Raw genomic sequence first — 117,656 nt, 5'->3', positions numbered from 1 at the left:
TGATGCATATGAAAATCACTAACCACATAAATACGTTATCGGTAAATGAAAAGGTACCGACTAAATTTACAAATTTTATTTTTTTATGTGAAATCTTACTAAGCATATTGAGAACTTCTTTACATTGTCAATCATTTATAGGTATTCCTAATAAGAAAAACTTACTGATATAACTAGTTATTTCCCATATTAAATTTTGTTTATGCACATTGAAAGTTCACTTCGATATGTAGGAAAATTACTTCCATGATCATGAAAGTAAGTTTGTTCCTATAAGTAATTTGTATTTTTCTAGACTGTTCTTTAGTAAATTCTTAACTTGAAAATGATTTAAATCTATCCAATCAATTAGTATTCGCACTGATCTGCAATTTTTCATTTTCTCTTTTCAGTTAGTAAATTTTGACAAGTATTCAATGGTAATCTATAGCTATTAGTCAAATTTCTAAGTGTTTAATACATTCCCAACATTAGATGTGATTTATATGACCAATTTGTTAGGAATCTTATACAAAAATCTGCATAACAGGTTGCCAGCTAAATTCTAGTATCTTATGGCTCAAAAAAAAATAAAAATTCTAGTATCTTGATCCAACGGTGCTCATTGTTTTATGGAAAACGAATAGTGTTAATTATCCACGTACGATTATCCGTAAAAGAGACCACGAAATTATAGAGCTTGCCAAACTTTCAAGCAAATCTACATCTATCTCATAGGACAGCTCTTCAACGCACTCTTTATTATTGTTAAATTGGATGATGTTGACTTACCTCAAGAAAATATATGAAATATGTATTCATTCTGTTGGAAAAATAATTATCACGTATTAAAAAATAATAATATTTGCATATTGAGGAAAACACGTAACACTATTTGTTGAATCAGAAAAATAATAAATTTGAGAGAATAATAACAATAATATAATGATGATCAAGCCAATGTTTGTATAACATTTACATATAATGATGCTCAATCACTTTCCAAATACAAAACTGTTTGATTATAATAACATTTATAGAAAATTAAACATAAGTTGAGGTACGGCTAACCGAATTTTCCTAACTCAATTAGTTCCTGCCAATAGTGTTAAGTAGCTTTATAAACTATGCCTCCCAATATACAATACCTCGATTCCATATATATATTAACACTATACAAAATAGGATTATGTCAAATACTTCTAGAAATCAGCACACTTGGAGGAGTGCTTTTCCAAAGAGGAATTCTAATTTGTGAATGACTATTTGCCATGAATTATAGAAGATTCCGAAGATAATCATTTTCATAAGCTGATGATTATTTTAGAATTGTTTTAGAGAGATTCTGGAAGATTGGTCATTAACACGTCACTTAATTCAAATAAAATCTACTAGACAAAAATGAAGTAATTTGTCCCTTCACGCGTCCATCCATTAATTCGTCCATAATTGCATCGCAAAAGGGTGTCAAAATTGCTGAAAAAATGCATCCATTAACACATCAATTAATTCGTCCATAAAACTATTCCACGACTATGCACGAGGGCTTGAGAAGGAATGCATCCATTAAATTGTCCATTAACGCCAAAGGTTGTATAAGAAATGCACCAACTTATGTTGAGTTGTTAATACCATTAATTTCAACACATTCAATGCAAGAAAAAGAGAATGGGAAGGTAATCCCCAATTTCCTGCGAGAATGGGAAGGTAATCCCCAATTGAATTTCCTGCGAGAACGGGAAGGTAATCCCTACGAGAACGGGAAGGTAATCCCCAATTGAATTTCCTGCCCCATAAGCTGAATATTGGACCTTCCCATACTTGGTCACATATCATTTCATTCCTTCAATATATAAATTGACACAATTCACACCCAATTCCTACGAGAACGGGAAGGTAATCTCCAATTGAATTTCCTGCCCCATAGGTTGAATATTGGACCTTCCCATACTTGGTCGCATATTGCTTCATTCCTTCGGTATATAAATTGACATTATTCACACCCAGTTCCTGCGAGAATGGGAAGGTAATCCCCAATTGAATGTCTTGCCCCATAAGCTAAATATTGAACCTTCCCATACTTGGTCGCTTATCGCTTCATTCCTTTAGTATATAAATTGACACAATTCACACCCAATTCTTATCTCACACACCAAATAGCTTTGAACTCCCAATAAAAAGAAAAAAAAATAAAAAATAAAAAAGAAACAAAAGAAGGATGAAGAACTTTCAAGTTGCAGCAATCCTTGTGCTCTTTCTATTCTTAACGACAAGTAAGCTTCCTCTTCGCAATACGTATGCTGCTTCTTCTTCTTTAAAGATTTGCTTACTGAAATCATAAGGATTATATTATTTACACATGCATGATTTTCAACCAAACTAATTTTTTTATCATTTCATTTTTTTGGGGGGTGGGGGATTGAAGGCGAGGTGATAGCGGCTCAGTCTCCGGTGCATCCATGTTTTAAGCTTTATGATCTTCCCGGTTGCAATGGTCAAGCGTGCACCGACTTCTGCATTAATAAGACCGGGGTGGCTGAGGCTGCGGGGCTTTGTAGCAAGGATGGAGCCAGGTGCCTTTGCATTACACCTTGCCAATAAGTAAATGCTCCTCCTCTCGTAACCTGCCTTCAATGAAGGGATCATGTTGTGACGTTTTCAAACACACACACACACTCTCACTCTGTCCCCAAATATCACTAATCTCGATCTAAATTATGCCTACAAGAGTGATATCTTACAATGCCAAGTAATTTTATTGCAATCGAAGCTTCGTCACTCTCTGGGACTAGCCATATGGGCATAAGGCATAGATCGACAACAGCACGAGTAGCCGATACTCACGATAGTAACAAAGTAAATTGATGAACTGATTGTCCTGAAAATTACGCGAGTTGGAAAATGCCCAGAATGCCACGTTGATTGTCGATTGACAATTGGCATAAATAAGAAAATATTAGCAATCGAAATCCTTGTGCAATAAACGGATGACTAACGATTGAAGGGAACTTGACTATGCCTTGGTTCTTGAAGTTAAGGTCTACAATGATTCGAATGCTCAATTCTCGGTTTCAAAGAAGTTGACGGCGAGAGATCTTGTACGAGAAGTTTGGTTTTGCCTACATTGAATACGTGGTATCAAGAAAATTTCTACAATTATTAATATGTAGGAATTTGTTTACGATCAATGTTATGTGCGAGAAATTTATGCGATCAATTGATGTGATGGTTACATTTGAGTGATGGGTTAGAAACTTACAAAGTTAATTATTTACCTATGTTCAAAAAGTTTTATTAAATGTTTTGACAAGTTCAAAATATTTTTCAGATTTATCAATATTTAGAACATACATTGGTTTTCTTATTTATATATTGATTTACTTGATTCCTTAGTATTCCAATAGAAAAAGCTACTATAGAAAGCCGTTCTTTTGGCTTCTCTTCCATCGCGGGGAGAGGCTTTGAACTTTGTATTTTAATTTAGGGATATATTCAAGTCCTAAAACTTGTGACGAAAGTGTAATTGAGTCCTAAGATTTACAAAAGTGTAATTAAGTCCTAAAACTTATCAAATTGATTCAATTAAGTCCTAAATTTAACATCGTCAATTTGACTAACGGTAAATACTAATGTGGCTTTTTTAAATACTTATTCTTTCCTATGTGGCGATGACATGGCTTAAATTATAATTTATTTAACCAAAGTATTAATTTTTTTTTTGGTCGGTTTTACTTTACACCTATTCTAACACTCACTCTCAGACTTTTGCCCTACCTTCTTGCAGGGCATGGGAGTCGAAACCCACTCTTGAAACTAATGCTTTTTTATATATTAATTAAATTACATAAAAAAGGTATTTCAAAAAACCAAATAAAAGGAAAAAATGAAACTATGGGCAAGGGTGGCAGGCCCTGACCGCCATTGCCTTTGTTGCCATAAAGGGTTGGCGAGGTTCCCTAGGGTCTCGGCTAGGGTTAGCAACCTCACCCAAATCTAGGAGAGGATTGCGACCCTTGAGCCAATTTGGGCGAGAATTGCCAGCCCTTGTCCTACTATCGTGGCCCTCAGCGAGGGTCGTTGGATCACCCCAAGGGTAAAGAAGGTAAAGTTGTATGCTCATATATTGATTATGTTGCCCTAAACATTTGTGATTGTTATGTGAGGGTAAGTGTGAAGGTGAACTTTTACTTTAGATTTAGAGATTTCATTTGCTGGATTTTGTCTCATTCCTTTATTTTTCCAGAAATGTAAGATGGCCATTTCGCCGCTACGGCTTTTTGAAGCCCAGATACACATAAAGTATGAGTATGAGGAGGTTGTGTTGCCTAATATTGTTTGACGTATACCAAGTACACTACTACGATATGAATCGATATAAAACTTGTCAAGCGGGTTCCTCATCGGTATATAATTTGGTTTGTGATATTCAAAAGTGACTAGATGGGACTGCCCAGAGGCTTTGATGGTCCTCCTAGTTATGTTGTCAAGGAGCCGATGTTGGGGTATGTTATTGATTCTTAGATGACAAATCAGTGTTGTACATGCATGTTTTTGAGAGCAGCGGTAAGGTAGCAGAGATAGGAATTACCTAACCCTTCCTAGGTGTTCTATATTATGAGGTGCTTTATAAGTGATGCATATGTACATTAATAAGTGTGTGAGGTAATGATATGACTTATTAATTATTTTGTTGAGCTTCTGCTTGCAAATGAATTAACAAGAAAGAAAGTAAATATGACACATGTAGCGTTTGACGTGCTTGAGGCGTCACCGAATATGGCACAGGAAATTGAAGAATATAAAGTTAAGCAAAAGAAAATTGCTTTTACATGACAGAAAATTGATATGCGATTAGACTAACATTTATACATACCACCCACTGCCTATTTTTAGGCCATTGGATATATGACTTTTTTATCACTTAGACTACCACATAACATCATATAAAAATAAAATGGAAAAATTGCCAAAAATCTTAAACTCATGGTATGGTGATCAATTCAATCATAAACTTTTCAATTTGGCCAATTTAAGTCTAAATTTTTTTTATGATTTTCCAATTTAATCATTCTAGTCAATTTTAGCTAAAAATTACTGACCGCCCCGCAAGAGTTGTGGGTCATCACCGGGGCCCTTCCAAGAAGATGAACAGTGGAAAAGAAAAGAAAAACATATTGAAATAATAAAAAAATTATAAAAAATTATGGAAATTATAAAAACTTGCACAAATTGTCCACGTCAATGTTAGTAGTGCCTTGTAGGACGACCGCCATTGATTGGACCACTACGTTAGCGATTTTTAGTTAAAATTGGCTAAGACTACATTGGAAAAACGTTAAAAGGTTAAGTACTAAATTGGCTAATTTTAAAAAATTAAGATTAAATTGACCATCGTACGATGAGTTTATGATTTTTAGATAATTATCCCAAATGAAATGTTTCAAGTTTGAAAGAATACAAGTGTTGTTAACTTCTCACAAAAAGAGAGGACTTCTTAGAGAATTCTGATAATGGTGGAAATGCTTATGCTTAATTTCTCTGAGGGTGAGAAAAAAAAAAATTAAAAATGGGTTCTTACTAATTATTAATCAAAATTCAATTCTGAAAATCATGCTATTAATCTCATTTGCTTTTGTTTAGCTTGAGAAAAACTGAAATACCACAAAGAACTTAACGATGAGCCGCCCAAGGAAGGTTAGAACTTTCAATATACTTATTTTTAAGATTAATTATCATTGAGTCGGGTAAGCTCACTAAAATATCTCGCATGCAAAGATCTAATGCCACATAAGATATTATTATTTAGTGCATCATAAAAGAGTCGGTTGATGTCAGATAGGGTTCGGTGTTTCTTCAGTTTATATAATGAGTTTTTGTTAATTTGGACCCAGAATTACTCGATTGATCAGGGTTATCACATGGGGCAATCTTTGTTGGTGCTTACTTTTCACTTCGTAGGCAGTGTAAAATAGCACGCCAAACCGACAAATGCTTCACTGCCTTTAGATATCAAATGACTCCTGCTGCTAGGTTCTTTAACCCAATTTTCCCTCCTGAAATTAAGCCATTAAACAATTAGTCACATTGGGATATCTGCCTGTGAAGAAAGAAAAAGTTTGGTCACGTGCAGCTTTTGCATCGATCCTGGCGTGGAGCATGTGATATTAGGATATGGTTATGGGAGATCTGGATATTGCCAACTAAACATGCACAAACGGAACCCTTATAATCATTATTGCTAAATTTCTCTCCACCGACGTGGTTTGCTAGAAATCTCTATGTACCAAAATACTTACTAATTTATCTTCAGAGTTTACGTACCAGCAATGCATCATAATTGCATGATTAAGGAATTAAATAAGGGTCAGAATAGACTATTCCGGACTTTAAGCAAAGCAAGCCTCAAATTTGGACTACTGGGATGATATTTTCCATGAACATTTCCAACACGCGCCACCAAAGCATCTATACTAGCGTGACAAATAAATTCTTCTGCCCGAATATTAAGAAGCAGATTCATGAAAGGACGATATTTTAACCCCAAGTACCTGATTAAACATTCGTTAGCCTTGCCTCGTCATACAGTGAGGTCATCTTCTGTCCCCGACAATCTACCTAATTCAGCCACAGGGACGAGGCCTTTTGAGCTGGCCTAAGATGATATGAACTTCGTGTAAGAGATATTGTCATCAAAGAATGTGAACCCATCTACAATTACGGAATGAAATCCCTGGAAATATTCAAATGAAAAATAGCGTGAACAGAAAATTAATTAACCTATATTTCCTTTATTTGGCTGCAGCTCGAGACCCCATACTGGATCATCCGCTATGCCAGCCAATACAGCATATGACTCAGCATTGAAAGCTGCATACAAAAACTAATGGCTTCCAAGAGATCTTCCTCGGAAGTTCCATGACCGAAATTAACCGTGACTGGAACCTCAACCTGCCATAAAAACATGTGCGTAACCCTGGTTAGATTATCTTCTCTGTTTGCATTAACTGAAGTAGAGTTTTCATTAAGAGACTCCGGACATGTAATTGCAAATTCAGGTCTTATAACCCAAAACTTAAACCAGAAAAACTAGCGATACAAGACGAACCACAGTGCACCACTAAAACGTTCATCAGCCATTTTCCATATTCGCTGTGTTTTTCCAGAAATGATAATTCGGGTTTAAGCTCAGGTGAAAAGGCATACTACATCCAGCATCCACTAGATCCATATATCAAAACAAACGACAAGCGGAGCAGAATGCGAAACTAGGCTTCTGCAAATTGTTTGGCTGCATTTGACTGGATAGGTATCTCTATAATGACGGTCTCATCCATTTTTGTCATTTGTACGAAAATATTAAATTTTATAAGATAGCATAAAAGAATTTATCTCATCTGTACAACACATATAGCAGAATCTCTGGTGCAGATAAGCCTAGTAATGGTATTCTTCTCTTGTTCAAGCCAATATGAAATACGCTCACATTAGCCTGTCCTGCAGCAGAGATGCAACAGGCAACCAAGGAAATCCCTCCTTGCTTAAAGGTAGCAGGATGGATCTGCAAGGAAAGTGGGCATCAAACGAATCATACTCTACTTATAGCCATGCAGTTTAGTCCATCCCCTAAACACCAAGTACAAATTTGCTTGTATCTGCAGATACAAGATCATCCAGACCCACAGTGTCTCCAACAAACATCCTGAGATGGAAGGTGTTTTTTGTGCATCGCTCATGGCCATTGACTGTGCTTGATACAGTTGATGAATGTCTAAGCACAAGATAAGGTTCAAATTCAAAACCAATGGTCTCCACATAAGGAATGCCATTAAAGAAAAAGCAGGTGGAAAGACAAGGCCAAGAGGGAGTGTCTGTTTTGCAATCTTGAAAGAGTTATAATAGATTGTCTTTTACAAGTTCAACAACCCATTCATCAGAAATTGTTCCAATCCAGCAGATGGAACCAATGCACAATAACTTTGTCTGGACTATCCATCTAAAAAATTTAGAGCGGATATTACTGTTCAAGTTTTTTTGTCACACTCCTCACTAGTTGTACCAAACACACGCCTCCCTTCAGCCTGAAGATAGCACCTCCCTGGGCTAGTGACACCTTGAATGTCTCCAATTGTAAGAGCTGAAACACAAGCGACAACTTTGGTTGCTCTACCAACTGCACTAGAAGCACTTGCATTGGAATAACAAGCTTCAGGAGACAACTAATGTTGTTTTCATAAGGACTTGCCAAGATTGAAAACTCCAGCAAGAGTAGAAGGCACTTCTGTGCAAGATCTATCTCAAATACTCAGCTCTAAAGCTCGCCAAGAACTTTCCAAAAGAGGCACAGTCATGTTATACTGATGAGCAAAATTTGCCTCGCAATATTCCATGGACTTGGAGAAGAGGGAGAGTTTGTCTAGGAAACACCTGCTGTAAGATAAGGTATTTTGGCTGCAGTTGGCCCAGGTAATTTCAACTCTGAAGTGCCTCATTAGGCCTACTTGTTTCCCTGGGTATGCTGCTGATAGCTTTTTCCTTAGCTTTGAACACCCAATTCGATTTGATTATAAATATAATCTTTTTTATTAGAAAAAAAGTAACAATTTATTAAATATGACACAAGATACACAATAAGAAAATCAAAACTAGTAACAAAAGAGATCACATCAAGCCTCACTTGGCTAGCACATTGAAAACTCATTAAATAAGTGGACCTCTCTTATGAAGTAGGAAATTGAAGAAGTTCTATTGCATTTCCATCTCAGCAAACAAGGGGAATAATCTTCTGGAAGAACTAACCCTGTTCAACGGTCTAGATTTTCCTTTTGACGACCAAAAAAGTAATCCTTTCAAGTGGTTATCTCCGTTTCTTCTTCATTGTTAAAGAGACAGGTGGAGTAATTGGTCTCTTCTTTGCAAAAGCACTCGCTCTGCTTTCTAACTCATCATCGATATCACTATCACCACCCGGATCTCTTGCAGTTAGGCCGGACTCCTCAGCATCTTTTGCAGCTTTTCTCTTTCCAGACTGCAAGTTGGCATACAATTTCCTTCCAACAGGGTCATTTGAAAGTCCAGGTCTCATTTGATGTGAAAACTTTGCACCAAGACCAAGTCTATAAAAAGATTTAAGTTCCACTTAACAATACTACAACTAGAAAAATATTAGATGGCAATATCAAGAAGATAGCCTAAACTGACCTAGACGGTCGACCCTCAGATTTTGCCTCTGTTTGCTCGTCCTCAGCAACTTTAGTCATATTATTGACCCATCGTTCAGCCTAATCAAAAGCATGTTTCAATCAGTGGCAGTAGAAATTAAACAACAAACATGAGCTTTAGAATGAGTCGAAAGTGAAAAAGAGGCAACCAACAATCAAAAACAAAACCATAATTGTTAAATGATATTCACAAGCCTATTGATGCAATGATGATTGTTAACTGAATCTTAATGGTCCACTGTAATAAAAGAGGTATAATACATTATCTTCTCAGGTCTAAGTTGGCCACAATGAAATGACCACATTTTTATGATTAATTTTGAACTTCATAATAGCAATCACAAAAAAATTTCATGAATTAATGGCTGTAGGAAATTAGGAATTCAACTATGTAGTAAACTGAGACTCGCAATGATCTAGTATAGAATTAACAACACTGTTTCATCAACCACGATATACCAAAAGCCCATTACCAGTTTCAAAGCCACGTCAGATTTGATGATTTGAGGAACTCCAGATTTCTGCGTTGCTTCTTTACTCATAATGCCTCGTCTTTAGCAGCCTGCAACAATGCAAACAAAGAACTACGTTATTCGTTTTGCGGCTCATCCTTCACGACAATGTCTGTGAATGAACAATACCAAAACAACACGGAAAAAGAGCAAATTTTTCTGTAAGCACGTATGAGAAAATAGAGAAATAGAACAAAAAGAGGCAGCAAGACGCAACCGACAACTGAAACCTCTCTGCGGGTAAGGGCGGATAGAGCCAAGTCGATCGAGGCAGTGGATTGTGAATCCACCGGGCGAAGGGAAAACTAGCAGGAATCCTTCTCGATCCAATAGAAAACTTCAGTCGAATACCAAATCACTCGCAAACAGAATATCGCAGGAACAAACTACTTATGATTGAGTCAGGAATTTCATCAAACAGGTTGTACGCGTTAAACCATCTCTCGGCTACACATCATTCTTACGCATTATTCTGAACTGAAACCGGAATAACCAAGGCAACAGTGCGCCCTAAGGCCTACGTGCATACCAATTGACAGAAAGGCTGTGATTATGTCTATATACAGTGAGGGAGGAATAGCATGTTGAGATGAAACTCGAGGCCGCGACAGGAACAATACAACATCAGACGAGATTGAGAATGAATACGAGTGACAAGATCGACAAGAGCATCGTCCGGCCATCAAGTCAGTGATGATATCAGCAAATCGAACCCGAACCCGAAAACACTGGACTCCTGCTTGAGAGATGCTCGGAGCTTACGTGGTTAACAAGAGGAGTAGCTTCAGATCGGAACAGAGCACCACTGGAAGGCACCGGAATCGCAACCGGAGAAGCGGACCGAGTCACCGGCCGATGAGGAGGAACCGCGACGGCGAGTCGTCGGAGGTGAGGCGACCGGAGGTGGAGCGGCCGTGGAGCTAGAGGGGGAAAGCGAGACGCGTTCTTCGTTTCAGCCAGAGCGGTAGAGGGAGAGATATGGGCCGGGCCTCTTTGGGGCGAAGCTTTTCTTCAGTGATGGGCTTGGGCCAGTCAAGCATGGGCCAAATTTTCTCTGGCGGGCCCAGATCGCGGATATGGGCTGCGCCAGATGGGTTACCTGCACATTCATTTATTTTATTTTTTTGGTCTTTTTACTATTGTTCCTTTATATATTATTTATAATTTTTATTTTTAGAAATAAAAAATTCATGTGCCAATAGGACATACGATTGTTCAGGTTCATTATTTAAGAAACTCCTGATTAGTTGAAAACATTGCTCCTTGGTGTACAATAATAAAAAGGCAAAATCTTTTCATGCAATGTTTGCTAATTAAAATACTCTCAACTCTACAATAAAAGATTCATAGTCATAACAAATTACACCAAAGCACATGTCTTTTATACCGACAATGCATCAATCAAATAAAGATATCAATTTTACCTATTTTGAAAATTCACTTTCCGAATTTAAATCAAACCCAATCGAGCTGGGATCCGCTCCTCGAGGCGAGACGGCAATGGCGGCGGGCTCGTTGAACTAGAAAAGATTCCAAAGAAGGCCCACTTGGATTTATTTGGCCAATTTGTGATTTTGTTTTGACCGGAGCAACGGATTAATTTCTTCAATCTCATCAATCTTCTTCTTCGGCCCGCTTGGAACCAAAGTAGGTGTGGCCGGCAAGGCTGCTTCATCAAGGGTCAAGAAGCTTGGCCGAGCACCTTTTCTCTCTCTTTCACTCGTGTATCTCTCTCGTCCCTAACGCAAAGTTGCAAACCAAGGTTAACTTTAATATTATGAACTTAATTTAAGCCTTTCTAATACGATGGGCTCTAATAACCTACGACTTGCCCCTAATTAAATTCTTATTTGGATGAATTAGCTCAAATTGAGTCAACTAAAGCCCGTTCTCCATGTGAGTTTCGGCCACACCTATCCCCTCCCCTTGGCCGAATTTTGCCGCGCCATGTGGGCTCAATCTATTGAATTTTAAGCTCAAAAACCATCCGCCGCCGGGCCGATGCTAATGTAATCAATGAAAAATATAAACTAAATAATAAATTCTCATAAAACTATATGATCTACAATTTAATTTTTTTTTTTTTTGTTTAGGGATTAAAAACACATCCCTAATTTTCTGTTCAATAAATGAATAATCAAATCGCCAAAATTAAGGTGTCAATAATCGTAAAATTTGCAAAATTAGATCTCACATCTGTTATTAGGGTCTTTGTAGGAATAGAGGCATACTGCCGCATTCAAACAATGACGCATTCATATTATTGTTCTTGAAGCAGCATTAGCAAATCAAGCCTACGTTTGGTAGTCCAGAAGATTTGAATCTAGATAGGATAACAAATTATTTTATTTAGTGTTTGATGATATTCTTCAAATTGAATAAACCTGGATGCATTCAGATAAAATGCTAGATAACAAATCCGATTTAGGTGGTGGAATAAACACTAATTGGATATAAAATTTAAAAATAACTAAAAAATTCATATTTTAACTTTTAACAAAGTGATAAAATGACACACTAGTTATTTGCTTCCCACCACCAAAATTACCAATCATTGTCACTTTCAATGACCGCAGTATCTCCATCGCCTCCGACCACGTCAATCATCACCACTGGCCGGCAATCATGTTTCGACAAGTGAGGGACTCCCACCGTTTACGAGACCGTCACAAAATTAGGTGAACTCGTGTCGATTGAGAGACCTCATGCTCCTAAGGTCGACTTCCCAATGGGCCAATGGAGAGGGTTTTAGGCTGCGTTTGGGAGTGGCATTTGCAAGCCACTTTGAACCCTCAAAGCCCTTTGGGCTAATTTGTGGGTGTTTGGTAAAAATTTCCAAACCCCATTTGGGGAATGCCAAAGCATTCCCAAGGTCAAAGCCCAAGGCAGGTGGGGGGCTTGACTTTCAAATTTTCTCGTACATCTGGTGAGCTTAAATAAAAAACTTCCTTCCCAAATTGTCCCCGTTGATTTTTCGTTTTTCCCTTTTTACCCTAACTGCTCATCTTCTTCTTCTTTCTTTTCGTGAGCGGTTGCCGATGAAGGGCACGCATCGCCGGCGACCGCTCACGCCCGCCACGCCGACTCCCGCCGCACCACGATCTCGCCGCGCCGCACGACCTTCGGGCGAGGGTCGCGTGACCCCGCTCGAGAGGTCGCCGCGGGAAGGTCGCGACCGCGACCCATTTGGTCGCAGACCGGGTCGCAGGCCGCGACCACGTCGCGATGGGTCTCGGACCGACTCACGCGACTTCGCGGACCATGTGTATGGAGAGCCAAGGACAAAGGACCGCAACCCATCCGGTCGCGACCTTCGGGCCCACGATGGGTCTCTGCCATGCTCTCTCCGCGGAGGTCGCTCTTCGCGCGACCCATCTCGGTTGTCCCCGCCGGCCGCATACACATGGGTCGCCGCGCACGCGGCGCGGTGGGTGGCATCCGGGTCGACAGAGGTCGCCCGCGCCGTGGCGGTCCGCCGCCCACCCATTTTTATTTTTTTTATTTTTCTTTGATAAAATTTTATTTTTCACAAAAGTCCTTTGTCCCCCAAACACCATTTTACTCAAAGGTACTTCAAAGGGCTTTTAAATTATAACTTACCAAACCAATGGAGTAAAGGTTTTCCAAACGTGTGACAGGAGCAAAGTTAAAGATGTGACTTTCAATTTCTAAAGATTTTCAAATGGAAAGGATTTTAAAAGATTTTCAATCTTATTTTAAGTTGCGAATTATTGAAAACTATCAAGGATTTTTTTCAAAGAGCCCATATTCTCTCTTGGGTTGCACTAACCATATGATAGACTATTTTTAACAATCCAAATGTGGTGAATTTCAAACCCTTTTATTCTATACGTTTTCAATCAATCCAAATTTCTACATTTTATTATAATAAGAATGGATAAGATAAAATATGAAATCCATGAAATTTTATAATATTATATATATTGTTTGGTGATTATAATAATAATTTAGATATATTTACATCATATATATATATTGTTTGATATAAATGTTTATATAAATCATAAATTTTACAAACGAAGATAGTAAAAATCCCTTGCAATAGTCTTGTCTACTTTATTTTTATTTTATTTTTAATTTTTTTCTCTCTTTTTAATTAATTTCTTTTATTTCTTTATTCCCTTCCATCATTCTCTAATAAAAATTTATTAAATAGAAAATCATACTAATATACCTAAAATACTAAAACACCTAAAATATATATATTTATTTATTTATTTATATATTGAGCAGACACTAAACACAAGATAAAATAATTTTTTATCCCAATAGCCAAACGTAGCCAAAGGGTATAATTATGGGAGTTCTCACGTTGCTAGCATTCCTAGGTCCGGACTAACAAAGGTTACAGATGAATTAGCAAATGGTCGTACTAGGATGTATTCAATTCAGATCAAATACGTAAAAGGGATCTACTGCCATTCAATTCAGATCAAATACGCAAGACTGATTTTGAACAGGACGTCAAGAAAAAAGAACAAAATAGCTCGCAACCTATTTATTGAAGCCAAGGGCGAAAAAATAGGTCAGTAGGAAACTATTGCTCCAACATGCATCCATTGGATGCTGGTTCTCTACTTGTGAGTCTCGATCTTTTTTTTTGTGACTAATAATACAACCTTTCTTTAAAAAGACAACGAGAGCGTCAGGAAGAAGCAGAAGATAGATGCAACATTAACCAGAATTGCCGCTAATTTCTGTCAAAACTTTGTGGTAATTTTTTCTATGCTACCATGAAAAGCATGATATACACTTTCAAAGACGAGACAGCTGCCCCAATCTGGCTCACCAAGGGCCAAACAAAGCAAAATGGATTGGAGCAAGCCCTCAGTGAACTGCAGTTTGTCTTTCATCAGCATTCTCATGCTCAACCTACCAATCAAAAGAACCAGTTTCAGACACTAATATTGGGACAAGATCCTTTTATAAATCGCACACTACAAAATGTAAAGCACAAGCGCAGAAATAATAATCAGCTTTTATTATTGCTGTTGCCGTTGTTGTTGTTAACGTTTTATCGTTGATGTTTGAAAAAATATGCATTTTGACATGTCAGACAGACATCTCAAAGAAGAGTAAGGAAAAACTAGCCGGATGCTATGTGGGCATTTACTGTCCTGGGCTAACATAGCGCCTATTCAATACCAAACAATGAAAGGAACATTCCATGATGTACTAAAAATATAATTTCCCATCAAAGTAAATTAACCATGTATAGATGGCCCCAAAAAAAATAGACGGAGATTATTGGAATCTTAACCTAAAAAGTTTCCATTTGTGCTAAAGAAAGAAACGAACCAAAGAAAAAAATGAAGATTCAACCACAATCATGATGTATGGACTTTGATGAGAAGTATTGGAAGAGGACATAGGTTGGTGATGGCATGATGCCACCTAGTATTGAAGACTACCTAACACTTCTGCACAAAGTGATTTCCATGTATAAAACAAAGCTGAACTATATATTTGTCACTGCTAATAGAAAATTCTAATTCCTTGGCAAAGCTGAACTTAAATTTGTCACTGCCAATACAAAGCACGTGCTTATTATTGACAAAGTTCATATTGACAGCAGATCTGAAAATTTAAAGTGATGCACTCACCTCAACGAGAACCTTAGCTCTTTTCTTGGGCTTAGAACGAGCATCACCTTTCTCCACTTTTCTTAAAGCCCTTCCCCTCTTCTGATCAGCTTCTGCATCATCATCTTCATCTCCATCACCGTCTTCATCTGAACCAAAAATATAATTAGCTCCACTACTGGGATCCAGGAAGTACATAAGTCCTCTAGTAACTTCTCGTCTCACGTGATTTTAAAGGGAATGAAGCAAAGTAAAACGTAAATGCGGCAAGAAACCATAAAGAATAGGGAAAAAGATAACAGCTCTGGAAAAAAAATGATCACATGAACATTCAGACACCAAGTGAACACATTTAATCTGGGTATAGAAAGAACCTTCGCCATTGTCACCAATTGCATGAACTCTATTTATAGGAAGACCGCCAAAATCTTCAATATCATCTTCTAGTTCTTCCTCAAGTTCATCGTAACCTTCCACATACTCTATCTCAGGTTCCTGCACATTCCAGAACAACAATTGCAAATGATAACCTCTAGCAAGAAGCAAAACTTATACATATCTTATACAGATATACTGTCCTAATAGAGCCATATGTACCTTCTCAAATAACAAGAGTAACATGTGCTCATAAAAAAATAGTATACCTCCTCTTCATCTTCATCGACAGCCTGCAATGAATCCATCTCGAGGACTTTTTCATATTCTTTGACAGGGTAATTGTAGATATCACCATACACTCCTTTTCTTAGGCGTTCCAATAGCTCTTTCTCAATACTCTGCAGCAGAGCCAACAATAAGTAAAAGTTATGAGTGATATGATGGGTGAAGCACTTCCATAGTTATAAAGGTGAACCCAACCAACCTTTTCCAAAACTGCTGCCTTTTCTGCTTTTTCCTCCCTTCTAGCCTCTCTCTTCTTTTCTTTCCTCGGAGTCGTCATAATCTTTTCCCTATTAGGAAAGAAAGGCATGTCACAGTATGAAGCTAAAACAGACGAGATGCACCAAAGGACCAGTCCAGACATCAGTAATAGCAATGTCCACTGCATGTTCTTGAAGGAGGTTTCACAAATGCAAACGCAACAACCTTGCGAATTAGAATTTTACAATCATGATATAAGCACTAGGCAACACATAAGATATGTACAGTACAGAAACTTCGGAGAAAATAAACAAAATGCGGAAATTGACATAAGAGAGCTGTAGAGAAATCATACGAAGAGATCTGTAGAGAAATCTAGGAATACTTGCTGATAAAGGTAAAATTGTTTGACAAGAGATTCATATTGCCAAACCTGACACGAAAACAGTCACTTGAACATATAGTTCTTTTTCATTCACATCTAAGCCAACAATATGCAGATTTAAAAGTCAAGAGTAACAACAAATTCTAAATGACACACAGCTATAATTGACATATTACCGATTAAATTGAGAAGTGCCATCAAATAGCAAAAAAGAAGATTAAGAGAAATAGTTTATCATGGAAACACATTCTATGATAGAGCAGCCAATTGCACAAAGGAGTTTGAACCTAGTTTTCAGAGCAAGCTTCCTCATTCGGATGCGCATTTGAGTCATTTTGGTCAACCTTTGCTTGGTCTTATGAACAAGAAACTTTGGCCAATACATCTGCCAACAGAGAATTTGTAAGCAATTGATGAAATGCCAGAGCAAAGAAAAACAATCTGTTACACTGCAAAGCTAAATTGCCAATACCAGATGCTTATCAATAATCTCAAGGGCCTTCTCATAATTTCTTGGTAGCTTCACTCTTTCCCACAATTTCTCGGGCATGTGAGCCCTTTCTATTGATTTCATATACAAGTAAAAGACACCTGCATAGTAGACCCAAAGAAAAAGAAAAACATATATTTGGAGATTAGTTTAAAATGAAACAGAATGCAATCAATTACTGATCGAAGCTATCAAAATAACTTTGGAAGTGGAAATTTCATGTCAAATCAGTTTGTTGATAACACATACTATTAAGGATTTTGAAGGACATGGAAGAACTAAAAAAAATCCCTGTCATGAGACCAGTTAGAATATAGTACCGTCTTGATCACGGATAGTAGCATAGCGGCTGTTAGCTAGAGGGCAGGAGCTCCTATTACAAATCCCTGTTACGTTGTATTCATTTCGACAAAATATTCCAGTGGTAATCCTGCAAGATCAAATTAGAAGCAAATAAATGTAATTCTTGGCCAAAATAGCAAGGAGAAGTAACATGATACAATGAGATCATTTCGGATTAATTGACTCACTTGGCCATATAACTACAATGGTTGTGCCGAATGACTTGCCAGATAACCTCATCTTGCTGCATCTCTGATGAATAATTTGTTCTCCAACCCGATTATTCAGTTGCTTGTTTGGCTTTGAAATTTAGTGTTTGAGGTTCTTTAGTATTAACCTCTTAGCAACTCACCTTGTTGTTGGAGGTCAAGAAATCTGCAAGGGCAGATATGCCATTGGTAGATCACAATGGAGTCCTTGAAATAAGTTTGAAATCAAGTTGAGTTTTGGACAAAATCAGATAATCAAACTTGACTCATTTCAAATACTCAAATCAAACATGCATGCACCCGCAAACAAAGAGGAAATAGAGTAAAGTCCAGTTGCTTAGAAGAAAATAGACGTGCAATCAAGCCAAGTACACAAGTCAACAACTCAAGCTCGACTTCACTGCTAAACTCAATACTCAAATTTCAACTCAAGTTCAAATATTATTGTCCATGCATGAACTTGCCACGAAAGCATTTTTACCAAGCTCAAATTGACCTGACTCAATCTTTGCCAAACTCATAATTGAGCTCAACCACTTGAGCTCGGCGTTGACTCTTCTTTGCTTATCTTTTATTAGGGGGGCACACTTCCTTACGATTTTTGTGTAAAATATCTTAACTAACAAAAGTGTGAAGTGACTGACCAAAACAGTATAAAACCAAATGACAAACCAATCTCCCAAACAACACAAATCAAAACAATGAGAATGTACAAATCCAATAATTGAGCATAAACCAAACCAAACCAAAACAAACAACCACTACTCAAAACACTCCAGCACATACAGATTTTCTCAATTAAGCACGAATTATCGTTATCGTAATTCCTTTGGAAGGAAGACGGGTTTCAAACAACCCCACCTGTTTTGTTACTCGCAAAACAGCAGACAATGAACTGATATAAACCTTCCAGCCCATCCCATGGAACAATCAAATATTAATAAGCACAAGCCCCATCAAACAAAGGCATGCAGCACCCTTAAGTCAGTGATTGCACTTGCACATATTTGCCTGGCGTGGCTTGAAGAGCATTCTGTTTACAGCAGAAACACAAGTATCATCTGAGTTTGACTACTCAAAGACCTGAAGTAAATTACAATCCTTTTGACCCGCCTCTTAAATACGAATACTCTAGGAACACAGAGCAATACAAGAACAGCCATACAATCTCCCCAACTCAAAGAAGCAGAACATGCACAACACCAAGAGAGTGATACACATGGTGAGAAACTGAAAGAGCAGGACAGCCTCATAACTCAGGCTGTTCAACTCGTACCCACATTTCAGGGTTTGCAAGGGGATCAAGACATGGGCTCTTCAACTGCCCCCAGCCCAAGTATTAGTTCACACCATCTTACAATCACAAAGGCTAGAAGTACTCGAATAACCTGCTGTATACTCCTCTACATTTACCTTTCAATTCTCTAACCGAGTAAGAGATTCAAAAAGTATTGACCTTTTCGCACTGCAGAAGACGTGCAGCCTAACCGTATGCTATCAATTTCCAACTTCCAATACTCCTCCAAAAGCAATTAAAACAGCAGCTAAACACTGTAGTTTGATGCTATGTACTCTTAAATGGGAGTTCAAAAAAAAAAAAAAAAAACATCTTTCTCACTTCCATCTCCTCAAATTTGCACAACAGTCGCAATACAGCAGATTCAGCTACAGCCAATTCATAAGCCACCGCAATCCTACGGCTCCTCAAAGTCTCGCGAAATCGCGTACTAAAGAATCCCGATGAACCCATCAATAAAGCGCCCTTTTTCCACCGGAAAATTCCAAAACCTTCTCGAAACAGACGAGGGCACACCAAGAGAGAAGACGGCGCGATTCGATTTCAGTTACCTTCAAACGGTTCGAGTAAAGGCGTGCACCTAGAACCGGCGCTGGAGCTCGAGAACCATGCGAGGGTCCAGTTCGACGGCGAGAACGGACTTGCCGGCGACGAGGAGCTTCTTGGTGAGGTTGCCGGCGCCAGGAACGATCTTCAGGAGGCCGTCGGGCGGTAGGGTTGTGGGTTGTACGCGCGCTCAAGTTCTGCTGTAACATGCACGAAAACTACAAATAACGGCCCAAACGCCATCAATTTTTCAAATAAGACGTGCCCTTTTCTTTTTTAATTCAAGACCTAAAATAGATCTTATTTATTTCAGATAAGAGTCTAGATTGACATCAACCTAACCTTACTAACTAATCAAGGACATTTCATACTTTTTATATTTATTTTATTTTTTTATTTTTTCCTTTTTTTTTTCATAAAAAGATAAATTAATTAAAAAATTACTAAAACTTTGAAAAAAGACACATAAAAATGCATAAAATATAGGTGAGATAGTGCCAACCCTCCCTCTATGGTTGCTAGCCCGATTCTAGCAAGGGTCGACAACCCTCACCCAAATAGGGCCATAATCCTCTCCTAATTCTAGCAAGGCCCAATAGACCCTTGCCTCTAGTCGATGAGACACGCGGTCATAGCCAAGACCACCGACGTGGGGTGACAACCATAGGCAAGGGAGAGCCGACTACCCTCTTGCCTATATTCTTTTTTTTTTTTTTTAATCTTTTTTTGAAAGGAAAAATGAAGAAAAAAAAAAACTTAAAGGTTGAAGATGCCTTGAGGTCATGATGTTATGGAGGCTAATATAAATGATTTTCATCCTTTTTCTAAAATAAGATTCACTTCAGATCCGTATGTGAAAAAATAATGATACTTCATTTCCTTATTGGAAACAAAATTTATTTTAAGTACTTATTTAAAATTTTCCCTAATATGTATTGAGTTATTTCCTGACTATTTTTTTTACTCAAAAGAAAAAAAAAATTTTAACGCTCGTATTTTGATTTTATTTATTTGATTTTTCTACTTAATGGTAGAAAATTTCTAATTTATTAAGATGTGCACGTTAGTAAGATTATAAGATAATAAGAAATTAGAATATTATAAAAGTAAAAGTTTGTCTAATTTTAAAATTGAATCACATTTTCAAAAGTTTGAGTTACGAGCTTTTGTTAATGTAAAATTTGAGTGAAAACATCAAATATTAGACAGAAAAAAGTTATAACACGGTCAAATTTAGATCATGATAAAAAGTGAACTAAAAATAAATACAAAGAAAATATCATCTCTCCCAAAAACAAAGAAATTAGTGGAGACATCCCGTTTAAATCGAACTCAACGCCTTTGTAGATACTTTTGAACGTTTAGAATCATGATAAAATTTTGTTATTTTCAATTACATCCCACTAAAAATATACATACAAAGAACAGCATCGTTCCAAAGCTCGCCTAGCCAAGCCAAGGCTAAGCATCGCCGGCGCGGGCAAGGCTCGGCCTCATCTCCCTGTATCTTCACATCTCCAGGTCAATACCATTTATCCAACTCCTTGAGAAATTGATGGAGGAATAACATGACAGCTTTTGTCTGATGAGTGCACTTCATCAATGCTTTAATCTTAGGATATCTGTGAGCAATTTTGACAGATGATATTTTTGGTTGATCCATCTCATCACACATGAGACCATATATCTTTTCACAAATGCCACAGGGACAACCAAGTATATAGTTGAAAACAATGGAGATGTCTCATTATTCTCGAAATTAATGTACTTTACATCTCCAGGTGAGTACCCTTTATTCAAATCCCTTGAGAAACTGGTGAAGAATTACATAACAGCTTTTGTCATCATGCTTTTCCAGCTGAACCAAAGAGGCGCATCTTTTCTGCAACGACAGCCTTCATAGCTTCCTTGCAGACGACATGACATTGACAAGATCTTTTTGGGTTCGCTCAAGCATTCCATGTACGCCTTCCGCAGCTCCGTGTTGACATTGAACTTTCTGATGCCCAATCGGATGCATTCCTGTTGGAAGCAAATGATCCGAGTAGGTTTCATTAGCTTCTGAACATTTCCTCGGGCTCATCATAATCATCCATTTAGAATCATTTGCCTGTGAAGGATGCGCATTTTGCACGAATTAGTTACCTTGATGAGTTCCTCAGACAAGCCTGAAGCTCCGTGAAGCACCAAGGAGACTCCCTTCTTGGATGTCAAAGATTGCAGGTCCTGGGGAAGAAAAACATTGATAAAAAGATGAAGCAATGATAGACTCCATACTAGTTCTCGAAAATTTCGAAGAGAGTCACAGATATTTTGCCAGTTAAGAAGGAAGTGGATGAATCTCTTGCCGCGCAATGCTAATCAATACTTTTTACGATGCATACATGCATGAGACTATGAGAACATCTCAAAATTCAGAGAAAGAGATGACTGCTTTGGAGCAAGCCCAGCTCTGCAATGATGCAATTCTAACGGAGAGTTCGATACTATTCTTTGGGTTATCAAATAGCATGAAAGACCAACAAATGCTTCACTGCCTTAGATTATCAAATTATGCCTGCTGCTAGATTTTCTAACCCGACTTTGCCTACTAAAATTAAGCCATTATACTCCTATCCAGAATGGGATGTGTCCATCAAGAAGGAACAAATGTCCTCATGTAATTCATGTATTGATCTGGGCATGAAGCATGCGGAAAGAGGATATGGTTACCCGGGATTTGGCTACTGCCAGTATTACACATGCACAAATAGAACCTTTTTACCATTAATTGCAACATTTCTCTCTTGCCTATATGGCTTACTAAGAAACTCCATGTGTCTCGATATTTCACTATTTTTTCTCCAGAATATTCATACTAATATTTCTTCATAATGAACATAAAGATGCATATGAGCTTAACTTTTTCTACACAAAAAGTAAAATAAAAAGTGCATTAACCACCAATGCATCGTGATTCCATGATTAAGGATTTTAATAAGGATCACAGAATATTCCAGACCTTAAGCAAATCAAGCCTCAACTTTGGACCACTGGGAGGATATTTTCCGTGAACATTTCCAATACACACTGCCAAAGCATCTATACCAGTGCGATCAATAAATTCTTCTGCCTGAAAATTAAAGGGGCCAGTTCATGAAAAGATGACATTTTAACCACTGATATAAGGCTTGCCTTTATTAACAAATATAGACCTGATTAACATCAGTTAGCCTTGCTTCAAAATCTTCAACAGTCAGGTCATCCTCTGTCCCTGACAATCTCCCTAATTCAGCCTCAATAAGCAGGCCTTTTGAGTGGGCCAAAGACGATATGAACTTTGTGTAGGAGATATTATCATCAAAGGAGAGATGTGAACCATCTGCCATTACTGAATGAGATCCCTGGAAAATTAACATGAACAGAGAATTAATCGACCCATCTTTCCTTTAAAGAATATGCTGCAACTCGAGACCCCACACTGGATCATTCCCTATGCCAGCCAGATATAGCATTATGACTCAGGGTTGAGAGTTATATACCAAATTAATGGCTTGCACGAGATCTTCCTTGGAAGTTCCATGATCAAAATGAACTGTGACTGGAACCTGCCATAAAAGCATGTGCATAAACCATCAAAACTGTTTGCATTAACTGGAGTAGAGTGTTCATGGAGTGACTCAACTGGACATATAATTGCAAACTCGTGTCTTATAACCTAAAACTCAAACCAGAAAGACCAGTTATATGAGACAAACCACAGCGCACCAATAAAACATTCACAAACATTCTCTATGTTCCATGTTTTATTCCAAAACAGATACTTTTGGTATAAGCTGAGGTTAAACGGCATATAATGTCCAGAAGATCCACATATCAACGAGTGGCTATGCAGAGCAGAATGCCAGACTAGGCTTCCACAAATTGTTGGGCTGCATTTGACTGTATAAGGATCTCTATAAACCAACAATGTAATTCTCATTAATTTTATGTCATTTGTGCAGAGAACTTACATTTTATAAGAGAACATAAAAATATATATTTTATCTTTACACCACATATAGCAGAAATTTCTGCTGCATATAGGTGTAGTACTGGTGTTCTTCTCTTTTTCAATCAGATATAAAATGCACTTACATTAGCCTGTTCCGCAGCAGAGATGCAACAGGCAACTAAGGGAATTCCTCCTTGCTTAAAGGCAGCTGGATGGATCTGCAAGGAAAATAGGCATCAAACAAATTATACTCTACTTATAGCCATGCACATCTCAATTTATGTAAGTCCATGTCCTAAACGGTAAATGCAAATTTTCAATCTAAAAAAGGAATAGCTAAAATTTTAGAAGACAGAAAAAGGAAAGGTAATCATTTTGTTAAGGGCCAAAATATTTCATAAAAAAAAAAAAAAAGCCAAAAGTCTCTTTGAACTTTAAGCTTTTAGAAAGCAAATTGCATTGAAATAAGCAGTGAGGAAGTTTGAGTCACGAGGATCAGCTTTGGCAGAAAAAATTACAACAGGTGTATCAGTGGTACAGAAATTCAGTGCTTTGAATCCTTCCATATGACAAGCCTATTTGCTATCAGATTATTAGCCGAACTTAAAAGGTAAGGAATGATCAAGTTTCAGGTTCATTGTCCAACCTGTAGTATAGCAGGACTCTGTTCTTCCTCTGCTGCAGCAACAACTGCTTGGACTCCTTCCAAGTTATAAACATTGAATGCACCAACGGCATAACAACCTTTTTCTGCATTCTATATATACAACAAAAATCTTGTATATTATATTAATTTAATCCTATTAAAAAGACTAATCTCAATGATCCTGACCCTGAGAAGTTCTTTTGTGGAAGAAAGTCTGCCTGGAGGAGCCCACGATTTTACAACTTCAGCCAGTGCTGTACTGCTGCCAACATTACCTAAGAAGAGAGAAGGAATCCTTGCATGAGGATCATATGTTAAATGTGTGGATGTGCAAAATGTAAAAATAAATAAGATAGAGCTTCACCTGGGAATACAATGTAAGGAACTCCTGGATGTCTGCTTTCAGGACCTAATTGCCATAGAGGAACACCAGCTAGAGCTTGTCCAACTATTTTCGCACACTTTGCCTCAAGGGCCTTTGTAGCGAGATCTGATGAGGTGATTCCACCCTGCACTCAAAGGATAAGATGTGGATAGCATTATCTACTATCACATAGAGAGCTTTGCTGTCAATGCCCCAAAGCAAAAATGCCCCAACAGCAAACATAAGCAGGGTCAGTAAAAAAAGCACATAAGCATTTGCACATAAAAAGAGATATAGAAGCACAAGCAGCCACCCCCTTAAGTACGTGTTACAAGACAATGCCCAACCAAGCTCCTACTGCTGCAAGTTCAGCCCAAATATTCTGGTGAATATATGGTGCCTGATTTTAGTTATCACTATGGGATTAACCAATTGCCAGAGCCCATTGGTATAACTGATTAACCTGGTCTACATTCTGAACCATGGCAAGAAATATTTGCCAACTGATTTTAGGGCACATTAAAGTTAGCTCGTGAATAGTTTCAGATTTTGCATGTCTATTAAGTAGTTTGTGGTTGTTGCCAATATAGACTAAAGGCTCCTTTTGGTTGATTAAAAAGCGATGTTTTCAGCTTAACTAGAAAGTAGGTAAAACTTAAGAATTTTACCGCACATAATTGTGCAACAATAAACTATTATATTGATCCCTTGAGACACCAAATGGGGCCGAATCATGCGCTGCAGCAATCACTACAATGATACATGTTGTAGCTTGATTCAGTTATAGACACTTTAGCATTTATATAAAGTAAGCAGCACAAGCAAAAGCTATCAGTACTATCATGTCCAGAAATCATAGTCGAAAGAAAAAAATATAAAAACAAAGAAATTCTGGTTAGTCCAACCATTGGTGAGCATAGCATAACATCTGACAGCAAAGCACTTTGCACTTTACACGTGGCTAAAACACAACAAATCGAAAGTACCTTTGCAAGGATGTAACGAGGTTTGGTTTTAATCCTCCTGACTACTTCCACCAGTGCTGAGCTCACCCTAAAGTTGATCTCCAGACTCTCAGAAGGATCTGCCACACGCATGCAATGCCATTAGAAAAAGAGAATTCTGCCTACCCTCACATGCATAGGGGTGCATGCAGAGGGAGAAAGAAAGTTCCAGCAATATGAATGTGTTGACTCTCTGCATCATTTTTCCCTTTTCTTGATGGATGACTCCTATCACCATGAGAAAAGCTACTTGTAGACGATCATTTAATATAAGTTTGATGTGGATGTCAGGCAAGCTAATTCACAAGGAAATGGTTCAGATAGTTCGTGACATAGTCTTATCAAATAAGAGAAAGAAGGGGGTGGGAGACTAACTTTTCCCCGTAATTAGCTCCCGACTTGTCATAATCAGAGTGTCTGTACGAGCTCGAAGAAATGCATCTGCCATCTCCGCTGCTTTCTCAATTTCCTCCTCCCTCTCTTCTCTTGATTTCATGGCAACTTTATCAACAGAAATCTATTCATGTAGGAAAATAAATCAATTTATTAGAATTTTGTTAAGTACGAAAATCACATTAGGAAAAGTAAGTAGACTCTTTTAAAACTAAGACACGAGTCATCAGTTGAAAATTGAAGTTATTCCCCTGGAAGAATTGCACCAGCTGTTACAAACCAAAAGCACTGATTTACATTTCAATCACCTCTATACTTTTTATGATCTGCGCGCACTGTAATTTAAGCTCTTGAAGCTGCAAAAAATGGTAACATAAAGACCTGATTTAGCAAAAAGCATCAACATAAGGGAAGAGAAAAATCAAATGTGTAAAATATCACTTTTTGACCTGTTTTGTTGTTTTTGGAACATATGATCCCACAACTATTAGTCCCCCAGTCTTCTCTTTGGTTATTCCTAAATCTTTGGGTAAAACTGGGGCTTGTGGGATAATTCCAATCCGGGCAGAAACAAAACTAGCTGCAGTGCGGCACAAGAAATGCTTTCCTTGCAGTTCTGCCTGTCAATAGATCAAGTTGATATAGAAAATGAGCTTCAACAAACCTCCAGTGAGCAATTGGATAGTTGCGACCATTTCAAAGTAAAAGTAGTGTGACCTTTTACCTTTATCATTCCTGCCGCAAATACATACATGTCTCTTTCACTAGCTGCATTTATTACACATGTTGAACCCTGAGAATTCAAGAACAGCTTTGAGTGTGCGAGCGGAATCTATTTTCAGTTGTCAATAAAACAGAATTTATCTTTTCAGAAAGACAGGACGTTTGCAGTGTTATGGCTTATGATGTTCAGATACAGCAAAAAAATATGAAGAATTGCTCCTCTTGATATGATGACAGCATAGCCTGATCCTATTATTCATTCAACAGTCATCACTTAGATGCAGACTTGCAGCCTACAAAACTTTTGATCATTGGAAAACAAATTCCTGAGAACAATTTTCCTGTCTCAATTCTTGAGTTAAATGAATCTTACACAAAATAAACCTGCAGCAAAGTGAAAAATGGTATTTTACAATTGTCATACTAGTCAAACCCAAATGGCAATGTTGGCACTGGTAAAGACTTCCCGAAGATATATTTTTAGGAAGAGGGCCAAAAAAAGAAGAGCAACAGCCACACTGGCACAATCTAGTATGCTAAGCAACATACCATAAAATCTTAAATGCTCCAGCACATACTTTCTCCATCTATGGATGACAAAAAAGTCCTTATACTTTTTTACCATTCTTCTGTAACAGTGTAAAAGCTAGCCCATCTTATAGAGTGTCATTACTCTTCTAGCATGACACACTACAGAAGCTGGATTTCATAGAATGATTTGGAAAATTTGAGTAGTGCAGAGACAAGATTAACCACTGCATCAGATATTTTTGGGGTGTATAATCATGTCTACACCTTGTGAAGATTGGGTTATCTACCTTTTTCAAACTGCAAAGGAACTGGCAAACGGCATCAGGACCACCTTTCCTCAGCAGTTCGATTGAAATAGATGATACACCACCTGCAGGAATGCGGCCTCCAGTTTTCTCTTCAACCCACTATGATTCGGATGAAGAGATTTCAATAGATCCAATATTTTTGGTATTAAAGCAATAAAAATAATGTTCTAACAATGAATCAAAATAAAAAAATCAGCACCTCACGCAAGTTTGATGATTTATATCCAAAAGCAGCATCTTTTGCAAATTCCGTGTCCCCCGCAGGAACAAGCCTGCAGACAAAGCAATCCATGTAAAGACTCCTTAATCAGTAAAAATTATTTACATAGTGTTTACTATAAGGAGGAAGGGAAAAGAAAGAAAGTCGAAAGACTCTACATATCAGCATCTGCAACATAATGAACATCATTGATGGTATAACGTCCTCCCTGAAGAAAAAAGGGGCAGATGATCCATGCGTCCATCTCACCAAGAACAGAAACAGCAGCATCAGCCTCCTGAATGGATCAAAAGTACTTGTCACAATCTGAAGCTTCTTAAAATGTTTCACAGCTGAAAACAATTTCAATAAAGATCCCATTCTTGCCTCTGGAAAATGACCTCTTAAAGTTGAGTCACCCCTTAGAACTACCGTGTAGTCCACATTCTCCAACAACTTTGCCGCCGACTGCAGGTTTTGGCATATATCTTTGATGAGTGCACTGGCCTGTAGCAAAATGACATAATGTTCAGGAACTGAGTATAATTATAAGCCAAACCTACAAATTCCATAGGGTAATAGCAATTTCCCACAATCCTTCCTTTCTATCTTGATTAAGCAGATCTTTGATTTTCCTCACAGCTCAACAACAACCACCACAATAATCCATTAATTCATTAATGCTAGCAAAAGAATTAGAACTTGCCTTGTCAGAACTCAGTGACCTGGAGTTAGTCAATATGAAAAAGCATGTAGGTTTTTTCTTGAACTGCTCAACAAGTGACTCAACCGTCCTGCAAAAAATCATCCGCCATATCTTTTGAGGGGCTGCTTAGCTATTGAAAAATTACTATTTACAGGATAATGAGTGAGCAACATATGGACTGCTCGGTTATGTAGAAAGAGAGCTAAAAATTATCACAAGGACAATCACTTCTTCAAACGTATCAGAAAAGAAGAAGGTAGCAGGCACATGCAGAGGCTTACCATTCTGTCAATACCTCAATATCATGAACAGTCTGTGTTCCAGTGGGATCATCATCCAGAACAACTAAGGTCTTTGAACTGTTCTGATTTAGTCTCTGTATGTCATCAACTGGATCAACTGACCACTCAGGTGGAAGAGATTGCAAAATGACTTCTTTCTTAAGCATAGGAAGTTTCCCTTCGACTTTGACACCAGTCAGTGTCTCATACACCTATGTTGCACAACAAAAATTTAATCCAATATATTCATTGTCTGGCCATTTGTTTAAGGTTATAATCTATAATATGTTGTTTGCTATGATAGAACAAGACAGAATCACGCAAAGAACATCAAAGAGCTCATTATTGAAGCTTCAGAGAATCTAAGCAGTAAAATCATAGTGGACTGAATTTAATTATCAAAAGAACTACATGATCATAAACTATGGGCTTGTAATTTTAACACTTGATGATTGAAACAAGACATATGGTAGTGAGGCCAAAAGAATCCCTGAAATTGCAGTCAAACTAGTTTTACCAGGTCATTCATAAAGGGAGGTAATGTCATGTGTAGTGGTTCTATTTCTACTATTAAAGTGTGCCACATCGCTCATCTGTGGAGTGTTATATGGTCTTATAGTCATGTTCTCTCTTTCCACCTATTGGCTTAAGCTTTTAGGTTTGATATTCTAACATGGCATCAAAGATAGGTCTCACCCTGGATTTATTTTGCATTTGAGGCTCCCCGACATCAATTCCACATGCTGTTCTCGATTGGATTTTCACGTGAAAGGGCTATTAAAGTACCCCCCTTATTTATGGGGTTTATATGGGCCTTATATTAATGTTTCCTCCCTCTACTTATTGGTTGAAGCTTTCAGGTTGGATATTCTAACACCTACCAAAGATTAGGACATCTAATAATCAGATTTACAACAATACACCTAGTCTTATCCCACCATATAGAAAAACAAACAATTAGATTTAGCCTGAATAATGTTCTGAATGGTTGGATTGTTCTACACTTATGTATTTGGTCAAACTTCACTTTCACAATTTTCTTTTTCCTTTTCTTGCGGCTCTAACAGTTTTTTAATCAGAACATCTAAGACCTTCTAATACAAGTAATGATATGTATATTATATCTATTCTTTATATATTTTTTTCATAATTTTTAAAACTTAAATATTTCTTATTTAAAATAAAAGGGCAAATTTTGTTTTCTTAAGCAAAACGAAACAGGCTCAATTGACCAAATTCACATGAAGGTTTCAAAAAATTTTGTTATTAGGACTAAAGATCCTCCCCCTCCCACTACAAAACAACCATTCAATACTCATAGTTACACAAGCATTGTCATCTCATCTATTTTCTATGTCCAGCAAGAATCAGGAATTGGTAGTGACAACTGACAAAATGATTATGCAATGTACCATGTGTCAAGACAATGCAATTAGCCGAAAGTGAGTTAACATAGAGCTTGGATTACAGTCTCCATACCTTTACTACACCAGCATCATCTTGCCGACCCCATCCAGCAGCAGAACCTGCTCAAGAACACAATTGCCAGAAGTCAATCAAATTTATATTATCATGTAAACTTTCTGCTCCCTTAAGAATAGACTAAACCAGACTGCTGATTTGTGTGACCAGTTGATAATAATTTTGCACCAGATTTTTCTTATAATCACTTGTTTATAATCTTTTTCCTCATGTTCAATCTTTCAATCAGGCAATAGTTGAATGACCACCAACTCAAATAAACAAGAAGATCGTGCAGGCCACAAAAGTCGATAAAAAAATTGAATCTCGTTAGACTTCAAGATTCCATGTCAATAATAAACCCAGCTTGCAGAAATGAAATGAAAAGTATGGAAGTGCAGGAAAGCTATAAGTTATTATATGACATATATATCAGCAGATTATCAGGACTGAGTTATTTCTTTGTAATAAAATAAAAAATTTAATGCTAACTCAAGACAATGGCTCCCTGACATTCTCCTGATTTAAATTTCAGTCATTTCTTATGTCCAGGATGCAAACCCCAATATTTCACAAAGCACAGAATGACAAGAAAATCCTGCTGTAGTAGATCTTTATTCCTTGCCATGTAGAAAATCCAGATGCAGGGGGAGGGAACTACATCAAACTAGGACTAAGGATTAAGTTTCAAACCTGCCAAGAAGAGTTGATGTGCCACTGTTGCAATGTGAAGAGGAACTTTACGTGATGAACATTCACGTGAAACAATGCCCTGGAGATATAAGAGTGTCTATATAGTTTTTTACAAATTCTTCAAGAGATTGCAAAGAGCAAGACACTTATGCCATACCAGATCCTTCACAAATATATCAGTGCTGAGTATGGTGTATAATCATTATCCAGCATGTGGGGAACACGATTTTCAAACATCCTGCAAGGGATAAGAACACTTGATCAAGCAACTTTTAAATTGACAAGAAATCGGGTGCTCATTTAAGAGAGTGCAGTTCCACATTCTCAGAAACACTTCTGTGACTCCAAGCCCTAAGTAAAGTTTCCCTTGTTGAAAATCAAGAACATGTTAGAAAATCCAACCTGAAAGCATAATCTTTTAGACACCCAAGATGTGCAAAGAAGGCAAAAAATAAGTGAAAAGGGAAGTGTGCAGAGTCTAACTTAAAGATCTTGAGCTCTACTGCTATAGGGTCCAAAGCTTGGGCTATTAGAGAACCATGCAGAAAATGATTATATCCTAACAGAACAGTTGAACCCTCTCTACAGAATGTATGGTTTTGAACAAGAGAGAAAAGTGATTGCCAAAGGCCAATGAGGAGGTTTTCTGAGTTTTATATGCAACATCTATTGGGATAGGCAATGGTGGCCACTGAATATAACTGGTATGGTTGCAATCAAGTGCTCCTTCATCAAATAGATAGTTACAGTAGATAATTTCTTCAGTAAAGCAAGATGTCAGCAGCCAAAGCAAGAACTTTATTTTCCAAGATCCTATTAGCTTGCTGCTGACAGCATATCAAAGCTTCTCTCCAATGACATACCATGAGCTTCCTGTGCTGTTTGTTATCGCATCAAACAATGTTCTTGTGTTTAGACTTAAGCAAGCTCCAAAAGCCATTGCCTCAGCTGATGATGCAATATGAACTCCCGCAAGTAATTGGTTAATCATCTTCACGACACTGGAAAGAGAATAAACCAAAAATGGAAAATGTTGCTCTCAAATAAAATAAAACCAATAATTTCTGAGACAAACATGGAAAATTCATTGCTTATGCATTTAGTGGGGCAAAAAACTGTTTTTGATTCTTGAGAACCTTAAATGCTTGAGAAGAAAGAGAAACTAATAAGTTACCTTCCAGCCCCACAACCTCCTTTGATAATATAAAGCTTTTCGCTTAATGCTGTTATCAGTAAAACAGCACATATCACTCATCTAAAACTTTTCCAAGTCAGAGATATGAACTTCCCCATACAATAATTGGAACAAAATGCTAAATACCTGAGAGAACTGAACCGGTGCTTTTAAGAGCAGCATCACTACCAGAAGCCATTATCTTTTTAAAAACATCCATGTGAGTCAGCAAATTGCAGAATCTCTGCTCCTAATGAATGTAAAAGGTTGTGAAAAGCATACCGTGAGTGTTCCCTCAGCAGCTCTTTTAACGCCGCCGGAAACAGGGGCGTCCACCAATTTCAGATCTTTTCCTTCACCTGCAATATGACACATGTAGCACAAAATTTAGAATAAGAATGCTGCCAAATAAACCCTTTAGTTTATCTAATAAAACTTCTAGTATTCCGTTTTCAACAACCAAAGTAAACCTTGTTTAGCCATGAGTGTCTGCAGAACTTCCTTTATTCAGTGAACCATCATTTTGACATTGAAATTTATTCTTGTTATTTAGATAGGCGTTCATCTTTTAAATCAATCCACTGCATGACAAAGGACATACTTTGCAACCGTCGCTCCAGCTGAGTCACGAATCCAGGAGAAACAGTGGATGAAAGAATTATGGATGCACCAGATGGAAGTGCTGAGGTTAAACAAAACAACATGTCAATAGAGACACAAAAAATCAAACAAGTATAGAAATGAATAAATTACCTGGGATTGCACCAAGATCTCCGTATAGGACACTTTCTGCTTGAGCTTCATTTGTGACCATGATCACAAGTACATCAACATCTACAGGTTGAAAATACATCAGCCGATGGTTTCACACTTGGGCATGAAAGAATAGGATGAGGGAAAGGGGGAAGCCACTAAATTGAAGGCTTCACTCCTCAGTGAGTGGTGTGCATAAGCCCCATTAGAGATTTTTTGGGTGTTGGATTGGGGGGTGTTGTTTTTACTGGTGGTCCTTAGACCAAATTGAAGTGAAAGCAACAACAAAGTTCTCTACACCATGTACAGAGGAAACCAGTAAACATCAAAACAAAGTCATAGCAGGTTTCAAAGGAAATTTTTAAACCTTTAGATGCCTCTGCAGGAGAGTTTCCGACCAAGCCACCTGCATTTGCAAACCGATCAAGAGTTGGTTTATAGACCTGCCATGCAAAAGAAAAAAGGTACTCCTAATTAATATCTGAATATAGCATATACCAAATTCCCAGAATATTCGTGTGACAAAACAAAATGATCTTGGATGTTTATCTATGCACAAACACATATGTCAACTTATGCACTTGGAAACATAGTCCTCAAGAGTATTAATGCACGTGATTGATAGATGCACCCTTATCTTCTGAAAATCCCTATGATAGACTAAGATTAGTATAGTTATATTAAAGAAATCATGCCTTTGTCAATAACTAATTTACTTTTCGTAAATAGCTCCTAAAATTGCATCACCACACTATCTGCTGTATACTTCAATAGAGGATACTCGATGATTGCCCTATAAAGTTCCCATTCTCACAATAAGGATGATAGTGAGAAGAAGTTTGAACAGATAAAATCTGTGCATATGGATAGGAACAGATGCATCAACAGCTAATATAAGATGATAGTAACATATTCATGAGCCTAGTTTATGCTCCAGGCTAGCAATGAACATTTTCAACACCAATTGTGGAGAAAGCTAGAGGTGAGAAATTACATCAAATCCAGAAACGCAGTAATTTGACTTCACTAAGTGAGTTGCCATGCCAAATCCCATTGCACCAAGACCAATAAAACCAATTCGACTGACAGTGTGTGAATTTGCAGCAATTTCTTCTGCAAGTTGTTCAGGGAAGTACTTTTCTTCATTGGCTGCGCTGATAATGTTTACTCCATATACTGCTTCCCAAATCTGTCAATTAGTCAGTGCAGTTTTAGAGGTGACTGTGTCATTCAAGTATTGAAAAAAAAATTGTCATGCACTAAACAATACTTCTTAACCTTAACAAGGTTCACGTCTCCATCGTCTCGGCGACCATGTGCAGAAGCTGAAAAGGAGTTCACATGGAATGAGAGATCGAAGGGGCTGCTTGTGGCAAGCTGATAAGTATATGAAGTGATAGAGCACTATACAATTAGCTGAAACATTAGATTGGTACCAAGTATTAGTTGCTGATGAGCTACGGACAGCAGAGGGACAGGAAAAGTCTGCAACTTAGCCACATTATGTACAAAACCCTGAAATCAGAGGATACTAGTTTTTAGTCAGCTCCTCTTCAACAAGTAATTACCACATAAACTCTCAAGTCATCAAAAAACAAATTATTGGACGACCTGCAACTCACAACCAAATAGATATTAAAGACACTCTATCAACATCCTTCCTCGATATGATCAAAGTAATTTAGACATCTATAAGACCAAAATCACTGGAAGGAAAAAAATATATGCCATGGAACATGCAATGATATATACCACAGTAATTGCACAAGCAGAACGATAAACTAAATGATCAATGTCATGGAAGTAGATTGAGGGCCCAAATGAGAGACTAGATATCCAGTTTATTACATAATCCTGTGTCTTACCAACTTCTGAATAAAATCCAGGAGGTATTCTTCAGTTCCATTACCCTTTAATAGTCCAGGGACATGGTTTTTGAAAATCCTGCATGGGAAGAACACTTGTACGTTTTAGCAGTATAACAACTTAGAGCCCTTGAGGTACCATAGTTTCTGGCCTCACAAAGCATTTGAGATAACTTGGATCTTTATGAAAAAAAAGGACTAGGATCTCTAGAAATCATGCCACATCAACTAGAATTGCATCTCAACTACTCACAAGGTAATACGGCATGATCTAGGCTCACTATATTTAGTCAAGTAATTGCGAGGATCCCAATCCTTTAGATAATTCAAAAGATACTTGAAATGAATGCCTGATGTGATCTTCAGGCAATGTGCCATGATATTGTTTCCAGAATTACAACGGAAAAATGACAGAGAGAATAGATAAAACTCAAGAAGTGTCATTTGATCTGTGCTACATTGTACTCAATTGTATTTATGATTGCCAGAAGTGAAATTGCCAAAGGTATACTCTCACCATGAGTTTCCAGCAGCATTGGAAATAATGTCATAGATAATCCAAGGATGAATACCAGCCTTGATGCCCAAACAAATTGCCTCTACTGCGGCAACCAGATGAATTCCCTCAAGCAGATCGTTAACCAACTTATATTTACTGCAACGTAGATCCCGCACTTAGTGTAATACATTTGTTAGTCAAAATAAAGGACACTAAACACCATTTACTCCTTAGTGAAGCACATCCAGGATACAGTTAGAGACATTTAATTTACAAATATTTCATCTTACAGCACAGAAACAACATCATCTACCATGGGATGTGAATTTGTACTTTAATGATAACAAAATGTAAACATATCATGAGGTCAAGGTGAGCAGACCTTCCTGCTCCAATTTCTCCGTCAAATATGTACAGTTTGTCAGACATTGCTGCATACACAACAAAATCCAATAAACAGTTACTATAGGTTTATAACCCCAATAGTGAGCATAATATCAAGAGAGGAAGAATGGTTAAACCAGAGAGAATAGGCCTCGCCATAGCAATGGCATCTGATTTTCCTGATGAAGAGATCTGAACAACAAAGGGAAGAGCAAAGGGAGGAAAGAAAAATCAAAAGCAGCACTTTAATTATTATCCAACTAGACAAATATATAGTGTGGCTCTACATGCACAAACCGCAGTATAGTCAAAAAGAGAACGTTAGATTACCACGAGCTTTCCGCTTAAATGCTCAAATGTTCCCCTAGACACATATGCATCTACTACAAAGACCTCAGCATTTTCTGCATGAAATAGACAGATCAAGTTTGTCAAAAGCAGGCAACGCTAGCCAGGATTCTGAAACAGTGTCTACTGCATGTTCATTTACAATATAAAGGGAATCTAAAATCTCCACATTCCTACTTGACTTCCAATTTGGTCAATGCCATGCATTTTCTACACCACCACCTTGACCTAACTTATTAATTACCCATAACCTTTTCAACAATCATTCAGGGAGATGATTTTCCATTTCTACCCAATACAAATGCATATACATGCATGCAAAGATGACTTGTTGACACTGTTCATATGACATTTAGATAAATCTGAACTGCAGAAGATGTCAGATTACAAGTGGAAGACCACCTAAAGAGGTGCATTGGCACACTAGTCAGCACCTAGCTTGAGTAGTATGGTATGGGCAATTTCACTTTCAAATCATAGCCATTTCAAAGAATGGCGGTGTTTATCTAGACAATTACATAGCCTCTGAGAGATATGACTCACAAAGATCAAAAGTAGCCTTGTCCTTTTCAAACTTCATTAAGATAAGCTCTTGGTCAGAATCAAAGTGAAGCTAGGTGTCATTGAGTAATACACAAAAAGTTGTCATTTAACATTGTTCATAGCCACAAGTTACCAACAAAAGAAACAGAATAAACTGGTTCTTGAACAATTAGTCAGCACAAATAAAAATTCTGATACATTTAACTTTCATGAAATTAGCATTGCATAAAAGATGGAAAGATTTATTGCCTGTTAGACACTTCTCTATTTTCTGCAAATGCGATGGCAAAATGTTTGAGTGAAGGATGACAACAGTGTCTCTCTCCAATTCTGCAATATCATAACAAAATATATAGAAAAGATCATAAATTCCAAAGATTCAAGGGTCAAAATGTACTCAGAGATAACGTGAAGAGAAACTTCAGAAACCTTTACAAGCGCCTGTTGAACTGAAGAACAGGTTATTTATATCATCATCATGAGATATTAACACGATCAAAGCTGCAACACCAGCATTTATGGAAAGGAAAAAATATTAGTTATATGGGAAGTCAGTATGAAGAACCAAACAATAAATAATCATCTAGACTACCAAACCAAATCATTATGCACTATCGACTTCACTGATTGGGTACCCCAAAAGATACCAAGGATAGTTTCTTTTACCTTTCCCTCCTCCTATAGGAGAGTTGCACTGGCTTCCACCAAGCTTCACAAAAGCATCCATCAGAGGGCCAGTTTGCTGCCAAAGTAATGCAGTTAAAAAAGACCGTCTGTTGCTGGAAACCAGTTCTAAATTCAATAGACAATTAGATTAGGAAGAAATGCATACTTCAGTACACATAGAAGGGACAGATGTCCCGTTACTTAATTGGCCGTTACATATTGTGACAAATCAAATACCATTGATAATATTTACCAAAAAATTTATATTATGATTTATGAGGTTAGTTTACAAGAGTAATATGATATCAGAAACCCAAAACTTAAGCAGTGATCAACACCCGAATATGAAGTCAGAACCAATTCCCAAACCAACCTAGACTCGCAGCTTCTTAATGCCTGCTGGCACTTTACCTCAGTTTAATGTACATTCACATCAAGCTTTCATAAGGAAATACTGATTACTGATAGAACAAAGTTAAATTTAGTCCCACAATAAAAACCCAACTCCATCAGCGGCAAAAAGAACTCACATGATGCCCATTTCTCAATTCCAGCAGTGACCCAGTTAACGCTAATTGCTAGCACAGTATAATACAGTTTGTATTTACGAATCACTAGTGTCAAAAAAAACACTTAAAATCGCTACACGGCATGTAGGACCAGATATTCCTTATGGGAACAAATTAAGAATGGAAAAGCAAAAAGCAAAAAGCAAAAAAGCAAAAGGCAAAAAGCAGGGCAGTTTTTGATCCAGACCAATTGCCCGTGAAACCCAGAAAGTCAAAAGTGAAGCTTTCGCTTCCTTTCGAAACCCGACTAGATTGGAAGCATTGCAAAACTCGAGACTGATTAACCCAGAAAACAAAGTAATCCCCATCATCATAACGTCAACCAAATTCCACTTCCACTCGATCAATCACCAAGCCATTCCCAACCTGAAGCGCCTGGACTCTATACCCAGCTTGAAGCAGCGAGGCAGCCATTTCGAGGCTCAACTCGGACAAGCCCACGAAAGAAACCACGTCTCGGGACGCCATCCTCCTTCCAAAGAATTCTCTCGCACCGTTCCGAGCTCCCGTCCTCCTCGTCGGCTTCTTATCCTCCCGGGTCTCTTCTTCCTTGACGTGTGATGTCGAATTCAGCACTGGAACACGGAACCCACGAGCGCTGAATTGTAGCAGAAGCGACGGAAGAGGAAGAGAAGAGCGACACGAGTGATTGCGGGGAGGGAGAGAATTTTATATGCGCGAGGCTGACTAAGCTCGGTGTCAGTGTTCGCACGTTGTCGCGGCGTGGTACTTGGGCGCCGTCGCTGTCGATGTTTTGTCTTTTTGATTCGTCCTCTCCTCTTCGGAAAAATCCGTTCTCATTAAATTTTTTTTTTTTGGGGGGGTCATTCGTTCTCATTAATTGCCATTATGTGTTAGGAGATAGAGATGGAAAATGGATAATAATGAGAAAATCTATGAGATTTTTTAATCAAAAATCTAATAAAAGAGCCACACAAAATGTAAATTTTAGATGTTAAATTAACGTATCATTTAGTAAAGATTTTTCAGTAGATTTTTTAATACGTGCCGCATTGTCCTTGTCTTAATTTACCCCCCTTTGGAAATGATTTTTGAAAATGGGTTGATCTTTGCAATGGGAATGAATGGATCATGTGGCCAAAATTGCCAAGTATAAATCATGATTAAGTTCCAAGAAAAATTGTTCAAAAAGTCATAAACCTATTATACTTAACTGTCATAAATTTTTAACTATGTCAATTGACTCATAAACCTCTTTTTGATCAAATTAGCATATCAATTAAGTGAAACATTTTTTTTTTACATTTTTCTAATTTAGTTAATTTGATCAATTTTGATCGGAAATTGCTAAAGTATACTATTTTTCTTTTCTTTTTCTCTTTTTATTTTCCTCCCTTTTTTTTTCTTTTACTACAACCATCGAGGGCTATGTTGCCCTCGCCCAAATCTAAGCAAGGCCATCGTAGCTTGACCTTGCCAAAAGCCAATGAGGACCGACCTTGCCAGCTTTGGGTGATTAAAATTGTCACTTTTCCTCTAGAGAACTAATAAATTTATTAGTATTTGTATTATATTTATCAATGACGTAGAAAAGTAATATCACTCTTCTCTCTAAGAAACTAACAAATTTGTTGGCAACATAGGAAAGTCAAATATTTAATGATTTATCACTTTTTAGTTACTCGTAACAATCATATCCTGTGATTGTTAATTTTCATATACATCAAAGTATTATTCATTGTATTTACTAACTTTTCCTATAAGAAACTACTAAATTTCTCATGGCTACAATTGTGCTTGATAAATTCTTTTTCATAGTAAAGTATAAAGGTAGCCAGTAACTTTCCATCTACCAGCAAGGTTTATAATATATGATTTGGCAAGTCTCGTATATATTAAATTTATTTTAGTAACCTTTTTCATATAATAAAGTAAAGCCTTTGAAAGGATAACGTCAGTATTACCAGTTCTAGTCAAGCACGAGCAGAACGATCGGTTCTCCTTTTTTCTTCCGTCTGACGTGGCACCGACGATGAAAAATGTTAATGCACGATACTCCTGGTGCGATGACAGCTAGATATTATCCATCTTACCTGCACTTATACAGAAAAGGTAAATAATGTTTACAAGTAGATGGTCAACGTGGATATAATCGATAGACTTATCTTGATATTTTTTTTGCCTAATAACCTTCAAATCTCAAGTTTTAGTTCTTGTCTCAATTCTATCTTTTGTCTCATAAAAAAGCTCAAACTTTATATCATGTCCTAATTTTACTAAATCTCAAACATTAAGTCCACTCTCAACACTACCTTAAACTTTTTTTAAATCATAAAAACTCTTAACTTTAGGTCAAGTACTAATTTTACCTTGAACATTTTTTCTTCTCATGAAAAAAATCTAAGGCCCAATTTCAGTTTCACTCTAATTTTTTTTTGTCTCATTAAATATCACCAACCTTCACTTGAGTCTTAAATATGTTCCCGTTAACGCTCATCAAAATTGTTCTTAGTGAGTTTGCACTCGTTGATCTCTCGGGCTTAGTTCTTGTGGTCAGAGAGCTCGCACTTACGATGTTCAAACAGCTTGTGGGATTTTTCCATCTCTTGGTTGTCCAAGAAATTATGGACGGAGGGTCAATGTGGGCAAATTTATGACTCCACCAACCTTCACTTTTGGAAATGATTTTCGAAAAAGGGTTGATCTTTGCAATGGATATGATTGGATCATGTGGTCAAAATTGCCCAATATAAATCACCACCAAATTTTGAGGAAAATTTGTTTAGAAAAATCATAACCTTTTATACTTGACTATCGTAAAATTTTTAATTATGACTTATAGGTCAATTTAATTGACCTATAACTTTACCAAAACTTTTTAACCTATAAGTCACCAAGTTTGAGGATAATTTATCTAAAAATTCATAACCTATTAATCGACTATTGTAAAAATTTTAATTATGTTTTCTTATAGGTTTTTTTAATCAAATTATTATGTCAATTAAGTTATAAATATTTTTTGTACTAATCGAATCCAAATGTCACATCAATCCTATGTTGTATGGGCATTGTTAACGTGGACTATTTTTTTTCTTTTCATTCATTTCATTTTTTTTCCTTTTATTTTGGTTGATGAGGGCTAAATTGCTCTCTCATCAAGCCTCACCCAAATTCGAGCAAGGCCAACGCAGCTTGACCTTGCCAAAAGCTAGTAAGGACCGGCCTTGCCAGCTTTGGGCGAATAAAGTTGTCACTTTTCTTGTAAAAAATTAATAAATTTATCAGTGATATATAAAAGTAATACCACTTTTTGTTTAAGAAACTAATAAATTCGTTAGCAACGTAGGAAAGTCAAATATTTAATGATTTATCACTTTTCAGTTATTGGTAATATTCATATGCCATGGTTGTTGATTTTTACCTACATCAAAGTATTATTCATTGTATTTAGTAACTTTTCCTATAATAAACTAATAAATTTCTTACGACTAATATCAAGTTGGGAAAAAAACTCATGTAAAGCATTAAAGTTGACGTTGCCAGTAACTTTCTATCTATTGGTTTTATAAACATGATTTGTTAATTCTAGTATATATTAAATTTGTTTCAGTGACTTCTTCTTCTACTTCTTTATATATATATATATATATATAAATATAATCTTTTTTGTTTAATAAAATAAGCCTTTGAAAGGATCATGTGTTTCGACCTAAAAAAAAAAAAAAAAAAAGGATCACGTGAGATACTGGTCCAAAATCAAGGACGAGCAAAATGATTGGTTCCCTTTTTCCTCGCGTCTGACGTGGCACCGACGATGGAAAGTGATTGCACACTCCTCTTCCTGTCCAGCTGCTGGTGCGATGACAACTGGACATCATCCATCTTAGCTCAAGATGCACTTATCCTAAAAAGGGAAAAAAATAAAAAATTAAATAATGCCTAAAATTAGATGGTCAACGTGATATAATCAATAGACTTATCTTGATATTTTTTAAGATATGTATCATGACCAATTCGGCATTTATAATTTGATTTTTTCTCTTCTAATTTGCTCATTTATCTATCTACTAGCATTATCTTGAGGGATAATTGTTGCATATAATATTTCTCTGGATTATCAGCTATTTACGACTTTTCATCCACAGTTTGAAAACATGATATTATATGGAAAAATGACATGTGATTGCATGTCCATATTTGAATGTTGTGAAGGATTTCACTATTTAAAGTTAGATGCAAACAAAAGCACTTGCATGCAAATTTGTTGATGAGTTAAAAGTTCAAAATAGAAACAAGCCTTTGATTTTATGGGTGATGTGATGGATCCAGCCAATCAAAAGAATAAAAAAATGCTATACTAAAATTTGTGTTTTTAGTGATCCAATGGCGATCCTACTAGTTGTTATGATACTTGCCAATTGTGAATATTCTTGTACTCAGAGAATCACGTAGTTTATTGATCTTAAAACTAGAAAAAGAGCACAACACTTTGCGAAATGGAAAGAAATTAAATCGATAAATTTTGGCAATTTTTTTGATAATATAGGTGATGTGTGAATGAGAATGTTTGAAAACGTTATAATTGATTTGGAAAAATGAAGATACTTTTGTGGGACGATGCTGATTATTTGTGGAATGAATCTTTATTTGGATTAAGCAAAATCAATATATATATATATATTCAATTTAAAAATAATCCATATTTCAAAATTTTGGAATAGTCGTATTTGAATCTATATGTCAACAATATTTTGGATTAAAAATATCGAATGTGCAATTCCATTGTAAAATTTTAAATTAAGCAAAAAGTAAAAAAAAAAATAGAAACTTATTCTGACAAAATCTCAATTGTCAAGTATAAGATTTAGAACAAAAAAAAACAAAAAACAAAAAGTATAAGATTTATATTTTAATTTAATATTGTTCGAGATTTAAAGATCATGATGATGGAGTGGTAGAATTTTAATTTACTTTGGATGACAATTATGCCTTTTACCAACCAAAGATGATTTTCATTAGAATAATCTGTTGAATTTGCTCAGCTAGATTGAATATTATGTCAATGCATGATCATGACTTCACTTTCACCTGTTAAATTAGATTTCCTTTGTTTTTTTCCCTAGTACGTACAAACATGTCAGAAGCACATGTCATCTGATGAAAAGTGATCAAGAGAAGAGTAAAATCCATTTTTTTTTTTTTTTAATTTATATCTTCCTGATCTGATTTCATTCTTTTGAATAAAAATTAGCAATTAGGGTTCATTTTATTTATTTATTTAATGTAGACAAAAAAATTAAATAAATAAAAAAAGATTCGTTTGGTGAGAGGAAACTGCGCATGTTGGTACCATACTGTATCTAGCAGCCTGCAGAGTTATGATGGTCCCAACTTTCAATCTCGTCCTGTAGCTTTCACAGTCAGCCAAAAATATGTAGTGGGTAGGAAGCTTCGTACGAATTTGCAAAAGCAAAATCATTGCCGTCTCCATTCTTGAAGCCCAATTGTAGCATTAAATTCACATGTTCCAAGAATGTACTCTTTCTCAGTCTGCCGGATGGAAGGGGCCAAAAAGCCAAAAAGCGAAATAGGAACATTGTCTTAGCCAGACAAGGAAGGAAGTTTCACACATTTTCTCAGCACAAACAAGAGAATTTCCATGTACACAAACATTTTATTTTAAAAAAATAAATAAATGAGACAAGTAGTTTGAATCTTCTAATTTGACACACCAGTCATTAGGGAAGCATGCAAATCGTCCCATTCATGTGCTTTTGTAATGCTTAATCTACACGATAGTGGACCTGGCCCCCAAAAGGAATTGTTAGCAGGAGATAGATTATGATTTGAACATGCTATTTGTAGCATTTAGACTTATTTATTGATTGGAAGTCCATTGTTGAAGTTAAAAATAATAATGCGGAGGAGGAAAAAAAATAGAATTTGTATATATTTTGATGTATATAATAAATAGTACATGGGTATTTTTTTAGATTTTATTTGATAACTACTTAAGGTAATAAGATAAATATAATTCCAAATATAATTAATCAAATGATATGCACTATCAAATGAGATATATACATATTCTTGAGAGATATGTAGAATCAAGTAGATATCCTGATTGATTGTTGAAAAGTCTTGGTTGTATTATGCATGAGATTTTCAAGTAAAATCTTCTCAACGAGCATTTCGAGTACTTGATAAGCAACTAATTAAGCTGACTTTACAATTTTCAAAGCGTGTTGATCGTTTGTCGATTTATATGAAATCAATAATTCCAAAATCAAAAGTTTTCTTGCTAACTATTCTACGGGCCATCGAAAAAAATGAGAATTATTTAACGATAACTTCTATATTAATCTAATGCAACTGAATAGAGGCAGATCCTTGGGCCGAAAAGTGGGGGGCAGGGGAGAAATAGAAGCAGAGTCAATCAGTCTTCTTTGAGGGGCCATTCGAAAAGGACCCTCGGAAACGGGCTTTTTAAATGGGCCTGAGGCCCATCAAGCCCAAAACGAAAATGGGCTGGCTGCACATCGGCCCGTCACTAGAAAAAGAAGAAAATGGTCGTTCTCAGGGGCAAAGAAGCAAACAGTGGTCGGCACTGTAAGGGTCGGATTCTGTTCACAAGAAGGAGAAGGAGTTGTTTCTGTGATAGGAATAGTGAAACAGTGATGCTTCGGTGTTTGTAGATTGACTGAAATGATGTTTTTTTTTTTTGGGTAAGGTTTGACTGAAATGATGTTTGATGCCAAGATTTCTTTTTTTTTTCTTGTGGGTCTTGAGAGTATGTGATGTATGCACGTGTGCTCGAAGGAACGAGTTCCTGAACGTGTTTTCTGCTCGAAATATTTTACAGGGTTATTGTTTTTGGGTCATGGAAAGCTGTGATGATGAGAAGGATGGCGGCTCCCTCGGGTTTGTCCACTTTTCTGAAAAGGCCAGCTAGTAATTTGTGTTTAACTTTATTTTTCCGGTTATCCCAAGCTGACATGAATTGGCATATATGGGACAAACTTGAAAGTCACACAACAAAATTTAATGTATATAAGTTTTGGAGAATAATTAATGAAAAATATAGTGTTTTTCAAAAAAAAAAAAATGATTGCGTGATGGTCTTTAATGTATTATGATAATAACAATATATTTTAAATTATAAAAATTCAAATCACAAATAATTATAAATTATAATGAGATCTATTTTTTTTTAAAATTGTGTTTCAATAGATTGTTATCTTCAATAATGGTTATGCTGGGTGTTCGGGGTCCACAAGAAAAATTTCAATTTCCCGAAGTCTCTCGGTTTGACTCGGCTGAGAGTGCCTAATTATCATTCGACAAAAAGGAAAAGGGTGGAAGAAGACAACATATGGTTTTGGTCTTGTGGCGCAAAGGTCGGGTGAATATTAAGAATCTTGAGTTATCTCTCCCTTTTCCTTCATGTCTTGTCATTCTTATAAGAAATCCAAGATAGTGACGTGCTCGACAGACAAGAACTCCAGGATAGTGACTGCGTTAGCCCTATGGAACTCCAGGACAGCGACTGCGTTAGCCCTATGGAACTCCAGGATAGTGACTGCGTTAGCCCTATGGAACTCTAGGATAGCGACTGCATCATATAAGAATAACGAACTCTTATCTTCAATTTGCATGTGACTGTCCTGCAGTTCTTATAAAACTGAGTAACCACCCTCCTCCACACAGGAAAAAAAAAGAAGAAACGACGATGGAACATCCTGCCTTTACTCAGGAGGAGAATCGAGCTGCCCTCATCTTATCACAGCTGAGATATCACTTCCTTATGATCCCAGAAGGGTGGGGCGCTCGAAGAAGAAGAAGGTCAGCTCGTCGCTTCGAGGTGGTCGGGTGGGTTGCCGGGAGAAGGAGAACAGCGCTTGCAATCCGGCTCCACTTCCACCGCCGGCGAATTGCCATGGCGAGGCTGCAGCGGCGTCTCGGTTGCCTCCTTGGAAGACTGCCGCTTTGATGCTGATCGAGGATAACTGACAAAATGATTATGCAATGTACCATGTGTCAAGACAATGCAATTAGCCGAAAGTGAGTTAACATAGAGCTTGGATTATAGTCTCCATACCTTTATATTATCATGTAAACTTTCTGCTTCCTTGAGAATAGACTAAACCAGACTGCTGCTTTGTGTGGCCAGTTGATAATAATTTTGCACCAGATCTTTCTTATAATCACCTGTTTATAATCTTTTTCCTCGTGTTCAATCTTTCAATCAGGCAATAGCTGAATGACCACAAACTCAAATAAACAAGAAGATCACGCAGACCACGAAAGTCGATAAACAAAATTGAATCTCGTTAGACTTCAAGATTCCATGTCAATAATAAACCCAGCTTGCGGAAATGAAATGAAAAGTATGGAATTGCAGGAAAGCTATAAGTTCTTATACGACATAAATATCAGCAGATTATCAGGGCTGAGTTATTTCTTTGTAATAAAAAATAAAATAAAAATTAATGCTAACTCAATCACCAAGCCATTCCCAACCTGAAGCGCCTGGACTTTATACCCAGCTCGAAGCAGCGAGGCAGCCATTTCCAGGCTCAACTCGGACAAGCCCACGAAAGAAACCACGTCTCGGGACCCCATCCTCCTTCCAAAGAATTCTCTCGCACCGTTCCGAGCTCCCGTCCTCCTCGTCGGCTTCTTATCCTCCCGGGTCTCTTCTTCCTTGACGTGCGATGTCGAATTCAGCACCGGAACACGAAACCCGCGAGCGCTGAATCGTAGCAGAAGCGACGGAAGAGGAAGAGAAGAGCGACACGAGTGATTGCGGGGGAGGGAGAGAATTTTATACGCGCGAAGCTGAGTAAGCTCGGCGTCAGTGTTCGCACGTTGTCGTGGCGTGGTACTTGGGCGCCGTCGCTGTCGATGTTTTGTCCTTTGATTCGTCCTCTCCTATTCAGAAAAATCCGTTCTCATTAATTTTTGTTTTGTTTTTGGGGTCATTCGTTCTCATTAATTACCATTATGTGTTAGGAGATAGAGATGGAAAATGGATAATAATGAGAAAAATCTATGAGATTTTTAATCGAAAATCTAATAAAAGAGACACACGATATGTAAATTTTAGGTCTTAAATCAACGTATCATTTAGCAAAGATTTTTCAGTAGATTTTTTTAATACGTGCCGCATTGTCCTTATCTTAATTTACCCCCCTTTGGAAATGATTTTTGAAAATGGGTTGATCTTTGCAATGGGAATGAATGGATCATGTGGCCAAAATTGCCAACCTATTATACTTAACTGTCATAAATTTTTAACTATGTCAATTGACTCATAAACCTCTTTTTTGATCAAATTAGCATATCAATTAAGTGCTACATTTTTTTTTTACATTTTTCTAATTAAGTCCATTTGATCAATTTTGATCGGAAATTGCTAAAATAGACCTTTTTTTTTCTTTTCTTTTTTTTTTTTATTTTCCTCTTTTTTTTTACTACAACCAAACAAGGGCTACATTGCTCTCATTTGGCCTCGCCCAAATCCAAGCAAGGCCATCGTGGCTTGACCTTGCCAAAAGCCAATGAGGGCCGACCTTGCCAGCTTTGGGTGATTAAAATTGTCACTTTTCCTCTAGAAAACTAATAAATTTATCAGTATTTGTATTATTTATCGGTGACATAGAAAAATAATATCATTTTCTCTATAAGGAACTAATAAATTTGTCAGCAACATAGGAAAGTGAAATATTTGATGATTTATCACTTTTTGGTTACTCGTAACAGTCGTATGCTGTGATTGTTAATTTTCATATACATCAAAGTATTATTCATTGTATTTACTAACTTTTCCTATAAGAAACTAATAAATTTCTTCTGGCTACAATTGTGCTTGATAAATTCTTTTTCATAGTAAATTATAAAGGTAGCCAGTAACTTTCCATCTACCAGCAAGGTTTTTAATATATGACTTGGCAAGTCTCGTATATATTAAATTTATTTTAGTAACTTTTTTCATATAATAAAGTAAAGCCTTTGAAAGGATCACGTCAGATACCAGTCCTAGTCAAGCACGAGCAGAACGATCGGTTCTCCTTTTTTCTTGCGTCTGACGTGGCACCGACGATGAAAAGTGTTAATGCACGATACTCCTGGTGGGATGACAGCTAGATATTATCCATCTTACCTGCACTTGTACAGAAAAGGTAAATAATGTTTACAAGTAGATGGTCAACGTGGATATAATCGATAGACTTATCTTAATATTTTTTTTTTTTGCCTAATAACCTTCAAATCTCAAATTTTAGTTCTTGTCTCAATTCTATCTTTTGTCTCGTAAAAAAACTCAAACTTTATATGATGTCTCAATTCTACTAAATCTCGAAATTTAAGTCCACTCTCAACACTACCTTAAACTGTTTTTTTAATCTAATGCGACTGAACAGAAGCAGATCCTTGGGCCGAAAAGGGGGGCAGGGGAGAAAAAGAAGCAGAGTCAATCAGTCTTCTTTGAAGGGCCATTCGAAATGGACCCACTTAAAGAAACGGGCTTTTAATGGGCCGGAGGCCCACCCAAGCCCAAACGGTAAACGGGCTGGCTGGACATCGGCCCGTCACTAGGCCCGAACCCGTATTTCCGATCATCTTCACGATCATGCCAGTGAGAACCTGTATCCAATTCGAATCAGCTCTAGAATGAATCACCAGTGATGGATGGTAACTTGAGAGGGCACAGAGATGTGTTTGAGCGCTATATAATACCTGAAACCTTGGAAAAAGTTGACTCAAACTGCCTGAAGAACACGAAAGAAATAAACTGTTTATAAATGTGATCGCCATAAACAGAGTAGATGATCAATTAGTATATAATCACTAGGATTCGCCCCAGTGGCCACCCTTCCAACATGGAAGGGGGAGGTGAGGGGTTCAAATTCTCACATTCTCAGGGGGGATGGGGTAGTTTCAGGAGTGGGTTTTGATTCCCACGCCCTGCAAGAAGCAGGGCAAAAAGTCTGAGAGTGAGCCTAGAATAAGCATAAAGTAGACCGACAAAAAAAAAAAAAAAAGATCAATCGGTACATGTGGTGTGCCATGAATGCTACTAGGAATAGAACTGGGGCATATTTCACGACAGATACTAACCAGAGAGAAGTAGACGAATAAAGCTATGAAGTAGGCGATCCTCGAACCGTAGTCGAACGATCCTTGTATTTTTGCCCACGCCATCGAAGCCACACTTGGAGCCGCCACGAAGATAAAGAACACCGGGTGGAGCTCTTTTGGGAGGGTCTCATTTGTTGGCAGTCTTTGGTATAGTGTCACAAATAGAACTGTGTAATGAGCCAACCCCACAGCAAAGAAAAATAGAGGACCCTCTTTTAGCCCCATAGACGCGCCCAACAATGCCCCGACAAAGTTCCCGACGATCGAGAGATGATTCGAATGATTAGCGACTTTCGAGAGCCTCCTTTGGCCTCCCGACATCCACTGTCCATAAATCTTGAGCTCCAGACAGAAAATGGGCGTTATTAGGACGAACCAAAGAGCCGCATGCAGATTGGTGGCTACTGAAGGCGGAACGCCTTGAGCCAAGAACAAGAGTGCGATCCACGGGGCGAAGAAGAAATTGACACGAATTGGGGGGTAATACCCACGGCGGACTGCTTCAAAGTAGAAGATCACTTTGAGCAGGTATATGGAAGAGACAACCGCGACAATATGTGGAGGAATGACATGGATTCGGAGGTGGCCAGAGTTTTCCACATGATTGCTTGGCTGCTGACTCCAAGACAAATACCGAATGAAGAGATCGGGCACCAGAGAAGGAACGGCCAATGCTTGTCGTCCGGAAGGACTATTTCCTCTGAAGCCTGCACATCAAGTGAAATCTTGATGCCAAGTGACTTTGAGAGGCTGTACCTGATCATATATGAAACAATGAGATGGTTCGGAGCTTAAGACCACCAGAGCTTATCAGTTACAATTACATACCCTGAGAGTGTCTAGTTCTGGCCCTTCCAAGGCATCAAAGTATCTGTCCACAGGCGAAGTTTCAATTTCCGCATTCGGTGCTGTACCATCCTCGCTCGGAGCTCCCTGCGGCTTCCCGCGTAAATTGGACAGCTGTCTCTCGAGCTTCCCCGACCCCGTCTTGAACGAATCGTACCTTTTGTCCTTCACGATGCTGGGATGTTGGGGGAAATTCCTGCCGTTGACTGCCTCTCTATATGCCGATCCTGTTGGCATTGGCTGCGAATAGAACTTTGTCTGCTTGGAGTCCAGGTTTGAAGGGGCAGTGTTATCTAGGTTTCCATTTGTGATTATCGTATCGTCGTGATCGCTGAAGAGAACCCTCTTCGCGTTGAGCAGGTGCGCTTCCACTGGAGACGGCGGCATGCTGATTGAAATGGACTGCATTCTCTCGGAACTCATTACAACAGATCCATTATCAGAGGAAGCTGCTTCAATGTCCTGCTGGTGCACAATAGTCACTTCTGTTACGAACTTTGAAATTTAGTCGGCAAAAGAGAATAAAAAACAAACACAAGTAGCGATTTGAGTGATTCTGCAAGATGCGCATGCTCAATTTCTCAAGGAAAAGCAGAAACTCCTCTGCTTTCTATCTGGTTGTACATTTCTAATTACCAAGGCTCAAAAGTGGAACGAGTTTATCTATTTACGTCAACTAAATTGCAATCATTCAATTGAAGAACCTTTCAAATCATCAAGATTGCGGCATCATCAGCATATAGTTGAGCAGATCGCCACCACTCGTTTCGGAAGGACAAAGGAGGAGGCTTACTTGAGTGGGTGGGCAGACAAGCGGGTTATTGTTGGCTTCGACGTTGTCAAAGCCATTGATTCCATCAGTAGATATAACTTGGATCAGTGAAGGGAGTGTCTCCTCAGAATCTTGCTTCGTCAAAGCCAGATACTCGGTGCTTCCCACGCTGGAACGAAGGCCTCCTGAAATTCAAAGTTTCGATCCTTTTTAGATACACCAACATGTCAGAAATTGAATCGCAAGCAGGGAAATTTCTCAGAACTGAACCAAGCATTCTTCTTCTTAGTTCTCCCTAACAGGTATATATAGTCATTGCTGATATTTGATATGCTCAACAAACTTCCGCAAAGAAAAGAAAGAGGAAACGCGGTCATGTCATGAGTTCTCATAACCAGATAATGAGTAGAGGAGACATGGCATGACAGGACATTGTCCTGAGTATCACATGAAAGACAGCTAAGAAACAGAGCGTTTCAAAGCTCAGAGACAAGACAAGTTCATATTGAGCTTCACACCTGACAACCAAACGAGAAACAAAGAGAAATTGAAAAGATTTCTGACTGGCCAATCTAAAGGCCGGACGAGGAGATCATGACGGCTCAAACCAAAGGATGGAGAAAGACTTTCAAACGAAGCATCCATTAACACGTGTCTCAAGTAGCCTTCTAAATTAGGAAATCTTCTTAATTTTGCAACGTGCATATGATTGACGGTCAAATTTCATGTTCGAAATACGATCCGTAATCGCATGGAAAAATCATCAATCCGATCTCACGCCTAGATACGATTCGTGATTTTGTCTAAAATTGGCCAATCCAATCTCATGTACGAGATACGATTCGTCAATTTATTTCCAAAATTAAATGGACATGGATGATATTTTGCTGGATTTGTTGCCATGTTGTCCTTTATTTGTTTGCTCCCGTAAAAGGAAAAAAAAAACATTTGAGTTAGATTAGATGCATCTTAGGATATTACTTGTTTTAGGGTTATTTTGCATGTCTAGAATATGAAATTTATTTATTTCGAATTTCTTAAATAAAAAATACCAAAAACATAAATTTAGGATGTTAGATTTTTGTTTCACTGATTTAATTGCATGTTAATTATTTGCCAATCTTAATTTCGAATTTTTATCGAAAAAAACAAAAATGATCATGCATATGTCATGTAGAATTAATGCATTATTTGCACGTCATTGCATATTAGGATAACATTTCATGTTTCATTTTAAGTTTAGATATTAGATAGATTACATTTTAGGATTATTTGGGTTAATATAATATTTTAGTTTAAATTAGGATTTGGCTTAACCTAATTCCTAATGCAAATTAAATATAATCTTAATCTAGTTAGATAATTAGGAAAATGTCACAAATAGTCCCTATATTTTCACTCAATGTCCAATTTCGTCCCCGAACTTTCGATTGGCTCAATTTGGTCCCTGAACTATTGATAAAATGTCCGATCTAGTCCCTGAACTTTCGAATGGCTCAATTTAGACCCTAAACTATTAATAAAATGTCCGATCTAGTCCCTAAACTTTCGATCGGCTCAAGTTGGTCCCTGAACTATGATGAAATGTCCGATCTAGTCCTTCGTTACTATTTTCTTTTTTTCTCCTTTTTTCCCTTTTTTCCCTTTTTCCTTTTTTTTTTTTTTTTTTTCCTTTTTTTTTTTTTTTTTCCCTCTGCCGGAGCCGGCGGAGGGCAGGTGTCCGGCGAGGGAGCCCCTCGCCGGCGTCCTCGCAAGCGGGCGAGTCCTCGCCGATCTTGCGAGGAGCCCCTCGCCCGACGCCGGCGAGGGCTCTCCTCGCAGATCCGGCGAGGGCCGTCCTCGCGGCGTCTGCGAGGGAGAGCCCCTCGACGGCGTCGGGCGAGGGCGAGGGCGAGGGGCTCCCTCACCGGATTGGTGAGGGCCCCCGCCCGACGCCGGCGAGGGCGAGGGCCCCTCGTCGGCGTCCCCGCAAGCGGCGAGGGGCTCTCCCTCGCAGATCCGGCGAGGGAGAGCCCCGCAGACGCCCGAGGAGGGCCCTCGCGGATCTGCGAGGAGAGCCCTCGCCCGCTTGCGAGGACGCCGGCGAGGGCCTCGCCGATCTGGCGAGGGGCTCCCTCGCCGGACGCCGGTCCTCCGCTAGCTTCGGCGGGGAAAGCGAAAAAAAAGGGAAAAAAAGGAAAAAAAAAAAAAAAAAAGGGAAAAAAAGAAAAAGAAAATAGTAATGAAGGACTAGATCGGACATTTCATCATAGTTCAGGGACCAACTTGAGCCGATCGAAAGTTCAGGGACTAGATCAGACATTTTATTAATAGTTTAGGGACCAAATTGAGCCATTCGAAAGTTCAGGGACTATATCGGACATTTTATCAATAGTTCAGGGACCAAATTGAGCCAATCGAAAGTTCGAGACGAAATTGGACATTGAGTGAAAATATAGGGACTATTTGTGACATTTTCCCTAGATAATTTTCACATTTTTCCTAATTCCGAATTTCATGAAAAATACAAAAATGTCTTAGAATAAATTAGTTCCACTCTTTAGGATAAATTGCATTTTTAGGAAAAATAAAAAAATGTCATGTAAATGTTATATAGATTAGATTCATGAAATGCACGTCATTTAGAGATTGTTATTAGGTCCATTTAATTAGAAATTGCATGACATTATAATTAGGTTATTTAGTTATATTGCATTGCATATTGCATGATTTTCATTAAATAAGTAAAAACAAAACAAAAAAAGAAAATTGCGTGTTAATTAGAAATCATACCTAAGAATATTGATGTGAATTATGATCTAACAACGCAGATACTTTCGTTACTTTGAGGTAAGTCCTGCAATTTATTCATTGCTTTCTTGGATGTTAAATTGGTGGTTTACGCACCTGCATGATCGCCTCACATGTTAGGGAAATAGTTTAAAATCAATTCCAGCTGCCTGCCAAACATTTTTCGAAATAAAAGAAATGGTACCGAAAGGGCGTTAGAGAAATCTAGCGTAACCAAGTCTCCGTATCCAAATCTCTAGTTCGTAGGAGTAAAGTAACTTTACTTGGATTTCTAATCGACCCACCAAAAATAGATTAGTGACGAATCCTAATTGAAAATAAATTGTATGTTAAGAACTTGAACCTAAGTTGCGAATTAGTATGGGCTTAGGCTAGGCTTAACAATCCATTAGCCAAACCTTAGGTGATTCAAACTCAAAAATTTGATTGCAACAGACACACATCCATGCAAAAAGACAAAATTCCTTTTTGGTTGAGATGAATCGGTGCTGACGGTTGGTGAACGGGGCGATTTACAGGTGTGAATGGCTCGTCTTCGTTCTGGTCTCGTGCTCCCTTTATTCTATTCATTGTGATGTGGACATCCGCGTTCTTTTGACTAACATATGTCCATCAAAAAGTTGGCTCTTCGTCCCCTCATCGGCTTCTTCGAAGCTAAGGCCTACCGCCCGCGAGATATGAACATGGAGGTGGGAAACTTGTAATGCGCACCACATGAGGGGTGATAGCAACTTGGGTGCGGACGTTGAACGGCCCGAGAAATCGTACAACTCAAGTTGCTAAACGCTTGCACGGCAAAAGGAAAAGGAGAAAACGCTAACAAAATCTGTTATCTATCTAGCAGAACAAAAGAAGTCGATAATAATATGAAAAGCATGTAAAGTCTCGATATGCTTTTTTGTTTGTTGAAATGTTATCACTTCAGAGGTAATTTGGATTTGTTTATATAGATAGATATTTTGTTTAGCTCACGAGACTTCGTGTGAGATTTACCCAATTAATTTAGTCCTTAAGGTCACTTTAGCATATCAATATCGACATCTTGAAGGAAAAATGACACTAATGATATTCATCCAATATGGTTCTTGAACTATTTCTAAATGTTTAATTTACAATGAGTCTCTAAACTATAGCAAAATATGTAGTCTAATTCCTAAATTATTGTGAAATGTGCAACCTAATCTTTAATTTTTTTATTTGTTCAGTATAGTCATTTATGTGGTATTGTTCATAAGTTTTGTTATAGCTATGCTATTGCTAATATTTCAAAATATATTCTCATTTCGATCCATTTTCTAATTCGACAAACGTTTGCTATCTTCTTATTATGTCTTTTGATCTTTATTAATGTAATGATAGTTACATTTAAGTACATTGTAGCTCATGATAAAAATAAGTGAAAATGCACATTGACACCAATATTTAATATTTTACTATAAATATAGACTTACGCGGGTATCTTGCTAGTTTCGATTTTTTTTTTTCTAAAATACCCATGGGTCCATAATGAAAATGGCCTTCACTGCTAGTGTTGTCCCATCATGCACATCTTCAGCTAGAGCTAGTTACGACTGGATAGTAGGTTCCCCTTGAACCAGAACTGCTCCTTTGAGATTATGCCAAAACTTCCCTCTCTAATTTAGCAATAATGATAATTATAACAATTACATTTATAACTATAATTATAATATTAGTAATGAATAACAACAATGGCACCAAACGTGGACGAATAAAACCTTAGACAGATGTCGCCGATCTGCTTCAAACCTCCACACTCATTGATAAACTTTTTTATGTCGATTTCACCAAAAACTACGCATTTCTAATTATAAAAAAAATGAAAAGTCACATCGCCGTTCATCCTCACACCTCACATCATGGATTGGGACGGACACCCGCTAATTAGAAAAGATAATTAAATTCTTGGAGATTGTGATAATCATTATTAAATTACAAATAGCTACACGCAGATGTCTCGCCGCGACTTGAGGAAATGGTAATAATTTATAATAGAGATGTTTTCGCGATACATCAGCAGTATTTCGGACCGTCGATTCCGGGCCGCTTTGGAACGCGGAACACGAAAATCGAAATTCCGGGGTTATGATACCATGCGCTGGAGGTCAAACGGGAACGAAATGTTCTCAAATTTTCTTTAATCTATTTATTTTATCTTATTTTATTTAGGGATGATATTATTAGATGGATGTAACGGATCACCGTGGTTCGCATTCGTTCACAGCTCGCTCGGACTCGCTCGCTGCACCGTCGCTCACCCGCACGGCAACGCCCGCCACTCCCGACGAGAGAGTCCCTGAGCAAAACCTAGAAGCCAGAAGCGCTCTTTCTGCGCGAAAGATCGTTCGCTTACGCTCGGTCGTTCTCAGAGGCAAAGAAGCAAACAGTTGGTCGGCACTGTAAGCTTCGGTTTCAATTCACAAGAAGGAGAAGGAATTGTTTCTGCGATGGGAATAGTGATTTCGTCGGTGTTTGTAGATTGAGGGAAATGATGTTTGATGCCGGGATATCTTATGTTTTCTCGTGGGTCGTGAGAGCATGCGATGTGTGCGCGTGAGCTGGAAGGAACGAGTTCCTGAAGGTGTTTTCTGCTTGAAAGATCTTAAGGGTATTGCTTTTGGGTCATGGAAAGCTGTGATGATGAGAAGGATGGCGGCTCCGAAAACCTTATGCCGAAGGCGCTATCGCCCGGGGTAGCGTCTGGGGGTGCCAAGTTCGTGGATGAAGTGCTTAATGGTCAGGATGAATGCTGCTTGGACAACTTTTGGATGGATAAGAAGTTAAGAACGTGTTCTACAAATTGTGCCACGTTTTGCAACCGAGGCGCTTCCTGCGCCATACGAATAGCATCAAGATCGAGGAGCAGTTGGCCATATTCTTGTTCATAATAGGCCATAACCTGCGGACGCGAGCTTGAAACCATTAGTCGGCATTTCAACAATGTCTTGAATGCAACTACGGCAATTTCTTGGGATTTCTTTCAGCCTCCTGGATACGACGTCCCTCAAGAAGTCCCGGCAATTTGGGGCGTTTTTGTTTTTACTCCAAATAGAGAAACAAGCAAAAAGCTTTTCATAATTTTTAATCATACATAATATAATTGAATTGTCGAAACAAAAATTTGATTCTTTTTACGAATTTGATATTGAAAATCCATGAATCTAGAAATTCATTTCGGACAATTGAACCTTCTTGTACTTTTTAAAATGGATTAAAAAGAAATAAAAATACTAGTAATTGTGGGGGTGAATGTAGCCAAATGGATAAAGGGAGTGGATTGTGGGCCTTTCCTAGTATTTCTTTGTTAAGTATAGTTATGATACTTTCGAACTATCTATCTATTCAGCAAATAAATAGAAGTTTTATTTATCAATATGTATGGTCTTGGACCATTAATAATGTTTTTCTTTTAGAGCTCGGTTACTTAATAGATCCACTTACTTTTATTATGTTATTATTTATTACTACAGTTGGAATTTCGGTTCTTTTTTATAGTAACAATTGTATGTCTCATGATCAAGGATATTTGAGATTTTTTGCTTATATGAGTTTTTTCAATACTTCCATGTTGGAATTAGTTACTAGTTCGAATTTGATACAAATTTATATTATTTGAGGCACAAAAAAGATAGGATAAGTTGTTAAAAATTATCATAGAATGGGTACCTCGATTTAATATTTGTACTTGTTATTGTTAGAAAGATATCTTAGAATAATTGCAATTCGTATATAATTATATTGAGTATATCTAAGTGACTATATACATTAAATAATAAGTTTCATAGGGATAACGTGGTATTTTTCAGGAACTAATGTATAATTTTTTTTTGGTAATAAAAAAGAATGGATTGAAATATCTATTGATATTTCTACAAAGAGTATTTTATTGAAGGATTAAGTTATTACTCAACAAAGAAATATTCAAATTATTAAAGGATGAGGTCAATTCATAAGTGCTTTTTGGTCATTATTATAACTTTTTGTTCCCGAAACTAAAAAAGAATATAAATCCGTTTGATAAAATTTTTGTTCCCGAAAATAAAATTTTATTTTTTTGTTTCCATGAATAGATTTGAAGTAGAATTAGGAAATAGAAAAAAAGTAACTTCTTATTCCGGAAATAATTCCTAGAATCGGTTCCTACTTTTCTTTTCTTCTCTTCTTTTCTTCCCCTTTCTCCTTCTTCCCTTTGGCGGGTGACGCTTGGCGACCTTGCCAAAACGTTGCCGGCTTGAGCCTCCCATAGCCACAGTGAGGCTCGGTCTCACCCAAATCTGGTGAGGCCAAGGCTTGCATTGGCCAGGCAAGCCTTCAACAAGCTCGTCGGACCTCGTCCAGCCTGATCGCTAGCCACGGAGGACCTCGCCGGACCTCTCCTTATCGGTTGTCGTGGCCGAGAGATCGGCTACAAAGAAGAAGGAGGAAGAAGAGAAAAAAGAAAAAATATATATAATAAAATTATTAAAAAATTAAAAGAAACAAAAGAATTTAAAAATCTTACCAAACACATTTTTATCTCGGGAATATAAATTTTGGACAGTTACCAAGCACATTTTTTTTTATTAAGAAATTGTTCGAAGAACATAATAAAATTTTTATTTCCACTAAAAAATTGTTCTCTAGAACATAATGGTTATCAAATGCATCCTTACTTACTTAAAGGTAGTTGCTCTCTCAAGTTTATCCACTTTTCTAGAAAGGCTAGCAAGTAAATTGTCTTTAACTTTATTTTTTCGATTATCCCAAGCTGACGTGAATTGGCATGTATGGGGTAAACTTGAAAGTCACACAAAATTTAATGTGTACAAATTTTGGAGAATAATTAATGAAAAATATAGTGTTTTAAAAAAATAATTACATGACAGTTTTTAATGTATTATGATAATAACGATCTATTCTAAATCATAGAAAATCAAATAACAAATAATTATAAATTGTTATGAAACCTATTTTCTCAAGAATTTGAGACTCATAATAGACTATTATATTCATACTACCTCAATACCGGTTATGCTAGCAAATTCCATGAAACATATAGCGTCCGGACAAGAGAAAATTTCAATTCCCCAAAGTCTCTTCCACCAGCTTCACTCGTCTTACGTGCCTAATTATCATTCGACAAGAAGATGGAGGGGGAGTGACGTAAGGCGTGGAGAATAGCGCGGCACGAAGGAAAAGTCAGGAAGAAAGATTCCTAATATCTACCTTGCCGCTTTGCTTTGCGGGACAAGAAAAACTCAACGTCGATTGGTGCTACGGTATCCTGGAGTTCTTCTTATAAGACTGCTCATATCCACTGCTCCCCATTACAGCTATGGAACAGCCCGCGCAGAGCAATCTTGCCTTCACTCAGGAGGAGAATCAAGCTGCCCTCATTTTATCACAGCTAAGATATCACTTCCTGATGGTCCCGCGAGGGTGGGGTGCCCGAAGAAGAAGGTCAGCTCGCCGCTTCCTGATGGTCCCGCACTCTTGGGGTGCCCAGAGAAGAAGGTCAGCCCTCGCAGTCCGTCTCCACCGCTGCAGCCAGCGAATTGCCATGGCGAGGCTGCGGCAGCGCCTTGGTCACCTCCTTGGGAGCCTGCAGCGTTGACCTTGATCGAGGACAAGAAGGATCCAACTTTCTGCATGTAAAGCACTAAAAAGTTATCGTTTTAATACAGGAGAGATGCAATGTTTTAAAAAGTTGAGATATACCAAGTCTGAGATATACGAGATCAAAGTCGAGGTTTTAGGCAAGCCATGGGTGCGTTTTCATGGCTCGTGCTTTTACAAACTTTCTGTATGTAAACCCAGGACAACGAACTTCACATTGGCACACGAGTCATAGTAACGCTAATACAAGGGAGGTAGCTGTTGGTTCTTTTATTCATAAATTTGCTTCTGAAGTGTTTGGGGGACTCCTGATGCCGCTTGACAACGACCGCACGGGTTATACTAACGCTAATACAAGGGAGATAGCTGTTGGTTCTTTTATTCATAAATTTGCTTCTGAAGTGTTTGGGGGACTCCTGATGCCGCTTGACAACGACCGCACGGGTTATACTAACGCTAATACAAGGGAGATAGCTGTTGGTTCTTTTATTTATAAATTTGCTTCTGAAGTGTTTGGGGGACTCCTGATGCCGCTTGACAACGACCGCACGGGTTATACTAACGCTAATACAAGGAGATAGCTGTTGGTTCTTTTATTCATAAATTTGCTTCTGAAGTGTTTGGGGGACTCCTGACGCCGCTTGACAACGACCTTCACATTGGTGCACGAGTCATAGTAACGCTAATACAAGGGAGGTAGCTGTTGGTTCTTTTATTCATAAATTTGCTTCTGAAGTGTTTGGGGGACTCCTAATGCCGCTTGACAACAACCGCACGAGTCATAGTAATGCTAATACAAGGGAGGTAGCTGTTGGTTCTTTTATCACTATTGGGTTAATGCAATTTTGAATATGTTCTTGGTGTGTGACATACCCTAATAGGGTTTATGAAGGGCTTGTGTCAGGTTGTTGAGGCGCTCTGGAAATGTATACCATACTCTATTGCGAGAAAGATATAATCAGCTCATCTTAATTCATTGTTACCCTCAGAAGCACTAGCCCTTAATTGGTTCGAGCAGGAACCATCTAATTCCCATCCGGTTTACATGATGATACTCGAATGCCGAGCATGCAGTAAATCATCTGCTTCTTGAAGTCATCGAGTGAATCCTAATTTTATTATTATTTTAAGGTCGTTTCGCCATTGCCTCGCTTCTCCACTTACAAGTGTCATAGCTTACTGAGCTTGTCGAGCTAGCCTTACCTATCGAATGGAAGTTGTTTGGTAGTCCTTGAATATAATTTGCTGAAGCTAGACCGATACGAACTCTGAATATTTGGTGTCACTCTATCTGTTTAAGTTTGATTTGGCGGTACCCTAGCTGGCAAAGGGAAAAACCATCACGTAGGAGTTCATCATTATGATTAAAGAAAGTCGGTTTGAATATAATTCGCTGATAAACAATCATCTTTATTCTCTTTTAACTGTCGTGGGATGATCTCACCTACTGCAATTAAAGAAATGGTGGTACCGCATCGGCAATTGCTCGCCAAAGGTGGAGGGCGAGTTCGACTTTTGTCTATTCGAATTCACGCCAAAGGAGAATTTACAACTCCAGATCGCTTGCTAACCTATAATACTGTTATATCTATTCATTTGATCGATTTGCTTCGTTCGCAAGAGAAGGGTCACCCGACATATTATATATGTTGTGACATATATAATATGTTTTTTTTAGCAACAACATATATAATATGTTCACTTCTCTTTCTTATCGTCCTTCTAACATGCTTGCTTTATAGCCTTCCACGGAGCTGCAAATTGATAATCGTTGGGATACGCTAGTTGAAGATTGAATGTGGTCTCGGTTCCATCATTAAAATATTATTTAGATGTACCTTACGTCTTCATAACGTATTATGACATCATGTATAACCAATTTAGTCATGCATGTACACTACTTTGTACGCTCGAGCAGTGGGATCACGTCCTCCATAATTACTTTTATCGATTCTCCTCATTTTCTGGTACACTATTATTTTAGAGTAAGTACATACATTGACTCTAATTTGCCTATAGTTTAGTTCTATATCACATTACATGACTTCTAAAATTGAGAGTAGGAGTAGATCTTTGAAAAATTAATCAATGGGAGCAAAGGCACGTACCAGAAATTTTTACAACGCCCATTTGGAAACGGAGTCTAATGAATGGGGAAGAAGCAAAACTTGAACTTTAATTTGTTGTTGTTTATAAAAATAACGTATATAGTGAATGCTTGTCGCGACCTTTGTTGACACCTAAATTTTGATTAGGTTATTAATTAGGCCTTATTTTCTTTTATTTTTCCTTTTTTTCAGATAATAAATAACAAAAACAACAAAAAAATAAAATAAATAAAAGCAAGAAAAACAAAAGCGAAGCAAAGAGTTCATTGGGGTGGGCGCAAGGCCCAACCCCTTTTTCCCTTTCTCGTGGGCCCCTAGGCTCATTTTCTTTCTTTTTCTTGGCCCGGCCCGCACAACCTAACCCTTCCCCTCCTTCTTCCTTCTCCTTCCTTCTTCTTCTCTCGTGCCTCGTGCATCACGCGCGGCGGCCGGCGACGCGCTCAAGGGCAACCTACGGTAAAGAGGAATGGAGGTAGGCCGCCGGAGGAGAGGACGACGCGCATGCGCCTTCAATGCGCGCCTTTAATGCTGAGATGAGACACCGGTTCGGCCGCGGGCGTCCGTTCGGCGTGCGAAGACCGGCGGTCGAAGCCCCGCCGACCGCCGCCTCGCCTATAAATAGCGAGGCACCACCTCCGTCGAAGGACACGGTGAACTCCGAGATCTTCCCTTTGAGAGACTTCAAGGGGGAAATCAAAGAGCAAGCCAAGAGGCCAAGAGTGATCGAAGGCTGCAAAGCTTCGAGCTTCCTGCTGAGAGACTTCAGAAGGGGAGCCGAGGTCGAGCAAGCCTAGATCCGAAGGCTCGCGGCCGGAGAAAGAGAGGTTCTGCTGGAGAGATGAACAGAGAGAGAGGGAGTCGGATCTAAGGCCGCAGACTTCGGGTTCCCCACTGAGAGACTTCGGGGGGTCCGAGGACGCGCAGCCGAGGATCCGAGGCCGCCGAGGCTTGTGTCGTGAGCTTAAACGGCCTCCCACCGAGAGACATCGAGGAGGCCGCGGGCAAGCGAGCCTGCAGAGAGAGGAGAAATCAAGTGCAAGAGACGGTCGAGGCTCAGATCCGCCGTCGATTCAGCTCCAACGCCGCCCCAAACACCATCCCGACGCCGTCCAGATCTAAGTCGCCGTCGTCGCCGCGAGCTGTGCCACCGTGCCGAGCCAAAGCCGAGAGCAGGTGACGATGGAGCCCTGTCTACGCCGCCCATCCGAAGCTCTAATGGCCGTCGCCTTTGCCATTCACCGTCGTCGCCGTAGCCACCGTAGCCGCCGTCGCCATCGTCGCCGCCGGAATGCTCCCGTTTCCCCCCTTTCGGCGTCGCGGATTCGCAAACCCTAGGGTTTGCGATTTCCGGGTCACGAAGCGGATCCGGGTTTGGAAGGCCGGGTAGGGATTCCGCGATTTAGGGGCGGCTGAATCCGGGTCGGATCCGGGTAGGTTTCGCAGGGAGTCGGGTCGAAGTTGGGCGGATCCGGGTAGGGTTTCGTCGGGCCAGGTTGTGCGAGTGGGCCGGGTAGCTTTCGGGCCGAAGGTTTTATGAAAATGGGCCAAGAGCGGTTTGGGTTTCTTTTAAAAATGAGAAGAGGATAAAAACCCGAGCTCGTAGGTCGCGAACCGGATCGGTCCCAACCCGGGAACCCGACCCGGTTCGTTTTTAAAATATAATATAAAATAATATTTTTTAAAAATAATAAAAAAATAAAAATAATTTATTTTCCAAAAAATCAAAAAAATCAAAAATGTCCATATTTTCCCAAAAAAGCCAAAAAAGTCAGAAAAAGCCAAAAAATGATTTATATTTTCAGAAAAAGATCCAAAAATCCAAAAAGCCTTAGGGTTTAAACAAGATTAGGTACCGAAAGGGCATTAGTGATTAACTAGTGTAATCAAGTCCCCGATCCTAATTTCTCTGGTTTCGCAGGAGCAAGTATTTCTCCCGATACTTCGCTTGGGTTTCTAATCGACCCACCCCAAACCGATTAGTGGCGACTCCGTTCTAAAATTAATTTATAGGTTAAAAACTTGGACTATTAAGTCGTGAATTGGTGGACTTGGGAGAGTCTCGGGTTTTGATAAATTCAGCCGAGCCATTAACCTCTTTAGGCGCCCGTACCCGACCGCGGGCGCCCAAAAAAAAAAGAGGTCGCGACAGCCTTGGCGACTCCACTGGGGACTTTGAGGACTTAGGCCATTTTATCTTTGTTTAAATACTTTGCTAACTTGGGTTTTTTCTTTTGTGCAGGGTAATAGCTTAAAGTTTTTTTATTCTGTTAAAATAAATTGTTTTGTGATTATAAACTGCTGTGCATCCTTAAATGTTTTAGCACTACACATGGCACACACAACCCGGCCGGACCGGGCCGCCATAGGATTTTAGGATGGTGTTAAGAAAGATACGACCTCGAACGCGAGACTGCGATGTAGAGGTTGCCTTTCTTTTCCCCGAATTTCTTAGCCGAGGTTAAGGGGGTATGCTGCTAACGCGAGATTGCGACGGGCGGATACCTTTTTAATTTCATCAAACCTTCTCGTTAGAAATCGAGCCGCACATATCATGCGCATGTCTATGTGATTGCCATCAATTTTCTCATGTGAAGTAAGTTTTTATTTCGTGTAATTTACTTACCTTCCCGTATATATTGAGTGGTCCATGATTAGTCTAGGATTTAATACCACGGTCATTTAAATTTGAAAGTAATTGTTATAAAGTTAAAAAAAAAAAAAACTTTTGCAAAAAAAAATTACTTTCAGTTGATGTTTTTATTCTCAAGTATGTTACAAAATTCTTTTCCGCAAGAATTTTCATTTGCCTTAAAAAGGGGATAGAAACCTTTTTCAAAATTTGTTGCAACTCATGCTTTCTTCACCTTTCAAATTGAATATCTTTTTAGCTCATGTCACGTGCCCTTTTTCAATCCATGCTTAGGAAATCATCTACCTTTTCATGAATAACCGAAATGAGTAGGGTTAGGTCGTCATCATGGACTGACTCCCTATTTACGCCTTGTATTCACACACGCTTGCTTATTCATGGCCAGGTAATCACGGAACGTCAACGTTCGCCGATCCAGACTCGTTCAAAAGCAAGAGCAGGAATGGCCGAAGAAAATGTACCAAGCCGTATTGCGGTCATGGAAAGTGAAATGAAGCAAGTCTTCAATGTGCTTCAACAACTTTCAAAGCAGATAGACTCCATCCAGGGCAAACTCACTCCCGCCCCGGCCTCAATTGAGGTATTGTTGCCACAATCATCTACTAGGGGTGATCAAGGTGGAGATACCGACGATAACATGCCTGAATTGGAGGATGATCCGCACCCAACCATGATCGAGAAAGCTAGGCTAGACAGTTTGTCTAAAACTGAGCATGACAAACGCCTCGAACAGCTTGAGGAGAAGCTGAAACAACTGCAAGGCCTCCAAGATCCTACTTTGACGGACCTCTCCATTTATTCCAATGTCAAAATGCCGGAAAAATTCAAAATGCCTGAGTTTGAGAAGTACGATGGCACGACTTGCCCTAGGGCTCATTTGCAAATGTACTTGGTTCAAATGACCCAATACGTTAATAATGCACCATTAATGATCCAGTTGTTCCAATCAAGTCTAATAGGCCCTGCCCTGAGGTGGTACATTACAAAGAACATGAATCTCCTCGAAACATGGAGCGAAGTGAGTGAGGCATTCCTCAAGCAAGTATAAGTTCATAATGGATATTACCCCTTCTCGTGAGGATCTTGAGCGTACCGAAAAGAAAAAGCACGAATCGTTCAAAGAATATACTATCCGATGGAGGAATCTGGCCACCCAAATCAGTCCTCAACCAACCGATTTCGAGCTGAGAAAGATGTTTATCAAAACCCTCCCTTATGAGTACCGCAATCGAATGGTAACCACGATCGTCGAATCATTTAATCAACTCATTCCAAAAGAGGGGAGCAAATCGAGATAGGGTTGAGGGATGGTTGGTTCACTGAACCTGCATCCATGGGCAGGTTCAACATGAAGAAAGATAAAGAACCCCTGGTAGATGTCAATGCGACCTACAATCATTCTCCAACAATTCAGACAAATGCAAGACAGCAACAGACCACCAGCCATCAGCCATCCCAGCGTTACAATAACAAGAGACAATTTACTCCTCTTCCTGGATCTCCGTCACAGGTACTGGCAATCCTTCGGAAGAAGAACCTCCTTTCGATTGAGCCAAAGCGACCCAACGCTGAAAGTTTTTCCAACTATGACCCGTTAAAGATATGCGACTATCACATGGAAGAAGTGGGGCATTCGACTGATGAGTGTTTCGCCCTCAAAAGTCGAATCTAGAACCTGTTAGACACTAAAGCTTTCTCATTCCAGAGCAATTCGCTCCCTGATCACACCGACAAAGTAAATGCGATATTCAGTTCTGAAGACAGTCAGAGCAGAAATGTCGAAGCGCATACTGCTGACATTCATCAAAGGCTGGTGAAGGCCGGGTATTATTCAGGCAATGAAGTGCCACCCTTAGCAACAGAGAAAGAAGGGCCAGATGACATGACCACCATGTTTGGAGACCTTTTCATGGACACCATCAATGAAGGATCGTAAAGGGAAATGGGTGCAGGCCCACTCGAGTAGAACCTTTTTTAATTTCCTTTCATATTCCCCTACGTGGGAACTTGTACATCTTTCTTAAGTCTCGGCTTGTTTTTATTTTCAACATCGGGTTCCGCTTGAGGAACTAACTTTTGAAAACACTTTTCCAAAATGTAAATCCACCTATTAAATAAAGTTGAAAATATTTTGAGAGCATGAGGCGGTACTCCAAACCAGCCCGGTGATGCTATCCAACCATGAAAAAAATATATATATCATCCAAGGAGAATACTGAGGGCTGGGCTTCCTCATGCTTTTTCTCCCCCGAATACATATTTTGAAAACAAAAAACACTTCATCACCAAAATCTTTCAAAAAAGATGATAAATTTAATCATGTTTGTCTTTCTGACTCACTCACTTCATGTCTCAGAAGATCATTCCCGTCCCCTTTGACTTAGTGTGACATGGGGCATTTGAAGCAAGCACATTATGTGAACTCACCAAATTCAATGACACCCTCCCAAGAAAGCAGGGGCAAACAGAAAGGATCATCACGTTTCAAAATGGTAAGTCCTATTCCCGAACATAATGTCGAAAATGACATCCTCTCTTCCATCTACAGAAACGAAGGATGGGATGTAATGGGCACAGCATATTATCAAACTTGAAGCATGCATAGCATGATAGCTCAAGGCAAAGGATGTCCCGAGTTCATTGATTGTGACTTCAAGCTTCAACGAGCCAAGAAGCACAAAGAAGGATTTGCTTCTCTTCCTTTAAAGTGATTAATCGTCAACGGGGAGAAAATCTAGACAAAAAAGCGATCTATAGCCCCACACCCGGACAATGATGTTGGAATCTAGAAACTTCACTCCAGACGCGTATTCTTCCGAGGAGTAATTGCCATCAGAAAGCTTGAGACTTTTGATCTCAGATTCCATAGAAGCTTGAGGTACATGACTTTTGCCCAATGATGCTATAGTTAAAGACAGAAGGAGAAATTCCACAGAAGGAAGGCGTTGAAGATGAATCAACGACCAACAATCATGCATACATGGTCACAAAAGAGGAAGGCCAATTGAAAGAAACATTAAACTATGCCAAGATAAAGAGGCCATCATTGACATTCAAATATCTTTAGGAGCTAGCACATACAAGCTTTGGGGAAGAGTAATTTGGTATCGTTTCCAATACTCCCCACTCTTTGAATTCACTTTTGACATATTTTCTCCTATTGACAGAAACATAGGATTCAAGAAACAAGCTTAATGGTTAATTTGGGCAAATCAAATGATCCATATCGATTTACCTAACTTGGTATGAAAGGAAGTGTCGTCCAGGAGCCGGTTCGGTTAAATAAAAAAGAAGCGCCCTATGGACACCATCGGCGCCTCTAGCTGAGTGGTATCCGGGAAGAAGCAAATGGTCCGGTCGGGGTTCGAATCCCGACGCGGCAGCTAGCCGCTTGGTAAAAAAAATATAAAAAAAAAAAAAAATTTGCTTCTCTTGCGCCTGCAAATTACGAGAGAGCAGATGACCTAATGAAGCAAAAGACATAAGACTTCATGTCCCACTTGCACTTCAAGTCCATCCAATCCAGTGAAGGGTAATGTTGTATCGCTTCCAAGTTATTCGACTCTTGAAAGAGTTTTTGACTAACATGATCCCTTTTATCTGTTGCAGGATCACTTGACCGTAAAAAATGCGGATAACAAATCAAGGAAAGACATGTCAAACTCTGATAAGCTCTCCTAAGCGAAATGACATCCTGAGTAATCACCAAAGCAAATGACAGAAAATCTTCAGGCCTCAACTCGCCAGACTAATTGATCTACTTGTACATCTTCTCTTCTACAGGGGCAAAAACAGAGATGCCCGATTAGATTCCCAACCCCGGTTGATCCTTTATGTGTCATATTCCTAATCAATAGGGACAACCATCGACACCCATTTGCAAATAACCCTTTTGATGTTCAAAATTTAACATATTTGGAAACACCATTATGTTAGCCCCTAGAGTTGTCAAGAGGGTCTTTTTTGAGTCAAAACCATTCACTTGTTTTGAAGAGTTCAAACTCCATCATATTCAAAATGTTGCATATCGTTTCCAGATGAATTCTGCATGATGATTTTGCCTGTCTAAGTCACTGATTCCATTGAGGATTATTAGAATAGACAGCTAAGTGAAGAATACAAGATTAATTAAGCATGCTGGATGAGGCGCGTCAGAATGATGACAGCAAGCTATATCCTACACACAATCCCCCCATCTATACACTTGTGAGATGAGTGAAGATTCCATGGTCAGCAGGGGTAAAGAGTTCTCTCGCGAATGGTACGATAACCAAAATAGTGAGAGGCATTTCATTGCTCACCCCATTGAGCCCCATACACTGATGAAATTTCTGTCCTATCCCTTTCAAGAACAACCCCTACACCGGGGCAGATTAGAAGCGAAGCAGCATCACAAGGTGAGAAGAGAGATAGAAATTTTCTTGCTCGCACTTGCATCAATCTTTGGGTGTCTTTATTGCATATGAACACTCGCATTAATTTAAGTGCCCTAGAGTCATGAAGAGCAATTCTTTCTTTATACACTTGTATCCATTGTACAACTCAATTGAGTTTGTAAATTCGCCCTCACATGGAGGCAAAGCAGAAGCCACTGCTGTTTGAGCAGCATAATCAGAAGCGCCGGCAAAAGATAAAGACTCAATAGTCTAACAAAGGCGTTTGCTTGAACTTGTCAAGATCAACTTTCAAGCAACAAGAATGAAAAAAAACAGGGGCATAAAAAAGCAGTGTACCTGGTAAAAGCAAGGTCAATGCCCATAAATGAAAAACTAGAATAAAAATAGGGGCATGAAAAAAGCAGTGTGCCTGGTAAAAGCAAGGCCAATGCCCCCCAGTAAAAAATATAGCCAAGAAAAGTTGTTGTAGTGGTCCATAGAACCTCCATCTGACAAGGAAGACTGGTGACAAATGCCAAGGCGATCACTAGCTCTTACCTTTTACACATGAGTCAAGCCTACATTGCATCCCATTGTAAAAGTCTCTTCAGACTAGGGGCACTTCAATTAACGTAGGATTTCATATGTCTATAAGCATCACTCGAAGAAGTACGAGCAAGACTATTCTATCTCTTTCGCAGACTCTTGACTTGCAAACCCGGAGATGATCGTGCGGCACTTCGTTCATGAGCCTTGACCTCGACGGTCCTATTTGATGAGCTATTGACCAAGTTTTCATCACAATTTCAACAAAGACCTCTCACATTGGTAAAGTCGTACCACTTGCGAGAATACTTAGACCCCTGCTGACATGATGACAGTGAGAAGTGTGGTCCTTATAAATCCCGCATCAATGGTCGATAGCCTTTTCCATGAGAGTGAGTGAAAAGTCCTTTCAGACTGAAAGTCTCTCATCTGGCATGCTCAAGACATCTACATTCTAAATGAAGGTTGTCTTTCAAAATCTTCTCCAATGAAACTCAGATGATACAAAACTGACAAAATTGTCATGCATGAATCGCATTTAAACTCATGAATTTACAGCATATGCAATCATGTGTGCTTATTGTGCAAATAGCAGACATACTCTCAGAGATCAGAGATATTGCCAGGTAAGCATATCTCTATCCCCATTTGTCTTAAAGTACCTACCACTGTCCAGGTATTCTCTTATTGACACTCAACCTATTTGAGTCGTCCTTTGAGTTTGAGTGCTTACTGATGTCCAAGTATCCCCATTGTCTTTGAGTACCGGCCACCGTTCGAATACTCCCTTTTCCTGACACTCAACTTGTTCGAGTTGTCCCCAGAGTATTGATACTTGTAACTGACCAAGTATCCTTTTATCGTTGAATACCTACTGCTGTCCAAATATCATTTTTTCTTCAAGTACCGGCCACCGTTCGGATACTCCCTCTTATTGACACTCGACTTGTTCGAGTTGTCCACAGAGTATTGATACTTGCGACTGACCAAGTATCTCTTGGAATACCTACTGCTGTCTAGGTATCCTCATATCGTCAAGTACCCACCGTTGTCCGGTACTTCCTTTTCATGACACTCAACTTGCCCAAGTTGTCTCCAAATAATAGCAGCTGCTCAAGCATTCCACTTGCTTTGTGCCCGCGCCTACCTGTATGCTTTCTTACACTTGGACCAACCGAGTGGTCCTGTGTTGTATCATTAAATACTTGTGTTCATCCAAGTATTCCAGTACTTTGTACACCTGTGGCTATCCAGGTGTTCCACCCCTCTTAAGTGCCTGTGGCCATCCAGGTAAGTCTCGTGCTACATTCAAGTTTATGTTACCAGGAGGTGAGAAACCTTCATGAATATGCGGGGCACGTCCTCGATATTTCCGATTACCAGGAGGTGAGAGACCTTCATGAATATGCGAGGCACGTCCTCAATATTCCCAATTACCAAGAGGTGGGAGACCTTCATGAATATCCAAGGTACGTCCTCGATATTCCCAATTACCAGGAGGTGAGAGACCTTCATGAATATGCGAGGCACGTCCTCAATATTCCCAATTACCAGGAGGTGAGAGACCTTCATGAATATCCAAGGTATGTCCTCAATATTCCCAATTACCAGGAGGTGAGAGACCTTCATGAATATGCGAGGCACGTCCTCAATATTCCCAATTACCAGGAGGTGAGAGACCTTCATGAATATCCAAGGTACGTCCTCGATATTCCCAATTACCAGGAGGTGAGAGACCTTCATGAATATGCGAGGTACGTCCTCGATATTCCCCTTTACCAGGAGGTGAGAGACCTTCATGAATATCCAAGGTACGTCCTCGATATTCTCATTGCTAGAAGGTGGGAGACCTTCATGAATATGCGAGGTACGTCCTCAATATTCCCATTTACCAGGAGGTGAGAGACCTTCATGAATATCCAAGGTACGTCCGCGATATTCCCAATTACCAGGAGGTGAGAGACCTTCATGAATATGCGAGGCACGTCCTCAATATTCCCAATTACCAGGAGGTGAGAGAGACCTTCATGAATATCCAAGGTACGTCCTCGATATTCCCAATTACCAAGAGGTGAGAGACCTTCATGAATATGCGAGGCACGTCCTCAATATTCCCAATTACCAGGAGGTGAGAGACCTTCATGAATATCCAAGGTACGTCCTCGATATTCCCAACTACCAGAGGTGAGAGACCTTCATGAATATGCGAGGCACGTCCTCAATATTCCCACTACTGTGAGGTGAGAGACCTTCATGAATATCCAAGGTACGTCCTCGATATTCCCATTACCAGAGGTGAGAGACCTTCATGAATATGCGAGGCACGTCCTCAATATTCCCAATTACCAGGAGGTGGGAGACCTTCATGAATATCCAAGGTACGTCCTCGATATTCTCAATTACCAGGAGGTGAGAGACCTTCATGAATATGCGAGGCACGTCCTCAATATTCCCAATTACCGTGGAGGTGAGAGACCTTCATGAATATCCAAGGTACGTCCTCGATATTCCCAATTACCAGGAGGTGAGAGACCTTCATGAATATGCGAGGCACGTCCTCAATATTCCCAATTACCAGGAGGTGAGAGAGACCTTCATGAATATCCAAGGTACGTCCTCGATATTCCCAATTACTGTGAGGTGAGAGACCTTCATGAATATGCGAGGCACGTCCTCAATATTCCCAATTACAGGAGGTGAGAGACCTTCATGAATATCCAAGGTACGTCCTCGATATTCCCATTACCAGAGGTGAGAGACCTTCATGAATATGCGAGGCACGTCCTCAATATTCCCAATTACCAGAGGTGAGAGACCTTCATGAATATCTAAGGTACGTCCTCGATATTCCCATTACCAGAGGTGAGAGACCTTCATGAATATGCGAGGCACGTCCTCAATATTCCCAATTACCGGGAGGTGAGAGACCTTCATGAATATCCAAGGTACGCCCTCGATATTCCCAATTACCTGTGAGGTGAGAGACCTTCATGAATATGCGAGGCACGTCCTCAATATTCCCAATTACTGTGAGGTGAGAGACCTTCATGAATATGCGAGGCACGTCCTCAATATTCCCAATTACCAGAGGTGAGAAACCTTCATGAATATCCAAGGTACGTTCTCGTTATTCCCAACTACAAGGGAGGTGAGAGACCTTCATGAATATGCAAGGCACGTCCTCAATATTCCCAATTACAGTGAGGTGAGAAACCTTCACGTATATGCAAGACCCATCTCGATATTTCCACACGAATATCTCAGGTATACCTTGATTCTTCCTTTGAGTTTATACCGTGATCGTCCTGTGTACTCCTTCGATGCTTGTGATCATCCGTGTATCTCCAAAGAGTTTGTACTGTGATCGTCCAGGTACCCTTTCAATACTTGTGATCATCCAGGTATCCCCAAAGAGTTTGTACCTGTGATCGTCCAGGTACCCCTTCGATGCTTGTGATCATCCAGGTATCTCCAAAGAGTTTGTACCGTGATCGTCCAGTACCCTTTCGATACTTGTGATCATCCGTATCCCCAAAGAGTTTGTACTCGTAATCGTCCAGTACCCCTTCGATACTTGTGATCATCCAAGTCTCCCCCAAGAGTTTGTACTTGTGATCATCCAAGTACTATCTCCCAACAAACAGATGCCCTGAGAAAGGTCGGCGCATCTCCCGTCAAGGCGACCGAAGAAAGGTTCGGGTCCTAGACAAACCAACTTATTGCTCTAACAGGCGACCGAAGAAAGGTTCGGGTCCTGGAAAAGCAATTCCCCGTCAAGGCGACCGAAGAAAGGTTCGGGTCCTAGACAAACCAACTTATTGCTCTAACAAAGCGACCGAAGAAAGGTTCGGGTCCCGAAAAGCAATTCCCCGTCAAGGCGATCAAGAAAGGTTCGGGTCCTAGACAAACCAACTTATTGCTCTAACAGAGACCGAAGAAAGGTTTGGGTCCGGAAAAGCAATTTCCCGTCAAGGCGACCGAAGAAAGGTTCGGGTCCCGAAAAAGCAATTCCCGTCAAGGCGACCGAAGAAAGGTTCGGGTCCTAGACAAATCACTTATTGCTCCAATAGGCGACCGAAGAATGGTTCGGGTCCTAGAGAAGCAATCTCCTCATGCAATGGTAAGATGACGCCTTGATACTTGCCAAAACTCGGGTTCACACCCTATCTCACTCACTCCGGTAAGTAACTACATGTATCTTCTTATCTGTCTTAGTATGTGTAATGTTATATTGCTCTTTTTCTGTATAGGACAATAGGTCCCAAATAAAATATAATCTATTGCATATGTATAGACAAAATTTAGGTATCAGGTTTGTCTTTGAATGTAACCTCTGCGAACTCACCTTCAAAGAGGGGCAGCTGTTGACACCTAAATTTTGATTAGGTTATTAATTAGGCCTTATTTTCTTTTATTTTTCCTTTTTTTCAGATAATAAATAACAAAAACAAAAAAAAATAAATAAATAAAAGCAAGAAAAACAAAAGCGTATAAAGAAGTTCATTGGGGCCGGGCGCAAGGCCCGGCCCCCTTTTCCCTTTCGCGTGGGCCCCTAGGCTCATTTTCTTTCTTTTTTTTTCTCGGCCCGGCCCGCACAACCTAACCCTTCCCCTCCTTCTTCCTTCTCCTTCCTTCTTCTTTCTCGTGCCTCCGTGCATCATGCACGGCGGCCGACGCGCTCAAGGGCAACCTACGGTAAATAGGAATGGAGGTAGGCCGCCGGAGGAGAGGACGACGCGCATGCGCCTTCAATGTGCGCCTTTAATGCTGAGATGAGACACCGGTTCGGCCGCGGGCGTCCGTTCGGCGTGCGAAGACCGGCGGTCGAAGCCCCGTCGACCGCCCCTCGCCTATAAATAGCGAGGCACCACCTCCGTCAAAGGACACGGCGAACTCCGAGATCTTCCCTTTGAGAGACTTCAAGGGGGAAATCAAAGAGCAAGCCAAGAGGCCGAGAGTGATCGAAGGCTGCAAAGCTTCGAGCTTCCGCCGAGAGACTTGGGAAGGGGAGCCGAGGTCGAGCAAGCCTAGATCCGGGGCTCGCGGGCCTCGGAGAAAGAGAGGTTCTCACGGAGAGATGAACAGAGAGAGAGAGGGAGTCGGATCTAAGGCCGCAGACTGCCCCCACCGAGAGACTTTGGGGGGTCCGAGGACGCCCGCCCGAGGATCCGAGGCCCGCCGGAGGCATGTCGTGAGCTTAAACGGCCTCCCACCGAGAGACATCGGGGGAGGCCGCGGGCAAGCGAGCCTGCAGAGAGAGGAGAAATCAAGTGCAAGAGACGGTCGAGGCTCAGATCCGCCGTCGATTCAGCTCCAACGCCGCCCCAAACACCATCCCGACGCCGCCCGATCTAAGTCGCCGTCGCCGCCGCGAGCCGTGCCACCGTGCCGAGCCAAAGCCGAGAGCAGTGACGATGGAGCCCTGTCTACGCCGTCCATTCGAAGCTCTAATGGCCGTCACCTTTGCCATTCACTGTCGTCGCCGTAGCCACCGTAGCCGCCGTCGCCGCCGGAATGCTCCCGTTTCCCCCCTTTCGGCGCCGCGGATTCGCAAACCCTAGGGTTTGCGATTTCCGGTCACGGCGGATCCGGTTTGGAAGGCCTGTAGGGATTCCACGATTTAAGGGGCGGCTCAATCCGGGCCGGATCCGGTAGGGTTCGCAAGGAGTCGGGTTGAAGTTGGGCGGATCCGGGTTGGCGTCCGGGTAGGGTTTCGTCGGGCCGAGTAGCTCGGGCTGAAGGTTTTATGAAAATGGGCCAAGAGTAGTTTGGGTTTCTTTTAAAAATGAGAAGAGGATAAAAACTCGAAGTCGGGCCCGCGTTGCGGGCTCGTGTCTCGAGGTTGCGAACCGGATCGGTCCCAACCCGGGAACTCGACCGGTTCGTTTTTTAAATATAATATAAAATAATATTTTTTAAAAATAATAAAAATAAAAATAATTTATTTTCCAAAAATCAAAAATCAAAAATGTCCATATTTTCCCAAAAAAGCCAAAAAAGTCAGAAAAAGCCAAAAAATGATTTATATTTTCAGAAAAAGATCCAAAAATCCAAAAAGCCTTAGGGTTTAAACAAGATTAAATACCGAAAGGGCATTAGTGATTAACTAGTGTAATCAAGTCCCCGATCCTAATTTCTCCGGTTTCGCAGGAGCAAGTATTTCTCCCGATACTTCGCTTGGGTTTCTAATCGACCCACCCCAAACCGATTAGTGGCGACTCCGTTCTAAAATTAATTTACAGGTTAAAAACTTGGACTATTAAGTCGTGAATTGGTGGACTTGGGAGAGTCCGGGCTTTGATAAATTCAGCCGAGCCATTAACCTCTTTAGGTGCCCGTACCCGACTGCGGGCGCCGAAAAAAAAGAGGTCGTGACAACCTTCCTCTCGGGGTAGGGAATAGGATTAGGAGTATTGTCTTAAGGATGGGCCTACGACCCATGACTTAGACGCGGGTTCTTCCAAACCCATACTTCGCGTGATGCTGAGTGTTCACATAATAATAGACAAGATTTAGTAAAATTCTATGGATTTCATATTTTATCCTATCAAATCCTATCATGATTAGAAATCCGAACAACCAAACGTAACTTAAGTATCATTATCGGGTACTGAAATTTCTGAGTGTCACATAATTATGAGTTCGAAAATTTCGGATATCACAGTTGTGATACTTGCGAGATGTAAATATTCTTGTACTTGGAGAATTGGGTAGTTTATTGATCTTAAAACTAGAAAAAGAGTACCACAATTCGCGAAATAGAAATAAATCAAATCGGCAAACTTAGGCAAATCTTTTGAAAATATAGGTGATGTGTGAATGAGAATGTTTGGAGACATTATAGTTGATCTGGAGAAATGAAAATACTTTTGCGGGATGAAACTGATTTTTTGTGGAACGAAACCTTGTTTGAATTGAGCAAAAGCATATTTTATTTTCCTGCCACAATTTAAAATATTATCCATATTTTGAAAATTGCGAAAAAATCGTGGGTGAACCTATATGTCAACATCATTTCAAATTAAAAATATTCAAAGTGCAATTCTGTCGCAAAATTTTTAACTAGGCAAAGAGTAAAAAGTAGAAGCTTATTGTGACACATTCTCAATTTTTCTAAATACAAGATTTAAATTTTAATCTAATAGTGTTGGAGATTTAAAGATCACGATTACAAAGTGTTGGAATTTCAATTTAATTCGGATTACGATTATGTCTTTTACCATACAAATATGATTTTTCTCAGCAGAATATGTGAACTTTTCATGCAATTTTCTTTTGTTATAAATTGAGATTGAAACCGTCTGTTGAATTTGCTTAGAGAGATTGAATCTTATTTTGTAGCAAAATCTTCTTTTCAGGAGAGCATAAACTACGAACACGTCTCTGTTAAATAAAAAAGGACACCTTCCGTTTTAATTCAGAAATTAAATGAAATGATAATGAAGATTTTTATAGGTAATGCTTCAATCCATATTGAAATGAAAAGAGTTTTTTTAATCGCTTTGAATAAAATTAAAAATCAATTTATTATTTAGTATTTATATTTATTACGTATTTAGGTATATTAGTATAGTTTATATTATAGTTTATTATTTAATATTTAATAAAATTGTGATTAGTTAATATTTTTATTACTTAATCTAAATAAAATTAATCAATAGAATTTCCGTAATTTAATAGAATTTTAGAATAGAATAGAATTTTGAATTCGAATTCAAATTCTTTTTGCACCACACCTTTATCTCAAAGAAATAATGTCAATGCATTACGGCTTCATTTTCACGTGTTAAATTAAATTTATCGTTGGACAAAAAAATTAAATTCACTCTTTCTTTTCCCCGGTGGTTATGAATATGTCAAAAGTACATGTCATCTTATGAAAAGTGGTCAAGAGAAAAGTAATATTCAAATTTTAATTTGGACCTTCCTTATCTGATTTTCTTTTTGAATAAAAATTAGCAATTAATGTACATTTTTAATCTATCTAATGTAAACAAAAATAATAATAAAAAGGCAAAGATATGTTAGGCGAGAGAAACATGCACATGCTAGTACCACAGTATATCTAGGAGCCTGTGAAGTTATGTTGGTGCCAAGTTTCAACCTTTGTCTTGTAGCCTCCACAATTAGCCCAAAAATGATAATAATACTAATTTACAAAAGCAAAATAATAAATTAGTACATTTGTGATAAACAGAAGGTAAAATCTCAAACTGGTACACTCGTTAATTATCATGTGTCATCGAACTCAGGTAAAATTGAAAGGAAACTAACGAGCAGTGAAATTGTCATAAGTGCACCGATTTGAACTTTTTTGTAGTTAAAAAATTAATTTGAGGTAATTTGTTATAAGTATACTAGTTTTGAGTTTTCCATGGTGTTAATCTTAAATTTAATAGAACTGAACAAAAGCAATCCTTGGGCTGAAAATGGGGAAGGGGGAAATAGAAGCAGAGTCAATCAGTTTTTTTTTTTTTTTTTTCGACCAAAGAAAACAGTCTTTTTGGGGGGGCATTCGAAATGGAATCTATTAGATAAACGGGCTTTTTAACGGGCCGGAGGCCCACCTAAGCCCAACCGTAATCGGGGCGGGCTGCACATTGGCCTTCACCATGACCCACTCCAATTTACGTGCGATTATGGGCTCACTAGGCCCGAACCTGTATTTTCCGATCATCTTCACGATCCCCCATGTTTCGCACTCGTTCACAGTTCGAAGAGTGCATCGGTGCTTGCTCGGACTCGCTCGCTTCACCATCGTCTACCCGCGCGGCGACGTCCACGACGCCTGACGGGAGAGTTCCTGAGCAAAACCCAGAGGCTCGAACGGCTCTTTCTGCGCGAACGATCGTTTCTTTACGCTCGGTCGTTCTAAGAGGCAAAGAAGCAAACAGTTAGTCGGCATTGTAAGGTTCGGATTCTGTTCACAAGAAGGAGGAGGGATTGTTTCTGTGATAGGAATAGTGATTGCTTCGGTGTTTGTAGATTGAGGGAAATAATGTTTGATGCCAAGATTTCTTTTGTTTTGTTGTGGGTCTTGAGAGCATGCGATGTATGCACGTGTGCTGGAAGGAACGAGTTCCTGAACGTGTTTTCTGCTTGAAAGATCTTACAGGGTATTGCTTCTGGGTCATGGAAAGCTGTGATGATGAGAAGGACGGCGTCTCCGAAAACCTTATGCCGAAGGCGCTATCGCCCAGGGTAGCATCTGGGGGTGCCAAGTTCGTGGATGAAGTGCTTAATGGTCAGGATGAATGCTGCTTGGACAATTTCCGGATGGACAAGAACGTGTTCTACAAGTTGTGCCACGTTTTGCAGTCGAGGGGCTTGCTGCGCCATACGAACAGGATCAAGATCGAGGAGCAGCTGGCCATATTCTTGTTCATAACAGGCCATAACCTGCGGACGCGAGCTGTTCAAGAGCTGTTTAGGTATTCCGGAGAAACCATTAGTCGGCATTTCAACAATGTCTTGAATGCGATTTCTTTGCATTTCTTTGGATTTCTTTGGATTTCTTTCAGCCTCCTAGAAGCGATGTGCCTCAAGAAGTCCTGGAAAATCCTAGATTATACCCTTACTTTAATGTAGTTGCTCCCTCAAGTTCACTTTTTTGGAAAGGCCAGCAGGTAAATTGTCTTTAACTTTATTTTTCCGGTTATCCCAAGCCGACAATCTTTGACATGAATTGGCACGTATGGGGCAAACTTGAAAGTCACACAAAATTTAATGTATATAAGTTTTCAAGAGTAATTAATGAAAAATATAGTGTTTTTCAATGAAACGACTTGGCACAATTACGAAACTCGAATATGACATGTAAACACAAATTACCTGCCCTTGATGTGTATTTCTTTACATCTTCATCTTCTAGGACTGTGTTAGAGCAGTTGATTGCATACCATTCCCGGTGATGGTAGCTGTAGATGAACACGGACCTTTCCGCAATAAAAACAGTTTACTTATGCAAAATGTGCAGCTTGTTCATTTGACCTCAAGTTTCATTACATCTTGGCTGGGTGGGAAGGCTCAGCATCTGAATTGCGAGTCCTACATTCTGCTCTCACAAGGCATAACAAATTGCAGGTCCCGGAAGGTACTTTTTACTTGAAAGGAATCTGTGGTTTATTTACTAGTTTCATTGGACAACCTGTGGTTACATTTACTTAGAAGAAAACAGTCTCAGTCTCTTGCTTTACAGGATATTTTAGGTCGTTCTTATTTTATCGACATCTCTCCAATTTAATTTTCATTTCTTTTTTTTTGTCAGAGGTGTCTTGTTGGTACGTTTGATTAAGCTCTGGACCTTGTCATGCCAATTTGACTAATGCAGGCAGGCACTACCTGGTGGACACCAAGTCTGTGAATCTGCCAGGTTTTCTAAGCCCATATCATGATGTACCCTATCATTTGAATGGGTTGCCTGGGGATTGTCATCTGCAGGATGCAAAAGAGTTGTTCAATCAATGGCATTCATTATTGAGAAATGCCATGAATTGCATCTTCAGTGCTTTGAAGGCCAGATTCCTGATTTTAACATCAACTCCTCCTTATCCATAGCAGACACAGGTAAAGTTGGTCGTCGCTGGATGCGCTATTCACAATTACATTCATAGGGAGAAACCAGAAGATTGGCTTTTTAGAAGGTTTGAGCATGGAGATGTGATGCAAATGGATGAGGCGTTGCCCTCTGTGGAGGTAGAACAGCCAATGTTCTTTGAGAACCAGGACCTGGATTTTCCTTTTGTAACACAAGATTTAGAAATGTCTTTGCAATTGCGTGATTCACTTGCTACTGAAATGTGGAATGACTGTCAGTGACGATTTATTTGGAATTTAGACTCACGTGCATGGTTTTACTTTATTAGACCATGTTCTTTCTGCTAGATGACTGGGTTTAGGCCAACTTGGCTTTTATTGCGCTTTGGCACTTCCCTGTGGAAAGGTCCCAGTTTGGCTCATATTGTTGTTTTTCCTCTGTATGAGCAATGCTTGCAACTCGAATGAAATGTTTGGCTTCTTCCTTGGCCCAAATTAGGATGTTCTCTGATCATACTGTTTAATCCAAAGGCTTCCTTCCTGGTGGATCTATCATCCTTCTGACTATACTATTTTAGAAGATTTAATTGTTACTGACTCAGTTCTACAAGGATGTCACTGCCACTTTATACTGATTTTCAAAATCAGAAGAAATTACAGAGGCAGCTCAGATGGCTTGAGGCACAGGTTGGTGCACATTCTTGGTTTTTGACTTGTCCCGCTTTAGTCATTGCATAGGCAGGATATCGCAAGCACCTGCAATTCTTATGGTTAAGTTAGTTGCTTTTTACTCCTCTTTTGCAAATTGGCTTGAAGGTAAAGGATAAAAGTCTGAGCTGGAGGTTTTCCCTGGTTACATTTTGCCAGTTTTCATTTCAGTGGGTTTCTTGTTAGTAAGATATTTTCTCTAGTTCATAGACACAATTCCCTCTGCTAGTTGTGTGGATTTTTCAAGGCAGCTTAGCACTGGTATTTGGTTCTTTGTTCTATGAGTTCTAGCTGGAACCCTTGTTTAGATATTTTACTTATCATCTTGTATGATTGCCAGCATGTGAAGTACAGAAGTGTGAAGTATTAATCATTTCACTACTGAATTTTGCTGAGAAAGGTTGTGCATGTATTTCACTCCTCCCTTCCGTCCTTTTCACTCACCATGACCTGCCTTTAGTTTACCTTGTCCTCATGATGTCCCTCTGCCATTATAATGAGAGAACTTTTTCTCTCCTCGCTACATGGAATTTAATGTTCGCGGGACCATTAATGGCTTTGGTCTTGGAACATGACCTTATCTGGGCAGGACAAGAATAATGAGTAGTAAGTTTTAGCCCCAAAGAAGTGGCTTAACATGCATGCAAGAGCAACTTTGAGATGGATCAGATTAAACTGTAACATATCTAGGGCTCATCAGTCAGTCTGGACGGTTACTTGACTTGGCACTTCAATCCTTGATGAATTTAAGGTATAAAGACTGATCTCCTAGTCAGTAACTGTTACAGTACAAGGGTCACTTTTTTAGCAAGGTATAGAATGTATCGTCAAATATTTAATATGATTTTACTTGATCTAATTTCATTCAAAGTGACATATTCCAGCCAATTGAAAGGATCTTTAGTTAAACTGCAAAGAGTTGAATTTGTATTGAAAACAGTAGATTGACTATAGAAGATGTTGCTACTTAGAATCAGTTTGTTTCATGAAAAATATCACTTTTCTCGAAAATATTTTTTAAGAAGCCATTTTCCAAAAAAATGATTATGTTTTCCGGTGTTCGGTTGAAATCTAAAATTTAAGTGTGAAATATTTTTTGCTGTTCATTATTTAATTTGATTTTTTGGAAAAAAATTACAAAAAAAAAATTAATTTTAATATTTGTAATTGACCAAAAGAATTTAATTTTAATTTATACATATTTTTAAAAATGAATTATTAATTAATTTTATGTTTAAAAATCGAATTTTTATTATTTTTATTATTTCTTTCTTTTCTTTTTTTCCTTCCTCCTTCCTCCACCACCGCAAGCCTCAACGATGGCCAGCCGCCTTGTTCTTGACCAAGCAATCGCTAAATTGATGGCTAGCTCGAGTCTCGAGCTCGTTGGCCTCGCCCACTAACTCGATCCAAGCAAGCTCAAGCTCCGTTGAGGCCGTAGGCTCACCTATGAGTGGATGCAGCTCTCGTGGACTCGCCGAGCTCTATCTAACTTGTGGCTTGCTTGATCTAGGTAGCTCGAGTTCTACCGAGGCCGGCAAGCTTGAGCTTTGCCTCGTGGATCCGGCCTTGGGAGGGTACAGTGGCTTGTGGCCGGCGACTGGCCAAGGAAGAAGAAAAAGAAAATGGAAGAAAAAGAAAAAGAAAAAAATAAAAATTCACTATTTTTAAAAAACAAAAAAAGAAAAAGAAAACATAAAAATAAAACGAACGATAGGAAGCCAACCTGTTGTTCCTGAGCCTGGAAGAAGCTTCTAAGTCTCAGGAGCAAATTTCGAAATGCCTTCTTTTGGAGGATCAGGGATGGCCGCTCAGTCTCTCTTTGGTTTGACAACTGGTATCCTAAGGGACTGCTGAATTTAATCTTCTCAGACTCGCTTATCTACAACTCAAGATTATCTAGACATGCCTCAGTTGCAGATCTTTTCTCTTATGCTGGCCAGCCTCTCAAAACAATCCTTGAGTCGTGGGATTATCCTCTTCCAACATTTACTCAAGTAGCGGATTGCTGTTACTAGCAGGAGAACCTGTTGGGCCGATTCACGTAGAGAAAATGCTTGGGAAACCATCGGGATCAAGTGGAACATTGTTTTTTGGCATGATTTCATCTGGGATAATGCAATCACGCCAAGGTATCGGCTTAACTTTTGGCTTATGGCCAAGCGCAAATTGCCCACACAATCTCTGTTATTGGCTCATGGTAGAATAGAGAGGGGATCCTGCGCGTTCTGCAATGGATTGCATAATTCCATAAATCATTTGTTTTTTGATTACTCTGTCAAGGCCGGCGTTGCTTTCTTTTGGGCGGCGAGATGCAATTAACCTTGGCGGAACAGGTCTTGGGGAGAGAATCTTCAATGGGCCACCTCTTTCTTGAAGGGTAAGGACTTCTCTAAATGCATTGCTCGCTTTTCCCTTGGGGCTCTTTGTCACATTATTTGGAAACATAGGAATAGCATCCTATTAAGAGAATAACCCCTTACCGTCCTGGCTATGAAGAATCATCTTCTTAAGGTGGTTAGGGATAAAGGTAGCACCTTCAGAAACGTTGAGGATAGCTTCAGAAAGAGAAGGTTGCAAAGGATTTGGGGCATTCATCCCATTATCTTCTCGGGAGACCCGTAATCGACCCTGGTTTCAATTGATGCTTCAAGGAAATGCTAGTGCTCTAGAGCCGACGTCTTTCCTCCTACATTGAGGTGTTTGTTTCTTTGCCGGTTGTTCATGCCATGCCTTTCTAGTTTGCCGTTTGCCTTATTTTAGGCATTGCCTTGTGTTTTTACATCATGGCATACTTCCACTCGATATGATTATTCATCTTGAGTGTAAGTTTTTGGCGCCGTGTTTTTTTTTTTTTTTGTACTTTTGACCTTTCCTCTTTATATTATTACCTTTTACCAAAAAAAAAAGAAAAAGAAAAATCAGAAAACATTTTTTCGAAAATTATTTTTCGTGAAACGAATGGAGTCTTAACTAAAATTATTTTTGTTGCTAGTTTGAGTCGATGGACTAGGAGATAAGAAAAGCCGTGGATGAGGCCTGGTGATTGAAAAGATAGGCGCTTCTATAATCCCTTTGAGGATCATGACAATATGAGATTTTTGAACGTTTATCGAAACCTTCTCTAGTGCTTATATGTCACTTCACATTAGAATCTCTTGTCATGATTGTTGACGAGAGAAAAGTTGAAAACAGAAGAGGGAAGAGATAAGAATAAAGTGAAAAAGGCTTGGAACGGCCTTGAAAGATGCAGATGAACTTTACTTTAGACAGAATAGGCAGAACATTTTCAAGAGATAGATTAATATATTGATTAATCGTTAAGTTAGGCACAGTGGCACGTTATCTTTTCGCTGGCTTTCATTTATTATTCCAAGTCTTTGAGGGTGGTGTTGGAAGAAGGCAAATCTGCTCACTGCAAGACAAACTTCAGAGTCCACTTGGTATTGCCTTCCACGTTTTGTAGGTCTTAATGTGCGTTTTTAATACGAGACATCGGATAATTGTAATCCTCCAATTAAAGATGGACACAATCAATTGTATAATTTTTTTTTTTTTTTGCACCGGCGGTACATACTTTGTTTCTCCTAAGTATATTGGATGCGATTATGTATTTTCTTTTTCCTTCCTTGGTAATGAGATAAAAAGAGGCTGACTTTTCGTGAATCCCTTGTGTCTGTTTTTATGTTTGGAAATATATATAAGATATTAGCAAGCAAATTGACAGTGAAAAGGAATGTAACAAAATGATGTTCTGATGTTCTGTCGATTGTACTTATGTTTGCTACTGATCCAATTTCTCAATTGATTCTTTCAAATATAAATAATGTAATCTTTTTATAGAGGGTGTTGTTTGTGAGCGTTATCATCTATCCGGGTCTAAATTTTTCTTTATAAGAATCTTTTTGGAAGAGGAAAACACAGCCCTTTCAATTACAATAATTATATAATTTCGTTTCCCTAATAAAAAGGAAAACCAAATTTTGAGAGGGAATGATTAAAAAAAAGGATAAATTGTGGATAGATACCGAACCTGGTCTGAAATGTGAGTGTAGTGAATTAGCTTCTTAAGGGGAGAATCTTTGTGGGGAGTGGATGGAAATTCTCCTTTATCTTCTTCTCAAATGAACGCAATCTCTATCCTCCACATGTGCGCAACGATTAATTAACACTCAATAATCAAAGTGTTAAATAAATTGCAAGGAACAGGAAGAGTTACTTATTTTGAAGCAACAAAAGTATCTACAATGTCAGTTAAAAATCACATCATCCTAAATATGATTTCAAATTAACATGTAATTTCACCTGTCTTCTTTAGTTTTCATTTTTTTCTTCATTGCTAACAGTACAAGAAATCAGCATATAGGCACTTGGTGATTGCGCAATTGCAATAATTTCTATGCCCGTTCGCATATTGATTTTAACCTTGATTATTTGCACTTCATAAGGTTGGCGTTGCTATGGAAAATAAGAAAGTCTAAAGAATACCAATTTGAATCTATGAACTTCTTATCGATAAGTAACCCATGTCTACACAGAAGGGCATGGTTTGAACTTTTTTCCTTTAACTTCCAAGTATGCGTGTGTGTATATATATATAATGCACCAGGCCTCGCATGCTCATATAGCATTATACACACTAGTTTTTAGATTTGATGGGCTTCATGTGGGACTAACTTGATCTAGTAGCTCACATGCATTCGACTCATAAATTGAGCCCTGTATGTTAATATGTAAGTACTGCTCATATACATACTCCCAGCATTGTTGCCCACTTTCATGTGGTGAGTACGGAATCTCATAGGCAGAATAGTTCATGTGTAAACCGAGAGAAAGGGCTACTAACATGACGTCCCACTTGAGAAATTCTTTAAAGTTCAGCCTGGATTTGAAAATCCCATAGCTATCGTCATAAGCAGTGTTGAAGATAAATTAAAAGACTTAATGTGTTGTACAATATTGTTTACTAAACTGTAAAGCTAGCTACCACATCTTCAATTTTCAGCAACTTAAATATAAATCAGAACCTCCAAGGAAGAAAGCTCGATACAAATTGATGCAAACAAGCACCGTCACAAACTGGCGCTCCATTAGAAGTTCTAACAAAGTTATTAAATTACTTAATCCAATTTCTAGAATCTTCAAGATGGACATTAACTAGAGAGTCAAGAAATACCCTACAATAAAAATCTGGTACCCGGCAGCAAAAGCAATGACCGGAGTCTAAATTTGTGTAGAAAAGTCCACATTATGATCTCTGCAAAAGGCGGAGATATTTTGCTGTGAAAGTTGGTCAATGAGGCCCATTCATTGTCAGGTCCTCGCTTGTTCCTTGGGTTTTAGGAGATCCCTAGGATAACTCCATACCCAGTGGTTAACCCGCATGGGCTTGGGGGAATAGTTTAAGGACATGCTCAGGTCCAGAAGCTCAATAATGGAGCTGTCGAAGGATAAGAACAAAAGTCTCGGCGGACTTCGGGCAGAGACTTTTGCGTGTGAACAACAACCAATAGTTCCTGATGCCATTTTTTTTTCGGGGTGTAATTCACAAGAAAAGCAGAAAGAGAGGGCATAAGGACAAGCCACATGGGTCGACATTGCCGTTCTCTTGCCCCCTTTTATTGTTCTGTGATGAGTCATGTGGCCAAGAGATGAGGCTTTCAAGCACTTGCCGGTAATTATTCTGAAAGCTTCTAAAGTAGCAACTCCATCTTATATATAAGATATATTAGGAAATTGATTTCTTGGCCAACATAACCAAGCACACAAAAGGAAATCGAAGTTTTGGAGCTAGTTGAATTTCTTTCAAGGCTAAATGAGGCTAAACGAGGCCATGCGCTCATCAAGTGCCCCCTAGAGTTCTCCTGAACACTTCAATGGGGATTTGAATAGGATAAAGAAAATACAAGCCAACCTCCTATTATAAGTGTTTTGAGGCAACTCCTGGTGCCAGATGATATATTCCTTCACAATAATGCGGTCTTCAAGTTCTTGAGTATGTATTAGCTTTGTGGTAACGAGATTTGTTTTGCTTTATCCTAATATGCAATGTGAAAGTGGTTGGAGGAATTCCAAGTATCTCTGAGGGACAGGAATACTTTCGAGGCCTTTGCAAAGAAAATGTGGACCTCACGGAGGGTAAAAGCTAAGGAAGAAATCTCTAAGGAAGATTTGGACCTCACAGAGGGTAAATTGAAGATGTGGACCACATCTTCAATTTTCAGCAACTTAAATATAAATCAGAACCTCTAAGGAAGAAAGCTCTTGATACAAATCGATGCAAACAAGCACCATCATAAATTGGCGCTCCATTAGAAGTTCTAACAAAGTTGTTAAATTACCAATCTATTTCTAGAATCTTCAAGATAGACATCAACTAGAGAGTCAAGAAATATCCTACAACAAAAATCTGGCACTCGGCAGCAAAAGCAACGACAGGAGTCTCAAATTTATGTAGAAAAGTCCACAATATTATCTCCGCAAAAGGCGGAGAAATTTGCCGTGAAAGTTGGTTCACGAAGCTCAGTAATGGAGCTGGCCAAGGACAAGAACAAAAGTCTCGGACTTCGGGCAGAGACTTTTGCGTGTGAACAACCGGGGCGGGGGGTGGGGGTGGAGGGTGGGGGTTTGGGGTGTGATTCATGATGCTCCTGCTGTCACAGGAAAAGCAGAAAGGGAGGGTATAAGGACAAACCACAGGGGTCGACATTGCCGCAATCTTGCCCCTTTAATTATCCTGTGATGAGTAGCTGGCCAAGAGATGAGGCTTTCAAGCCCTTGCCGGTAATTATTCTGAAAGCTTCTAAAGTAGCAACTCCAACTCAAATATAAATCTATTAGGAAGTTGATTACCTAGCCAACATACCAAACGCACAAAAGGAAATTGAAGTTTTGGAGCTAGTACAATTTCCTTCGAGGCTTAGTGAGGCCAAACGAGGCCATGTGCTCATTAAATGCCCCCTAGAGTTCTCCTGAACACTTCAGTGGGGATTTGAAAAGGAAAAAGAAAATACAAGCCAAGCTCCTATTGTAAGTGTTGGGGGAACTGCTGGTGCTAGATGATATATTCCTTCACAATAATGCGGTCTTCAAGTTCTTGAGTTTGTATTAACTTTGTGGTAACGAGGTTTGTTTTGTTTTATCCTAATAAGCACTGTGGAAGTGGTCGAAGGAACTCCAAGTATCTCCAAGGGACAGGAATAATTTCGAGGCCTTTGCAAAGAAAATGTGGACCTCACAACGGGTAAAAAGCTAAATAGAACCAAACAAATATCCAAGAATGATCAATGCCAGGCATAACGAACCTAGCCATATTCAACGAGAAAGTGAAAGAAGAAGCATATTGTTGCATCCTGCCTTAAATTGGTGGAACCACTAGGGGTTTGACTAGTAAATTATAAAGCATAGACTCAACTCATGACTTAGAGTTGATTTTTAATTAGAAGTTACCACTAATCTATATTTTGATGGGTCGATTAAAAACTTGATAAAATAAGTTAAGAATACTTTACTCATAAGAGATTATGGATATGGGGATTATATTATGTTAGATTTCGTTAGATTTCTTTGACGCTCTTTTGGTAATTTTTTTTCCCCAAAAAATAGTTCGCAGGACTCACATATGTGCAACCATTATTTAACATTAAATAATCAAAGTGTTAAACAAATTGCAAGGAAAAGGAAGAATTACTTACCTTGAAGCAATGAAAGGTAGAGTGGGGTGTCAGATGGTCGTATTTCGGCGAAGGTACTCCCTAAGGACGCCCCTTTCATCGAGACGGTTTGGCAAACAAGCCTCTTCCGTTCAGTGAATCAACTCCAACTATTCCTATGGAGTTCTTTCTCCTCTTTCCTATTCCATTGTCGCAACAGTTGGGACATTATCCGCCCTTTCTTTTGTATCATCCGACTTTGCCCCGGAACAAGCTGTATCTTTGGCCCAATCACGTCAAAGTAATTAGATGATCGTCATAGATTAGGAAAAGAAAAAAGAAAAAAAGGAATGAGGGGAAGAATCGTTGTTTGGTTGGGGTAATTCGTGTTAGTCAATCCCAAATATGGTTTCTAATTAATAGCCATTCTACTCAAAAAAATTTTAGATTCTTTTGTTTAATGAAAATCATGCTCTATGCAATGTAATAATTCTAAACGCAATGGCATAGAAGAAGATGATATTAAATTATGTATCACAATTTTAATGACAGGAAAGTTTAACATGTGACTGTCCTAGCATGACATGTGATTTTAATTGAATTGAAATAATATACAAACTATATGACGTACGATTTTTAATTAAAACAAACTACAATTTAATATGCATTTTATTGTTACATGACATGCATTCTAATTGAACTACCCCCCTATGACATAAAATTTAATTAGATAAACCTAAGCATGGAATTACTAAATGATGTGCATTTTATGAGCCTACTTCTAGATTGACGTGCATGACTTTTTGGATTTTTACGAAATTCAAAATTAATTAAATTCTCAATTTAAATATACGATCTAGAAAAAAAATGAAAGATTCTAAATTCCATTCTGATTGATTTTAAAAAGATTATCTATAATCAATATGCAATCTTATAATAATATGCAATGTTATCTATCAAAATCTACTCAAATATTATCTAATATCTACCATAATCCTATCAAATCTTTTTTAGATTTTTTTTTGGAAAAGAATAGAATGAAATCAAATCAAATATGGCAAAGATAGAATCAAATCAACTAAAAATAGCATCTGCATCGAATCCATTCAAATTTGGAAACAAGTAAAAGTGACACTTTCATCTCGAGCATGAGATTGAGTTGATCAATTTTTCATGCGGTTGCACATTGTATCTTAGGCACCATACACGTTGTGTCGTGGATTAGGAAATTATTCTTAATTTGAAGGATATCTTAAATCTTAGAGATATGTACGTTAGATAACAATAATTCATAAGACGTAATAAAATATAACACTCAAATATTGGATCGGATAATTACCTATTTGAATATTGATTTTGCAAACTTGGACTGACAGACGGTTCGACTCGGACAGATGGTCGGCAGTGGGCTGAGTGTGGCCGATGGTGGTTCGTTGCTTGCGATGAGGGACTCCCTGGTGTCCGGCTGGGCAAGGTTTCTCGTGATGGGGGTTCCTCGGTGGCCGCTTGCGGTCTTGGAGTAGCAAAGCAGGAGACGTGAGTGGTTTGCAGCTTCGTCGCTGGGCTGTCGGCGCACATGGTCGACAATGGATCGATCAAGAATCGTCGATGGAGGAGGGTTGTCGGTGAAGAGTGTCGAGCTCCGAGCACGAATGAGTAGTGCTGAGATGCATGGCGGTGAAGAGTGTTGGGCGCTCGATGATTTGCCGGGAAACCTACAGAAAATATCAAGAGTGCGCCCGTTCTGACCAAGAGCTTGCTTGGCCGCTGCTTGACTGCGAAACTTCGACCAGGGGACCGCGTAGATATGGTGGTGGAATTGCTAGACACATGGACTCCTTGATGATTGCCAAGGGACTCTGCTGGATCATCGAAATGGAAGAGCACTGCCGGAGAGCAACCGAGAACCAGAGCAAAGCGCTTGCGTGAATATCTTCTCCTCCTTTGACTATTCTCTCTTGCGGCCGCATGTCGTGAATGCGCTCTCTCCCGTTCGGCCGTGTGTTCTCCTCACATATATATAGACGTAGGTCTAGGGTCTCTTGCGCAGGTTCATTTCCTATTTCGATTTAAAGAAAATAGTTTAACATCTCTAATAATTTGTGATAATATCAAATCAATTTGTTCAATTATCTTTTAAGATTTGAATCGTGATGATATCCAGATTAATTGCCTCCACCTTCAAGTTTGCTTTCAATAAACTACTATTTTCCAACTTAGTATTTTTAATGTAAATTTCCACCCGCAAGGATTTTCAATGGGCATGGCCAAAATTACATACTCCCATGGGCTCAATTAAATTCAAGACCAGTTAGTAAAGTTCATCTTGTGCCGCTCCAAGTTAAATGCAACTACATGAGCTTAATTAACTACTAATGCGAATGCTTTTAATCTCTATATGTAATTTAACCAATATTTATGTTTAGGGGTTGGAGGCAATCCCTAATTTTCTATGAATGAATTACTAAATGGGACATTAAAATTTAGGTGTCAATAAATATATTTTCCTAGTGTGAGATACGGACATTAACCACCCTTTTACATTCTTGTCCTTTTGCTTCTTTCTCTATTTTCTCGAGAGGGATAATAATACAAATGATCCATGAACTTTGACCCGATATGCAATGTGGTTCCTAAACTTTTAATTTATTCAATATGGTCCCTGAACTTTCAATTTTTCAATATGGTTCATTTGTGTCATTTGTGACATTGAACAAATTAAAAGTTCAATGACCATCTATGTCATTTTCCCTTCTCGAAACAACCCATCTTCTTTAGTTCTTATTTTTCTTCGTTGCTAACAGTACAACAAATCAACATGTAGGCACTTGTGGATTGTGCAATTGCAATAATTTCTTTGCCCGTGCGGATATTGATTTTAACCTTGATTATTTGCACTTCATAAAGCCGGCATTGCTACAGATAATAAGAAAGTTTAAAGAAGTACATATCAATTAGAATCTATGAACTTTTTATTGATAAGTAACCATGTCTGCACGGAAGGCCATGGTTTGAACTTTTTTCCTTCAACTTCCAAGTATATATGCACTGGGGCTCGTGCGTTCATCTAGCATTATATACACTAGCTCTTAGATATGACGGGCTTCATGTGGGACTAACTTGATCTAATAGCTCACATGCATTCGACTCATAAATTGAGCCCTGTATATTAATATGTAAGTACTGCTCATATACATACTCCCAGCATTGTTGCCCACTTTCATGTGGTGAGTATGGAATCTCATAGGCAGAATAGTTCATGTGTAAACCGAGAGAAAGGGCTACTAACATGACGTCCCACTTGAGATATTCTTTAAAGTTCAGCCTGGATTTGAAAATCCCGTAGCTATCGTCATAAGCAGTGTTGAAGATAAATTAAAAGACTTAATGTGCTGTACAATATTGTTTACTAAGCTGTAAAGCTAGCTACCACATCTTCAATTTTCAGCAACTTAAGTATAAATCAGAACCTCTAAGGAAGAAAGCTCTTGATACAAATTGATGCAAACAAGCACCATCACAAACCGACGCTCCATTAGACGTTCTAACAAAGTTGTTAAATTATTGATCCGATTTATAGAATCATGATATCGACTAGAGAGTCAAGAAATATCCTACAACAAAAATCTGATGCTCGGCAGCAAAGGATGTGCATAACAAAATTTCTGTTTCTTGATTTCTCTGTTTCTCTGTTCCCCGGAACAGGTTTGGAACAGAAATCCGTTTGGTAACACAATTTGATTTCTCTATTTCTGAAACAGATTTCTATTCCAGAAATAGAGAAATTGAAGAAATCAGAAGCTGGTATTTTTAACTTCTCGTTTCTGAAATAGAAATTAGAAACTGAAATCAAATCATATAAAAGAATCTTGCACTTTCTTGCTAACTTAATTCACTCATAACCACAACTTCACAAATTATTGTTAATTTTCTTTTTCTTATTTTGCTCGTGTTCTTTTTTTTCTTTTTTTTTTTTTTGCATTTTTTTTTTTCATTTTTTTTATAAGTTCCTCTTAGGATGAAAAGCAATTGAATGGGTCCCCTATTTTTAAAAAACGACCAAAGTTCTTAAATGCTTACTTAAAAACAATGGGGCTCTTTCCTCCTAGAAAAGGCACGAGCATGGCTAGTTGAAGAAAAAGTTCTTACATAATAGATGAATAAAAAACGTGCCTAGAAATTTAACCTTAATTTTTTACGGATTCAAAATTCTTGCAAAATCAAAATAATTAGATTATTACACAATCTTGAATTTTAATTCGAATGCAAGAGATTCAAGAGAATCTCTCTCTTTGCTATGCAATGGCCATGAAAGGTTCATTGAGTAACAATAAAGAAATTAGGGTTGAACAATTGGATTGATTCAATTCGAGAATCAAAATAAACCGACCTTCCCCCGATTGGTTCATAACCATAAACATTACTTTAAGGTAGAATTCTCATATATTCCTTTACACCATTAATTTTATTTTGTTAATAATATTGTATAATACTAATTTTTGATAAAATGACAAGGCTGTATAGGCGCCATTGATGGCACCCATATTCATGCTTCCGAGTATTTGTCCGAACCTACGCGGGATGGGCTTGTAAACAATACATTGACCGAGGAGGGAAACCAAATTAATACGCTTAGGAAAATAATTGTTAATAAAATGGCAAGGGATAATAATATGCCGGATATTCCATGAAATTGTATTTTCAACTTTTGTAATGTATTAGTATTATTTCGATTATTATTTTGTATTTGAGGATTTCCTATGTTGTCTTAATATTATTTCGACTATTATTTTGTATTTGAGGATTTTCTATATTGTTATCTAATCAATTTCTATTTCTAAGAATAGAAATTTTGTTATGTTATCAAACGGATTTTTGTTTCAGAAATAGAAATTTTGAGTCGTTATCAAACAGGTTTCTTTGCTCAGAAACTTGTCAGGAAATAGAAATTAAAAAATTGATTTTTCGGCGAAATCAATTTCTATTTCAGAAATTTTATCATTCGCAGCCAAAAGCAATGACAGGAGTCCAAATTTGTGTAAAAAAGTCCACAATATTATCTCGGCAAAAGGCAGAGATATTTGCCGTGAAGGTTGGATCACGAAGCTCAATAATGGAGCTGGCCAAGGATAAGAACAAAAGTCTCGGACTTCGGGCAGAGACTTTGCGTGTGAACAACCACCAATAGTAGTTTTCTGACCCAAAGAAAAAAAAAACGACCAATAGTTCCTGATGCTCTTTTTTTTGGGGGCGTAATTCATGATGCTCTTGTTTTCAAAAGAAAAGCAGAAAGAGAGGGCATAAGGACAAACCACATGGTCGGCAAGGCCGTTCTCTTGCCCCCTTTTATCGTTCTGTGATGAGTCATGTGGCCAAGAGATGAGGCTTTCAAGCACTTGCCGGTAATTATTCTGAAAGCTTCTAAAGTAGCAACTCCATCTTATATATAGATATATTAGGAAAATGATTGCTTGGCCAACATAACCAAGCACACAAAATGAAATTGAAGTTTTGGAAGTTCAATTTCTTTCGAGGCTAAACGAGGCCAAACGAGGCCATGCGCTCATCAAGTGTCCCTTAGAGTTCTCCTGAACACTTCAATGGGGATTTGGAAAGGAAAAATAAAATATGAGCCAAGCTCTGAAGTGTTTGGGGGAACTCCTGGTGCCAAATGATGCGGTCTTCAAGTTCTTCAGTATGTATTAGCTTTGTGGTAACGAGGTCTGTTTTGTTATGCTATGCATCGCCATTGGAACACGAGATTATGTATAATTGGCATACAGAACTTTGAGAGTTTCGGCTGAATTAATTTCATAGGCACCCATCACGTTTCACGATTATTAGGAACTAATATTACTAATATTTCGACAACTAAATATGCAATATGAATTGCACTCATGGGTAGCATTCAACTTCGATGAACCACTTTTATTTCTTGATACTTGATAGATTCATTTTAGCTTGAGAATGAAACGGAACATGTATTGAATAACCAACTTATTTCTATATAATTTGTGACCCAAGAAACTAACTATTAGTTCTTTTACTTGATACACAAAGCATAAAGGTAAGTCCGGCCAAGTTGGATGCACCCAGAAAATTATTTAAAAAGTTCCAAACCTATCATAAGTGTGCCAGTTATGTTTTAAACATTTTTTTAGCTAATTCAGTCCTAAACCTTTATTTAATCCATCCGACCAATTTTGGCTGGGCAGCACTAACTTGGATGTCAACTGGCATTGATCGTTCGATCAACACCAATGTGAACAATATTTACTAACTTTTTTTTTACTTTTTTTTGGATTCTTTTATTAATTTTTTTTCTTTTTTCTCTTCTTCCTTCTTCTCTTTTTTCCCCCACAGTGGCTGGCGAGGGTTGTGGCCCTTGCCTAACCTCCTTGGGCAAGGCCTAGGGGTCGTGAGCGAAGGCGACCTTGCCTTGGCTTGCGAGGCCATTGAGGCCCTAGCAAAGGTGGCCGTGGCCTCACCAATCATGGGTGAGCTCGCCGGCCACTATGAGGGGAAAAAAGAGAAGAAGAAAGAAAATAAAAATAAAAATTCTAGAAAATAAAAATATATCATTAAATATTATCCATGTTAGCATCAATTGAATAACTAGTGCCGGTTGGCGTCTACATTAGCATTGGCTGGCCAATATTGATCGAATGGACTGAATTAATATGATTGCAAAATGTTTAAGACCGAATTGGCCAAAAAAAAAGTTTAGAACTAAATTGTGATAATTACAATAAATTAAGGACTTTTTAGGTAATTTTCCCACATTTTGATATCCCTCCATACATGGTAGCTCATGAGTTGCGGGACCACGTATCTTACCCGTCTTGGTGTCCATTGCGTACACGGGTCTCCATGGAGCCACCGAACTGCGAACACAACCCTGTTTGCCACAGAAACTAGCGTGGGTGTGGTTTCAATGCTATGACCGGATTGAAGTTCCATGAGGCCTGATGCATTGGTCAGGCTCGGTTGGCAGTGGCGTCTGATTATTTTGCCTCTATCAGCATTAGGGTGTGCATGGTCCGGGGCGGGCGGTTCCCAACCTAGAATCGGGAACCGCCCGCTAAGGACTGGTTCTGAAAATTGGAACCGGATCCACCAGGGGGGAATTGGACCATCGGTCCGGTCCGGTTCTCGGGTGGATCCATGGAACCGATCTTGACGCGAAACAATTTTGGTTTTCAACATAGAACGACTACGTGACATCAAAGCAAGTCAAAGAAAGAAAAACCAAATTTAAGTACGTGGAGATGCGGACGGTGGGAGAAGTAAACGCAGCAAAATGGTGATAGGATTAGGAGCCGAAGACGAAGGGAGTGAGTGAGATCTAGGGTTTCTTTTAGTAATTTTTTTAATATTAAAAGGTTCCGGTCCGAGCTGGCGAGCGAGTGGATCCGCCCATGGAACCGGGAATCGGACCGGTACCCATCGGTTCCCATAAAGTGGAACCAGGAACCGGACCGGTTCCCTCAAGAACCTGCCGGTTCCGGGCGGTTCTGAGTCCGGTTTCGGGCGGTCCGGGCGGTTCCCGGGTATTTTGCACACCCCTAATCAGCATTCTTCCTCCTCGGGTGGGGCTGTCTAGTAGGGGTGTGCATGGTCCGAGCGGACGGTTCTCGACCTAGAACCGGGAATTGCCTGCTAAAGACCGGTTCCGAAAAATTGAAACCGGGATCCACCCATTTGTTGCATGGATCCACCCGGGAATCGGACCGCCGGTCCAGTCCAGTTCCCGGGTGGATCCATTGAACCGATCTTGACGCGAAATAATTTTGGCAGGATGGACAGCAGATGCGGAGGAGTAGTGGCTGTGGCGGGTGGCGATCGGTGCGAGGGGTGGTCGCGAGGGAGTCGATAGCAGCGGCGGAGGAGCAGCGGCATTGACGCTCAGGGAGGAATCGAAGACAAAGAGGGCGAGGGGGCGGACAGCAAAGGCGGAGGAGCAGCGGCTGTGGTAGGTGGCGATCGACGCAAGGGGGCGGATAGCGGTGGAGGAGGAGTGGCAGTGGTGGCGTCGACGCTCGGGGAGGAATCGAAGATGAAGAGACTAAGGAAGAGACAAAAGAGAGAGAGAGAACCGAAGACGAAGAGATGAGATGTGAGATGTAGGGTTTCTTTTAGTAATTTTTTTTTTAATATTAAAAGGTTCTGGTCCGGTCCGGGTGGGCGGGCGGGCGGATCCACCCACGGAACCGGGAACCGGACCGGTTCCCTCAAGAACCGCCGGTTTCGGGCGGTTCTGGGTCTGGTTCCGGATGGTCCGGGCGATTTCCGGGTATTTTGCACACCCTACTGTCTAGAGGTTGTTCGTAGTTGCGTGAGCGACTTGGGGTCTATCGCGGGGCCAATACCCCCATATGGCAACTCCAGCGTGGCCTCCCTGTTCACTGCTGTTGTCGGGGAGCGTGTAGGTTTGCCATAGGATCGCTCCGGATAAAATATTTAGCTTAACCAACTGGCTCTGAAGGTGCAAAACTGTTCAGCAGGTAAGGTCTCTTCTGGCGACGATACTCCGACGTAAATGCCCTCGCATGCGTGCGTGAGAGAGAGAGAGAGAGAAAGAGTCAAATGGAAGAGATACGAGACCATGGACCGATAAATTACATGTAAATCAAATCTGTAAATGAAGAGATCAGATTTTCAGAATGTTGTGATAAAAATATGAGAAACAATTGTATGACAATCTTTAATATATTGTAAGAATAACAGTATATTATAGACCATAAAAAATCAAATAATAAATAACCTTAAATTATTGTGAGATCTACTCTATCAAGAATTTTTAATTCATTACACCCTGTTATTCTCACAATAACTCAAAAATTATTATACTACTAAAGCCCAAAAAATATTGGCAAGAATGTGTCCACTCTGCTTGCATTTTTTGATTAAATAATCATGAATAATTATTTCTTGTGAAGTGCCAAGACGGTAAACGAGATGGTATACTATTTAGAGCATGGAATCATCTAATCAATTAAGCAAATCATAATAACAATTTAGTATGATCCACGGTGGACTTCTCATTAACAATTAACGAAACATCTCTCACTAATGAATAATCCTTCTCCATTGGCGATGAACAACCAAATGAAAAGGTTCAACTTTCCCAACTACTAGAATCATATGGTGTAAATGCATGTGTAAAATTTCTCTCACCATCAACAGCGGACGAAAAACTTTGTTTCTAGTTGAAGCGGGGCCCTTGAAAATATTTGCATCGAGAAGTAGAAAATAAAGGAAAGAAAGAAAACCCATGTTGTGTACATTCTATGATGCTCAACTTCGTTCATTTTTTCTAGCATAAAATAGGCAACAAAATTTTATTCTCTAAAATTTATCACGATATGCTAGTGATCTCTAATGGGAAAATTATCCAAAAAGTCATAACCCTATTACGTTTTTGCCAATTCAATCTTAAAATTTTAATTATGCCAATTGAATCCTAAACATTTTCATATGTTGCTAATTGTGTCCATTCGGGTAATTTTGATCGAAATCACTGATGTTGACGTTAAGCATTCTATGTAGCATGGCCAACATTGATATGAATATTTTTTTTTTTTAAATTTATTTATTTTATTCTCTTTTCCAATTTATTTTCTTCTTTTTTATAGTGGTCGGCAAAGGTCACTAGGTCCTTGTCAGCCAATAGGCGATGGCAATGAAGCCCTCATTAGCCACTAGCAAGGACCATGACCAGTTGCGGCTCGCCTAGCCTTGCCTAGATGTGGGCAAGGTTGCCTCCTTTGCAAACATTGCCATCCATAGCAAGAAAAAAAGTAAAGAAGGAAAAGGGAAGGGGATAAAAAAAGAAAAGGATAAGCACATTAAAAGTCCTAAAATTTGTGATGAAATTGCGATGGCATCCAAAAACTTGTAAGAAGTGCAATCAAATCTTAAAAATTATTAAATTTGTATGATCAAGTTCTTTTGTTAACTTCATTCAATTCGGCTAAAAGTAAATACTAATGTGGCTTTTTGTAATATTTTTTTCCTTTCCTATATAGCAATGGCGTAGTTAAAAGTAAAACATGAAATATAAGGATAAAACGAAGTCGTTTTAGTCTACATCTATTTTTTTATACAAATTTCATTCACATTAAATTGAAAATGAGATTTTTATTTTTTTTAAAAAGAGGAGGAAAGTTGGAAACTAGCGGCTGACGATGGTGGGTGAATGGTCTATGGGTCTAGCCTAGGGCCACTATTGGTGGCTGACCCCTTCATCCAAAACAACGTTATAGCTAGGTTATCGCACGTAGGAGAGAGAGTATTTTTAAAAATCACCTAGCATCTTTCGTTAGTCAAATTGGACGGAGTTAACGGAAAGAGTTGGTTACATCAATTTGATAAGTTTTATAATTTGATTGCACTTTTGGGTAATTTTAGAATTCAATTGCACTTTTATGACAAATTTTAAGACTTATAGTACAATTATCCTTACAAAAAGAAAAAAAGAAAAGACAAATAATAAAATAATAAAGTATTATTAAAGTTTCCACGTCAGCGTTGGTCATGACTATGCCATGTAGGACAAACAAGATTAGTGTCTACGTCAGCAATTTTGCTAAAAATTGACTATAAGGATTCAATTGGAAAACGTCAAAAAGTTTAAAACTCAATTAATATCATTAAAAAATTTAGGGCTGAATTAATAAAAGTGCAATAGATTTAAGAGACAATTTTCCCTATCCCTCCATATTATCTTAGGATGTGTTTGGTAATAATTCTATTTTGGGGAACAATTTTTGAAGAGAAATAGTTTTTTTTTTGTATCTATTCTCGAGGACAATTTTTGATTATAAGAAGGTGATTGGTAACTATAAAAGAAAAATTATTCGGGAATAGAAATGCGTTTGGTAAACTTGTATAATTTTGTTATTTCTTTTAATTTTTCAATATTTTTATTATATTTTTCATTTTTTTTTTCCTTGTTTCTCCTTTGTGGCGGCGGCTGGCCACGACGATGGCTGGCAACGAGCCGGGCAAGGTCTAGCGAGCTTGTCGAAGCCTCGCCCAGCCATCGCGAGGCTCGGCCTCGCCAGATCTAGGCGAGGCCGAGCCTCGCCGATGGCCTCGATGGCTAGGCGAGCCTCACGCCAGCCGGCAAGGCTCGACCTCACCTTGGTTGGGCGAGCTTGAGCTCACCTAGATTTGGTGAGGCTGAGCTCACCCAGCCACTGACAAGGCACGGCCTCGCCGGGCCACCACTACGCCCAACCAAGGCGAGGTCAAGCCTCGCCCAACCATGGCGAGACTTGGCGTCGCCGGGGACTGGTGAGGCTCCGGCGAGGTCGCCGACCATGGTCAAGGTCAGCAACCGGCCAAAAGGAAGAACAAGGAAAGAAAAGAGAAGAAGAAAAAAGAAGAGAGAGAAAAATTGATTCTTGGAATTATTCCCGGGAATAAGAAGTTACTTTTTTCTACTTTTTGTTTTTGTTCCAAATCTATTCTTAGGAACAAAAAATAATTTTTTTTATTCTTGGAAACAAAAGTTTTACCATATACGTTTCTATTCTTTTTTTGTTCCTCGGAATAAAAGAACAGAAATTTTTGTTCTGGGGAACAGAAACACTTTTTAACAAACAGACCCTTAGATGCTTTTCAAAGATGCTTTCTTATTCTCTTTGGAGCATCCGGTGTAGTCAATAATATCTAGGGTTACTATATGAGAGTTCGAATGTAATTAATGTGTTGTCTAGTTCTTGACATAATATAAATGTTTGTTAGGCTTGCTATACAAGGCTTCTTAGGGTGTGTTTGGTAACATTTATATTTAAAAATTGTTCCAGGGAACAGAAATAGAAAAAACTATCTCTGCTCCGGGGAACAATTTGTTAACAGAAGAAGGCGTTTGGTAAACTTGTTCCGAAAGTAAAAAATGAATAGAAACATGTTTAGTAAATTTGTGTTCTTTTTTTGTTTCTTTTAATTTTTTAATTTTTATTTCTTTTTTTCTTCTTTTGGCGGTCGTCACCATGTCCGATGGCCGGCCTGGCGACCGCCGACAAGGGCCGGTGGCCTCGCCGAACCACGGCAAGGCTCATCGGCCCCCGGCGAACTCGAGCTCGCCTAGCCTTGCCTCGTGCCGGCGAGGCCGAGCCTCGCCGAGCCACCGCTGTGTCGATGAGCCTCGGCTGGTGGCTGGGCGAGCTTGGGCTCACCGGACTAGGCGAGCCCAAGCTCGCCAGCCAGGCGAGGCCTAGGCTCTCCGGGGGCCGGCGACGGTTGGCCTCGCCGGGGGCCGGCGACACTCCGAGGTCGTCGGACCTCGACGGCATCGCTGGCCCTTGATGGCCGGACGCCGGCCATGGTCGAGGCCGGCGACCGGCCAAAGAAAAAGAAAAGAAAAGAAGAAAAAAAAAAAGAGAAGAAAAAGAGAGAGAGAGAAAATTTGTTCTTAAAAATTGTTATAGAAACAAGCAACATGTTTTTCTTGTTTTTCGTTTCATTCCAAATGTGTTCTTGGGAAAAAACGCAAATAAACGCATTTCTGTTCTTTTTTTGTTCCTTGGAACAAAAAAATAGGATTTTGTTCCTAAACAGAAAAAGAGCGTTAACAAACAGGGCCTTAATGGTTTAAACTATTAGGCATGATTATATGACATGTTATAAGATCAATGTTCTTTCGCTCGCCTATCCATTACGCGCTTGGAAGTCTGACCTTTTGTTGAAGAGGATTCGCTTAGAAATATGTAGGTCTTTTCCTCCACATCGAGCACTGTCATCGGAAATCAAGCAAATCGCCACACTGGAAAACTCAATTTCCTTGTACAAATGGTGCGCAAGCACAAGGGTCCATTAGAACCTACTAAAAAGGACAAAATATTAGGTGGATTTTATTTTCCCAACACAAAATTGTACACGTGGCGTCCGCGCCACAGGCAAATTTCAAACTCCCCACTTATGAACACCTTCTCTCCAAAGGGGCTTGATTCGGATCTGTGGCGAGAAAAAGGAGCAGAGAGAGACGAACCGTTGGGGCCGATGAAATGTCAAACCCGAACAATAATTTTGTCCAAAACGCATCTCCGAGGAGAGCGAGAGACAGGCATGGGCCTAAATCTTTTGACACTGGAAAAATAATTAATAGATCTCAACTCTCCTACGAGTCAGCATCGTGGAGTTTTTCTCATAAAACTGCTAGTATCCACTATTCCCCACACAAGAAAAAGGGAAGAAACAGCTATGGCACAGTCCACGCAGAGCAATCTTGCCTTCACTCACGGGGAGAATCAAGCGGCCCTCATTTTATTACAGCTGAGATATCACTTCCTGATGATCCCGCGTGGCTGGGGTGTCCGGAGAAGAAGGTCAGCCCGCCGCTTCCTGATGGTCCCGCATGGCTGGGGTGCCCGGAGAAGAAGGTCGGCCCGCCGCAGCAGCGTTTCATCCCCCTCCCTCACAGTCCGTCTCTGCCGCCCCAGCCAGCGAATTGCCGCAGCGAGGCCGCGCAGCAGTGCTTTATTCACCTCCTAGGCATGCCGCGTTGCCTCGAGGACAAGGCGAGCCCACTGAAGGTCAATGCGGTAAGCCCTGACATGCCCGTCTTCTTCTCCCTTAGCTTGGCGAGGGTCAATATTTAATTAGTAAAGCACTTAAAAGTGAATGTTTTACTACAGGAGAGATGCAAGGTTTTTGAGGCGCTCTGGAAATATATACCATACTATCGCGACAAGGATTTAATCAGCTCATTTTAATTCATTGTTACCCTCAGAAGCAGGAACCATCTAATTCCCATCCGGTTTAATAATGATACTCGAATGCTGAGCATGCAGTAAATCATCTGCTTCTTGAAGTCGTCGAGTGAATCCTAATTTTATTATTAAACGCGGTTTTGCCATTGCCTCGCTTTTCCACTTACAAATGTCATCGCTTACTGAGCTTGTCAAGCTAGCCTTACCTATCGAATGGAAGTTGTTTGGTAGTCCTTGAAAAAAATTCGCTGAAGCTAGACAGATACGAATGCTATCTATTTAAGTTTGATTTGGCGGTACCCTAGCTGGCAAAGGGAAAAACCATCACGTAGGAGTTCATCGTTACGATTAAGAAAAGTCGGCTTGCTGATAAACAATCATCTTTGTTCTCTTTCAAATGTCGTGGGATGATCTTCACCAATCGCAATTAGAGAAATGGTGGTAACACATCGGAAATTGCTCGCCGAAGGTGGAGGACGAGTTCTACTTTTGTCTATTCGAATTCATGCCATGGGAGAATTTACAACTTCAGATCACTTGCTAATCTAAGATGGTGTTATACCTATTCATTTGATCGTTTACTTCGTTCACAGGAGAAAGGTCACCCGACACATCAATATATATATTTAGCAACAACAAATATAATATGTTCACTTCTCATTCTTTTCGTCATTCTAACATGCTTGTTTTATACCCTTCGACAGAGCTGCAAATTGATAATCGTTGGGATATGCTACTTGAAGATTGAATGTGGTCTTGGTTCGATCATTAAAATCTTATTCAGATGTACTTTAGGTCTTCGCAACGTATTATGATATCATGTATAACCAATTTACTCATTCATGTATGCTACTTTGTACGCTTGAGCAGTGGGATCACGTCCCCCATAATTAATTTTATTGATTCTCCTCATCTTCTGGTACACTAATATTTCAGAGTAAGTACATACATTGACTCTAATTTGCCTACAGTTTTGTTCTATATCACATTACATGACTTCTAAAAGTAAGTGTGGGAGTAGATTTTTGAAAAATTAATTAATGAGAGAAAAGGCATGCCAGAAATTTTTACAACGCCCATTTGGAAACGGAGTCTAATGAATGAAGGGGAAGAAGCAAAACTTGAATTTTAATTTGTTCTTATTCATAAAAGTAAATGTATATGATAAACCCTTATTTACAGGTATATATGAATTTGAGGATTCTATCAATTACAAGATGCCTCAATCACTTGCGCTCATGTGACCTTGAAATGGCATGCCATCTAGGGCTTAAACTACAATTCATAGAATGGTTAATATCATGAAAAAACCCCAAATTAGTATACTTATGACAAATTTACTCCAAATTAATTTTTTAACCACCAAAAGCTCCAAATTGATACATTTGTTATAAATTAGTTAGGAATAAATTTGTCACAAGTATACTAATTTGAGATTTTTCGTTGTATTAATCCTCTATAGAATCGAAACGAGGAAAAATTAAACGGTTTAGATTATAAGTCATTGAGTCGTGGAATTATAAGTTAGATACACATACCATGCTAATTATTATTAGCCTGACTAATCGAATGAAATTGAACCAATTTCTTGTTAGCATATGGTTAAGAGTCAAATATTTCGCCTCTGAAAATAAAGAAGATTGTTTCTTCATTTGGGAGTTTGAAGATGGACGCTTATTGTCGAGATATTTTTATGGAACCATAGTCTTTTGATGATTGGTTGATATCAATTGCGATCGATCTTCTCTTACACGCACGCAACTCATGGAAGGCTGCTTTTTTTTTTTTTCCTTTTATTAAAGTTGACGGAATAATAGAAACAAAAATGCGAAGGACTCTTAACAGAACCAGACTCTGGCAATCAATTGGACGACAAATCGATCTCCTAGTATGTAACTCTCAATATCCTCAACATTGTGTCCTTTTTTGTTGTACTTTTTCGAAATATGGTAACAAGCAACACAACAAAGTAGCTACCTATTGCTATATAGCCAGAGTAGAAGTGTAGCTGATCATTTTAATACACATCTACTTAAAATTCTTGGGATCTTGGAGGAAATTCCCACATCATGGCCTCGAATGATTCCAAGCATAACATAAAATTAAATCGATCAACTCCTTCTTTCACAAGATTCCTGGATTCACATGATTCTTTGGTTTGGTCGTCCAAAACACACCTAACTCAATGACTTTACGCGCTCTACCAAGTTCCACGTAGTCCATTCCCACAAAGTTCATTCACAAGATCTTTAGAATATGTGAGTCGCATGTTTGATGGCTTTTGATCCACGAGTTCAAAATTCCACAGGTTTGTCTTCATTCTTTTTCATCTTGAAACGAAATTTTCATTCCAAAGTTGAAAATTATTAGCTGAACTTCATCTCATATTGATTAGTCTTGGTACTTTATTACGTTAAATCAGAGGGTGCACGGCAAACTTCATTCCCAAATGAAAAACCTAAATTGAAACAAAGGAGAATGCCGTCAATTTCATCAAAATCTCAAAAGGGTATCTTTTTTTTTTCCACGTAAAGTTGGATTTCAATTTACTTACTGGATCTCTTCTTTATCTATTCATGACAATTGGAATTGCAATTTAATCATCTTGGTGTAGGAAAGAGCAGCGAGAATGAACGACATGGTTTGCCACTTCAAGATCACAGAAGGCCATCCATTTCTTCTCGTCGGGCGCTCAAAGGCCAGCTTATTTCTTGTCTTGATGACAGTTACACTACGTGCTAATTGTTTGCATATCTCATAAATCTTTCTTCGACTCACGCATTCAAGGGCTTGTAAAAGAGTACCGAACACCTTTCTGATGAAATGAAATGCACACATCCCATTGGCGACTGGCCGGCTTTGGTAATTCCAGTTTTGTCTTACCTCAAACTTGATTTGCACTTGATATTTCAAAACGGATATGGATGGAAATTGGTATGCCTATTCACGAGGTTGGCAACGACATGATGATTGCCCATTGAACAAGAAGGATGAGGTGTTCCATCTATATTGGCTTCACTGCTTTTGCTATGACGTGTTGAAGGATGCCACGAACAAGTTCAGTGGCAACAACTTCATCGGAGACGGTGGTTTTGGCGATCACACCATGAACACGGCTAAACCAAATGAGGGCATGGCAATCGCTGTGAAGAGGCTCCGGCTAAAGGGACCACTAGGTCAAGATGAATGGCTGGTTAGCTTAATGCTCTCTCTCTCTCTCTCAAATTTTGTACGAAAGTTATGAGTATTCTAAAAGTATAAATTGTTAGATGAAAACATTATATTGCAATATTCAAATGCTTTGACACAAACATACCCGCTCTCTTTCTGTAATCAGCTCAATGTTGTGCTTGCAGACTGAACTGACTTCTTGAGCGAATTGAATCAGTAAATTTCGTGAAGCTCGTAGGGTACTGCAGCGACAATGAGCACAGAATTGTAGTATATGAGTTTATGGCTAAGGGGAGCTTGGAAGATGAGTTATTAAGAGGTAAGGACCAAGCAATGAGGACTCTATGAATGAGAGGAAGGTGAATGAAATTTCATAAAGCCAGTATATATTTGCAATTCTGCGCATGATTCCAAACCTAAAGAACCCAATTTGACTACATGCTTCACTGGAATAACAGAAAACGCAAGGAGCTAAGTTGGAGAACAAGAATCAAAATCGTGATTGGGACTGCTAGAGGTTTGGATCATCTTCATTCACAACCCAAGCCTGTCATTTATGGCGATATCAAAACCTCCAACGTTTTGCTTACCTCTGTATGTCTTGCTTTTCTCTATATTCATGGTACAATTGCAGGCGACCATCCACCCGTTTTGAGATCAGAATTCAAGTATGTATACCGTCTGCATCACATATTTTACTTTCCATCAATATCAAACCAGACACAACACCGAGAATAGCTGGAAGAGACGAATAGTTCAATTAGTAACAGGAAAAACGAACCTTCTCCTGAATCACCTCGCCTTGTCCTTGAACAAAGACGTGATAATCACCCAGCTGCAAATAAGAACACATTATAAGAACTTAAACGCATTTGCTGGGGAGAAAGAAAGAGAGCTCATACTTGTCTGTTCCGTGAATTGTAATCTGGTCACGCAGTATATCATCCTCCTACGTATGAGTCCCATTTAATCAAATTTTGAAAAAGAAACCAAAAGCAAAATTCTAGAGAAGGAAATGATAATATCACGGTCCTTGAGGCTAAATGAGCAGTTGCGGAGAGAGGCAAGAAAAGGAACCTGTTGAGACCATGTGAAAATATACCTCTTCTTCTTAACATCTCCATTGCTACCACTACTATCGCACTTCCCCTTCATTTCCTGCATATCTTTATCCTTCACTTCTATCTCTTTCCTTTCATGCTCCTTTCGATTATAAAAAGCTGACCCAATTCAACACGTGGTACAGAGGCCGAGCCCTCACCGAGCAGTCTCATAATAAATAAGAAACTGCACCCACAAAAGGGAACCAACTCGTCTTCCTTCCCTCTCTCTCTCTCTCTTCACGGTTGCTTCTCACTGTATGGTTTTTTTTGGTGGGAAAAAAAATCTAAACGAAATCAATAGCTTCCAATTTGCAGTAGCCTCGGATTCTTTATGTTTCCGAGTTCGCTTTGACATAATAAAATAAGGATTTTTAACAAAAGTGGAAAGACAAGGGCTTTGCCACAAAGTCTTGACACTGGAAGAGCTTACTCAGGCACGGTGCATCCTATTGCTTATATTCATCGGGATTCGCGAAAACTTTGCATGCCTATGCGCGATTTTCTCCAACAGAATATTACTATAAGAGAGAGAATCCAACGCGTAGCTTTACCTGGCGAGCTGCATTGAATGGAGCTTGGGATTTGCTTATATACACTCATTGTTTATTTTGAAGTACTTGACTACATTCCCTTGCGCTTGAGGATGACTTGCTTTCTTTCACTTTTTCTCTGCGGAGAGGAAAACTATTAATACAAATTAAAGGACTCTTGCTTTAGTGCGCGGGCATGCAATGCCTACATAAAAACTCGGACCAACTGCACTATTTACGGCTCGGTGATTAATGAGAAAGAGGGTAACTTTATGGTCCATGCTTTTTAATGATTTTTTTCAGACAAAAAGTCATTAATTCGATAATGCATAACTTCAAACTATGTTAGTCACACATTAAGAAAATTGTGGCACATATTGAGGTAATTTCTATTCACGTTAAAAATAGGAAAAATTACCAAAAAATTCCTAAACCTATTGCAATTGCGTCAATTCAGTCTTAAACTTTTTTTTTGGTACCAATTGAATCCTAAAATTTTTATAATTATTCTAGATAAGTCCATCTGATCAAAATCGGTCGACCGGTGTTGATGTGGTAGCTGGCCGACACCGGAAACCTTTTTTTTTTAATAATATTTTATCTTTTTTTCTTTTCTTTTTTTTTTTCCTCGCTCTCCCTCCTCCTCCCTCCTTCTTCCTTTGGCTCTAGCAATGGGCCAGAGAGGAGGGCTGGCCGGTCGCCAAAGCCAAGGAAGAAGGAGGGAGGAGGGAGAAGGAAAAAAGATAAAAAATTAATAAAAAATTATTAGAATAAAGATTGCCAGCATCGCCGCTGGCCACGTTAGCATCGATCGATCAATTTTGGCCCAATAGACTGATCTGGGCACAATTGTAAAAGTTTAGGACTCAAGTGGCCAAAAAATAATTTTATGATTGAATTGACACAACTACAATAAGTTTAAGAATTTTTGATAATTTTCCTAATAAAAATATATTATCACATGCCTTTTGACACAAGACTTTAGATAAGCCGAGGAATGATCAGTAAAAAAAAACAAGACTTTATGATTTTGCTTTAAATTTGGATAAGTAATTAATTAACAAAAGTGGGATTGCTTCTCTTCCATCAAGCTATTCTAGACTTGAGGAAGACATTATCTTATTTGGCATGATATAATGGTGAAAATATTTATCAGATTTTTCAATTTTTTAACCTAGTTTTTATTAATATAGGGATTAAGATAGATTTTCTTTCATTACATAGACATTACCTCTCATTAGCATGACATTGCCATCGTCATCTTCGCATGGTAGCTGCATTGAGGCCACCACCATCCACCTCTTACCCCAACCCAACCCCACCCCCACCGACAGCAGCGAGCAAGCAATGTGGAAGTGACTAACAACATCAACGAATGCGAACACCATACTAGAGGAGAGAAATATGGTGAGGTCAATTGAGGGCTAGGTTTTGTTTTGATGACATGAGAAATTACATTGTGTAACTAAACTTATTTGTACACTTTAAAAAATAATCTATGAGCAGTTCCCACTTAGTGAACAGCAACGATTAGCTGCTGTTCAACAGCTAATCGTACCTGTTCAAGATATCATGACGTTAATTGCGAAGTGGACGTCATACCCATTGGATGGAAGAGCCACGAATTCTCACGTGCACAAGAAAATCTTCGGCCCTGGTCAAAACATTTGTGTGCAGTAAAAGTGGGGTTGTGGGAAAGACAGGACCTTAAAAGGCGTGTAATTGGAATGGAAAAGATTCGGTGAGGATTTAGGGACTGGGGAAAGGAGGGGGGGTTTGGTAATATTAGTCCCACCACAAGCCATCAAAGCAAGACGACCCACTAGAGGCCGATCATGTGGAAGCCTAAACAAAAGCTGGGCTGACAAACGTTCCATCAAAACTTTTGAAAGTTTCAAGGGACAGGAACAAATCAAACGAACCCCCACGAACCCTAATTTTCAAAAGCAAGAAATAAGTTCTCCCTGTCTCCTTGAAAAATTATCGAAAAATCATAAATTAATTACACTTTTATCAATTCAATCATAATTTTTTTAAATTATTAAATGAATTCAAAATATTTTACATTTTACCAATTAAGTCTATTCGGTCAATTTTGATTAAACATCACTAATGTAGACACCAATCATTTTACGTGACACGTTAACACTGTGAATAATTTTTAATGATACTTTAATTTTTCTTCCATTCTTTCTCCTCTAGCAAGTCACCCCTAGATTTGACATGTCTCGTGAAAGGAGTGACATGAAGCTCAAAATTACGGGTGTATAAAATATTCCAAAGCGATTGGTCTATGGTCGGTTCAAGGGCCTCATGAAAAAGACTTTTTTATTTTGTGAAATTAATCATTAATTTCTTTTAGAAGGAAATTAAATTATGTTATGTTCAAGTAGCAAACATGTCATGGTTGCAGGAGTCTATCCATCCCATATAGGCTTTAAGGACATCGTAGCATAATCTTCAAGGTGATGTTAGGACTCAGCATGGCCATAAATTTTGTAAAAATGAATCTCATAATAATTTATAATTATTTTTTATTTAATTCTTTGTGATCCAAAACAAACTGTTATTCTTTTAGTGGATTAAAAACTGTTACCCAGTAATTTCTTTTAACGTTCTCGCACAGTCTAAGTCTAGTTTGAATTATAAAAATCACTAGTATCTAGAAACGCTCAAATTTCGCAATGCAGGACCACATACTAGCAAACCAGGGAAGCTACCTGAACCGGGGGCTCACTTTTTCTAAGTATTTTGATCCAGATAAGAAAAAATCAATTGCCCAAGAAAATCAGACAGTCAAAAGTGAAGCTTTACTTCCGAAGTAATGCAAAGTTCAAGAAACTTCCAAAGCGGACGACTGATTAGCCCAGATCTAAGTAATCCCTATTATCTTTACGTAAACAAAATTCGACCGTCACTTGATCAATCAACAAGATATTCCCAACCTGAAGCGCCTGGACTTCATATCCAGCACGAAGAAGCAAGGCAGCCATTTACAAGCTCACCACGGACAACCCCACGAAAGAAACCACGTCTCGGGACGCCATTCTTCAAGAATTATCGCAGCGTCCAAGCTCCGTCTCGTCTTCCTCCGGGAAGAGAATGAAAACACTGGAAGGAGAATGCTCAACTTAATTATGTGGTAAACCCAAAATGCCACGGCGGAGGCAGATCTGAGAGCTCGGAATGCGACCGGTGGGGACTCTTGTTTTGGGGCGGGGAAGGATTGGCTCTTGGAGGTGGCGCGGCGGAGGCGTCAGATCTGAGCTCCGGATGCGATCGGCGGGGGCTCTTGGGACCGACAAAGAGGGAGTAGCTTTAAAAGGCGACGGCAGAGGTCGGAGGCGACATGCCGGTTGCGGTGGGTCTGAGCTCCGTGAGAGACTTTTGGAAGCGAGAGAGAGAGGGAGAGCATTTTGAAAAAAAGAGAGCAGGTTTCTTTTCTTCAGAAAATGCAGAAGAGAGGTAGGAAAGAGTGTGTTGTACAATTGAAGAGAGAGAGAGAGAGAGAGAGTGGGGGAGGGGCTTTGTGAAAAGTAAATAATGCTTAAAATTAGATGGTCAACATACTAATTCGCTTGTTTATCTTTCTATGTAGCATTGTCCGGAGGGATAATTGCTGCATATTGTATCTTGTCGCTGTTGTAAGCTATTTACGACTTTTCATCCGTAGGTTGAAAACATAATATTCTCTTTCAGGTGGGACAATTTATGGAAAAATGACACGCGATTATTATTCATGTCCATGTTTGAATGTTATAAAGGAATTCGATATTTCAAATTTAATGAAAATGAAAGCTCCTGCACCATAAACTTTATGATGAGTTAAGAGTTCAAAGCAGAAACAGACCTTTAATTTTATGGATGATGTGATGGATCTAACTAATCATAAAAGTAAAAAAGCTATATTAAAAATCATGTCTATAGTGGCTCGATGTCGATCGGACTAGCTGTTATTGTGACGCCCTATAACGTTACATGTGACACGTGTCTTTTCTAATGTTAATTACTAGACGTATGTGGAAGCTCAATTAAATTATTCTCAACCAAAATCTCGTATAAAAAATCTGCACAAATTAAATGTGGATATTATTTTCATTTATATAAACACTAGTATGGAAAGGGTTGGGTTCACTAGTGTCGCTATTCCCATACTATCCAAAAAGCGAGCTAGCATCCAACTCAAGGGTTGATGGTCTCAAACATCGTCTCATCCCCTCCATATTATATTCCACGGATCGTCCTATAACTTGAAAAATAAGGGATGAACTGAAGTCGAGTAAATGAAATTTCTAGTTTTAAGTTAGAAAATCACCTTACCACTCAACCTAGTACCAAAAAAATAGCATGAGTGCATAGCAAACCCAAAAGTATGCCAAGAACATGATTAATGTTTTACCTTTCCCATTGTGATATGCCATACTAATCATTACTCCACAATATTTCAATTCAAACTCATTCATATGGCATAATTTGTTCTGATACAAGGTAACCAATTGAACAATATTTGAATCCACACATGCACACAAATATGCGTTATATTCATTATTACTTCTCCTCCGAGTACTCCTGAGGTATCCCGACTAATGAGGCATCTCGGTACACTCTTCGAGGCATCCCAACTTATGGGACATCTCAACTTTGAGACATCCCGCAAACTCTATCATGGGGCATCCTAACCTATAAGGCATCTCAACTCCGAGATATCGTCACCATTAATTTATGGATGACGGAAATTATATTGTTTTTAAGCACAATGTACATGTTAACATCGATTCTTTCTTACATCAATTATGAAGTAAACACTTATTACAACAATTGACATCGAATACATAACAACATTGATGATTATAAGCTTACCTCACATCCTTCCTCATTATACCTTTTAATGTTCATATCACAATATTATGTTTTTTTTTTGGTAATATATCACAATAGTATGTTTATCCTTCCATTTTGTAAATATAAGTAAACATCTATATATATGCCAATACTCATGCTCATCTTCTTACTTCATCATTTGTTCCTCAAAGCAATTAAATGCATTAGTCACATGATCGGGTGAAAAGTAACTTATGATCATATTTAGAACGTGAATCAATATTCTATTTTTAAGGGGAAATCGGACCTAGAAAGCTAATCAAACCAAAAAAAGTGACTATACTCAAAATGAGTAAATAAATATTTTTAGACTCAGAAGGTAAACATAATCAGACTCAATAAAATCTAATCGAGCAAATGGATATATTCAAATTCAGTAAAATCAGATAGAACAATTAGACATATCTAGACTCAGTAAAATTTGATTGTACAAATGAACATATCTAGACTTAGTAAAATCTGGTTGAATAAATGGACAAATTCAACAAATGAATACATTTAGACTTAGTAAAATCTGATAGGACGAATGAACAAATTCTAACTCAGTAAACTTTGACTGAACAAATGTACATATTTTGACTCGTAAAATTTGATAGAACAAATAAATAGATTTAGACTTAGTAAAATCTAGTAAAATAGATAAACATATTCTAATGTAGTAAACTTTGATAGAACAAATGAACATATTTTGGCTTCGTAAATTCTTATAGAATAAATTAATCAATTTAAACTCAGTAAAATCTTATAGAACGAATGAATAGATTCCAACTCAATAAACTCTGGCAAAACGAATGAACATATTCTAACTTAGTAAAATTTGATAGAATTAATGAACAAATTTAGACTTGGTAAAATCTGATAGAATGAATGAACAAATTTAAACTCAATAAAATTTGGTAGAATGAATGAACATATTCTAACTTAGAAAATTCTGATAGAACGAATGAATAGATTTTGATTTCGTAAAATTTGGTAGAATAAATGAACAAATTCTAACTTAGTAAACTTTGGTAGAACGAATGAATAGATTCTGACTTTGTAAAATCAGGTCGAACTAATGTACATATTTAGACTCATCCTTTCTACATGCTACATGTTAGCACATCGCAAGTAAATACTCAAACACATGTTAGGCATGTAACCACTCATCAAAACATCACAACATATCAACTCACAACTCCATTTATAATCAAATTTAAAATTATAACTAAGGCCACCTAAGAACCTACTAAGTCTAAAGTGTTAAGTAGATTCAATAAATTTAACACCTAGAATTTCACTTACCTCTTGAACAAATTTGTACAATCAAGGGTCATGACCACCTCCTGACTCGTGAAAACTAGGATCAAAAGGAGATTTGTTTCTGAAGGTGGAAAATAGCATGATAAGACTGGATAGACTTTGAGCCTAATGTTCGCCCAAAGGTTAAGAGAGAGTTTGTTTGGATAATAGGTGTAGATATACTTTGGTTCTTCCCCCAATTACATGTGGCATGGTTAAACATATTATGTGAATAGGTGTGAAGAGACTAGCATGGAATGTTGATGATGGCTTAAGGGTATGTGTCATGTTTAGGGTTAAAGCTTGGGTTTGAAAGTGGCACATGGCCATGCATTTCTTCTGAAAATGCCACATAATGTATCATTTGTCATAACTAAGGAAGTTTTTATATAAATTATGAGAAAATAGTGCTCTTCAAAGCTAGGTGGAGGTCTGTTCAAAAAAAAAAAAAAAAAAGAAGCTAGGTGGAGGTGTGCATGTAGATTATGTGTGGCGTCTTTATCAAGTTCTACTCTATACATGCCTAGGTGAAGGAGTCTTTAAAGATAACTCAATTTTGAAGTAATCATATGACTTAAATCTTGGTTTTTCATCTTGAGAGAACACCTGGCCATCCATGCACCATTTCAAGAAGGGAGTTGCTAGCCTAGTGGCCACTGTCATCCAAGATGATGATGGTGGATTGTGGGCAGCAATTTCCATTTAAAAGAAATGGGCAACCGGTTGAAATCTAAACAATATATTATTATATTTGCTAACCTTAAATGATTCAACAAAGAAATTAGATTAAAAACAATACATACGATGAAATGAAGGTTTTGTTTTCTTATTTTTTTTTTAAGGAATAATATAACCATCGTTTTTTTTTGGTCCGGAAATCAAAATCAAAATCAAAATGATCCTTCAACCTTCTTTTTTTTTATTTTTTTAAAGTCCCTCAAATTTTTCGAAAATGTCAACGTACAGTCCTTCTGTTATAATTTTTCTCTTGCTGGTCGATTTTTGTTGCCCTGGGTCATAGAATTAATGATGTAGATGCTGGTGAATATACGTGTCATGCTAAAATATATATGTCATATTATGATTCACTGAAAATTATTATAAGTCAAAAGGGCACCATATCAAATAATATTAAAAAAAATCAAAATTGAGAGGGAAAGAGATGGAGGATCATTGTGATGGTTGTAGCCGTGAGCTCAAGCTCTAAGCTTGTGGCAACCATGGTCGCAGCGGCCATAACCATTGGAGTTTCGAGTTGTGAACCTCAAGATCATGGCTGCTCGAGATAAGCTCACGGTCATAGTGGCTCAATTGGTGGTTGTAAATGGTTACAAATCATAGTTTTTGTAATATTATGGATGTTTTGTGGGTTTTCTTCAAATTTAATATTTCTTTTATTTTATTTCTATTATACTCACATTTAAGAAATTTTACTTAGAGGGATAAAAGAAAATCCCGATAACTGAGATTCCATTCCAAATTTCCCGAAGAAATTGGATGAACAATTTATCATGTTCCTTCGCTTATACTATCAACTTATTTGTTCTTTCAAATAAATTTTTATAGCACTTTATGCTTCATATTTGATGAAGTGGCATGTCACACAATGCTCAAGCATATATAAATTACTCCACCTTTCATCTGCCATTAAGACCCACATTAACACTTTTTCTTTCATGTAGATTTCTAGAGAATTATGGTTCTTGAAATATAAAGAGAATGTTTAGCAAATTCCTATCATTTCCAGCAATTAAAAAACAATTTGCATTTCTGAAAATTACGTTAGAACTTTAGCTGAAGAAATCTTTTTTTTTTGGGTCCTTTTTAGGAACCTTGAGCCTTCTCTCTAAATAGACTTGTGAAGTGGAAAAACTGGATCCCCTCGAAGAAAAGAAGTGGAAAAGAAATCATTTGATTGCAAATAACGGTGCCGTTATGCTCGCTTTTCTCTTTAATGAGATACCAAAACATTATCCAACAAAAGTGAAAAATTTTGTACACTGCAATGAGCCACGTTGTGGCAATTGTTGAACTTGGACACAATATGTACTTATCTAGTTAAGATATGTTAAATTGAAATTTGGCTAGCACAGTGAAAAAGTTGGGCTATACAAAATACGAAAAAGGGAAGTGAGGCAAAAAATTTAATCAAACAAATTCAACATACTATAAATTTTTAAATAAATTTCATTTTTGGATAGTTACAAATTGATCATGATTTTGGTTTTTCAGTTAACTTGGATTGCTTTGGCTCAAATTGAATTTATTGATGCTTTAAGTTTTCTAAATAAGGGTTCAAGTGTTAACTTTGTTAATTGGTCAATGATGAATATATTTTTCACAACTGCAAATGTGAAAAATGTTTTATATAGTGATGTTGTCAATAGAAATCCTAAATTTAATTGTCTTATAATAAAAATGTTTTAAATGGTCGTTCTACATGAAATTTTAAATATTTCATGTTGATAATGCTTTCCATAAAGCTCTTTTCAATTCCCTAAGATTTTTCTATTTGCTTTTTTATTTAATCTAAAGAATTCCAGTAAGTGGGATTCATAGATTTCTCAAGGAAACTGGACAAATAAGTTGTCCGGTTTCCTTGAAAATTCTTGTGGATGGGGGAGCACCGTTACTCTCCAAGGAGTCACGGTGCCATCACCCCAGTATTATTCTTTCAAGAACAAGTGGCAATTATAAGATTTAATGAAAAATTTGTGAGTAAGTATAGTAAAAAAAAAAAAACGAAATTCTTCTTTCTTTAGCATAATTAATGTCAGTGATTCACTACTAGTACTAATTAACTAAATTTTACACAATTAATATCGCCCATCAACTACTAAGACAATGGTAAATTAATTAATACCGCTCTACTATCAGCATATACATCAACATTTATCAATTCAATTCAAAACGTTGGATTTGGGAAGATTACGTTTACGGGAAATTATCATCCATGCTTCATGCAATTTACGGTTCAACTAAAATTTTTACTTGTCCACTCAAACCCTAAGTTAAATAATACATAGCTTTATATTTTAAGACTACATTTGGCAGTTAGGATAAAATTCAGGATAATATAAAATTTATCATATCTTGCATTTGGTATCTGCTCAAAATAAAATAAAGTCAGATATAAATGGGCTATAGATCGAATAAAATTATTTCATGTGGAAAGTGGGATAAAGGCATATAGGATTTATAATATTTATAATAGGAAAGTTTTTTTCTCAAATAACAAATTTCTTAAATTAAAAAATTAAAATTATATTTTAATATAAGTAATATTTGAATTCTAATACAAGAAATTGAAAATAACAAAAAATATAAAAATTTATTTTTTAAAATTTAATCTAATTTTTATTATATATTTGAATTTAATTCTATCTTATAATATAAATTCAATATAAAAATATTAATTTATTACATATTTGAGGTGTTTTAGTATTTTAGGTATATTGGTACAATTTTCTATTCAATAAAATTTTATTAGAGAATGATGGAAGGGGAAGAAAGAAATAAAAAAATTAATTAAAATAGAGGAAAATAAAAAAATTTAAAAAGTAAAAAAAAAAGGAAAAAAAAAGTAAACAAGAGTGTTGCGAGAAATTTTTTACCATACCCGTTTGTAAACTTTGTAATTCATAATATGATATGAATATATCCGACTTTGTTATTACAATCACCAAACAATAGACAAAATTTAGTAAAATCCCATGGATTTCATATTCTATCATATCCAATCATATCCTAATTAGAAATCCGGAGGGCCAAACGTGGCCTAAGTATCATTATCGGGTATTGAAATTTCTGAGTGTTGCATAATTATGATTACAAAAATTTTGAATATCATAGTTGTGATATTTGCAAGATGTAAATATTTTTGTACTCAGAGAATCATGTAGTTTATTGATCTTAAAACTAGAAAAAGAGTACCACACTTCGCGAAATAGAAATAAATTAAATCGGCAAATTTTGAAAATATAGGTGATGTGTTAATGAGAATGTTTGAAAACGTTACAGTTGATCTAGAGAAATGAAAATACTTTTGCGGAATGAAACTGATTTATTGCGGAATGAAACTTTGTTAGAATTGAGCAAAAGCATATTTTATTTTCCTGCCACAATTTAAATATTATCCATATTTTGAAAATTGTGAAAATAGCATAGGTGAATCTATCCGTTAACATTATTTCAAATTAAAAATATTCAAAGTGCAATTCTGTCGCAAAATTTTTAAGTAGGCAAAAAGTAAAAAGTGGAAGCTTATTGTGATATGTTCTCAATTTTTCTAAGTACAAGATTTAGATTTTAATCTAATAGTGTTGGAGATTTAAAGATCACGATTACAAAGTCAGAATTTCAATTTATTTTGGATTGCGATTATGTCTTTTACCATACAACTATGATTTTTCTCAGCAGAATATGTGAACTTTTCATACAATTTTCTTTTGGTATAAATTGAGATTGAAACCATTTGTTGAATTTGCTCAGAGAGATCGAATCTTATTTTGTAGAAAGACCTCCATTTCAGGAGAGCATAAACCACGAACACGTCTTTGTTAAATAAAAAAGGATACCTTCCATTCTAATTCAAAAATTAAATGAAATGATAATGAAGATTTTTAAGGGGGAATGCTTCAATCCATATTGAATTGAAACAAGTTCTTTTCATTGCTTTGAATGAAAATGAAAAACATCAATTTATTATTTAGTATTTATATTTATTAAATATTTTAGGTATATTAGTATAGTTTATACTATAGCTTATTATTTAATATTTAATAAAATTTTGATTAATTAAAATTTTTATTACTTAATATAAATAAAATTAATCAACAGAATTTCAAATTCGAATTCTTTTGCACCGCACCTTTATCTCAAAGAAATAATGTCAATGCTTTACCGCTTCATTTTCACGTGTTAAATTAAATTTACTTACGTTCGACCAAAAAAAAATTTAAATTCACTTTTTCTTTTCCCCGGTGGTTATGAACATGTCAAAAGCACATGTCATCCCACGAAAAGTGATCAAGAGAAAAGTAATATTCAATTTTTAATTTGGACCTTCCTTATATGATTTTCTTTTTGAATAAAAATTAGCAATTAGTGTACATTTTTAATTTATCTAATGTAAAAAAAAAAAAAAAGATAGAATAAAAAGGCAAAGATACATTAGGCGATAGGAACATGCACATGCTAGTACCACAGTATATCTAGGAGCCTGCGAAGTTATGTTGGTGCCAAGTTTCAACCTTTGTCTTGTAGCCTCCACAGTTAGGCCCAAAAATGATAATAATACTAATTTGCAAAAGCAAAATAATAAATTAGTACACTTGTAATAAATAGAAGGTAAAATCTCAAATTGGTACACTCGTTAGTTATTATGTGTCATCGAACTCAGGTAAAATTGAAAGGAAACTAACGAGCGGTGAATTTGTCATAAGTGTACCGATTTGAACTTTTTTGTGGTTAAAAAATTAATTTGAGGTAATTTGTTATAAGTATACTAGTTTTGAGTTTTTCATGGTGTTAATCCTAAATTTAATACAACTGACCAAAAGCAATCCTTGGGCTGAAAATGGGGAAGGGGGAAATAAAAGCAGAGTCAATCAGTCTTTTTTTTTTTTCCGACCAAAAAAAAAGCTTTTCGATCAAAGAAAACAATCATTTTTTGGGGGGCATTCGAAATGGAATCTATTAGAGAAACGGGCTTTTTAACGGGCCGGAGGCCCACCGAAGCCCAACCATAA

At 38.4% G+C, this 117,656-nt stretch overlaps 5 protein-coding genes, 1 long non-coding RNA gene and 1 pseudogene across 17 annotated transcripts; 1 reads left to right on the top strand and 6 right to left on the bottom strand.

The window, feature by feature from the left end:
• Positions 1-8,554: 8,554 nt before the first annotated feature.
• LOC104422270 lies at positions 8,555-10,665 on the bottom strand. Its single transcript, XM_039306391.1, has 4 exons — positions 10,472-10,665; positions 9,671-9,759; positions 9,178-9,257; positions 8,555-9,092 (listed from the first exon to the last, which is right to left on the bottom strand). Exons 2-4 carry the CDS (start codon positions 9,737-9,739, stop codon positions 8,834-8,836), a joined length of 408 nt encoding a protein of 135 aa, XP_039162325.1. The 5' UTR covers positions 9,740-9,759; positions 10,472-10,665; the 3' UTR covers positions 8,555-8,833.
• A 3,541-nt stretch (positions 10,666-14,206) lies between these two features.
• LOC104423418 (protein MAK16 homolog) lies at positions 14,207-19,705 on the bottom strand. 3 transcript variants are annotated; one of them, XM_010035925.3, is made up of 11 exons: positions 19,448-19,612; positions 17,743-17,806; positions 17,579-17,642; positions 17,369-17,478; positions 17,031-17,149; positions 16,846-16,943; positions 16,175-16,262; positions 15,957-16,088; positions 15,687-15,807; positions 15,334-15,461; positions 14,207-14,602 (listed from the first exon to the last, which is right to left on the bottom strand). In XM_010035925.3, the coding sequence occupies exons 3-11, from the start codon at positions 17,638-17,640 to the stop codon at positions 14,558-14,560; spliced, it is 903 nt and encodes a 300-aa protein (XP_010034227.3). In that variant the 5' UTR covers positions 17,641-17,642; positions 17,743-17,806; positions 19,448-19,612; the 3' UTR covers positions 14,207-14,557. The 3 variants fall into 3 exon arrangements, with proteins under 3 accessions (XP_010034227.3, XP_010034222.2, XP_010034215.2); XM_010035920.3 differs by having other exon boundaries at positions 17,743-17,765; XM_010035913.2 differs by having other exon boundaries at positions 17,579-17,765; positions 19,448-19,705.
• A 1,343-nt stretch (positions 19,706-21,048) lies between these two features.
• On the bottom strand, positions 21,049-46,238 carry LOC104423407. The gene is given in 45 exon segments (XM_039306794.1): positions 21,049-21,358; positions 21,360-21,464; positions 21,588-21,668; positions 22,444-22,554; positions 22,637-22,825; positions 22,964-23,029; positions 23,559-23,633; positions 24,062-24,172; positions 24,248-24,336; positions 24,426-24,570; positions 25,412-25,509; positions 25,805-25,946; positions 26,131-26,178; positions 26,272-26,442; positions 26,547-26,615; positions 27,364-27,483; positions 27,584-27,656; positions 27,763-27,881; positions 27,971-28,090; positions 28,290-28,377; positions 28,571-28,782; positions 30,050-30,096; positions 30,725-30,803; positions 30,882-30,904; positions 30,907-30,962; positions 31,588-31,725; positions 31,899-31,947; positions 32,046-32,100; positions 32,181-32,257; positions 32,500-32,580; positions 32,652-32,732; positions 33,019-33,094; positions 33,646-33,840; positions 33,930-33,976; positions 34,088-34,166; positions 34,220-34,262; positions 34,500-34,595; positions 35,034-35,171; positions 35,398-35,446; positions 35,537-35,591; positions 35,730-35,803; positions 36,540-36,620; positions 36,720-36,791; positions 36,957-37,032; positions 46,007-46,238. Coding segments are annotated over 45 exon segments (4,173 nt in total). The 5' UTR covers positions 46,109-46,238; the 3' UTR covers positions 21,049-21,286.
• Positions 46,239-48,121: 1,883 nt separating this feature from the next.
• LOC120290934 lies at positions 48,122-50,289 on the bottom strand (annotated as a pseudogene).
• A 26,736-nt stretch (positions 50,290-77,025) lies between these two features.
• On the top strand, positions 77,026-79,209 carry LOC104422301. Of its 9 annotated transcripts, none has more exons than XM_039306301.1 (5): positions 77,026-77,237; positions 77,442-77,757; positions 77,856-77,952; positions 78,303-78,419; positions 78,887-79,209. In XM_039306301.1, the coding sequence occupies exons 2-5, from the start codon at positions 77,459-77,461 to the stop codon at positions 79,142-79,144; spliced, it is 771 nt and encodes a 256-aa protein (XP_039162235.1). In that variant the 5' UTR covers positions 77,026-77,237; positions 77,442-77,458; the 3' UTR covers positions 79,145-79,209. The 9 variants fall into 9 exon arrangements, 8 of the variants coding, with proteins under 8 accessions (XP_039162235.1, XP_039162234.1, XP_039162232.1 ...); XM_039306300.1 differs by having other exon boundaries at positions 77,433-77,757; XR_005548241.1 differs by lacking the exon at positions 77,026-77,237 and adding an exon at positions 78,594-78,698 and having other exon boundaries at positions 77,262-77,757.
• A 7,975-nt stretch (positions 79,210-87,184) lies between these two features.
• LOC104434462 lies at positions 87,185-94,075 on the bottom strand. The gene is made up of 3 exons (XM_039306793.1): positions 94,060-94,075; positions 88,562-89,228; positions 87,185-87,502 (listed from the first exon to the last, which is right to left on the bottom strand). The coding sequence occupies exons 1-3, from the start codon at positions 94,073-94,075 to the stop codon at positions 87,472-87,474; spliced, it is 714 nt and encodes a 237-aa protein (XP_039162727.1). The 3' UTR covers positions 87,185-87,471.
• Positions 94,076-103,866: 9,791 nt separating this feature from the next.
• LOC104422306 lies at positions 103,867-105,321 on the bottom strand. Of its 2 annotated transcripts, XR_005547115.1 has the most exons (5): positions 105,014-105,321; positions 104,893-104,946; positions 104,702-104,792; positions 104,257-104,353; positions 103,867-104,112 (listed from the first exon to the last, which is right to left on the bottom strand). It is a non-coding gene; the product is annotated as an uncharacterized LOC104422306 (long non-coding RNA). The 2 variants fall into 2 exon arrangements; XR_005547114.1 differs by lacking the exon at positions 103,867-104,112 and having other exon boundaries at positions 104,206-104,353.
• Between the last annotated feature and the right edge of the window lie 12,335 nt (positions 105,322-117,656).

This window comes from Eucalyptus grandis, chromosome 2 (assembly GCF_016545825.1).
Source record: "Eucalyptus grandis isolate ANBG69807.140 chromosome 2, ASM1654582v1, whole genome shotgun sequence".
Taxonomy (NCBI): Eukaryota; Viridiplantae; Streptophyta; class Magnoliopsida; order Myrtales; family Myrtaceae; genus Eucalyptus; species Eucalyptus grandis.
The sequence above is the reverse complement of the archived record's forward strand: the minus strand, read 5'-3'. Positions and strand labels throughout refer to the sequence as shown.

Coding starts and splice junctions, on each gene's coding strand:
- LOC104422301 (XM_039306298.1), top strand. CDS start 77,372: ATGCGATGTATGCACGTGTGCTGGAAGGAACGAGTTCCTGAACGTGTT. Junction 77,953..78,302: donor TTTTTTGGAAAGGCCAGCAG/GTAAATTGTCTT, acceptor CAAAATGTGCAG/CTTGTTCATTTGACCTCAAG. Junction 78,420..78,886: donor CAAATTGCAGGTCCCGGAAG/GTACTTTTTACT, acceptor TATCCATAGCAG/ACACAGGTAAAGTTGGTCGT.
- LOC104422270 (XM_039306391.1), bottom strand. CDS start 9,739: ATGAGTAAAGAAGCAACGCAGAAATCTGGAGTTCCTCAAATCATCAAA. Junction 9,258..9,670: donor CTGACGTGGCTTTGAAACTG/GTAATGGGCTTT, acceptor GCTTTTGATTAG/GCTGAACGATGGGTCAATAA. Junction 9,093..9,177: donor TCTGAGGGTCGACCGTCTAG/GTCAGTTTAGGC, acceptor ATCTTTTTATAG/ACTTGGTCTTGGTGCAAAGT.
- LOC104423418 (XM_010035913.2), bottom strand. CDS start 17,640: ATGCAGCAAGATGAGGTTATCTGGCAAGTCATTCGGCACAACCATTGT. Junction 16,089..16,174: donor AGGCAGCAGTTTTGGAAAAG/GTTGGTTGGGTT, acceptor GCTCTGCTGCAG/AGTATTGAGAAAGAGCTATT. Junction 15,462..15,686: donor AATTGGTGACAATGGCGAAG/GTTCTTTCTATA, acceptor TTTTTGGTTCAG/ATGAAGACGGTGATGGAGAT.
- LOC104434462 (XM_039306793.1), bottom strand. Junction 87,503..88,561: donor CAAAATCAATATTCAAATAG/GTAATTATCCGA, acceptor ATTGGGCCAAAG/ATACAGCTTGTTCCGGGGCA.